The sequence below is a fragment of the Equus caballus genome, chromosome 30, assembly GCF_041296265.1.
Source record: "Equus caballus isolate H_3958 breed thoroughbred chromosome 30, TB-T2T, whole genome shotgun sequence".
Taxonomy (NCBI): domain Eukaryota; kingdom Metazoa; phylum Chordata; class Mammalia; order Perissodactyla; family Equidae; genus Equus; species Equus caballus.
Genome location: NC_091713.1, coordinates 30,664,638 through 30,808,816, shown reverse-complemented (window position 1 = coordinate 30,808,816; position 144,179 = coordinate 30,664,638). Strand labels below are relative to the sequence as shown.

The following is a 144,179-nucleotide window of genomic DNA, read 5'->3' as shown; positions in this document are numbered from 1 at the left end:
CTCGGCTTATATATTGTAAGACCAGGAATAGGAATAGACTCCCCCATAGCGTCATGAGTATTCACTGAAATCATCCAAGTGGAGCTCTTATAGGAGTGGGCCACACAGTAGATGTTTATCAAGTGTTGGTTATTATCTCTCGCATTGATGTTAATAACAATGAGTGTATTTTTTTAACTCTGGAACGAAATATTCAAAATTTTATTAGAGAAATTATGGAAATAAATTCTTTTTATTTTGATTTATTTTCCACATTTTCTAAAATAAGCATATATTATTTTCTTAAGTCTAGTCAAAGAGGTATAAGTGAGAGGTAATACCACATGGTAGAAAATGTTCAGTCTTCAGCTTAAAGACATAGGTTGCACTGCTGGAATCAGTTTAATACGCAGATATAATATCCTGCAAGAAAAATGACAAACAACTTGGAAACACTAAGCATCTGCCAAATGATAGAAAGATCTTATCTCCAATTTAATTCTATGTTTCAGTAGAGTTTATTTCTAAATACCGTGTCCTCAATTCACCTGCCTGGGCTGCCATAACAAAATAACGTAGACTGGGTGACTTAAGCAACCGAAATTTCTTTCTCACAATTCTGGAAGCTAGGAAGTCAAAATCAAGATGCTGACAAAGTAGGTTTCACTCTGAGGCCTTGGCTTGTAGCTGGTCACCATCTTGCTGTGTGCCCCTGACCTCCTCTGTGCACACAAGCAGACAGAGGGAGAAAGAAAGCTCTCTGGTGTGTCTTCTTATAAGGCCACTAATCCCCACTCTCATCTACCCTTAATTACCTCCCAAAGACCCCATCTCTTCATACCATCACTCTGGGGGTTAGGGCTTCAATATATAAATTTGGGAGGGTGGGGAGGGCACAAACATTCGGTCCAAAACGCCTGAGAACTGCAAGAAAGATTTTCTACAAACTGTATTCTAATGCCAAATCATAATTTGATTAGATTGGCAAAACTGTCAATCAGCCATTCTCTTCAACACTGAAAATTAGGCCTTGGTTTCCAAGATCCAGTGTTAGAGCACTTAGGGAGCAGCCACCTGTGATGGGTCTTCTGTTCACACACTATACGTCTGAGACGCCTACCTTACCCTTCCACATGACTCATTGATGGGTTCTCTGCTACACTGTGGCCATATTTGGAATATGGGAATATTTTGCAAAGCTACCTGTGGATAAATCAGCCAGAAACGCCAAACAAGTATTCCTATCCAGAGTGTTCCTGATTCCCTCCAGTACTGCTGAAAATATGATACAGGTTCCCTCTTTTTGGGGGCTTTCGAGACCACAGACCTGTCTCTCTTTTCCCTTCTGAAAAACCGAGGCAAAATCTTTCCCAAGCACTTGTCCAAAGCATGGAGAAGTCTATCCCGTGGATCCATTTTCTTCTATCTCTCAGATTTTTCTAAGACAAGATTTGGAGGTAAAGGCTATATTTCTCTTCCCTATTATGTCACAGATTCTTCCCCGAGGGTATTAGTTCAGGACACACTGCCAACTAAAAGAAGTGGAAGGGAAAATTTAAAACATAGGGAGAAAAACAACTCAATATAAATGAACACCTCAAAATAGAGGAATGAAATGTTTTCTATAGGACTTGGCAGGAAGGAAATCATTGGAAGTTCAGAGAGAGGTGTTTTAGTGAATGATTGTGCTGGAGGGCAGAAGGCAATTGGTAGAGATTTGAGAGAGACAGAAGAAAATGGAAACAGCAAAGAGACTGAAGAAATATGACTATGAAGAGAAAGAGGAGTATAGAGTGCTAAATAGAGGAAAATAAGGGGTTCATGGAAAAAATTTATGTGTAATATGCAACAAAATTATTTACATTCTTTATCAACCTTGGATACAGATAGTATATTTTCTATATGAAAAATCACAACACTTCAAGCAACTTTTACAACTGTTAAAATTGTTGTCCTATTTGCCACAAAAGAAAATAATATTCTAAATCAGCGCTGTCCAGAATAAACATCTTGGACAAACTCACTCTCTAGAGGAACATGACATTGATCTTTTGAGAAAAGAATCAGCTTTTCAAGTAAAAAGTTATGGACAAAAGATAAACCAACTACTTAATTGTCCCATCTAAGAAATTGCTTAACCTATGGAAGAAGTAATGATTGAGTGCTAATTCACAAAGATTTACATGCTAAAATATGCTAAGGGGTACCCTTCTGCCCCTTCCATACCCAACTCAACTTAATCACTTTACAATATATCACAATTACCATCTTCACTCTCTTTAAATTTCTTCCTGTCTTCCAGGACCCCAGATATCCATGGAAAATAGTATTTTGTCTGTGGGACATGTAATGTTTATTTAATGTATTACAAATTAGAGCTAATAGTTATGCCATGAATTTGGCAACTTTGCAATTGTAAGAAATTTTAAGGGGTGGGGTGCATTTCATGACTCATCGTTTTGCTCTTAGGGAACTCACTGATTCTTTTGCGAATGAAGTTTGTCTAATAAATGGAGATGAAAAGGTATAGTATAAAATAGACTTCATTTTAATTTATGCCATAAAACCTACTCCTAAAACGGATAGGTTTTAATAAAAATGTAATACTAAGATTAAAAAGGCTTTATTTGATTTGTTCATAATCAATACGTAGGAGTAATGGTAAAAAACTTCAAGCAAGTAACATTGAATGATATACTAATACAATTGATACAGTACACACAATTGATTTTTTGTGACTAGTTGAAAATACAGTAAACAAGATAAACAGAATATTATCCTTCTGAGTTCTTGTAAGATTTCTAATTTTAGGATAAGACCTAATAGGTTTATTCTGCTAATAAGCAGAATAAAAACAACAAGGTAAATTTATGAATATGTACCTCTATTAGATGACACATGGTGAAGAAACAAAACTCAATGCAAATTTTTTACAATATTGGTTCTAGGTAAAGGGCATATGAAAAGGGGCCCTTCTAAGTAAAAATCACTGTACTGAATTGAGCTGTTCCTTCCAGTCTGTTATAACTGTAAAACTTGAATACCTCCCTCGGTTGAAATATTTTAACATAACACCAACTGGAAAAAGTTTATATGGGGAAAAATAGAATCAGCCGAGAAAAAAAAAACCCCATGATTTAGAATGAAATACAATAAAGAGTAAATGGTAATTGATATAGATACAGATAAAGATATCTGGTAGATATGGAATACAGAGCTAGACATATGCCTAGTCAACAAATACTGACTGAGTTTAAATGAACAATTTCATAATAATTTTTTTTTAAAAAAAGGCAACGGAATCGTGATCAGCAAAGAGTCTGCTCAGTTCACTGGTAACCAGGTCACTTTTTAAATTTTCTTCATTGTTCTCTATCTTTGATTCCTCATGATTAATATCTCCAAAAGACAGACATGTCTAAAATTTAAAGCTGTCCATTTGACTGTTTATTAGCGTTTCTTGTGCTGCGTGAGTAGGAGGAGGAGATGCGTAAATTCATGACGAAGCGGAGTTTCTCCATTATCTCCACTCCGAATCATTATCAGTATTTGCTATGCCTCCCTTTCATTAATATGAAAATGACCAATTATTAGAAGATTCTAGTAAATGTATCTCTATAGTAAATACATAAGTAGCCCTTAACAAATGTGTAGTTCACATTTATTCTTGTTTCTAAGGAAACATCACTATCCCTGATCTCATTTTTCTCTTAAATTTCAGCAATTCCACCCACCTCGAACCATGTTTTAACAGCACATGAACAAACATTCACTGTATAGGTCAGCCAGCCTAATTCATTAGAATTCATTGAAAACAACAGAGTTGCATGACCTAGATAACATTTTGCGCCATCCATTTTGTTTCGTATTCGTGTAACACTGAAAATCCAAGATTAAGCAGCCTGAATGCCTGTCTCAATCCCACATCTCATTCGTTGTTCTCCTCTCGACACTGCCTGTATTTTCCAGATATATTTTTCCAAAGCAAATAACATGAATTAATAAAATGAAAGTTGTCTTAATTCCTAACATATGCTGCAGATCTCACGTCTTCTTGCTTTCTCTGTGACCTTAATCCATTAGAATTCCATCTAGGTCTTGAAGCTGTAATCTTTTTCACATTATGGGCTCTTTCTGGCTTGCCTATAATTGAGTCGTGCCTTCCCTAATTAAAAAACAACCTCCTGAATCCATTATCCTCTTTTCCTTACTTTGGCACAATTTCCTAAAATTGTAGACACTACCTGATATGTATATTTCTTTGTTATCAATGCAGTTCATTTTAATGTTCAACTTCATCTGTAGAATTCATTTTTAATGAATGTTCTGCAATAAAGTAGGACATATTTAACATTTAGCACGTGAGAAATCTGAGCCTTGAGACGGTCATGAACTTTATACAGCCACGTGACAAGGGAGGAGCTCATGACAAAGTCAAGTTAGACTATAGCTCTTGCTTCCGTGTATATTGTTCAATCATTTATTCCAAGTTCTCAGACCAGTGGTTACCCTAAGAAATGTATAATATTTCCTCTGAAACATAAGTCATACAATATTATAAACACAAGAAGTTGAGGAAACAATTTAAAAGCACTTTTTCACTCATTCCTTTCACTGGCAGACTTTTAAATTGGGTAATCCATACCAGCCACCTCCATTTCTCACAGCTCCTGTTTCTTCATGCTCTGTAATTTGATTCTCAATAACCTACTCTAACAGTGGTGGTGAAGGCTCCATTAAGCTCCCACTTTGACACATTTAGCCTTTTTGAAAATTCCTCTTCCTTTGGCTTCCACGAGACTGGACTGCTGCACTATATTAACTTTCCTTCCACATCATCAGTCACCTGCTCTCGTTCTCCATTTGTCCATTATACTCCTTGAATATGAACATGCTTCAAGCTGTCTTCAGCGCTCTGTGTCTTCGTCTATATTTCTTTTTCAGAAATCACAGCAAATTTTACAGCTTCACTTTTATCTCTATTCGTGTGACACATTAATACATAGAAACATATACATATTCAAAGACTTACGTCTACATACACACGCATGAATGCCCATATATGCATGCACAGATATTCTCATGGGTGTATGTGGATATGCCATTTATGTTATTCACGTGTATGTGAGGATATGTGTGAAGACAAAATGATAGAGATAGATGAATACATAGATGTAACTCTGACGTCTCTCCTGAGCCCAATTATCTAACAATCTATTATATATGTTTACCTCGATGCCCTATCACGCCAAATACTATATATTTAAAATAAAATCTGGTATAATTTTCCTCTCATGGAATTGCCTTATTTCTGTCATCTTTTAGTTGTATTTAGCTCATCTTTTTTTCCATAGTGCAACCAATAATTTTATAACATCACTGTCTTTTTTTTTCTTACCACATCCTAATCTAGGCTTTTAAAAACCTATGTTAGCTATATTTATAATTTCTAACAATACTTATTTATATTCTTCTTAGTGGGCATGTTAATTTATCTCCATTTCTAGTAAAATATGATATTTAGGGCACTCTGAAGATAATTTAATTGTAAAAAATAGAACAAATATTAAGTAGGCAAATAGAATTCATACGTGCCATCTTTTTGGGCTAGTCAAACCTCAAACTTCTGTAGAGTCTTCACCTCTTTCATAGGAGCTGAACTAGCAGGACAATTTTTGTTTGTTTATTTTTACCCACAGGGTTCTGTTCTGTAATATTCTCTTACCTTCCCCATTGCATGTAAAATGTGGACCTTCCAAAAGATGTTTTACATTAATTTCTGGCTTATAATTACATTATCTGTGACTAATATATTTACCTTGTTAGTCTGGGAATGGCCTATCTACAAATATATCATAAATTTTTTTTTCTATTTTGATTAATACTCAAAATCATGTGAAAGTGAAAACAAACATATATTGCTCATCTTGGAGATCTAATTTCTTACATTAGACAAGATTAAACTCTTTAGAGAGTTGACTTTACCCATATTCTGTTGACTTTGTAGTACAAAAGAAAAATACTAATAATGATATAGCTAAGGAAATACAGTAAATATGATTAATTACTCCGTCTCACATTTCATTTAGACTGCCACATAATTAAAACAGTTGTAATGATTGATAATGATCACATTGAAAACAGTAGCAAAATGCAGATATCACCTTTAAAGATGGTGTTAAGTCATAACTAGATAGGAAAGGTAAAACCAGAATTGAATGGAAAAAGTCGGTATGAACTGACCTGCTTGAGCAAGTTCTGGGAAGGCAAATCGCTAGTCTCTTTTAGTTTTCCTAACTGTGTTTTCTCCAAATTAAGCTGATTTAAAAAATCAATACAGGTGATACTCAGCTTTCATTATTACAATTATGGGGTGTTCTTCCCCCCTCTAAAGCTCTCATCTTTTCTTTCTTTCTTTCCACATATCAGAGTGCAGAATGTACAATATCTAATAAGAATGTCAATGTTAGAGGCAACATGGGGAAGATTCTGGAAGAAATTTAAATATATTTAATTCCTTCCTTTATATTGGTTAAAAAAGTTGAGCCAAACTTATTTTTCAAGATGAATTGTGTTTTCTTGGGATCATACCCCAACCTCAACTCCACGGAAAAAAATCTAAAACCTATTTTGGCAATATTTGAATGCAATATTAAGAATTATACATCAAGAATTATCTGTATAGTAAGAAAAATTGCTGACTAAATTTGGCAAATGTAAACCTTTATCTAAATCAGCTAGCTGTTCAAGGGCTTTTTATCCCAAGGGATATTAATTTAAATGTTTTAAAGAAGACATGGTTCTTATCAAACTGAAACTTGATTAGCTCAGATGAATGTATAAAGCTTATTTTTTTATGTATAATAAATGTTTCATATCTTCTAGCAGCTCTGTATATGACTTTGTGTGACATCGAGCATTATTACAATATGGGTAAGCAGTAAATGAGAAAAAATAATTATAATTGAATGCCGATTGCAAGAAATGAAGGGAAGAAGGTAGTGCTGTTCAGTATATAAACAGATACTAACAGGAGATGTTTACTTAATTTCATCTAGGCAATATTGCTCGAAATTAAAACTTTAATGAATGTAATTACTAGTGCACAAGCAGAAGAATATTAAATCCAGACATAATTTTTCATTAAAGGCTTTAAATCACTTCCCTTTTTTATTTTGCTGCATAGTCAAGAAAAATATCAACACATACATTGTTATTAAAATAATTATTATCTTTTTATGTAGTTAAGAACTTAATCTATAAGCATAAACTATTACAGCATAATTAAAGGAGTAAGTTATAAATGTTCAAATGTGCTAAATATCAGATATACTGAAGAAATTTAATAACAATTCATTGCGTACTTATTCTATCACAAATGAAAAAAGTTGCTTATAAAACATTAAGATCCCGTTTTCATCAACTACAAAGCCATGAATTTCCATATTTAAAATAAAGTCTATTTATAAAATGGTATGTCAGCAGTTAGCATCAAAAGGAGACGATATTTCAACTTATTTGAAGTTGTCATTCTTGACCCATTTTAGAAATAATAGATAAGGCTTAAAATAAAAAACAGGAATAGACTTCAAACAAAAGAATATAAACGTGACAGGTGAAAAGAGATATTTTCATATGATATATGACAGCAGTTCAACAAAACAGAAATTAAATATTCATTGGTATTCAAAGGCATTTAATCACAGAAAATGTAATTTCTTATAGAATTCGAACAACTTAGAGAATGGAAACTCTTACGCTGGACATTTAAATATGGCTTTACAATTTGTATCTATTACACAGGTCGTTTCCAGTTCTATGTTAATGTCTATAGGAAGCAACGTTATTGCTTCAAGACTGTCTGAAATTCATCTGCAAATTCTTCTCATTCACGTTTATTTAAAAATATATTTTATGTCCTAAACTACTGATATCCAATCTTTAGGAATTTTTAGTAATGTAGATTCCCAGGGCTTATCTGTAAACCCAAAGTACCTGGGAAACAGTGATGTGGCAAAGCTTCCTGGTTCCCTTTCACAGGCACCTGAATGTCCTAGAACTTCTATGTACTATGAAGCAAACTGAAAATCAGGTAAGAATGTAATTAAAAGTTTAGTCAGTTGTTGGGGCCAGTCCAGTGGCATAGTGGTTAAGTTCACGCACTCTGCTCCAGCGGCCCTGGGTTCACAGGTTCAGATCCTGAGTGTGCACCTACACACCACTCATCACGTCATGCTGTGGTGGTGTCCCACGTACAAAAGGGAGGATGATTGGCACAGATGATATCTCAGCAACAATCTTCCGCAAGCAAAAAGAGGAAGATTGGCAACAGATGTTGGCTCAGGGCCAATCTTCCTCACCCAAAAAAAATTCAGTCAGTTGTTTAGGTATATTATCCATATGACCTGCATTGCCTTGCTATAACAAGTAATCAATTAATCACAGATACATTGTTTTGTAATACTGAAAACAATTTTATAAATATCATTTTATTAAAGCAAATACGTTATTAATCATTAGTTAATAGCAATTTTAACTGATAATATTGAGAATAATGTTATTACTAAGTCAGATACATTTGCTTTTCAATTATGTTAAATAACATCTTTTAAGATTATGATGAGATATGAGGCAGTGCTTCACGATATTGTCTTTATCCTTTATTAATGGTAGCAGTAAACATTCACCCAGCACTTATGTATTCAGCATTGTTCTAAAAGCCCTACGATTGTTAAGTCTTTTAACCCCCACAAACTTTATCAGTGTTATTATTTTACAAATAATGAAATAAGCACAGAAAAATAAGGATTTTGCCCAACATTCCATAACCAGTATGTGACAGAGCGAAGATTCAAACTCAAGTAGCCTGACTCCAGAACCCTACTCTTAGGTTATTAAGCTATCATGCTGTATACACGGTATTATTTTCTTTGTGCTTTAGAGTGTTTAACTTTGGAGTGAATGGGTTAGTGTATATAAAAATATCTGCCTCCTGGCAGGCTTTACGTCACTGTTTTTCATTTCTGTCCTGTGGCTTCACATTAACTTTCATGGTAGGATGCAAGTTTCCATTTCCACCCTTAGCACTCTCTTCCATCACGAACCCTGTGTGGTAGCTTTTCCATAGGTGGCTTCGACCCAAGACTTGTCTCTGAGTAAGTATACCCGTAAAGAGCATTCATTTCCTGCTGGTAACTTGGCTCCGAGTCAGTTTCCTTTCACATCAAGAAGAATCACAGGCCGAGTTTTATAACAAACCATCGTCATCTCTAATTAATCAAACCTAGATAGAACTTCTCCCTCTGCTTTATGAATAGCAGATTTAAACTTAAAGGAAAACCAAATCTTCCTTCTATTTTTTAAAAATTAAAAATACTAAGGGCATGCTAGATAAGTAGAAAATTTGATCACAACCCCAGGATTAAAACTGGATGTCTCAATTTAAAAAAAAAAAAGATTTGGTTCTTTATGATATTTTAAAATTTATATGACAGAGATGGAGAAAGAGTGACAAAATACGTGATAAGAGGTGTTGGGGATTATATACCAAGGTGACTTATTCTACATGATCTAGACGTGGACCAAGGATTGGCACTTTGGCAGAACAAAATATGAAATTTCATGGGGCACTTTCTCTGGTACTTGATAAGCAAATCTCCAATAATGCTGACAATTTTCACTTGTTAATAACTACTGATAATTTATTTCCATAAAGGCAAGTGTCCTTGTTGGAGATAGGCTGTGACGATGTACAAAGTGTCTTTCCTAACATTTAAAACATCAGCAATTTACCAACTTACTTATCTTCATTCTCTGCAATAGCCACCAGCTTTTCAGGGGGAATCCATTACCATTTCCATATTTCTTTTCAGTTAACTCTGACCTTCCATGCCTGGAGAGCCTCTCTAACAGCAAACAGTCTTTTTGGATCCTCCAGCAGCTTAGTCCCTGGATAGCCACAACTTTTTATTTTTAAATCTTCCTTTCAGCAATCCCATGGCACTAAAGTTAATGGCTTGCTAAACCCTTGAATACCACTAAAATCAGGAGTCTGCACATTTGTCTTTTAACTTTGTGTCTGTTCTACTTTCCATTCTTCTTTAAACAGTTGTTCTTCAGTGAAGGCTCAGTGGGGAGCTGTTCCCCACAGACTCAATCAAGTGTTCACTTTCTCTGGGCTTTCTAGCAGCAGATTTAATATATTTATTTGGACAAAATTAGGCCCTGGCAACATGCGGTGAGCTCTCATTTTATCTAATGGCAAAACAAAAGGAAAACCAAACAAAAGACAAAATAGACCCTTGTGTTACCAATCTTACAAAGATAACATCTGTCAGATATTTCTTAATAAATTATTCCTAAAGAATCAAAACTTTACAACTTCATAAACAAGAAGAAAACTCCAACATATCTCCTTCATATGAAAAATAAACAAAAGTAAAAATGCCCTCTACAGTTTTCATACCTCTGCCTTTTTTTGAAGCTTAAATTATAAGAAAACAACAAATGTTCTGTATTATAGTATTTAAAATTAATGAGCTTACCTAAATTTCTGATGATACCATGTATCTAAAAGTCATTCAAACTCAAGAAAGAGAGGTATTTCCTACACCAGGTAAATATCAAGCTAATGTAAGTCAAGGCTTTTTTTTTAAATATCAGCACTACTGATAGCCAACCAATAATGGATTTAGTATTTCATGAAATTTTCCAAATTTTCAACTCTTGATATTTGAAGAAGGGTGTATAAACTACACCATGTCCAAACACACACACAAGACAGTATTGGTGTTCCTCTTATTGGAAGAACACACACATACATATTGGAATCAAATATAAGAAATGAATACAGAACCACAGAATCTCAATTTCTATTAAAATTAGCAGACTAGAGAAGGTAGTACACTATAGTTTATGCCGTTATTATAAAGAGGATCTAGTTAATGTCAACAAACCTTATGGTAACGTGGTATTAATAGGCCTTACAACAGCTTTCACTTGGACTCAACATTGAGTTAATGAGTTTTTAAAGCAAATATCATGTTATTTTCCTGGATATCTTATCTCCTCTTGAATGTTGGATGCATAATTAATGAAACCAATTCAAGTACAGGATGTGCAGCACTAAGAATAAATTGGAGGAAACTATTCATCTCATCAGTCTTGATGTAAAATCATCTGACATAGGAAAAGGCCAAATTGAGGCTGTTCTGTTTGCTCTATGAATGATTTAGGCCCTTTAAAAACTGGCAGGAGAGGAGTTGATGTGGATCAAGAGGAAAAGAGAACACACAATAATTCTCAAATGTCATTCATCAAAGGATTTGATTCTAGAGTCATTGCTTTATTGAACTCTGTGTACCTTCTCCATACTTCAAACAGAAAACAAACATGAGCCAATACCTGACCCTGAGATTCCGCCATAACAAACCCAACTGAAAATGAAAGTCATCTTAGAGCTTGGAACTTGATATAATTTTATTTATTACTTACTGATTTGGATTCCTAGCTAAAACTTTATGTTAACAACATGTTGTTTCAGCAATGTTCACCATCTATTAATCAAAATATGATCCGTAATGGTGGTAGATATATTTTTTTAAATCATAAAAAGTAGGAACGAAAATTAAAACTCATTTCCAATGTTTATAAAGAACAGGGTAGGTTTAAGTCAATATCACCATACTATGCATGAGACAGGAATATGTTGATGACATAGTTGTAAGTAATGAGATCTTCAACTGTCAATCATCTCACCAACCAAGGTGCTTCTATTTGTCATAACTAAAAATCTCTGATGGGGAAAATGGAGCTTGAGTCTTTAATGGTATTCAAATTCTCTGTTCATAGCCACCCAAATGCAGATATTTCCAAACAACCAAGCAGCTGGCATTGCATAAAGACGTTAACATACTTCTAAGTGTGTTAAATGCATTTAGCTACTATGCCACACTTTAACTTACACCAAAATGCATGATCTCCAATATATAATCTATGTAAATCAATAAAGGGTAGCAAGTGAAATCAGACATGTCTTTCCAAATGCATATTTAAATGCTGAAATTAGCTGCAGAGAAAGTCTTTGCTTTAAAACAAACCAAAATACATTATTTTCTTGACTACCAGGAGTAATGGATTCATCTTTTAGAGCTCATGAAAGGCTGTTAAAGGAAGCAAGGGGAAGGCTAAGCAAGGATCACTTGGGTTCTCCTTTTATTATAATCAATGGTTTTTTGAATAAGACTTCATTTAGGGGAGAAGAAAGGTTTCCATTGGTTGAACAAAAGTTGGAAATTTTCTTATTATACCACAACTGGTATCATTACCTTTTGCAAAGACTTGAGAGAAGATAAGACAAAGCAAAGACTGGCCAACTAGAACAAGAATTGAACCAAAAGTACTGGGGAGATATAAAAAGTTCAAGAGTACAAAATGACATAGAATTTCTTGAATAAAAGGGAAATTTCAGTCATCATTTCCTGTTGTGTAATCGCACTCTTATTCCTACTATAATTTATTGTGTTTCTTTAGAATATGAGATATAAACATTTAAGACTATGCCTACCTATCAACAGATGGTTCGCTTCTTCTCCTGTCAATGAGAGGGCACTGGTAAATACATCCTTAGCGGTGTCTGTTAAAATTGAATTAAATATAGCCCATTCGTGACATGATCTAAAGTTGGGATCTGTTAATAGTTTCTAGCTATCACTGTGATAAGAGCCTACTTAATTCTCCAACATTAAAATAAGATTTCTTTTTCAATTTGGCAAATCTTTTCTATTCCAAAAGAAAATAATTGCATGTCTGATTTCAGTCATAAGCTGTGTAGGAAGAAAGTGCCAGTGTACTCTATGTTCCACTGAATCACAGTATTTGTACTCTAAGAAGCATCAACATCATGTTAATTATCCCCACTGAAAAGTATTTGAAAGTGTCCCTACTCTTAAGAAATAGTACTGTATATATTCTAAAATATCGCATTAGCTTGTGATAATTTGACTCTTAAATCATAAAGTTATATTTTCAACTGAAGCACTGCTTATGGAACTGAAAAATGATACCGTATGCCTCCATTATTTGTGTTGAATTCCTGTAGCAAATGCTCTGGGGGGATGAAAAATATTTTCACTCTGAATGATTTTGAACTTTCTATTATGACACAGAACTGAATAAGCAAGTTTTAAAGAGGGCAAACTAAACACCTAACTGATTGAGTTTCCTCTAGATCACAGAGACGTCTCAGAGCTGTAGGCATTAGTGCTGCCAGGCTGGAGATATTCCACCTTGGGTGATGGTGTTCAGCCTACCTAAATTTCCCATGTGGTTTCATTTAACTATGGTAGATTTCCTTTGCTGTCCTAAACTATTGTGTTGTGATTTTATACACTATAAACAGCTGCTGAGTCCACTGATGGGAAAAGCAAAAAAGGAGTAAACAATCTATATCAGTGCATCAAATATTATGGAATCATTTCAAAGAAAAGATCAGGCTCTTAGCATAACGTTAATATTTAAAATAATTATAGTTATACCTCAAAGGAAGCTTTAGATATACTTATTTCACATATCAAAAATAATGAAAAGTGTATGGAGCAAAATTTCTTTTATATTTTCATCATTCACATCAGGTCTTCTGTCAAATATTATACAGATTGTCAAGATTAAGGAAAAAAAACACTGAAAAATACAATTAAGAGGTTGTTAAAATAAGCATACTAACAAACCAACTAGACCTAACAGACAAATACAGAACATTCCAGCCAACAACAGCAAAATATACACTCTTCTCAATGCCTCAGGGACATTCTCAAAGTAGATCATATGTTAGGCCACAAAACAAATCTAAATAAAACTTGAAAGATTAAAATCATTCAAATTATCTTTTCCAATTGCAATTGAATAAAACCAGAAATCAATAATAAAAGGGAAACTGGAAAATTCACATAAATGTGGAAATTCAACAACAAACTCTTCAACAACAAATGGGTGAAAGGAAAAAGTCGCAAGAGAAATTAGAAAGCATTCTGAGATAAATGAAAATGAAAACACAACATAACAAACCTTATGGAATGCAGCAAAAGCAGTGTTAAGAGGGGCATTTATGGCTGTAAATATCTACATTAAAAATGAAGAAAGTTCTGGCCTGGCCCAGGGGCGTAGCAGTTAAGTTCACACATCCTGCTTCAGCAGCCCAGTGTTTGCTGGTATGGATCCTGTGTGTGGAAGGTATGCACACTTATCAAGCTATGCTGTGGCAGGTCTCCCACATATAAGGTAGAGGAAGATGGGCATGGATGTTAGCTCAGGGCCAATCTTCCTCAGGAAAAAAAAAGGATTGGCAACAGATGTTAGCTCAGGGCTAATCTTCCTCACAAAATAAAAGAAGAAGAAAGTTCTCAAATCAATAATATAGCCTTCCACCTTAAGAAACTAATAAAAGAAGAGCTAACTAAACCCAAAGCTAGTAGAAGAAAGGATATAATAAAGATTAGTACATGAACAAAATAAAGAACAGAAAAATAATAGAGAGAATCTATAAAACCAAAAGTTGGTTCTTAAGAAAGATAAAAAAAAAAATGGCAAAACTACTTCTGTATTAACTACAAAGAATGAGAGAAAGTGGAAATTACTAAAATGAGAAGTGACAGTGGAGCCATTGCTATTAAACTTATAGAAATAAAAAGGATTATAAGACTATACTATAAACAGTTATATATAAACAAAATAGATAGCCTTTATGAAAAGGACAAATTCCTAGAAAGACACAAACGTCTGAAATTGACTCAAGAATAAATATAAAATCTGAACAGATCTATAACAAGTAAAGAGCTCAAATCATTAATAAAAAATGCTTCCAAAAAAGAAAAGTACAAGGCCAGATGGCTTTGCTGCTGAATCATACCAAACATTAAAAGCAGAATTAGCACTAATCCTTTTCAAACTCTTCCAAAAAATAGAAGAGGAGGGAACACGTCCTAATTTATCTATGAGATCAGCATTATCTTGATACCAAAGCCAGAAAAAGACACTAGAGGAAAAAAAGTCACAGACCAATAAGCCTTGTGAACATAAATGAAAAAAATCTTCAATAAAATACTAGCAAACTGAATCTAACAGCATATAAGGAGGATACACCATGATTAGGTGGGATTTATCTCAGGAATACAAGGGTATTTCAACAAGAAAATCAATGGAGTACACCACATTAAAAGACTTAAGGGGGGAAAGATACATGATTGTCTCAATTGATGGAGAGATAGCATTTGACATATTCCAACAACCTTTCATGATGAAAGTCACTCAGCAAACAAGTCATAGAAGATAATTTCTTCAATATGATACAGCACTTTTATGATAAAATGCCCAGCTAGCATCATACTCAATGGTGAAAGACTGACTGTTTTTACCCTAAGATCAGAAACAAGACATGGATGCCCACATTGGCACTGCTATTCAACATTTTACTGGAAGTTGTAGCCAAAGCAATTAGGCAAGTAGAAATAAAAGTCATCCAATTTGGAAAGGAAGAGGTAAAACCATCTCTATTCATAGGATATTCTATATTCTATATATATATATATATATATCTATCTCCTATATTCTATAGGATAGCATGATCCTATATATAGAAAATTCTAAAGTTCCACAGATACACACACAAAACATAACTACTGGAGCTAATGGACAAATTCAGCATTGTTGCAGAGTACAAAATCAACACACAAAAGTTAGTAATCACTTGTATTTCATTACACTAGCAATGAATAATCTGAAAAGGAAGCTAAGAAAACAATTCAATCTACAATAGCAACAAAAAGAATGAAGTTTTTAGGACTAAGTTTAACCAAAGAGGACCTGTATAAAAAAAAACAAAAACCTCTGCTAAGGGGAATTAAAGAAAACTTAAATAGGCAGAAAGATATCCCAGGTACATAGATTGGGAAATTTACTATTTTTAAGATAGCAATCCTATCCAAAGCAATCTACAGATTCAATGCAATCCTTACTCAGTCTTTCTTGCAAAAGTATAAAAGCTGATCCTAAAATTGATATGGAATTGCAAGGGACCCCAAGTAGCTAAAACAATCTTGTAAAAGAAAAACAAAGTTGTAGGACTCGCACACCTGATTTCAACAAGTCAAAGGGTACTAGAAAGAAAGTGAAAAGACAACCCACATAATGGGGGGAAATATTTGCAAATCATATCTCTGTAAAGAGCCTAATAGAGCAGATAAAGAGCTTTTACACAAGACAACAAACAGTCAAAGGACTTGAACAGACAACTCTCCAAAGAAGATATGAGAATGTCAACAAGTACACTAGGGAAATTCAAATCAAACACACGATGAGATACCACTTCTCACCCACTACCTTGGCTATAACCAAAAAGACAAGAACAAGTGTTGTGTTAGCAAGGGTATGGAGAAATTCGAGCCCATACTGTCCTGCTGGGAATGTAAAATGGTGCAGTCGCTGTGGAAAGTTGTCAGTTCCTCAATACGTAAAGCACAGAATTACCATAAGGTCCAGCCATTCCACTTCTGGCTATATACCTAAAAGAACTGACAAGGGGTCCTCGAACAAATACTATACATGAATGTCCATAGCAGCACTATTCACCATAGTCAAAAGGTAGAAACAAAACAAATATCTGTTAACAGACAAATGAAATAAACATTGTGGTAAATCCATACGATAGAATGTTGTGCTGTCAAAAAAAGGAATAAAGTACATATTACAACTGGATGAACCTTGAAAACATTATACTAAGTGAAAAAAGCCAGACACAAAAGGAAATATACTGTATGATTCCCTTTATATGAAATATCCAGTATAGGCAAATCTATAGAGACAAAAATAAGTTTAGCAGTTGCCAAGGGCTGCAACAGGGAGGAGAGGAGAATGAGGATTGACTGCATAATGAGTGAGAAGTTTCCTGTTGAAATGTTCTGGAACTAAATAATGGAGATTGTGGTACAACATTGTGAATGTATAAGGTGTCACTGAATTGTACATTCTAGAATGACAAATTTTACATTATATACGTTTTACCACAAAAAATAGTGATAAAAAGACTCCATTCACTTTAACAAAAAACATTAAAAAGATGTCAACCATGAATAATTTTTTCAGCTAAAAGGAGAGAAATCAGAAAGTTCAGTCTTAAAAAATGATGAGTTGCAATAGAAATCAGTAATATTTAAAACACTGAAAGGGGTAAAAAAAAGAAATATTGTTGGTAGACTACATACATACATGTGCCCCAAACACACACATATACATATATATATATATATGAAAGTTTTTGAAAACGTGAGGAAATAGGAGAATATTTAATAAAATGAACATCAATAATTTCAATTCACCTCATTGAGATAACACAAAGGATCAGATTGTCACATCAGTCTCATATCTATCACCGATTAAGTGATATCAATCATTACTAAATAATTTTAATAATACCAGTAATCTCAAGGCTCAGGCAGAACAGAGAGTGGGCTGGCACTGCAGAATCAGATCCCTATCTCCTTTGCACTAAATCAATGTTGGAATCTCTAAGTAGTAAACACCGTTAGATCAATACACAAGAGGGAGTCATTTCAGTCTTGAAATATCTCCATTTTAGACTCAGAGAGTTACAAAGCTTACAGGACATTTTCTAGAGAGCAGTGCTCCACAAATTCATAGATTTCTGGTTTCTCGATCATAAGAAATAGTTAATTAAACAGGTACATTTTGCTAAATGCATGTCAAAGAAGAGTATTCTCCCAATAGCAAATACCATTAATGTATCTAACGGGAATTCTGTCCGTGTGTTCACAGGAGTACTTGACCAGGACATCTTCATTCTTTTTTCCTAGGGGCATCCTCATAGAAAAGAGAGAGAATGAAAGGGAGGCCTGCTCTGAACCATTTTCTCCAGGCCTTAAGGTAAATGGCAAAAGAATTCAGCCAAGTAAGAATTAACTCAAATAATTCATTCCAAGAATTCAATGTTCAAATAAAACATAAACATTTTCTCTTTATTTAAGCAATAAAAGAAAATAGAAACTATTGACATAAAATTTACATAGAATTTAAAACTTTGTAGATTATAATTTAAAACAAAAATATTCTAGAAACATTTTCATCAAATGTGATATGGAGTCCGTATACGTTTTATAAAAAGAATTCATGCAAGTTTAAAGAAAAGGGACAGGTTGCAATAATAAACTCAGAAAACATACAAATGGAGAGTGAAAATGAGAAAATTCAAAGTGCGTAAATAATTGGGAAAATGTTCACTCTCAATAATATGAAGAAAAGTGACGATTTATACCTTCTAAGCTAGAAAAAACTTTTTTTAAACAATATTATCAATCTTATGAAGGTTAAAAGAGAAGTTTATTATAGTTTATTTTGTAAATTGTTTCCATTTTTTCAAGAAAATAATATATGCATAATTTTGATATAAAATTATTACATTGCTCAATAATGTTCATAATTCAGTTTCATTAAAGACAGGGCTGCCCACTATTGCTTCTGACACTGAACAATGATCTAGAGTTTCTAACTAATGCAATGAGAGAGGCAATAAAATTAAATTACAAAATCCTGCACAAAAAGAGAGTGCAAATTATCGTTTTTGATAAATGATGACATTATATCATTAGGAACCTAAGAGGCTCTACTAAAAATATCTGCACAATAAGAATACAACTATAAATAATTTTCTTTTTATTACCACTAACCAAAGAGATATGGAAATAGCAAAATTATAAAATATGTCAGAGTAAATAAAAAAGAATGCCAAAAGACCTCATGCAGAATCACTACATAATTATGGTAAATGGCAAAACAGGACCAAAATAAATGAAGAAATGGGTCATCTTCCGTTATGCAACGATATAATATTACTAAAATAATAGTTCTTCCCAAATTAATATACGAATTGAATTGTAATTGCTGCCTCAATATTTTAAGATTTTTTTATATTCCTGGAGGTGGGTGACAGGAATTCAACAAAATGATTTCTCTCATTCTAAGTGTCAATCATGGGACTCTCATTTCTGTGGTTGGTGATTGATTCCATAATAAGCCTATGAACCCAGTCAATTACATAAGAGAAAGTCTGTAGGGTAAGACTTCTGGGAAAGTATCCATTGTTTCTAAGATATGGATAGAGGGAAACAGCTCAGTTCCATCTTCCTAGGAATGCTGCTATAGCCAGATACAAAGCCTGGAATTGGAATTGGTGTTATCATCTTGTAAACCCTCTGAGGATGAAGTCAACAAACAGAGGATGGAAACATGTATAGGACATAAGAACTGTTGCTGATGAGAAAGAATACGTTTCCTCATCATTTAAACCAGGGTGAGTCAAGATTATTTGCTGTGTAAAGCATCCCAAAAGATATAGCTGAATGACTTATTTTAAAAAGCAATACAAGTAAATCTAAACAGTGGACCTGAAATGTGCTCACAGGCTATTGGTCAGGAAGCTCTGTGCCAGATGAGGAAGATGATCAAAAAGTCAGGAAATGTTAAGGTATACCTTTGAAAGTAGCTATGAACAATACAGTCTAATTAGAGTCAATAAATATTCACCCAGCATAAGAAGGATCTTTTTGTGTCAGCGTATAATTTTACTATTTTCTAACATCCCACATTTCTTTTTTTTTTTAGATAAAGCCACTCGTGCAAATTTTTACATCATGACATACCAACAGCCTACAAAAAGGCATGTGCTGGACTGAAACATGGAAAATAAATGCAGAACCTCCAAACTGAGCTTGCTCTTCCCATCTCTGCTGATTAAAACCCCTTAGAATACGTCAATGGAATGTGTGTTTGAGATGAAGAAGGCACTGAACTGGCATGGGATGTACAATGTGAAACGGTGAACGTTAACGTAAGGAAATTATATACACCTTTATGAAAGTTCACACATGGGATCTGGAGTGAGAATTTGCATGGCCTCTCCTCAGCACCTTTATCAGTGCAGCACGTAGAGGTATGTTCTGAAGAAACCATAAGTCAGAGTAGTTTCTGTTTTTACGAAATTAACATAAGAAAATCACCGGGATGCTGTTTTCCTACTGTGGGATGGTAGAAGGATATTCCTGACAGCAGCTACGGAAATCACTTTTGCAGAAGAATTCCATTTCTAGAACAATTAAGGCAGTGTTGCCTTCAGTCATCTGCACTGATGAAGCTTTGTGAATGCATGACTGTTTCAGTGGAAATGCAACCCTAGTAATAAATTCTCTGCCTAAGGGTGATAGATTCTAGAGAATTAATGATCAGTTCATTCTATTTTTAAGCAAAAATTGATCAGACATCCTTGGGAAAAGATACCATACAGTTAGCCCAAATTAGTTGGACTTATAAGAAAAATGCCCCTCCAAGTTTAAACAGCATTATTAATTGGTGTGCATTCAGAAACATTAGAATGAAAGATTCATAAATAGCAAAATAACAGTGATCAAAGAACTGGAAAAGGGCTTCTGTGTCATTATTTTTTCTCTCTGTTTATTTTTAAAATAAATAATAAACACTCACTTAAGTTTTTAATTCTAAAAGAAAAAGCATATCTTGACATGACAGAAGGGCATGTTTTGTATAGGTGTGTTTGCCAAGTTTTATAATGACTTGGAAGTTTTATTGCTTTGTTTATAAAATGATTGGAATAAAATTAAATTTCAGCTGTGAGCTCAATTCCATTGTCTTTAGTCAAATATGGATTCCTATGGCTGAGTTATTAGGTTCAATATGTTAAATGAGTATAAAAGAATAGCTTGAAAACAAACATAAAATGTGGAAATCTTAAGCAGAAGCCAAGGAAATGTGGGGACAGAAAAGCACACATCATAAATGTAGAAAATCCTTTCCTGGCTCTGTTCCAATGAAGCCGAAGATGCCAAAAAAACAGGAATGGAACTATTTAAATATAAAGTTTCATTAATATTCCGAATTGCCATAGTTTTTAATTAAATAATAATTTTATTTTAAGAAAGAATGCTAATAAAAAAGTTGGTAAGACTTTTATAGGTATTCCACCTCGCTGATTCCCACAGAATTAATAACAGTCTATGCTGGAAACGTTTTTAAATTAATGCATGCTTCTTTGTAGTAGAATTTTCATTGTTAGCTAGTCTGGACAGGTTCTCTCTCTTAGCTCATATGACAAATGAAGAGCCTGGCTTTGGTGTCAAATGCCCTGCCCAGTGACAAAAGTCCATGATTCTGAGAGCTTTAACAAATTAAATATTTGACATCTCATACGTGTGTCCATGGACCAATTTTGTAGCACCAGAAAAAATTACTAAAGTTTCTAATAAATGAGAAGAATGTACTAGCCAGAGGAATTAACTACTATTTTGGATCAAAAAATAATCAAATATTGTATTTACCTCAAATTATGAAGAATAAGAAACATCAAATGTTAAATATGATTTTAGAGTAGTTATTATTTGTAATTTTGGGCATCTCACAAAGTCCACCTATAGTATAAACAGCCTTGTCACTTCACTAAGTCGATCTCTCTGACTGTTCCTTTAGTGCTACCTAATAAATACAGTCTTTCACATCACAGCCTTTTACTCCTTTAACTAATGGTGCTCTATCAACGTGGGTTAAATTCAAAAGGTCAAATCAAGACATACGGTCATTTTTACCTTATCTGTGTGAAAGCACCACCTAGAACTAAGTAGGAAAAACAAATGTAGATATATGACAGATTCAATGAATGAAGTGTAATAAAATACATGTGCAACAGGGTATCTTCAGATCATATTAGGGTGCTTTATCTAAGAAGGGGTGCAACTTAACAAGGAAAATCACTATAAATATACTGTTGATCACCCTGTGACTTGACTGAGAGTGTAGGGGCACACCATCACAAATCCAGTCCCTTCGTTAGAAAAGAAAACTCAAAGTCCGAGTGTTAATATGAAGGGCAGTAGCAGCATTCTTGTAATAATAACAATTTTGGCTAAAATTATTATCTGTTAGCCGCCAAGCTAAGCACTCCACATGCATTGCTTCATTTAAGGCTCATGGCAGTTTTCTGAACCTGTTCTCTTACCATTTTCATGGTACATACCAACAAAATGAGATTGAGTGAAATTAAATAATTGCTCAAGGTCATTCAGCTATAAGAATACAGAACAGAAGTGTAAAATTGGAACAGAATGTCATTAAAAAGGAATATGTCAAAAATAGAATGTTATTAAATTTCAATAAAGCATAAAGAGATCGATTGAACCCAATCAAGCCTTGCAACTTTAGATAGTAACCAGGAAACACTGCAAAACTTATCTCAATGGAAAGAAGTGGATTAGGATTCATTTGTTTATAGAGCATTTATTAAGACAATAAAAGAGTCATCGTAAACATCTCTGGCTAGGTAGGGTCATCCTGAAATCAGATGGTCTCCAAATCCTGTGTTCTGATACAAAATCTATGCCTACTACACCATTATATACCAACCCAGATCTTTAACCTCACCTTCCATCCAATTGACAGGATAAAACTAGTCCTGTTGGTTGAGTTAGTAACATTCCAATCTTGGAAAGATAAAGACCTAACTATAAAGATGAAAACGTATACAAGGCGAATATTGCCATGTCAGAGTCAGGATATACGTGTGTGTACTTACGCATACTGTGGCAAAATTAAAATGAATATGGTATATTAGAGCATCTGAGAGATGAGACTTGTGACTCATTTGACATATGGAAATGACTTTATATTTCTTATTCGATGTTGAAAAAGACATACGTATGACAATGGGTCTAATTTTGTAAATAGTATTAGAATATTTAGAATTTAATGTCCTGAATTTAATTTATTCAATTTAAAAGAATTGCCTAAATATTTAGGTAAAGTTTCCTTGTAGGAACCATAAGATAGACCTGTTTGACATTTGAAGTACTTAAACAAAAAATTAAAATCATTAAATTCATGATGCAATTATAAGTGTTATAAGGCAATTTAATTATTCAAAATTATAAATAAGACTACTTGCTAAATCAGCTCAGTTTTAATCAAACATTAATCAAGGATCAAGGAAAAGTGATTGTTTTACTGTTTATATAAAAATTACTAGATTAGTAACAATACAAAAATGATGATAGAGTAACCACTATAAAACCAAACGGAAATGTGAGATAGCTAAAAGCCATAAATAAGTGGAACTCTACAAATATTTAAATAAATCAAAATAAGAAGTGGAAGGAAGAACAGAAAAATGCAACAAAGTTACAAATGGAGAAAAGAGTGGAAATTATACATAACAACCCAGACAGATCGATAATTAAATTATTAATGCTATAAATAATCCAATTGCATGACAAATTGTCAAAATACATAAATGACCCAATTATATACTATTTAAAAGAGAAACACACTAAATATAAAGAAATAGGGTGAAAGTAAATAATGAAGAAAAAATATATAGCATGCAAACAGTAAAGATCAGAAGACTGCACTGTGGATTTCTACTTCTGGCTGAGATGGAGTAACAGACACAGGTTTTACTTTCCTACCTTAAAAAACAATAAAGCCAAACAAAACACTTGAGAAATAGACTTTGGACATTAAACACACAGCACATTACTGTGCGTAATTGCTGAGAGAAGTGAAGTAAAGGAAGTGGCTAGGATTGCCCCAGATAACACCTGAACAAGGTTTTGATGAATAAATGAGAAACAATAGGATATATTGGAGTATGTGAGGAAGCCATTTGGTGTAAAACTAATTCAGCCTGAACTTGTTTTTCCAAAAGAGCCTGATATGGCTGCTGAGCTTGAATTGTACATCTATCTGCTTTACGTATTTACTGTAGCCCAAAGACAAGAACAATGCCCTTAAAGATAAGTGTGTAACTTCCCCCACATTGGCATTTCCTTAAGGATAAGCATCTCTCCCTAAACTAAGGATTGATTGCTGACCTGCTGCATCCACCTTGTGACCATCCACCTTGAGACCACTGACCTGCTGTATTCGCCAAATTGCTGTGCTGGCAAACCAAGCTCATGACTATTGTAAAAGGGACATTCCTGTCATATGTGATACATGCTCTTTGATGGTATATAGCCACTCTGTACACTCCCACTTCTTTGGAGTGATCCATTCCTTTGTGAAAGGACTCTCCCAGGCTATATGGTCCTCAGATCTGGCTCATAGTAAACTCACCTAAATTTTGATTTATAGATTGGTTATGGATTATTTGCATCAACAGTTTCCAGGTGTAGCATAGAAAGAGGAAACTCAGGTGGAGCCCTCTGTTAGAGAAACAGTTACAGCTTTCAGAGCCGAGAGCTGGAGAAAAGAAAGCTGCGCAGAGACAGCTCTGACCATCTGCAGTGGCTGCCCCTCCAGACCTCAGCTGAGTCCTGCTTCACACACGTGTGTGAGAAAACGATCCCAGGCTCAGGAAGGAACCAGAAGAGAAAGCAGAGCAATCCCCAGATCTCACAGAGCACTAGGCATAGTTCTTATTCCTCCCCGACTATGGAGAAGAATCTATGTAATAAACAGGGCAGAGGATAGAGAACTCACGTGGGCACTGCCTCAGGAAGGGGGCAAAATTAGCCTAGACAAAAGGTTGCTCAGATCTGACCTAACAAAGCTTTAAACAAGCCTCAAAAGAATAAAATATTTACAAGTAACTTAACTGCATCCCAGAGCAAAGCTCACAAGAAAAAATATCCTTCTAGCACAGTAACGCCTTATACCTTTCATTGCATAGGTCTTTCACTTCCTTGGTTAAATTTATTCCTAGATATTTTATTCTTTTTGTTGCAATTGTAAACAGGATTGTATTCTTGAATTCTCTTTCTGTTATTTCATTATTAGAGTGTAGAAATGCAATCGATTTTTGTAAGTTGATTTTGTACCCTGCAACTTTGCTGTAGTTCTTGATTATTTCTAATAGTTTTCTGGTGGATTCTTTAGGGTTACCATGAAGGTAAAATTCACATTGTCTGGCATCCAATCAAAAACTAAAAGGAATTCAAAGAAGAAGGAAACTATGAGCTAAAATAGAGAGAAAAAAATAATCAATTAAAACTGACCCCCAAATGATACAGATGATAGGATTGGTAAACACGGATATCAAAACAATGATTACAATGATTCCACACGTTCAATTAGGTAAAAGGAACCATATACATGTAAACAAGAGATACAAATGTAAAAAGCAAAAACGTCCCCAAATCAAAATCCTAAGGATAGAAAAGGACATCTACATAACATTATACCTTATGGTGAAAGATTAAAAGTTTTACCCCTTAACAATATCTAAAATGAAAAATCCATGGGCATTCTATGTTTGTCCCTGGGGATAACTGTGAGTCTGGTACTGGCCCTGGCCAAGGTAAGGATGGGATGGAATATTGGGTCACTTAATGTGCTATTTAAAGTTTGAAACCCCCTGGAGGCATTCAGGGCTGTTTGTCTACACTTTTTTAGGGATGTATGGGTTGATGGCTTATATCTAGAATAACTGATGACACAGTCTGGGCTGACTCTTTGACCACTGGGGTATTAAAGAATGTGCTGGAAACTTTGTTCCAGGCTTCTCTAACATTATATTTTCTCACACATATCTTGATTATTCATAACTCGAAGACAAAGCACATCTTGCACAAGTGAGAATGGACTCTGAGGAGTTCTCTCTGGATGTGCCAAAAACCACATTAAATGTAAAGAGTCTAAACATCCCAATTAAAAGGTGGATGTTGTCAGATGGGGTAAAAACGCAAGACCTATCTATGTGCTGCCTATTCAAAACACGTGTTAAATGTAAGGACATAAATATGTTAAAAGGAAAAGGAGAGAAAAAGATATACCATGCTAACACCAGTAAAATAAAAGCTGTAGTTGCTATATTAATAATAGACATTGTAGATTTCAGAACTGCCAACAAAAAAAAAGAGCTACCGCTAGAGAATAATCATATGCTTCCTAAGAAAAAATCAATACCAAAATATACTAAAATGTTATTTTTAAAATAACAGCACTATTGGAATTATCTATACTAAATTCCCCATAGGAAGTTACTTTGTAGATGGACTCTCTTTTATGTCACCATACACAGATTGGCATGCTTGCGGAGAAAACCAAAATTACTTTATTGTTACACTTTATATATCTTTGTATCTCCCACAACAACTGGGATAGTAATATACTTTATCTAAACACGAAATACATGGAAATCTTTGTGATTTTTTGCTTCACAATATGTAGCCCTCTGTCTTGTAGATTGACATGGTACTGACAATCTCTTCCTTGTAAACGACTACGTGGGAAAATGAAACAACTACTAGCCACAGCTACAACAGTCGCATGAACAAAATGTGTAACTCTGAACGTCCTCATTGCAGTAAACGCCCTCTAAATGCTGAGAGAAATAACTACCGAGTGACTGATCAGGTATGGTGTGAAAAAAATACTCCACCATCTGAACACTAAGATGCAAAGTTTTGAATCTGTTCCTTACTTTCACCAGTGACTCCAATATGTGTTTTCATCTCTAGTAGAAAGGAAGCAATTTTATTTTCTATCTAACCTACAATAACTTGAGCCATTTTGTACAGTATCTTTTCACTGTCATTCAACACACAGAAGCACATGTCCCTTTGCTCCCATTTCCCATCTTCCATTGTCACTGCTGCAAACTTTTCAATGATTCTTCGAATGGGCTCAAGACAATTTCAGTCTACCAACCTTACTTTTGATGGACATTCAGGGACCACAATAAGATGGGGCACGATGTAAGGCGACAGAAAGTAATGCTTTGTATTCTGAGATGTGAAGTCAACAATAAGATGAGACAAGGATAGGTAGAGCTTAGGGAAACATTTACTGTACTGCTTCCAGGAAAAGAAGAACGACGACTGATACATAGGATCCAGGAAAACTTTCTTCTTATAGAATAAAAGCAAGAATTGTGAACAGAACCATGAAAGATTGGGGCCATTTTCCATCCAAATCCATTTCTCTTTTCTCCATAGTCATATGACTTTAACTAAGCGTATAGTTACGTGGCTAAAGACATTATCCAGCCTGTCTTTCAGCTAGTGGTGGTGATGTCATAAACTTCTCAAGGATGACATGTGAGTGGAAATGACGTTTATAACTTCTGAGTTACTAGCTTAAAAGAAAATTGCCTGACCTTCACTTTTTCTCTTTCCTCTTCTCTCAGATGGAAACATGATATGGTGGTGGCCCAGCTTTGACTTGACAGATAAGGAAAAGATTCTTTGAGCTGAAAAGATGGAAGGAACTGGGTTCCTGAATGGTCTTATCAAGCGGAGCCTTCTGTCAGTCTGAATAACTAACCTCTAGACTACAATGTGAGAAGAACTAAATTTCTGTCTTATTTAAGCACCTGAATTTTGGGGTCTCTCTTAGCAGCTTAGTTGAATTCTAACTGAAACAGGGGTTTACATATAAACCTGACATTCAGCTTAAATCTGAAAAAATGTGTTAAAACTCAGATAGACAATGAGGATATATTAAGGGTGACTGAAGAGAAAACAGAAAGGAGAATATGAAAATAATTTTATGCAATCCTATGTATAAAGGAAAATAATTTTTTAAAAACTTTAACATCAAAATCTAAAGAAAAATTCAAATCATCTGCACATGTTATCAGAAAAATATAAAATAAAAAGTTGGACTGCAAGAAACAGAAAAAATATGAAATGGAAAGTAACAGACTCGTATATAAAGTGAGATGAAAAGGAAGCTGACTGAAATAACCTGAGATTGGAAAGAAACTAAAGTTTTAAATTAGATTTCAATCTGCCTATTGGGAGTTTTAAAAATCTAGAATCTCACTACAGAAAATTCTATCGGTTATGCAGAGTAAAATGGACAATGGGATTAAAATGATGGGACAAAATAGGCATTTTATTTTATTTTATTTTATTGAGAAAGATTAGCCCTGAGCTAACTGCTGCCAATCCTCCTCTTTTCATTGAGGAAGACTGGCCCTGAGCTAACATCCGTGCCCATCTTCCTCTACTTTATATGTGGGACGCCTGCCACAGCATGGCGTGCCAAGCGGTGCCATGTCTGCACCCTGGATCTGAACCAGCGAACCCCAGGCCACAGAAGTGGAACATGTGCACTTAACTACTATGCCACCAGGCCAGCCCCTAAAATAGGCATTTTAAAAGAAAGAAGTCAAAAAGTGAACCAAAATCACCATAAATGTATACGAAAAACCCTCATTGAGCTGAAAGAAAAACATTGAAGGTAAATTTTTTTGAGTTACTCATGTTTAAAGAATAAATTTCTGCAACTGTCCTAGGAAAGAAAAAATTGAGCTACTTACAAGGAATAAAACTTAGGTTTTAAGCATTTAATACTGCATCCAAAAAGATAAAAAATAAAATTGAGTGATGCTTAACAGAGAGAGAAGAGTATGGCAAGAAGTATACTAAATGAAGTTCTCGTCTTGCTGTGAAGGTACTGGAATTATATTCGCTGATATGTAAACACTCAGAAAATATCCTATGCATGGACTCCGTGAAAATCACTGAAAGATGCCCTTCTGTCAATCTGGAAATGAATCAATAAAAGACTTAAAAAAGACTAGAGTAATCATTTATACCAGTTAAGTATATTTTAGTTAGGAAAAGGAAGAAAAAAGTAAAAGGAATGAGATGAGGATGTGTACTTTTAGAGCAAAACATTAGTAGTAACTGGAAGACAGGAGGAACCAATGATAACTTGAGAAAATATCTGAACCCCAAAGTTCTAAAAGTGCTCAAACTAATGTAGGAACATCCAAAGACATGCAGCTCTCCACGGCACTTCCTCATAAAGGAAGTCTGTGATAATTGTGCTTGCGTACAGAAGGAACCCTACGTATCTGTACCCTGGAAACGTTTCGTGCGCGTGGATGGGACCCGGGTGCACCATGCTGTGCACAGAGAGCTCCAGACAGCTGAGTGGTTGGGTAGCCCACGTAACTCTGTAGAAATAAGCGATGAATAACAACCTAAAATCTTGGACAACGTATTGTTTTCTACATTTTTTGCAAGAATTACTGGGAGCTGACAACATGTTAAAGAGGATATTCTATTAAAATATGAGATATCTCTAAATAGATATTGTGAATTTTTTTAATGCCAAAGATAGAAAAGGGTTTATAAAAGAGAATGCAATTTTTAAATGTATCCAATAATCTGAGTAACAATAATAGAGTAACAAGTTTTACAAAATGGAAGTTCAGGGATAATTGAGTTTCCGATTTTGCATAACGGACAAAAGTTATTGATTTATTCTTGGGTGTAATATAATTAGTTTAACGTCCACTATTAGGCAAAGAATGTTAGACTGATCTGGAAGTCCTATACCTTCTGTTGTTACATTTAGCATTCTAGACTCCTTCCCATTTTCAAGCACTATTTCCTTTTGGATTCTGTTACACCATGCTTTCTTGGTTTTCCTTTCTCATTCTTCTCGATTAGCTCTACTGCTCCTCTCCCATACTCTTGAGCAAGGCAGGCAAATATCGCCCCTGGGGTAAATCTGGCCTGTTTTTGTAAATAAAGTTTTATTTTCAAAAATGAACAGCCCTGCTTCTGTGTTAACATATTGTCTATGGCGGCTTTCACGCTACAATGGAGAGCCAAGTAGTTACAACATATACCAGACACGCTGAAAAATTTTAAAATATTTGCTGTCTGGCCCTATACTGGTCCTCAAGTTCTGTATGTCTTCAGTTTTGTCCTGAGCCTTCCACTCTTATTCTCCATGCTCTCCCTGATAATTTAATCTACTCTAATAACTTCATTATGTTCACAACTCTCAGATTTATAGCTGCAGACCCGACCTCTCCTCTTACCTTCGTACTCCCAGGACCAACACACTTCTGGGAGTATCCACTTGGATGTTTTACAGATTACTCAGTGCATTCAAAAGTAAGTTCATCAACCTCTTTCCACCAAATCTTCTGTTTTCATTTCTCAGCAAATGTCAAACCACTATCCACCTGTTTTTAAAAAACGTATTTAAAAAATAATAGAAGAACCTTTGCTGGTTCCCCCTTCTGCCCACATCATACATTCACTCACTCCCATATCTGGCCCATATCATCTCAAATCCTTGTAGTTTTCCTCCAATATATCACTCTAACCCAAGATATCCTCATCTCTTCTCTGAATTACTGAAACATCTTTTAATTGTTTGTCTACGTATGGTCTTTCTTCTCTCCAATCCCAACTTCACACTAAACCAACATTGTCCTTTAGACTTAAAGAGCAAATCAATACTTGCATTATGCTATAGTCCCTGATATCTGGTAAGTGATCAGCATTTTTGAGTGAACAAACAAGTGATGATGACAACCACAAGATGTTAAGAAATAGAAGAAACAACAAATAGATCTGAGCGCACATGCTCATTATTGGGGGGAAGGGCAGTATAAATCCAAAACTCGCATTCCAGATCATTAAAAAAATGTTTAGAATAATATAGCAGAGATTTCAACAGATCATCAAACTTGCACATTTTTCTTTCTGGACACACAGTGAAACTGTATTTCCCATTTTTGTTTAGATTTTGATTCGGTAGTTATATTTGGATATATAAGACTGCTAGTCAATAGAATGTAAGAAGTAATCATCGATTCTAGGCTTCACCCCTAAACATCTTCCATTTGTGGTCCTCTGTGCTCTTTCCCCTTCCTATTTGATGCAAGAAAGAATGGTAACTTTAGAATATTCATGTTTGAGATAGCAGAGACAAAAAAAGAAAAGGAAGGAAAAAAACTGAGTTTCTGAATCACCTCTTCAAGGGAAAGCATCTTCTTATCAAGAACACTGTGGTAGACTGAATAATGACCCCCCAAATATACAAGGTATTAATCCCGTGAACCTGTGAATATTACCCTATATGGCACAAGGGACTTGGCAGATGTGGTTAAGGACCTTGAGCTCTGACATTAGCCTGAATTATCTGGGCTGAGCAATCACAATGATCCTCAAAAGAAGGAAGCAAGAGGAAGCAGAGTCAGAGGAGAAGGCCATGTGAGGAGGGCAGAAGGAGGAGGAAAAGGAATGTGATGTGGGACCACGATCCAAGGAAGGAGACAGCCCCTAGAAGACGGAAAAGGCAAGGAACAGATCCTCCTCTAAAGCCTCTAGAAGGAACTAGACTGCTGACACTTTGATTTGACTAAATAAGACTCATTTTGGACTTCTGACCACCAGCACTGCAAGAGAATGAATTTCTGTCATTTCAGCCACTAAGTTTGCAGTAATTTGCTGATTTTGGCAACATGGAGTCCTTGTTGACTCTACCAGTGAAAGATCAGAAAAGGGCTGGAGATGGAGATAGCACGTAAGGGAATTTGGGGAAGCGCAGGTGCAAAAACAAACAAATTTTTGTATGGGAATAGGGCCAGCCCTGGTGGCCTAGTGGTTAAGTTCAGCGCAGTCTGCTTTGGCAGCCTGGGTTCAGTTCCTAGGTGTGGACTTACACCACTCTGTTAGTGGCCATGCTGTGCAGGCAACCCACATACTAAAAAATAGAGGCAGGTTGGCATGGATTTTAGCTCAGGGTGAATATTCCTCAGCAGGAGAAAAAAAAAAAAGTGAGGAATAGATGAAGAAAGGTATATAGTTAAGAAAATTGTTTATTTTATTTATTTATTTATTGGAAGATTGACCCTGAGCTAACATCTTTCCCAATCTTCCTATTTTATTTTTTTCTCCCCAAAGTCCCAATACATAGTTGTGTATCCTAGTCGTAGGTCATTCTAGTTCCTCTATGTGGGATGTTGCCTGAGCATGGCTTGATGAGCGGTGTGTAGATCTGTGCCCAGGATCTGAACCAGCGAACCCCCGGCCACCGAAGCAGAGTGCATGAACTTAACCACTAGGCCATGGGGCCTCCCTTAAGAAAATGAATTTTAAATTGGTGGACACTGGTGCATATATGGACTCTGAAGACAACCATTAATTTGAGAGAGAGAGGGCTGGCCCGGTGGCGCAGCGGTTAAGTTCGCACATTCCACTTCTCAGCAGCCCAGGGTTCACCAGTTCAGATCCCGGGTGTGGACATGGCACCACTTGGCAAAAAGTCATGCTGTGGTAGGCGTCCCAAGTATAAAGTAGAGGAGGATAGGTGTGGATGTTAGCTCAGGACCAGTCTTCCTCAGCAAAAAGAGGAGGATTGGCAGTAGTTAGCTTAGGGCTAATCTTCAAAAAAAAAAAAAATTTGAGAGAGAGAAACAGCTGATGCAGGAAAGAGTGGAGATAATTGCAGGAGAAAAGTCTGGAAAAAGAAAGCGGATTTGGTTAGAATCAAGTGAAGCTACACTGGCCTTTGATAAGAAGAGGGACACTACTCTCCTTTAAGACCCTGGTAGGAGACGGACACTCGAGCTTACATATATGTAGATTTGGTGATGGCAAGGCGAGAGCCTTTACATATGAGAGGTTCTGTTTTCACAGTGAAGCAAAGGGCATCAGCTAAAATCATAGAAAAATATACAGCAAGAAGTTTCATGAGCTATGAAAGAATATTTGATAGGATTTGGTAGGAAAGGGAGTTTATAGAGAAATTTAGTCTTGTTTCACAGTTAATAATTCTCTGTTTAGAATGACATCAACGTGGCTGGGTGTGTTTTTCTGTCTCCAGCGATATTCAGCAACATGAGTGTAAACGTAGAGAAGGTGGAGGTTTGGGTTCATGAAGAGTTTCTAATTGAAGAGGAAAGAGAAAGAGGAAAGACATTTGAGTATATTTGCAAGGGAGTAATACGTAGTAGTTATATAGTTATAACAATAACTATAGTAATAATAAGTATAGGATAATAATAAGTCTTAGTAATAATAATATACAATGTTATTGTAGCAATAATCATTCACAAATGATGGACTGTATAAACTAGAAAAGAAGAGCAGATGGGAGGGAGTGGTGGATAGAGTAAAAATGATGGTTTCAATAAATTCAAGATGTCCACAGAATTGCTCAAACAAACGGTCCCCATTCTCAGCCACCTTCAAAGAGGGCCTAAGCTGGAGCCAAAGACACAGAAAGAAAAAAAAAGCAAAACATGGTAGCTGATAGGATTTGTCCGAAGCTTACATACACCCAGTGGGAACTTCTCAAAAATGTGGGGTGGAGCACTTGGCAAGGGGATCTTGCACTTGCAATCTTAGAACCTATAAAAAGCAAGGAGGGGGAAGACCCACAGAAATACAGCATATTACTATCATTTGACTTCCTTTTAACTTTCACTGAAAATTAAAAATACATGAACCCATATGCCCACAATGGGATGATCACAAATGTAATAAATGGCCATCTAACCTTTCACACTAGCACTTAAGACCTTGGTAAATTGGCCGTGGTCAATGTCAGATCTTAACCTTTTAATATAAGAAATCTTCCTTGTAAACATACCCAGGAAAGATTCATTAGCCAAGCTCACACATGTATATATAAAATCAGAATGAAAATATAAAGTTAAAAGTATTATAAAATTACTAGAATAATAACAATCAAAGATAAAAGCATACCCTCCCTAAAGGAACGCTGACATTGGAGAACAAATGAAAGAAAAGATTTTATAATCATACAATTAGAACAAGTGTAAATAGGTAAAAGAAATATTTAAGAGCACCTTATGGTTTTTTACTTTGAAATGGATGCAATAGATGCTTAGTAGCATTCATTTCATCCATCTGATAATAGGAATATTCTTGCCAAAAGAGTGAAAACATTGAATCATTCACTGACTTCAACTCCCTGATGCTAAGTAACTACCTGATCTTCAGGTAACTGCACAGCTGTCCTCTGTCTCATCACTTTTTGAGTATTCAAAAGAGTATTTAGGGGCTGGCTTGCTGGCACAGTGGTTGAGTTTGCACTCTCCACTTCAGCAAGCCAGGGTTTACTGGTTTGGATGCTGGGCACAGACCTACACACCGCTCATCAAGCCATGCTGTGGTGGCGTCCCATATAAAATGAAGGAAGATGGGGAACAGATGTTAGCTGAGGGATAATCTTCCTCCCCAAAAGAAAACCCAAACAAACCTGTAGTTCTGGGCCATTTAAGAAATAGGGATATGTTAATTTATGATGTTTCCATTACATAAATGGAGTTTTCTTCGTTGCTATTCTCTTCCATTAATTCTAAGCTTTATTTACTTTGTACTTAATTTTATCAGCAGAAATAATCAAATCAAAAGTGGTTTACTTAGTCAAATACCACTTATCTAACACTTGAAAACCTAAAGTAAGAAGAGCAGGGAAGGAAATATGCAAGGAAACACACAAGAAAATGGTTATCAGAAAAGGTGATGGTAAGTCGCCTGAGTGTCTCTTATGTCATGGTGAAGGCCAGGTGAATACAGACAGCTGACACCTTCCAAATATAGTTATATTAGATACTTTCCTCCTTCTCTCCACTTGCATTCAAAAGTTATGTCTATATATTACTTACCAGAGGTTTCCATTTAACTCATAATATTTAGGGGAATATTGAAGTTATTTAAATATGTTCATAAATCTAAAATAAATGGAAGTTGTGTGGCCATGCATCCCTGTGGGGATACACCTGATCAGAGTGACGATCCTGAGTTCTCTGAGATGCACCCCCTGCCATCCTCGCAGGGCTTTATTCGCTCTTTTCTCCTAACTGTGCTTGAGCGGTTGGCTACATAACTCATCCTATGCCTCGCCCTCACCAAGAACCATAAAAGCCCTAGGATATTCATACTACATGACAAAGTCAGTTTCCCAGATTTGCCATCACCCTCGTTGGCCCAATTTTATGTCTGCCTTGGGTAACCCCCTGAATTGTGCTTTAAAATGCCACTTAAATTTAGATAAACATACAGAGCTCTGAAAAATCACATTTAGGTGAAAGACAGATGGTACAGATTACTTAATAGGATTCTTGAAGAATTTTAAAAGTGTGTCAAGACTGACCATTGTTTTTCAATTTTAACCGTATGTACAAAGCAAGGGGGAATGCATCTCAACAAAGAGACATCTTGAAGAATGATGTGTAGATAAATATGCAAACAAAGAAATCACCCTTTAAAAAGAGATTATACAAGAAAATATGCACTATGTAGAAAATTTGGCTCCAGAAAGAAATATAAGAAAAATAAGTCGAATAATGCAGTTGGATCCTAGCTTTATTCGACATTACCCATTAAAGCTCAGAATTAATAAAATAGCACCAATGTGCTCTCTCTTACAGATAGGAGCTCTATACTATCATTTGAAAAAGAACCTAAGGTTACATTGAAAACTGTGATCAAAAACAGAAGTTTTGATAGATCAAAGTAACCATCTTCTATTTCATGTCTATTTCATGTCAATTAAGATTCTGTTATTAACCACCTTCTAGGTTGGGGCTTTTATTTTAAGTGAAACTAAACAGAACAGGACATGCCAGATCATGACATCATATGTAGGAGAGTTTACATGAAGACGACAATTTTTTTTTTTTTTGCCACAGTCTTAGTAAAGGAAGCTTTCAAATGAGCTGATAAATTATGTGCTCAGACAAGGTAATGGAGTCAACCAGAAAATCTCTCAGTAGGTAGGTTATGATAGCTGTGAGGTTATGATAGTCATGAATAAATGGGTGCCAATTAAAATGTCCAAAAAGCTAGAACTAAGAGCCTCTTTTTCACAGCAGTACATTCTATAAGAGTTTTCCCTCTCTTTAATTTTCAGCAAAATTGGAAGAAATTAAGGGTCAAGTATTTAAGCTTTAAAAATTAGGCTCATTCTGTCATAACTGGAAAATTTACTAGTTAGGAGAAGACCATTCCCTAAGATTTTGGAAAGCAAGTTTTTTTTCAGTGACGTCTTTTCTGGAACTTTCTGTAAAAGTTTCTTCTTGCTTTAATCAAAATACTTCTAACTAATAATACCCTATCTGCCTCAGGGGATAGGAGAAAGAGAAACTAATGAGAAAAGAAAGCCATCATTTGCATTTTATCATTAGAGTGTTCAGAGAAACATTTAAATATCCAGAAAAAAAAAAACCTTTAAATAAAACATATAAGTACATTTGGTTAAGTAACCAAAATATTTTTTAATCTTATGTTCTCTTGTCCTCTGCACTTTGAAACTTGGGGCAGCTGTTTGTTAAGTTGCACTCTATTTCATAGACTTACCTTCATGATGGGTCTTCAGGACTCTGAATGTGGAGAGTTCTATATAAAGGCAAAACATCATCAACTTCAAAATTATTTCTTGGAAGAGCTCTACTCCAATTCTAAAGGTAAATGCCTGGAATAAAATGTGAATCCTCAAATCTAGTTTAACTGGTAGATGGCAGTTGAGGAAGAATACAGAACTGTTTCATTTATGCTTGAATTCAATTGAGATTTTTAATGCACAATGTTACACAATGTCTTTGTATACTCCCTCTCTATTCAGAAAACTTAGAATTATAAAATGTAACATCTTGAAGATACTTGGAGAATAGCGAGCCCAATGTCTTTATTACGAAGATGAGTTATAACGTAGTGGAAGAGGAGAGCCTGACCTTGATTCCTACCCCTATAACCAGACAGTGAGCAGCCCTGGAGAACTAGGAAACCCACAAATGCCAAGGTCTTTTCACTGGGCGATTAAGGTCCGTCAGAGAAGAAGCATTTGATCTCCTAGGGAAAGGGGAGAGGATAGTGGCCACCTTCTCTCTGAGAAGCAAAAACAGGAAAGACTGAGGATGCCATAGTCCTGCTTGTAGATTTCCACTTATTTCTCCATCTTCACAGCTGGTTTCACTCCTGCCTCTAATATGTCCAGTGCCCATAAGCTGAGAACATCTCTGCTCCAATTTCTCCAAGGACTAAAGCTTCCCTCACCTCCTGGGGAGGTGGAGGGAGTGGCTGCTTGGCTGCCTGGAGAAAGGAAGGCATGGGGGATCTAAGATTCTGCACTCAGACTTCAGAGCAGTCACCTGTTTTCAATGGTGTTCATCCCTTGTGCCTCCTGCACTATCTGGTACCTGTCAGCACAGTCTTTCAGGAATTCTGCAGCAACATTTTCCCCAAACTGCAGGACCCAAACGTCCCACCCCTGAAGTGGAAGACACATATATTTTTACTTCACTCAAATACCACTCCTCTATCAGTTTGGAAAATATCGTCAAGATTTATATTCCTTTGCTGTCTTTCCTGTTATTTTTATCACTGTTGGTTAATACCATTTTTGTTTCCTTATCATTTTCACTGAACTGACATTTTTATAAGGCACAAAATATACACATATATGATAACTTACCAAATTTAATATTCTTTCTCTTAAATAGATGTGTATTTTTTAAAGCATAGGCATATAATTATATGTGGACTAAGATAAAACCTCCATGAAGATTTTGTCTGTTCTGGCCTCCACTGTTTCTTCCTCATCTAGAACAGGGCTTGATCAATCATTTCTTTTACATGAATGCACACTCACATATTTACAAAATTGGAGTCATAATTTCTCTGTGAAGTATTTTCATACTGAAATTCTATATCATGTTCTTTTTTATTGATATTTCATTGATACTTAACTTTAGGTTGTCATTGAAACATACCTTCATAATATTCCATTGCATGGGATTTCTGTAAATATAGACTCACATTATTGCTAAAAGTAAACACATTCTGTAGAGGGAATTAGAATTAGAAATAACTGAGAACATGTGTGTGTATAAATATAAATACAGATATAGATATAGTCTGTCATTTAAATCAACAACAGCTTCTTCTTATGTTTATCTTTAGCAGTTGAGCTCAAGTATCTCTGAGCCATACATACAATCAGCCCCAGAGATAGGAAACTTGAGAAATACTTTTGGTTGGACATAAAAAGTAAAGCTTCTCTTGAGCTGTACAGTACATCCTCCCTCTGTGGCAGATGACCACCATACGCAATTTAGAAAGGGCCTTCATATGATTTGATCGCATGGATCCCAGTCTATCACATAAAATACCTCCAAGGTAAAGTTAATGAGGACAAATTGGAAAGTACATCTCTTTCCCACCTTTGAGTAAGTCAACACCTTTCATCTTTATTTTAAAGGGTAAAAATCCTTGAAACATTGCATTTATTTTCATTTTTTAATTTACTAGAGATATACATTATAGTCCAAACCAAAGACCAAAGTTCTCCTTTTTATTATTCTCTTCATCTAATTCGTAACTTCCCTTCGCTTTTCTTCTATTCTGCCTTCTTAATTCCTTTCCTCTCGGCTTTTAAAATATTTCTTCCTTTTTCTTTTCCTTCTGTCTTTTTTCTATGTCCTCGCCCATTATTTTTCAGTGACAAAAGTCTTTTTACAAAACAAATTAAATAGGTAAGCTTGAGATTCATCTCCAAAAATGATACCCCTTTTGTCTTTTTTACATAATGTCTAATTGCTGAAGGTTTATTATTTTAACTTAAAAGGGTCCTAAAATGGTACTATTCCAATAAGGTTGGGGTAATCTGAGACTACTAGCATGAGAGAATGGGAGGAAGAGAGAGAAAGAAGGAGAGAAGTATTTAGGAAGGTAGAATTGTGTTGGGCAAGAATTGAGGGAAAACTATGATAGAATACATGAGATTAATTTTAATGCCATTCTTATTGTGCTAGATGGTCATCCCTATGAGGAACAAACAATGAAATGGAAAACTTCATCTAGCTCCCTTTCACTCTCTACACATTATCATACATATACATTCTCTGTTTTTCTTTCTCTGCATGTGTGTGTTTGTAGGTAGCAGTGAAGATCACAGACTATTTAGTTTTAAAGATTTAATCTGAATCTTTATTGATTATATGAATGAACCTTGAGAAAGTTACTAACTACTCTAAGTCTTAGCATTCCTTTACACAATAAGGACACAAATACTTGCTTCTCAGATTGTTGTCACAGTATTTAATTAACATCATGCATCTACTTGTTGATTTGGCACAAAGCCTGGTAAACACCCAGTTGTGGCAAAAACTGCTAGCTATTCACCAAAATCTGTGCTCTCTCTTCCCTCAGATCAGAGCAAGACCACAACTGCTAGCTGCCTTTGAAGATAAAAGAACTGTGTGGTGGAACTAGTGTGAAGAGACTGTGAGCGAGTGTTGTGCACCATTTTGGCCAATAAATATCTTGCATCTGTCATTCTCTCTGATCTTTCCCCTTCAGCTCGTGATGAAGTTTGACCTCAGAAGCTCTGTAAATTCTTCCTCCGCCCCTTTGAAATGTATATAAATCTTCTCCCAGACTCCTTCCAGGTTTGTGATTCATAAACTATCTTTCTAAAGACCGAGAAACCATCTCCTTGAAATATAAAGATGGAAAAGGGTAACATCCCTCTCTCTCAGCCTCTGTGAAGAGGTAGAAGCCTAATTTCATTGGGAGGCCAATTACCAAACATAGATGGCCTAATCTCAGAGAAAATCATTTGCAAACTCAAGACTACCTCAATGTGCTCAGCATATCCCATAGATCAACCTCCACCCTAACATCCTCCAATAATTTTCAATAGCTTACCCCAATTCTTAAAAACTCTCCCACCATTTTTTTCCAGTGGAGTTGAGTTCAGTCTCTCTCCCTTATTGCAATAGTCTTGAATAAAGTCTTCCATACCATCTAACTTTGTCTGGTGCAATTTTTGCTTTGACAGCCCCTATCGACCACTTTTGATTGTTATGTGAGAAATAACACCTATTTTATTTGAGTTATTACAAATATGATTTTTTAGAATTATAAAATTTTTATATAGCTTTATTTTACTATAAAAATGATGGGAGCCTATATGTGGTACAGAAATTGGAAACTTGAATTGGGGTGCTGCAGTAACAAAAGCCTGAAAAAACATAGACACAGCTGTTGAGAGGGTTGGCAGGTAACAGGTCGAGTTTTTAAGAAAAGAGATTCAGCAGGCAGGAAGGTTGGAGACCAGTGATAAGCTATGTCAAAACATTAGGTAAAACTCCAATAACTCTGAATACAGACCAATTGCTTTGAGAGGTAGTTAGAAAGAGCTAGAATGTTCCATGTTTAGTTTACTCCTTGCTCCTTATATTCAGGTATTACAATAAAAAGATGAGCTCAGGAGTTCCTGGTTTAACAGCAGAAATACAAGTGAATAGAGTCCAGAATTTTGGGATCTTTAAACGTTGAAAAATAAATTACTTCTGTAACCCAAGGATAGGAACTAAGGCTGAAAAAGCACTTGGATGAGAAAAATATCTTTGACTTTACAATTTATCAGAGGAATGCACTCCTAAGGCATAGCCTATTATTCAAATGGCCTCAACCATCATTTGGTTGAGAAAAAAACGTGAATGAGAAAAAGAAAGAAAGAAGGGAGGGGCAAAAGATAGGAAGGAAGGGAGAAGGTAGAGAGAAAGGAAGACAGAAAAACTTTCTGTTGTGCCTAAGCCACTGCATATTCTTGGAGCCCAGATATCACAAATTCTGTTCCAACAATGGGAAAATCATACGGGCATGTTGATAAGAGACATCAGGAAAGATTTTCAAGTTCCTGAATCCAGTATGGTACTAGGGAAGGGTCCTGGATTTTTGACCTAAATTCTTGGCCCAGCTCTGCTTTGTATCCTTCGGTAATTCACTTAATTGTCTTTGCCTCAATTTCCACATTTGTAAGGAATGTTGGAATTGATCACTTAAGCTCCTTTTACGTGATGTTTGTACTTCCAAATATAGTCTGATAATGACCACAAAAAACACGACCAAACTCCTAGATAGGAACTCAAATCTCATGCGCAATTATTTTAATCCAATTGAAATTTAAAGGACCTCTCCTCCTTGGCAGGCCACTTCAGCCAACGACAAAGGGTTCCAACTCAAGGGGCATGTTTAGCTCCTGGTGGAATACACAGATATGCAGGCTTCCACCTGGGCACAGTCTATACTATTACAAGCTCTTTAGAGTATTTTTAAAGCAGAATGGTGTAACAAAATATTTTTCCTCTGCAGAAGAAACCAGCAAGAACAAATAATATTTCTTTGTTCATTATAGCCTGATATTTGTGTACAGACCTTTGCAATTGATCAGAGTAGTGCTAAATTTCGAAGAGCAGCAATCTAGTTCTTATAAAGTTGAGTGGCCTAGATATTAATAAGGATATACATGCTAATGATGATGAACCAGCTGCCCATGGAAAGCTGATTTAGAGCGCATTCAGTTTTATCATTCTGACAGCTCGCATGGGGAAACACGCCATATTCATTCCCTTTCTTTGTGTTAGAGTCAAATTAGAATTCATTTAAAGATAAGGAGCCAATATCATAGCATTTTTACATTCTCATCTTTATGACCTACTTATTTTTAATACTTGCTGTTAAGAGATGGGTATTCTTCAATGTCAATTGGGAGTGGTTTTATTTCTCTCTGTATTTTCTGTTTTAGTGATTTTTTTGAAATAAAGATTTCTTCTCTCTATCTCAAACACACTTTCTTTAATGAATCATGATCATCTGGATTCTTTTTTTTTATTTAAGTATTTTTGGGGTGTGGAGACCTTTTTTGGCATTTCTTACCTTTTATTTAGGATGACTTCATTATCTTTAAATCCTCATTTAATAGTGTGGCATTCATTTCTAATTAGTAGTAGATAATTAACTTCTAATTAGAAATAGATAACAGTAATATATGCCTCTGTGTGTAATATTTTTAATGACTATAATAACATTTTGATCAGAAGCACTAATTATTAATCCAACTTTTTGATGCCCTCTTTGACTGACAATTGAACCAAAAGGGATAGAAATGAGCAGACTGCGTCAGAGCACAGAGATCAAAGGAAAAGAGAAATAAATGGAGTTAAGATGTCCTTCATCAGTTTTCCTTTGAAAATGCTGATGTTACTTGTAACAAGGGCTGGATAAAACTGTGACTTTTATGCTGAGTTAATAATTTCTCTTTTCTGAGTCCCTTCCACTGTCTGCTGCTTTTTCCTACAGGGGACAATGCTCTTGAGTTACCCAAGAGCTGTATTCTTTCCTTACTAGGATATCTGCCCACGAACCACCTTTTCTGCAAAGCATCGGTAGAGCCGCACTACTAATGCCATGTGGTACAGATATACGGTTTACTTGGGCAAAACTCACAAGCAGAGAAGGAGTGGAGCATATGCCATTCCCTGAGTTTTCACTGCCAGCCCTGGTGGTGTAGTGGTTAAGATATGGTGCTCTCACCTCCACGGCCTGCATTCATTTCCCAGGGAATCACACCACCTATCTGTTGGTTGTCATCCTGTGGCAGCTGCGTGTTGCTGTGATGCTGAGAACTCTGCTACCAGGATTTCAAATACCAGCAGGGTCACCCCTGGTGGACAGATTTCAGTGGAGCTTCTAGACTAAACAGACTAGGAAGAAGGGCCTGGCCACCCATTTCGGAAAAATCGGCCATGAAAACTCTATAAATAGCAGAAGAGCATTGTCTGACACAGCGCCGGAAGGTGAGAGGATGGCACAAAAAGACCAAGCAAGGTTCCACTCCTCTGTCCACAGGGTCGCTAGGAGTCAGAATCGACTCCTAACAACAACAACAAAGTTTTCGTTCTCTTATAGCTCAGGCTGAGCATGGATGGTCTGAAAGCAGCATGGTCAACAGTCCTGGAGAAAGAGGTCGCAAACCTGTGACGCTTGATATATTTATGGGAACAGATGTGAGGGTGTGGGGCAGGGGAAGACAAGAAGCATTTATACTACAAAGTAACAATAGGAAATGGACTTGTTCAAAAAGGGGAGTCTTGGACCCAATAGCTGAAATTAGCTTGCATTTTTTGTTGAGCTAACTCATCCTGCAGAGCCAGCTCTTGGCTAACGGAGCAAAGTGGGGAGGAAACCAGCCTCCAGGGCTATCCAAATTGGTCACGGCACATCCTCAGGATAATTTTCCTACCTCGCCTCCTATTTCTCAAGCCCTAATGCCTGCTAGAAAAGTCACAAGTCAATGATTGCTGTCGCACTAAAACTTTATGAGGTTGGTACTTTATACAGACAATTTAATAATCATAATCATAATACAGTCAGCACTCCATATTCATGAGTTCCACCTAGGTGGATTCAACCAAACAGATGGAAAGGCTATGACGGTTTGTCTGTACTGACCATGTACAGACTTTTTTTCTTGCCATTATTCTCTAGATAATACAGTATAACAACTATTTACATAGCATTTACATTGCATTAGGCATTATTAAGTGATCTAGAGTGATTTAAAGTATATGAGAGGATGTGCCTAGGTTATATGCAAATACTGTCTAAGGGACTTGAGCATCTGTGGACTTTCGTACCCATGGAGGGTCCTGGAACCAATCCTGTGCAGATACTGAGGGACAACTGTACTCATAACAATAACAGAATAACTGGTGTTTATTGAATGCTCACTACGTATCAAGCAGTATGCAGACCACTTTATAGACATTGTCATTTAATTTCACCATTACAAGAATCCCATGAGATTATTAATATTATCCACAAAATACTTGGATATTAAAAGGGTGTACTAGTAAATTATGCTTTACCAAGAGAATTGAATTTAAGCTGTAGGATTTAAGTACTGTCACATTCTGGATGGGAAAGACATTTGAGTGGGGTATATATCTTTTAGATTTACCCAAATCATAACCAATTCTGATCGTTTTCTACTCCTCTGAAGAGGCACAGGTCAGCTGGCTTTGCAGAAATATCCTAAAATGTCTGGAAATAAAGGTGTGAAGAACAAATTTCTGTGCCCCGGAGATTACACAGAGAGATGGCAGCCCTCATAAATTAACCACAGTCAATTTAAGCAGATACCCACTGTAGGGAAAGCAGAAAACAATATAAAATAAGCATTCTCTCCTTCAATTTCTAGTAGCTCTGTCTTCTGGAAATACATAATTCATGCATCTATCAGGTCACTTTCTTGTCAGCATCACAAAGGGAAATGAGGAGGAAGGACTCTGTTCAGACTAATCAGTGAAAGGATATTTACACTGCAGCCAACTGCCGTTCCTTGAATGTGCACCCTGGCTGCAGAGCCCAAATGTCTTATGAGTTATTAAAGCGTCAAGACTGAATTGGAGCATTAGCATTTTTAAAAGCAGACTATAAAAAATTACCCTTCGATTTCCTTTCCCCTTTTCTCCCTACCATTAGTTCCTGGTTTAACAACCTGAGGTCTCTCTAAGAGACCTTCAATTCCTGCTTTCTTTTGCCACTTTGGCAGTAACCATTAGGAATCTCGAAGCTGGGAGCGGTCACCCTCATTTGCCCTTCTTTATCCAGCAACAAATCGCTACTTAATCCCCATCTATTTTAAAAGGAGTTCACCGAGACGGTTAAGGTGGGAGAAGAGAATACTAAACAGTCGAATCGCCCTAAAATTGCTATTTCCATTGTCAGTTTCACCTTAGAAGCACAGAAAAGACCTCAAAACCTTGGGCTGAGAGGGATACGGCCTTATGAATGGCTGTTCAGCAAATGCTTTGGTTTTCATAGGTACACAAAACAGCAAGGTCGGGCACAGCCAATGACAACATGAGTTAAGAACGGAAACCCTGGTACTTTATTCTCCTAAGCCCTGAATTCAAAGAGACTCATAAAATCAGCAATACAGATCTATTCTGCCTTCTCAGTATCTCTTTTTTTGACACTATGAAGTGTTCCTTTTGTAGCCTAGTTTCATTTATTGTCTGTGCTTAAGGGAGCAGGACTCCTCCCAACAGCTTTGGAAAATGATGCTGTAGTTTAATAGATGTCACTAGTACAGAGGAACTTTCAGGATGTTGTGACTAAATTTTTCTTTTCTTAATTGCATACCATTATTCCTAATTATGTTTACTGGTGTGGGGCTAAGTAATTATGCTCCCTTCTTCCTGTTAACACCCTTCAGATATTAGTAGCAGCTATGTCCCTCATTAATTTTAGCTGAGAAGGCTCTGTATTTTTAATTTGGTATTATTTTCCAGATTGGTGTCAAATTCTCCTCCTCTTCCAAAATGTTTTGCTCCCCCACACACGGAGCGCTTCTGAGTCTTTTAGAGTATGTGGTTTTCACAGCTCCTCATCCCTTTGGCTTCCAATCTTAATGGTGATTGACATCTTTCACTTTATTACCCAATCTCTAGGAAAATCCTATCTTCGTTTTCATGGTCTTTCTGTAATTCATCCTTGCCTCCCCTCGCCTGCAACTGGATTGTCTGAACAACCTGTCTCAGTCTGTTCGGACTGCTATGACAAAATCCCATAGACTGGGGGGCTGATAAATGCCAGAAACATTTCTCACAGTTCTGGAGGCTGGAAGCCCACGATGAAGGTGCCAGGTAGATTGGGTGTCTGGTAAGAGCCCACATGCTGGTTCATTGAGGGCTGTCTTCTCACTGTGTCCTCAACATGGCAGACGAACTAGGAAGCTATCAGAGGTCCCTTGTCAAAGGGCAACTCAAGACCTAATCACCTCCCAATGGCCCCATCGCCTAATACCATCAGATTGGAGATTAGGTTTCAACATATGAATTTGGGGGAGGACGCAAACGTTCAGTCTATAGCATATCCTTTTCAGAAAATGTCCTCCTAAACTCTTTACCTCTCTTCACTTATGTGTATACTGTTATTCTCCAGGTCCTCTCAGCTCTCCTGTCTTCAGTTCCAACCCAAGGCGCAGGTGAAGCCAACTCTTCTGGCATGGCTTCTGATGACCTTCATGCAACACAGTCTAAGAGTGCCTGAACTCAGGCCCAAGCTGCTCACCTCTCACCTCCAGCCCTGAGGCCTCTTTGTTTGTGCCTAAACTCAGAGGCCACAGGATTCCCGGTACTCGAACACAAGTGCAAGCAGAAGGATGTGTGAGTCAGTGCTCCATGGAACAAAATCTGGATCAGCGGGGGCAGGAGCTGGCAAATCAATCCTTCTTCCTTCCTTGCCCCGTACCAGTCCTGCCTCTTGGACTGAAATCCTGTGGTGGAGCCCAGATCAATAACACACCTCCACCTGGCTCCCCTGTCACTCACCCCAGCTTCCCTGATCACACTCTTTAAGAAAGTGTCAGCATGTAAGCCTTTGCCTCAGACTCGGCTATCTGATGAGCCCATGCTAAGACAAATAATTTACCATCCTTTGGGAAAAAAGAATCATTTCACCACCCTCTACTTGTATTTTATATCTTTCTTTAGTCAATTAATTCAAAAATACTGAAAGATATGGAATGTAAAAGAGAGATATTCAGAGAAAAATGGCAAAGAGGACATCATGAAGAGAAAGAAGAAGGGAAGGGAGAGGAAATTCACTGCACAACTTTGTATGAGGTACAGTTCATCTGTCATCTTGTTCAATTTTCACAGCAATTCTACGAAATAGGTAAGGACATTAGCCTTTTAGCCACACACTTAGAAAGTTTAAAAATTGAGTGCGTGGCAGACTCACTCCCTTCTCTTCATGAAAATAGAGTGTTCCTAATACAAAATACTTACAACCTGTATTAGTTATATTTGCTGTGTAACAAATAACCCCAAAACAAAGTGGGTTAAAACATACATTTATTGTCTCGTAGCTTTTATAGTTCAGGGATCTGAGCACAGCTTCCCTGGGTCTTCTGTTGCAGGATCTGTCAATCAAGGTGTCAGCTAGGCTGTAGTCATCTTAAAGCTCAACTAGGGAAAGGTCTGCTCCCAAATTCACATGGTTATTGGCAAGATTCAGTTCCCAATGGGCTGTGGAACTGAGGGCCTCAGTTCCTTGCTGATTGTTTGTCAGAAGCTGAACTCAGGTCCTCGCCAGCTCAGCAGCTCCAAAATGTCAGCTTGCTTTATCAAAGTGTTATTCAAGGGGAGGGGATTACACAAAGCCATGAATACCTAGGAAGGCAGGAACCACTGGGGCCATTTTAGAAGTTTTCTTACCATGCATTTCAATTTAGTAAACAAGACATATAGCAGAAATACAAGAGAAAGAAAGAAAGATATGAGATAGTTCTAAGTGCAAATTATAGATTATAGGTTATGATATCTAACATGACTAATAAGTTATAGTCAGTTTGTCTGAGTCCATAGCTCCTTCTCTTTCTATCAAACCATGACAATTTCTAGAGGCAGAGCCTTCCCATTGTTGAGAGTTGTTAGAGAAGGCTATGTGGGAATGCTGAGTCCTTGCCTCTAGGTTAGAAAGTATGGATTTGGTTCAATTTAGGCATTTGGCAGTCTCTGAATTCTTTACTTTAAAATTGGTATATTCTCAAGAGATCTATAGGGTAGGTGGCTTGTAAAAGATGGCCCCAATTATCCACTCTCTCACCATAACTATACTCTTTGCTATGTGACTTTGCAATGGAGCTTTGAATATGGGCTGGCCTTTTGACTTTTTGTAGATGGTAAAATGCAAAGGAAGTGACTACATATTTGTTCTGAGCTAAACCTTAAGCAGATTTCCACTGTCTCCTTTGACCCCCGACACATCCATGAGAATATACCCAAGTTAGCCTACCGAGGAATGGGAGGCCACGTTGAGCCAAGCCAAGTCATTCTAGTTGCCTAGGTGAGACACCTTCCGTGTCATCAAGCCCAGCAAAGATGCACAGCGCTACTTAGCTGACCCTTAACTGATAAAAGACACACGAGTGAGTCTCTCTCAGACCAGCTCAGGTCAGTAGAAGCACCTGGCCAACTGGTCAACTCATGAGAAGTAGTAAGTGGTGTTATTTTAAGCCACTCGTTTGGGGGGTATTTATTCTGTAGTGATATTTAAATGACAGTCAGCAAGGTGGTTATAAAGAAGATCAATTTAGGAAGGAAAAATTGAAGTCAAGCCATTACTGGAAAACTAATAATGTGAGATAATGAGGCCCTGAGCTACAATGGCAGCAGCTAGAAGGGCATCCAACATTCAAGAGGACAGGTTTTAACAATATTCTCTGAAATTAAGTTCAGATGCCACTGAGTGGATTGGGGCACCAGAGCCTTAAGATCCAACAGAAATTTTCCTGAAGATAACTCAGAGAGATTATCTTACTCCTAGTCTCACTTTATATTTTTTAATGGATCACTATATACTAAAAACAGTTGTTTTTAGAAAAGACAGAGAAGCAATTTTAAAGTAAAACCACAAATTAGACACATTTCTCACACACTCTGTAGGGAGCCTCTATGATGGGTAGGAGGACACCCTCACTAGGGATGTGACTGGTTTTCTGTGTTTTCATACAATAAGACTCACCATTGAAAGGTGACACCATCCAACATGCATTTGAAAACCGCAATAGTCCGGAATCAGTCTCAAATGTGGAGTTGATGTGAGGATCGCTTAATCTAATAGGTTTTTGTTAAATGGATTCCCTGAGTGACATTTCTCCGTGAAAGCAAGAACTTCCACTCGCTAGCTCCTCTGATTTGGGCTCTAAATGTTAGACGCTCCTTATATTTAACCAAAATCCATCTCCTCATAACTTCTGTTCATTGATTATCGCTTTGCCTTCCAGAGTGGCAGCATAATGAACGTGATCCCTCTTCTCTTCGCCAATTCTTCAAACATCTGAAGGCAGCCAGTGCAGGCCTGCAGAGTCCTCTCCTTTTAGAGATCAGTAGCCCACAACCTCACTTCCTGCCCTGTCTCCCATTGGACCAGCTTTAAGTCCCCTCGATATTCGAGTGGATTTCCCATAAATAAATTCCAATTAAAACAGAGCTAAATAATAAATTCAAATTAGAACAAAACTCCCCCACAATTAATGCAGTATGTATAATAATTCAAGGCAATAGTCTAATTCATACCGAACTTTAGTCAACTAAAACTCCATGCTCCATGTCTTTTTATATGCAGCCCCATAGTACCCTCCATTTTCCCATTCTCCAGCCTATGCCTGGGCAACTTGTCCTGGGGAAATAGACACAGAATTTCCATATATATATATATATATATATATATATATATACACACATATATCTAATCTAGTTCCCCAATATAAATGTACTATGTCTGTGCAATTACATATATATGGTTTATATACATTATATATACATATAATTTCCTTCTGTAAAATTAGGCACAAGTGCCAACTGTTTGACCCATATTTCCTTTTTTTCCTTTGGAAGATTAGCCCTGAGCTAACATCTACCACCAATCCTCCTCTTTTTACTGAGGAAGAGTGGCCCTGAGCTAACATTTGTACCCATCTTCCTCTATTTCATATGTGGGAGGCCTTCCACAGCATGGCTTGATAAGCAGTGGGTAGGTCCATGCCTGGGATCTGAACTGGCAAACTCTGGGCCTAGTGAGTGAATCCAACAGCTGCACTATATCTGACTGCCCCAGACCCATATTTTCGATATCTCCTTGCTTCTGGATAACTACTACCTCTCTTTCAGGATGCCCAATTCAATGAATGAACGTTCATAAGTACAAAGACTGTGAAGGAGACTTATACAAAGTCTCCAGAATCCTCTATCCAGGCTGGCACTGATTCATCAGCGAGCATTTTGGGTACAGTTTATCACCTATTATGAAACCACCTAACTGCTGTCGTTCTCCCCATTCATCTCAACGTCATACTCGATGTTATGCTAGATTTGATATAGACCATGTCTACAACACCTCTGTGACTGGCTGTCCTTTGTCCAATATGAAAAAACATTGCAATGACCAGTCTTGGCTTTGTTCTTCATCCATATTATAAAAGCTTAACTCTATTAGCTGTCACAGCAATTGTGCAACTCTGAATGTTATAATCTTTACTCCCTTTAATCATTGATACTTTTAAATGTCTGCTGGATCCTTTTTGCATAGGTATTTTTTCAAGCGGATTTTCATTAAATTATTAATCATATGACTTCACAACTATCTTCTCACCTCTCTTTACCTTGTTACATGATCCAGCTACTCTGAGAAACTTTGCTAATGTTAGTGTTCTAAACTTGCATTCATTGATGTCACTTTCTTCAGAATCGGGCCATCTGTAGATGGGATAGATTCAAGTAGAAAGAGCACTTTGAGAGACCAAATTAATCACTCTTAGTCCTTAAGTAAAATAAAAAAAAAAAGTGCAAAATGATGGGAATGCCTTTGTTCAAGTTTTAATAAGATGGAAATCAACTCAAATCAATAGATATTTACTAAATGCCTACATTTCAATGCTGTGAGCCAGCAACTGTGGAGAATATAAAATATACAAATGCTGTTTTGTGAGGAAACAGAATACATAATCATGTGAAGAGACAAAAAAAAATCAAAATGTTTAAATAACAGTACCAGACAATTATAAAAGAGATGTCACAAGGAAGAAGACGATTCATTGCCGGATGAATTATTCAGACAATAAATTTTACAAGCGTTCAGGAGAGGGATCACTTCCGGCTGGAGTGGTCGGGTCCATAAAGATAGATGTGAACTGGGATGGAAGCTGGATAAATGGATAAACTTCAGATTGGAAAAGGGCATAGGAGAGGGCACTGTGGGAGTTTGGCAAGGCATTAGTGAAAGTCTTTGCTGGAATGAATGAAGTGTTAGTCAAACTTTTTTGGACAGGTTTTTAGAAACTGTCAGAAAGAAAAAGGAAGATCAGTAAGTTCTTGGAGGAGTAGTGACATATTTTTGGAAAGAAGATTGAGAAAGCTCTTTGGAGAGAGGTGATGATTTGTGAAATGGCTTGGAATGGGAGCAGGCAGAAAACACGAGCTCCGGTGAGTCAGCAGTCCTGTCAGCAATATAGTTTGGAGGAACAGAAAATGAGAGAATGGAAAATAAAATAGACACCAAGGATGCCTCTGGACTGGCATTAAAAAATGGCAAACGATTCTTCTATGCTTCATCCTTTGTCTTTTAAAAATAAACACAGAAATAAAGCTTGAATGGGGGGGGTGCCTAATTCCTTACTCATCTGGTTACTTAGATTATAGTTATAGACACAGGAGACTGAAGGGGCCATCACTTGTGTGTCTGGTATTATGGATCCCCTGCCAGTGGAACCAGTTAGTGAAGAATCTGTGAGCCCAGGGCCAGCAAGGTTTCCTCTCACTCAGACCATGCAGGAAGCAGACGTGAGTAAGTCAGAGAAGGATTTAAAATCAATCACCAGTGGTGGCAAAGGCCAAGATGAGAACACCAAATCTAGAGCACAGAGCAAAGCTAAGAAGGACATGAGACCTGGGGAAACCATTTAACCACAAAGCACATAGGTTTGCCAGAGAAAAATCTGGAATAGGTGCTGTGATCCACAGCTGGCTTTCATGTTGCCCCAGTGGTGTACTTAAGGAACCGTGGATGAGAGGAGAGTGTTATGGTTATCTGATTTTCTGACATTCGAATTTAGATGGTACTATACTGGACCACAGCATGTCCACAGCTCGCCTCTACAACATATGTAAAACTCTTGCTCTAGCCACGGAGCTTCACTCATGTTGCCTGAGGTCGTTGGTCCCCGGCATTCCTACCCCACGCTCATTCCAAGACCACTATGTTGCTTCTTTCTTATTTCCCATGTGCTGGGCATCCTTTCAGACCTAATCCAGCCTCCCTTCAAATCGCTTTACCCTACAGTGAACTCTGCTTTCTTAAGGCTTCTTCTTGCACAATTTGTGTTCATACCACAAATTCAACACTTATCCTAAAGTGCCTTACACTGTTATTAACCACTTGGTTATATGTATATTCTGTTATTTAGCTTGTAAACTTCTTATAAGCAGTGTATTTTTTATCTCTTTACATATCTGTATAGCACCTAACAAAATGTCTTTTCTCATATACATATGTATAAATATATAGAAGTCTACTCTGTAATTATGCATTATCTATATACATATATATGTCCATGCACACACACACATACACACACAAATGCATATCATTTTAATGTGTAGTCACAGCAAAAATCTCTGTGAAAATGTCCTGTGTGGCAGAATATGTTTTAAAGCTAATGTGTATATTCAAAATTTTTGCTTCCTTCCACTGCAGCGGTTCAATCATAAACAATTATTTATACGGTGAAGCACGTAGTCCACAGCTAAGGGCTCATGAAATCACTTCCTTTCCCAAGTGTTTTCTAAAATGCCACTCCTGTTAGTCTCTCCCTAAGCTACTCCACAAACACATTTTAGTTACTAGACTCCAGCTAAGAAAATAGGCAGGCTTTCAATCAAGATCCTTAGAAGAATGTCTCCCACTGATGAATAAATTACCGGAGAAGACAATAACAATTAAATTCCCCACAGTGTACAAAAGTTGCTAGTAGAAGAAAGATTTCAAATCACTGGTAAAGGATTTTGTATGAAAAGCGACATAAACCCAAACATAGATGATGTAGATAGTGTATTTCTAATCATGAGGTCTATATCGCACATTTTTCATAATATATGCATGTGCACATTTTCCCAGCATGCTTATTATTCTAAACCAAGAGGAAACAAGCATAATGCAAACAAATGAAAGCCCTCATGTTAAAATCGATATGACTAAAAGAGACACAGGGATGTTCTGATACATAACAGGTTTGGGGTCATCTTTGATGCAGAATAAATGGAATACATTTGACCACAATGCCAGGAAACCTACCAATTCTCTTTTAAATGAATACATTTCTACATCTATAAAACCCTAAAGGAAGGTGCATACTTAAATGGTAGAACTAAAATAATTGTTATGTAAATGCTACATCTAATTATCTAAATTATAACCATCAAGTAAAATTAGAATCAATTTTTTTTTTATATTTGAGGAAAAGTGAAGGAATGTAGTACCTGGAGAAATACTAAATGTGATGACAATAAAAACAAAAGCCTATTACTGAAAAGTTATTTTACAATAAAGTTATTTCACGATAAACATAATGTCATTTTCAAAATATTTAATAGCTGCATTTTCAGGCATAAAAAATAATTTTTAGTCAAAAGATTGGGCTACCTGTCAGCAAATATAGTATAGAAAAAATAAAGTGACTACTGTAATTGCTCAAAAACATAATTATATAGACATAGTAAATCACACGAAGGAATTTAAATTGACAATCATAGATTCTGACAGAAGAATGACTTTCCTGCAGTAGATCTCAATTTTCCTATTTGTAAAATTATGCTAAAATGTTTGCCTTTTCTTCCTGTTGAGATTTTTGTAAGAATCAAATGAAATAATTTAGAAAGAGTGTTTTTATACATGTAACGTATTTATTTTTATCATTGAATAATTTTAATATATTTCAGTCATTTTGTTGTCACAATGATAGAGAAAAGTCTCCCCGTCCACTGTTCCTCTCTCTCTATTTTTCTCTCTTTTCCCTGGAAATAATGTTTTTTTCTTTCAGTGGTCACTATCCTGGGTCCTGGGGATAAGACAGTGAGTAATACATAGACCCTGCTTTAAAGACCTCTCTAACTATTGGGAATGGCAGAGAAAGCAAGCTATTCATGAAACTTTATGCTCTCCTTCCACAGTGGGGCACTGTCACTGGGAGGAAGCTGGCTAGTTGGGAACTACATTTCCCAGTCCCTCTTGCATTCAGATATGGCGCTGTGCAGGGCAAGGACAACGAGGGTGAGGCAAAATTTAAGGATGCACTCATTCTCAAGGTCTTGCTAATGCTGACCTTGCACTTACAGAATCCTGAGAGTGAGTGCAGCCTTAAATTTTGTGCATAGGTGGCTCACTTGCCTCACATGTGATTAGTTTTCACCAATAGAATGTAAACGGAAGTGATATGTTACTTCCTGACTGAGGTATTTAAGAAACAGGTGTGCCTTCTCCACTGTCTATACAGCAAGTGCATGCTTGACTTTTGAGAAATCGCCAAGCTGCTTTCCACAGTGTCTGTATCATTTTACAACCCCACCAGCAGTGTTAGGAAGTTCCAGTTTCTCCACATCTTTATCAACACTTGGTACAATCTTTTTAATTTAGCCATTCTAGTACGTGTGTAGGGGTATCTCATTGTGATTTTAATTTGCATTTCCCTAATGACTAATGATATTGACACTCCTCTTACATGATTTTCAATGTCCCTAATTTGGACCTCAACTTGGCTTTTTGTTGTTATTAGTTTGAAAATTATGCTTGCTGCTTCTAGGAAGCCATTTTTTGTGCTTTAATTCTTAAATTGTTTTTTAATTCTTCATTTTTAAGTTTGAGTCCTGTATCTGTTCCAGGAGGACCACTTTGCTAAGGGCTGTCTCTACCTTGAATATTCTTTTTCCCTCTCTCTAATTACTGGGTTCCTTCAGGAGTTCTGCAATTTTATTTTGTCTGATCATTAGGTTTCAGGTCCAGCTTCTGGAGTAGTCTAAGCAGAAGCAACATGGTTGAGAAGGGGGCGCTGTGGGCCTCATCCTTGGGGTCCGCAGGCCTAGAAGCAGGCAAAATGCCACTCTCCCAGCAAAGCAGCAAAGGGAAACCATTGTCCCAGAACCGTCCTAAACCCCATGGAGGAGAGACTCAGCTCCCTATTCAGTGCCTCCTCGCATTCTTATGCAAGGGGAGCAGACACACCATCCTATTTATGCCATCTGTGATTCCATCTTTCCTTTCATAACTAATACTGTACACTTTTCACCTCTCTCTTTTTCTCTGGGTCACAATTTCAAGGATTTTTGTCAGTTAGAAATTAATCTTTTCTGGGGCTGGCCACGTGGCCTAGTGGTTAAGTTCAGTGCATGCTGCTTCAGCAACCCATGTTCAGTTCCCGGGCATAGACCTATGCCACTCATCAACGGCCATGCTATGGTGGCAACCGACACACGAAATAGAGGAAGACTGGCACAGATGTTAGCTCAGGGCAAATCTTCCTCAGCAAAAGAAAAAAGAATTAATCAGTTCTTTGTTTTATTCAGGTAATTTTTTTCTACACTTTTGTTTCAATTTTCATTTGGCAGGAGTACTTCTTTGAGTATTTTTCACCAAAGGTATACATGGTGAAAATTCTCAACCTGTGCATTTCTAAATTGTCTTACATTCGCTTCTCTTGAGAATTTGAGGAATATCATGTATTCTCCTTGTAATTATGTCATTTGAAAACGATTTTCTGGTTTCCAACATTGCAGAAGAAAAGCCAGCAGCTGAGGTGATTCTATTTTCTATTGTAGTAAGATTCTTTATTCTTATGATGTTCTTGGAAATCAGAAAATTTACAAGAGTCTGTCTGTGTCTGTATCTGCATTAATTGTTTTTATCAACTAATAAGATCATTTGTGGGTTATCTCAGAAACAATTTCTCTTGTAATTCCTTGATTAAGGAACTCTTCCAAATCTTTCATTTCTTGCCTTATTAGTTAGGCAAATTTTTCAGGGTATATCCTCCAGAATCTATCTTTTCAGTTAATAATAAAAGACTATTTTATTATTAAATATTTGCTTGTTTGTTTACTTATTTTTGTTCAAGGGCAAGGAAATGACTCCTGAAGTTGATCTTCTAAATCCCATTTAGTTTGCTGTCATTTTTTAAACCTGATTTACAGGTTCAGTTAATTATTCTCTTTTGTTCATGGCATACTGTCATCACTGACTGTGCTAGATAGCCCCTCTCTCATTGAATTTGTTTCACTTTTGGTCCTAATTCCCCCTATTTATTCCTTTACCCCCTTAGACAACTAGTCTAAATTCTTTTGGGCATACCTTTTTATTATTCTGAACATTGTATTCTCCTTCTAAAACACTGTATTATTTCATGTGTATTGTTTTGTGTATATTTAACTTGCATAAATGGGATTTGTGCCATAGACTTTACTACCTTTCTTTCTTCTTTCGTAAAGCACTATGTTTTTAAGACAGGTCCGTGTTATTTTGTGTATTTCAGTCAATTGCTTCCAAAGTGTGCATCCACAACATTGTATTTATCAACACCACCAGCAATAGACACCATGGTTGCCCACAACTTCCTGCTTCTAAGGCTAATGCTGGGATAACAATCCTCCCGTGAGTTTCCTGTATGCCTCTGTATGGGAATTTCCCTCACCTATATACCCAGGAGCACAATTGCTGGTCATAGAGTGTGCATGCACTTAATTTGACTAACTTCTGGCAGCTAACTCTCTAGAATGACTTTTCTAGTCTACATCCCCAAGAGGATACATGAGGATTCCTACGTTCTAGCATCTTTTCCAACATTTAATATTGTTCTGCTTTATAATGTTTGCTAATCTGATGGCTGTAAAGTAATATGACTTTGTTGTCTTAATTTGCAATTCTCTAAATGAGTATATATTTGAGCACCTCTTCATCATAGTTAGAAATTTGGTTTTCCACTCTAAAAATCGCCTGTTTGTATCGCTTGTTCATTTTTCTATTGTTTTGCCTTTTTCTGGTTGACACATAAAATGGTTGAGAGCAATAAAAGGAAAACACCTAAATGAACTAAAATATACACCCGCATATCTAAACAGAATGTGAAAGATTCAAGAGAACAATTGTACAACACCTCATGGCATCCATCCTTAAGAAAAAGAAGGACTTGATATTTAGGAGGAAAAAGTTTCATTTTAAAAGTGAAATTGCAAGTCAGGAAAAAAATTCCTGTTCTAAGCCCAATATTTAGATATATGAATCTTAGTGCTAGTTTTTGCTATCTGGATGAATGACCTCAGATCATCACAAAATTATTTGCTGGTGGGAAAATAAATCGAATTAAAACAAGTTATAGGCATATGACACCTGAGGTTATAGCATGCAGTATTTTACAGGATATTTGTACCTTTTAGGTTTGGAAATTAATGTTTCCAAAATACTATCATTTTAACATGTAATCAGTATAAAAACTATTACTGGTGTATTTTATATACTTTCTTTTTTCATACAAAGTCTCTAAAATTCAGCATCTACTTTATGCTTACAGCACATCTCAATTTGGACTAGGCCTATTTCAAAACAATATGGCTTGTGGCCACCATATTGGACAGAGCAAGTTTAGACCATGAAGCATTTTTTAGGCAATTTTAAGGACAGTGACCTTTGTCCTGGTAACATTGCCATGACATTGACTATTTCAAACATAGTATGTGTGGGGTGAGGGGATGGTAGTGACATGCTTAGATGTGTATTTTGAACAGATCACTAGCTACCCTGAGAACAGAGAGAACTGAACAGATTTGTGAGATATATAGGTGGTAAACTTGAGCTAAGATGGATTAAACACGGGGTTGTAACACAGATATCCCTCAGTTTCCTGAACAGAAATAAATGGAGAGAGTCAGTCATGGGAAGAGGATGGAAATCACTTCAACTTCGGACATTCCTGGTCTGCATTACTTTTAAAACATTTAAAAGAAGAGATAAAATTAGTGGCTGGCCAAATACGTTTGGGATTTAGAGGAGAACACTGGGCTAGAGAAATAATTTTATAATCAGTTGTCAGTGACGAGTGAAGCCATGGGCGTTCATAAAGTAGCCTAAGGAAAAAAGTATAGAGTAAGAAGTGCAGAAATGAAAGTTGACTTTAAAAAGAGTTTAAGTGTTTTGTATTGCTTTTTTGTCTTCAACTGCTTAATTGGAAGCATTCTCTTGAATTAGCATTCTCATTAAATCTCCTAGGATGGAAGCACATAACGCTGAGATGGAAGAAAGAATGAAGGACTTTGAAATGCCATTCTGTTCCCTTCCTTAATGGGGAAATACTGAATGTTTAGCATATGGCTGCTCTCTCCACTTCTTTCAAGAGTGATTGCTTGTAACTAGTCTCAGAATGTTCTCAAACAAACACAGAATAAATCTCTTAGCTAAGTGCTTTTTGCAGGCCAGGTTAGGAAGAATAAGAAATAAAAAAGGATTGAAAACAATGGAACTAAAAGGAAAACGATAGTTTTTTAATGAAAAGTATGCAAGAAATTAAAACATTATTAATGTTAGAGTGAATGGGGATGTTTATGCTTTTATTTTTTGGCAAACTGAAGTAAGTGAGCGAAACCCAGGCTGCTTAATTTCTGTAAATTTCACCAAATGTCATTCATTGATTCTTTTAAAATTATGAACTTCAATACTCCATAAAATGTGTATAAATCTAGATGAGATGATAGGGGACAGGACTAATGTCCAGATCCCCTAGGTTCCCTTCCTGGAGGTACACCATAAAGGTTGCATCCTGCCATAAGGATGCTTTGGGGAAATACCATCCTTAAGGCCATGTAATCTTTTCAATTTCGGCATCTTCCTAAAACCACCACTGCAGACCCTTTACTCTGTCCATAGTTGTTGTTGCTGTTATCAGTGAGTTTTGCTTGAGATAAAGATTTAAAAATACCTACCCTAAACCAGTTTATCGACAAAGAGAATATATTATTTCACATAACTGAAAATTCTAGCAACAGGACTGGCTTTAAACACAGCTTGATCAGTGGCTCAAAGAAAATGTCACCAGGACGTGATTTTCCTGTTTCTTATCATGGATGCCCCATTTTCAGATTATTCTCTCTACATGGGTGAGAGATTACAGGAGAGACTTCATATCCTCCCAGCTTCATTTCCACAGGAAGGAGTTAAGTCTTTCCCCAGAAATAACCAGAAAAACACGGTAGGATTGCTTGTCAGCGAGTAAGGTCTATCGGCATTTGAAATTTACAGAGGAACTGTTAAGACCTGTTTTATTATTTCTTCAATTTATAAAATCTTATTCTTATGCACTGAAACAATACTATAAGAAGGATATATAAGGGGCATGGCTTTATAACTTGTGCTGTGGACATATGAGCTTCTTATTAGAATACCTTCATTTGTCTCTTTAAGCATTGTATAGGGTAAAGGAAATTAGCAGTTTATTATAAATCTAGCACTGTGATATATGTGAGGTGTGGTCAAAATTTGATAATACTATTGTTCAGATTTGCCGAGAAAACGTAGCATCTGTATTTTTCCATAACTGATCTGATCTTTTGCTCACAACCATTTTTAGAAGAACAGAAACTTAAGTTTGCCAATTAATATTATCTCGGTATCTTCACACTTAAATAGTCTATGCTGTGAGTCAGTCAATTCAAAGTTCAATGCTTTCTCAGTGCTATTTTAGATACTTTCTTTTAAAAAAAAAAAGACTTTTATTTTTGTAACTACTCAGTTTCTCTGACTTGCTTCCCTTCTTCCTAACCTTCTTAGACGTGGCATCTGAATGTATGGGGGGAGGGTCACTTACATAACCCTAAGCAGTGGGAAAGAGTGAATTTTGAATTCTTGAGTACTTTCTGGAATCTCAATTGCTCCTGTTAAAAGGTTGTCTTTGTCTAGTCCCAGAAATAATGACAGTGAAGGCGTTATGGTCCTACTACCTGTCCTTTTAGATGTGAGCTAAGCCCACCCCAGTAGAGTGCATCACACATGGCATTTGCCTCCCATAAAGTCATAAAGTCAAGCAAGCAAGGCAGCCTCTTTGTCCTGACTCCAGCACCTCTGTAGCTGCTTAATGATGCATGGGGAAACTGCATCTCCTGTCCAACATATGCTGGTCACAGGAAAGCAGGAAAACTGTCTCTGTTTCATCTACCTGGACACCACTGCTATATTACCAAACTCAAACTGATAAAGAACACATCTGTGGCCTCCTCCCAGTGTGCCACACAGACAGCATCATAATCCCTTTCTTCCGGATTTCCCCTCAAGTTACTGAAGATCCTCACTTCCCAGCCCCCATTCAAAGAACTTTGGCTTAGACATGTGTCATATGTATTTCTGCCTGCTTCCACTCAGTATTGCTACTTTACCCTTTCCTTGAATCCACCTGGCTAGAAAGCAATGAGCTCTCCACGTATTATTTCTCTCTGGCAAGGATTTCTGTCATATCATATTTTCCTTTTTCTTAGTTCATGTTCAACCTTAAGAATAGTAAGGTCAACATTTCCATACTGAAAGAAACTTAATGATTATTCCATTTGACCCTCTTCATAAAGAATCAAAAGAAGAGGGAATCTCTTCTTTCTTTCACTCAGGCTGAATTTCAAGCCCATTTTCATGAAGATGACTATAACAGATCAACAACCCCTTTGTTCTTCAGGTCAGAGGCTATGTATCTGTATGTATATCTCACACACGCATATACATGTAGCTTCTCATTTAATACTCATAACTTCCTTTGGAAGTTCTAATTTTGCACAAAGGAAGCACAGAAAATTTGAGAATCTTGCTCAAGTTCCCCCATAGCTGACTTAAAACTAGAATTCTGAAACTCAAACCCAAAGTGGTTTCGTTTCCAAGTTGACTCTTTCTGTTCTAAAAGGCAGACTTTTCCAAGGAAAATGCACAGTTTATCCAATGACTTTTCCTCCGGAAATCCTTTGGAAGAATAGTTTGAAGACACCTAGCTAGAAATGAAATTTGACCCAAGGTACAGAGAAGTGGTTATGTGCGAACTGTGCAGACTCTTGTGAGCACTCCAGTGGGTGGATGCCTCTGAAATGGGCCCCATGTCTAACCCAGAGAGGCCCGGGATGCCTGGTAAAGGCCTGGCCTGCAGAACCAGGTGATGGGCTCTTCCAAGTGTGCGTAGAATTCTACTCAGACTACCTCGCAGTTAAACCTTTCTCCCCCTAAAGCCAGTGTTTTTCAAGTTGATATAATTCTCAAACGACCTTCATAATTTTGTCATATCTTGATTCGCTTACATTATTTAATTAATATTTTTATTCAAATAACTTTTACATTTGAACAAATTTATTTAAGACAAATTAAACATTCTATCACAAAGGGAAAGCTGGTAGCACTTACGATAAATAGAACATAACCATAAATATAAATACACAGAGAAGAACTAATGTTATTCCATTTGAAAAGCTTAAATTAAAAATTAAAGTTATAAAGCAAATTCTGAAAAGAAAATAATTGTTTCAATGAGAAGAATGCAGTTGTTTATAATCGGCAGTACATTTATATTTGTTTCATTGAAGATATGGTAGATAGTCCTATATTACTAAAAGTATTTGACTTTAAAATTTTAATCTTAACTAGCAATCTAACCTAGAGGAATTAGTGGATTTGCATCACACATCTGATGTTTCTCTGATCTTTTCCTGCACTCCTATGCCCCCCCGCCGCCCCGCCACCAATTACCAAACCACTGAACTCTTTGCGTGCCTGAGTTCATGGCTAAAGTGAGGATCTTTCTCCTTCAAATGGGCACACCTCTCATTGCCCAGACCACACAAACACACCACAAGACGTCGCCTGAGCACAGCTCCTGTTTGGCTGCCTCACTGTGCTCCATTCCTACACACCGGAGTACATTTAGAGGATAGATTCTCGGTTAGATAAGAAACACAGAACTAATTTGGAATGGAAGACAGTATATATAAGTGAAAGACCCCCCCAGGGCCTTATCTGTGATAATCATTTCGCAAAACATATGTGTATCAAATCATCACATTGTATACTTGAAACTTATACAATGTTGTATGTCAATTATATCTCAATAAAGCTGGAAAAAGAGAAAAAATCTATAACAGGTATATAACTAATAAAATAGAATTAAAATATTGTTCATACCACACAAAATTATTTTGTCTATTAGCAGTGTTGTGCTTATCTCAACTAGAACCTACTGATCAAGATTGTCTGCTTAAGGACAATTAGTGTTTTCTTTTGGAGATGTGTGCATTTGTGTGTAGGGGTGGTGGTGGGGATAGGCAGCTGTGTTTGTGGATCAGTGTGTTTGTGTAACTAAATTGGTTCCACTTGAATCAGGAAGAATGTTTACCCTCTACCTTGCAGTGGTATATCGTAGATGTTGAAGGAAATAAAACTTGGCATAACAAAGCCCACCCTGGAATGTTCTTTCGGTGTGGAGTGCTACACCTCACTGTAGATGGTTCTGCTGCAGCCAGTGTTCCCTCACTCATCCTCCCATGTTCTTCTTCCCTTCTTCCCATTCCCTACCCCATGACTACAGAGTAGGTAAACTGAGCCATCTTGACCTCAGAACACATAACACTGGTGGCTGGGAAGAAGAAATAAAATGGATCCTAGCCCAAGGCCAAAAGCTGAGGATAGGGTTTTTCTCCTGGATCAAGTGAGGGAAAAACTTGAGGAGAAATGAGACTTAATTAGCAGATGCCTATGAGGAGTACAACCTACGAAGGACTTAACACGCCTTTCATTTGAACTACTCTTATATGTAATATACGTGCTTTTATACACGCTTATTAGTTATAACATGCTTTTGCTTGAACTACTCTTATATGTAATATACAGTCTGGACAAATCTTCCACTCCTAGGTTGCAACTTTTAAAAATTATTCACCAAGTTTTCAGTAAAACTGAATACTCCTGAACTATTGTAGAGAATTGAAGTCTATCAAAGCAAATGTGGCCTGGCCCACATTCAATCATCTGCCAATGCCGTCATGGAGAAACCAAGGGAATTACAGTCCAGGAGTCCAACACAAGTCCAGGAGAACTGGGAAGGGTGGAGAATAGCTTGTGACAACAACATGTAGCCGCCTGCTGCTCACGTGGTGCCCATACGTTCCATCCATAAAGGATGAGAGATCCTGGAAGAAGAAGATAGTTGTTGGAATGACAAGAGGTTTCCATGGTGGTCCTTATAACCTACCTTTTAAGTTTAGAGTGTTATATAGCTGCTTTGGCTATTATCTTTTTCTTTTCAGAAACAAATTATAATCTGTGTTCTCTTCCAGGTCAAACGTGTTAACTCACATTTGATTAGTCTTTTTCTCTGTGTCTAAGTTTATATATTCTATTTGATCTTTTCATCTTTGTAAACAAAAAACAGATTTGGATGGAAAGCAGCAAAATATACTTGAAGCTAACTACTGATTTGAGGCTGATCAGAGAGAAATCCCTCAAAGCCATTCAAATTATCAGACATTTTAATAACTGACTGAATTCTAAGAAGTCACAGAGATTCAAGATTGTATATCATGAGGAAAGAGTGGAGGTGAACTGTTGATGAATTTTTTAATAAACTTTGATTCAGTAATTAGATTACATTTATTTTTACCAGACTTCAGTGAGAAATTAACTCTATATATCAATTTAATGAATTTATGACTATAATTATATACATATGCCATTTACTAAGTATAAATTTAATAAATATGATGCAATATAAATGTAATTTGGAGATTCAATTTTCAGTTTAAATTTATTTGGTTAGTGCAATAACAACTAAACTCCTGAGACATCTATAGAACAAAGTGTTCCACTGGGCCTTTTATTTTTCTTAGCTTTCAGATGTTGGAGTTTAAATGAGTAGCAAGTGAACTATGAATATATTTTTTAATAAACTTTTGATTTAGAATTTAAAATACTGAATTTACCAGGGTATAACACAGAGATTTGGCCTTATACAAAGACCTTTATAAATAGTCTCACTCTTTTATTAGCAGTATATAAAAATATCATCAAGGGGCCAGCCCAGTGCCACAGTGATTAAGTTCATGTGTTCTGCTTCAGCAGCCCAGGGTTCACTGGTTCAGCTCCTGGACACGGACCTATGCACCACTTATCAAGCCATGCTGTGGCAGGCATCCCACATATAACATGGAGGAAGATGGGCACAGATGTTATCTCAGGGCCAAACTTCCTCAGCAAAAAGAGGAGGATTGGTTGCGCATGTTAGCTCAGGGCTAATCTTTCTCAAAAAAAGATAATATATATATATATATGCATCAAGATGTCTACACAGACAAAAACAACCTATATTTCCTTTCATGATATACCCCTACCCACCTACAACCACAGGAGTTCTTGAGTAACATAATCTGCTCAGCTCACCTCTCTTCCATCACCACTGAGACTTTTGTGTTGTAAGCCATCAAAAAAATCTACAGTATGAGACCAAGAATGCAAGACCAAAGCAACTTGGAAACCAAATTCCAAAAGACAGCAAGGCCCTCTGAGGAGAGAGAACATATATGAACTGTTTTACCTTTGGGACAGTCAAGGAGGATGAAACAGTCACCACGTAATCAGGGAAGAAGAAAAAGACTAATTGTGGACAAATTTATAAAAGCCAAGTTTAGGCTGGAGGGAGAATTTAGAATTCTCAAGAATCCAAGACATAGGAGGTGTCTGCACTCATTCCCCAGCTCTCTCTAAGGTCTTCACTGATGCTCGCGAGAAAGGCAGGAGACAGGACAGAAGACCTAAGAGTATCTCCTTCCTTCCATGGTACAAAAACACCAAATCCCCAACATTTCATGGTTCCTTCTTGCATACAAAGCAAAAACAATAACCCACTGGGCAACAGACAGGAAAACCCATTTCTGTGGTCGCAGAGAATAACCCACTGCCTCTTATGGAGGGGTAGAATCAAAAGCTTTCTGATGCTGGGGTGGAACCCCCAGGACCACTGCTGCTGGGCAAAGACTGACAACAAAAGTTATCTGCCTCAGACAGGGAGAAAAGATTTGCAAAACACCTACGCCATCCAAAAGATCTTTCCAAGGATATAAAGAACCCTGACAATTCAATTCAATAATAATAAGACCACTAACCCAATTAAAATTATGGCCAAAAATATTTGAACAGCTGTTTCATCAAAGAAGATATATGAGTGGCAAATAAACACATGAAGTGATGCTCCTCATCATTAGTCATTTAAAAAACACAATAAGACAAACTATATGCCCACTAGAATGGATAAATGTCTTTTAAAAAGCTAGCAATATCAATACAAGGATTTGAGCAAGTGGAGATTTCACACATTGCTGGTCAGAATTTAAAATGATACAACCATTTTGAAAAGTTTTGCAATTTCTTATAAAGCTAAACATATTCTTACCATGGAATGCGCAATCCCATTCCTACATACCTATCTAAGAAAATGAAAACTTATATCTACATAGAAAGACTGTATAGCAATGTTTATAGCAAATTTATTTATAATTGACCTAAACTGGAATTAATACATATGTTGACCAGCTGGCCAATGGATAAACACATTGTGGTATATCCATACCATAATACTTATTCAGCAATAAAAAGGAACAAACTATTGATATATTCAAATATGGGGGAGAGAGGAGGGTGAAAGGGTTAAAGGGGCACATGCGTGCAGTGACGATGGCAATTAGACTTTGAGTGGTAAATAGATGAAGTCTACACAGAAATTGATATATGGTGATGTACACCTGAAATTTATATAATGTTATAAATCAATGGGACCTCATTAAAAAATTAATTAAATAAGGAAAAATTTTTAAAAATCAGCATGCTGATGAGTCTCAAAAGCATGATGCTAAGTGAAAAAAGTTTGAAACAAAGCACTACCTACCTTATAATTCCATTCATAAGACATGGTGGAAAATTCAAAACTAGAGGGACACAAGTCAGATCGGTAGTGGATTGGAAAAGGGGAGCATCTTGACTGCAAAGGGGCATAAAAGAACATTCTGCATTGGGCAAGACCATCTGTATCTTGATAGTGTTAGTTTTGTTACTCTACACATTTGTCAGATTTCATTGAACGGTACACTTAAAAAGGTTGAAATTTTTATTTTATGTAAATTATACCTCAATAAACCTGAAATTAAGAAATTCAAAAGAAGTATGTGGGCCCAGAACAGAGAACAGCCTTTCAGGCATTAGGAACAATACATACAAAAGTCCAGAAGTGTGAAAGCAAGACGCATCAAGATGCTTCAGCTAATCCAGTGTGGCTGGAAAATGGAGCATGGGGATGGGAATAGTGAGAGAAACTGAAAATGGAAGCAGAACACAAGCAATGATGGGCCTCATAGGGCACATTAAGAAATCTGGACTTTTGTTCATGACAACAGAGTTAGAGCAAAGAAGAAACATGAAATAATCTAAATTTTAGAATAGTCACTTAGGTCGAAGTATGGGAATAGATTGAGGAAATCAATACTGAGTCACGAGGACCAGTGTAAGAAAGTGTCTGACTCTATTTTTGCTGTTTGATCACTGAAAACTTTCAAGTCCCACCTTTTCCTCTTTCCCTTCTGTCTCAGGAAGCTGATAAAACCCATGGTCATTCTCTTGGTGCCAGAAAGAAAGAGTTCCATCATGCAAGAAATCCTGGCCTCCTGCATGGGAACCCCTGCCCCTGTCCCACCCCCTGAGGACAATGAAACCCAAGGCAGTCTCCTTTCACTGCCCTCTGAAGCCATTTTTGTACCTACTTGGGAACCTGCCCTGCTGTCCTCAGAAAGCCTCAATACGTGAGTTATAACCCTTTTCATACCCTCTTGGCACATATGTGATATCATCAGCATCTACATTCAAACCAAAGTTTGAGTTTGGGAGTTTGATTCTGCCCTCCACAAGGTGACCAAAAAATAGAGACTGTTGCATTCTAAATCACTGTGATGAAAGAGGATGGAGTAAGCAGAGGACAGAGTCCAGAGATTCTAAAGAAGTAGAACAGAGAGAACTCATAGCATAGGATAGAACTTGCAAAAATGCCTTGGGCCGAGACACTCAGGTACATCAGGTATAAAGAACAAAGGAGGAGGAGAATGGCAATATTTAGTTTAGTTTCAGACATTTTGAGCTTAAGGGGCCCATGGGCTATATAAGGGGGAGATGTAGAGAAGATGATTGTGTAGTAAGGTCTGGTATTAATAGGTCTGAACCCTGCAGTAGCTGGCCCCTGCCCACCCCTCAAATCCCATTCTGGCCATTCTGCTCATGTCCTTCCATCACCCTGACTTTGTTTCAGATACTTAAGGCCCCTTCACACATTATGCCTTCTAGAATGCTTGTTCCCATGTTGTGTCTTGTTTCTCATCTTTCCCATCTCAGCTGAAATACAATATCCTAAGGAAATTTTCTCTTAAACCCCTGTTCATCTCTCGTCATCCTTTCCATTTCCTTTAAAATATTTATCATAATTTCGAATTGCTCTTTTTTACTTAGGCATCATAAATTCTAAACATTGTCTAGTTTGTTTACTGTTATATTCTCAGCGTGGACAGAATGCCTACGACTAACTGGTAGGCTTTTAATACATATTTGTTGACTGAATTAATGAATAAGATTTACACAGTGCTTAGTCCATACATGGAATGTAATAAACACTTCTTTAATCTAACTGGATTTTTAAAATCATAGGATAAAATGAGGATTAATTTGCTTCTTTTAGAGTAAAGTCTGTTTTGATATTCAAAAGGGTTTGTATATCACAGTTATATATGGAAATCCAATAATTTGATTATCCCTTAATTAATAGTAATTCCTGGTCCTGTAGATATTGTATGAGTCTCTCAAAGAAATCAGTGTTGAATCTCTTTAAATTTTAAGTCCAAATCCTTTGGCTATAACTCTCAGCCTAGGGCTATATATAAACTTCTTGAAATCAGTTACTTGCAACATTCGGAGACAAAAACTGACTTGGGAAGAATAATTCACATTTCTAACCTAACAACAAGATGAATCTGCTCTCCTAAAAGCAATCAGTTTGGCTATAAAATGGTCATTTTGAGGGTGCCTTTACTTTTTCATGCCAATGGATCATTGTCTAATATTTCAAATATGTTGCTTTTCAAATAGGAAAAGCGCACTCATTATTTTGTGATGCCTTAAAGCATTTTCTGCTGCTTTTTTTCCAGACACAAATCTAATTAGTACATATTCCTGAGAGATCTAAAGTAAGAAACTTTATTAAACACTTTCAAACTTATTCTTGAACTGGTAGAATAGCGAGCCAAGTGAATTTCGGGTGACATTAAAAATAATCACAGCAAAGGCTTGAGAAAAGGAGATGATATAGTCAGCTTCAAATATGCCTACTCTTACCACATGTTAATCATACTTGCAAAAGTTGCAGAATTGCTTATTTGATATCATTGCTTGCTTGAATTACTTACTACACTCTTGAAGGTAATTAGTCCTTACTAAGTACATTTTCAACATATTCTTTTATTTTAAGAAGAACAGGTGGAATATAACTTTATATGTAGCCTTAAAATTTAAGATGTCTAAGAAACAGAGAGGTAGCTTTATTACTGTATTCCACAAAAACGTTCATGTTTTCATCTTTAAATGAGAAACCTAACAAGAAAGAGCATATAACAAGTAATCAGTAAAAAAAAATCATGTTAAACATCAATGGTGCCAAAGAAGGTTAAGAAATTCTAAATAATAACAAGTCTTGTCACCTTTAAGGATTATTGGCTTCTCTGATGCTCACAGCATCCATTTATTCACCTGTCCATCAGTTTGGCTGGTTTCATTAAAGTCTCTATCAAACTAATCAATTTTTGTGATCAAGAGATAGCTATTTAAAGAAATCTCTCTGTTCAACTAGTACTGCTTTTCTCCACTAACATGCTCTTTCCAGTTGTCTTAATTCTGAAATAATTTATCATGTACGATAAATCTTGTTACTCACTGAACATTAATCTTTCAACACATATTCCCTACATTCAAAGAATTATCTCACAGAAGCAACTATAGAACCGCCTAAACATAACAGGAAAGTTAAAAGTTAATGAAATCAGAGAGAATATATTCAAAGGTTAGAAAGGATTCAGGAGTTGCAAAAGAAAAAGCATAGGTGAATAGCAATGAATAATTTAGCTACCATTTTTCTTTGACAAATATAATGGGGTCTCAGCAACCTTGTGGATTTACAATGAATTCATTAAAAGATAGTACAAAAACAGAAGGCAAGGACGTAGATCAGATTCTTTTAGAATGTATCAAGGAGTCAGTCTTTCTTAAGATACCTCAAGGAGTCAAAAGTTCTTAGCTATATTGATTATTATTTCCTTTTTCACCAGATCCTTAAATTTTGAAAGGATATACAAGTATTATAAGGAGTGACAAGCATTGAATAAAATACTTGACTGTTTATTTGGAAAAGTTTCTTCTTATCATTGTCTTATATTTCCCATCTTAATTCTACTTTTTTTTTTTTTAAAGATTTTATTTTTTTCCTTTTTCTCCCCAAAGCCCCCTGGTACATAGTTGTCTATTCTTTGTTGTGGGTCCTTCTAGTTGTGGCATGTGGGACGCCGCCTCAGCGTGGCCCGATGAGCAGTGCCATGTCCACACCCAGGATTCGAACCAACGAAACACTGGGCCGCCTGCAGCGGAGCAAGCGAACCTAACCACTTGGCCACGGGGCCAGCCCCTTAATTCTACTTTTTATATGCTTTTATTACTTCCTCTGAGGGCCAATAAATAAGCTAATGAGATTTTCCCTAAAAAAGAATCCTTTTAATTTGCTTATTTGCCCTTTTCTTTTCTACACTTCTCCTAGTCTTGTTGTATTAAGCAATTTGAATCTAAATATTCTTTGAAATAGGTGTGTCAGGTGGGATGTTCTCATTTACTCCATAGTGAATACACAGACATTCTTCCCTCCTGGACAGCCCTGGGCTGACTTGTGAATTATGTCTCTGTCACTCACAATATTTCTTCTTCATTTTCTCTCTTCCTCAACCCCAAATCCTTCACACTGATTTTTCCAGGAACATTTGTTCCCATCTCAGAAACATGGGCCTCCTGTCTCAATCTCTTAAGCTTCTAACATCCTGGCGAAAGTGAGGATAAAAATGCCTAATAGAGAAAATGTGTTACTTTTTGCCAATGATATCCACTTAGTAAGAAATAACAAAGGTTTTAACCAAAGGAGCTAAATACATATTTAACTATTAATTTTTAGAAATCAGTGGCCCATGTAAGAGATGTGGATGAGTTTTAGGTATATGACAGAATGAGGGGAGAAGAGGTGAACAGGGAAGCCCAGGAATTATGATGATCCTAAAAACATTAATAGTATTCTACCCCTAGTTCATCTACCCAGGAGAGAAACAACCCCTTCAGCTTTATCTTGTTTGCCTGTTTCCATACAACTAATAGAGTAAGCAATGACCCACATTACCATTCCTGTGCCAGAGGACACTGTCTACTATTCATGTCATGAGCCAGTGAACATTATTTTGTTTGTTTTGGTGGTGTTCATCACTAAAGAATCAATCTAATTGAGAGTATGATATTTCACTAAAACAGAGTGATAAAAGATTGCTCTACAATAAAACGGCCAATATAGTTTCAGCAACATCTTTGAAATGCCTCTCCCACTCTAGTTACAGGGGGCTTTAACTTCTGTCATATGGTATAAGCCCTTAATTCACTTCTTTAGAAATGAGGTACAATAGAACATTTCAAAAATTAAAATTTGCAATGGACCATCACCCTTCCTCTTAATGCTCAGAAACAGCCAAATGATGGTGTAATCTAACCAGAATTCACCTGAGTAAACCAATCCTCTTTCCTATATCGCCTGTGTTGCATATGACTGTGTGTAAACATGAAAATTCTTGTGTTAGCCATTAAAAATTTAGACAAGTCTCTGAAAAAGATTAGACTCACATCAACAATAACAAATTCAGGGCCAATGTTTGCAGATTTTTTTCAAAATTGTTTAACATGATGACAATTCAGGATGTCTGACTTTAGGTGTTTTTTAATCAATGGTGTATTTTTCCATATAGTTTCCCAGAAGTAATTACATTTTAAAATATAGTTTATAATCAAGCGAAATATTTCACATTCTTTGGGATGTAATTGATTACTGTCTGGATGGCCTTAGCTCCTTGAACACCCTGGGGCAGCATTTATGAAATTATCATGGCTATGTATCATTTACATCTTAGTGACATGAGAATATTAATGTGTTTCTGAATGCCCCCCACTAACCTGGGAAACTAATTATTCAGAAGCATAATCTAGAAATTTATACATATGACTTCAGCATCACCAAATGTTTTTTTCTGAAAATAATACCACTCAGGTCAAACTTGAAGGTTTAAATGTGAAATTTTGAGAAATAAAGAGTAATCATTGGTAGGCTTTCCAAACATTGCCTGAATTAGTCATAAAAATACCTCTTGACTTTATGAATATACACAAGACCACTAAGTATTACCAAAATCTGACATCTGGCCACATTCTATTTTCTACATTTTTGTTTGTTTACACAGTATACATATAAGTTACAGAAACATTTTTGCAAAATTAGAGCTTAGAATTTGGGAAAAGCATTTGTCAAATTATTATGGAATAGCATAATGCACAGGTACGCACAGAATTCTACTACCATACCTGTATCTTATTATCATGATTTTGTAGCAACGATAAGTGTAAATCTTATTAATGAAGGTTTTATGTCATATCATCATCTCTCTTAAAGACACTGCTTGTGGGAAATGAATTCAGTCCTTTTCTGAGACTTTACAAACAAACAAGATTTAAAAATCATTTTTCTGATGCTTTAAAATAAGATGATCTAAGTGAAAATAATTAGATAATGTATTTTTAATTTTCAAGGAATATACTGAAAACTAAATAGATTTGAGCAATATCTAGTGCTCTTGCAGCTTCCACATATTAGAGATAATGACTTGACACATCTAGTTAATAATTTAGTCAATTTATACAGGTTACCTGTCATTCAAGCTGAAAATACCCAGAGACTCAATATTTCTGACCCTTAAATAAAAGTAGAAACAGGAGGAGATGTCAATTCCATAAGGTTGTCTACATACTTAAGGCCAACTATAGCTTAAATAAGTGCGCAGAGAGTAACCTTTAGACAGAGCATGAATTAAGAATGAGACACCTATGTGGAGGCCTGAATTTTCCTCTGATTAGCTTGGAAGTCAAGGGCAATACCTACTCTTTTTAGGGTTATTATAATTATCACATGAAATAACATGTGAAAGCACCTAAGAAATGTTGAAAATGCAGCACAATATAAGGGATTTCTATTTATACTCTGTGATGAAAATACCTTGAATGAGTATCAACATAACTGTATGCATGTACTTTAGAACTAAAACTTGGTTGATGTCAAATTTATGGAAAACTAAATCACACTCATTCACATACATTTCTATCATCTTCCACATCTTGCAATAAACTAAAATAATTCATAGTTAAGGGTGATCTACAGATGGGCTGTAATCAGATTATTGCATTTTTTCAGATTATGGATTAGTGCTCACATTTGCAAACAACAGAATCCAATGCAGCTAATTAAGCAGAAAAGTGTCTCTGGAAATATATCAAGTAGCTACAGAATGTCCAAGCATGATACAGGACTGTTCTATTAAATACCACTGCAGCATCCCTGTCACTCAGGACATTTGATATCTGGCACTGAGTAATAGAAATTCACAAAAGCTGCCCTGGAAAAATGGGGTATCACAGCCATCATTCTTGCAGAAGATCAGATTCCCCTTGCATAACTCAAGCCCTTTGCTCACTTACCCATCCATGCGTGCTCTGCAAGCCACTTGCAGGATCTGCTATGTTCAATCTACACAGGAGTGCAAATCCATTCTTCCCTTTGGCGTTTATTTACCTCCTACTATGTTCCAGCTAGACTGCTAAGCATTGGTGATAACCTCGGAATAGCACAAGATCCTTACCCTTGATAAGCTCATAGCCTAATCAGGGACAACAAGTGATAACTAAAGGCGAGAGGAAAATTCCACATGTGAGTGAAGCATAAGGGACAGCGAAAATATCAGCAAAACCAAAGGGGTGTGTGTGTGTGTGTGTGTATGTGTGTGTAAACACATCTGCAATACTTAGTATCTTATTTCCTAAAATTATTTTAAAAAACACACAGACAGACATACTTTCAATATTGTTACCTATTTTAATCACAGACATTTTATATTCGTGTATCATACAGTAGGCATGCAAATATAATAGGAAAATCTCAAGAGATTTAATTATAAATTTAACTTAACTAGGTATTCAATATTTCATGCTTTATACGCCATTTAAAAAAAAAGACAGTGATTTTTTTTTAAAGCACAAATCACCAGAATTCTTCTAACACATAAATTTTTTAAAGATGGAAAGTTATGGTACTAAATGGGAAATGTTTAGAGCACGATCACTGGTCAGCAAATAAAAAAGTGAATAAAGAGGAGAAAATAACCTATCAATTATCTATAAACTCAGATCTTACCATGTGATAATATTTTCTACAGAGAGACACAATTTGTGGATCTCATGAAACTCTAATTTTGCGACGATACGAAAGGGTCTTCCTGTAAGGTAGTCAATATGATTTTAACAAGCTGGCAGACCTAGAGTAGTTGCAATGAATGGAATGAACAGATTGAAAGTTAAAAACAATTGCAAGAGAAGAAGGAAGAGAGCAGAAAAAAAGAGCAGCCTTCTGAATGCAAAAATCACGAGAAATGGATTTTTAGTTACCTCCACTTTCCCTTTGGCTTTCCATCCAGATATATTTTAATGGATTCTCCTCTAAATAGAAAAGTCTCCCAGGGCACCAACATATTGTAGGAAGTTGAATAAAACTCTCCCTTTCAATCATTCTTTGCTCCAATACCCAAAGCATTTAGATAAAGTATCTTTTACATCTCCTGGAAAAATCTGATATTCAGTGATTTGTAAAGTGAGAAACTTTATTTAAGTATGTTTTTCCCCCCGACACATAAGTCTGAAGTTTTGCTTTCCCTGATAAAGCCAAAATTATAGGCTCATTTAAAATTTTCTTTAATCATTTTACATTTTTGGCAGAACCACCCCTCCATTTTACTCTGTAGAGCTGACAACAAATGTAGTACTCAACATGTCGATTAAACAAAAAATAATGTTTTCAGAGGCCATGAATGGTCTTTTCTGCTTAAATCCCCAGTGAGTCAAAAAGCATATGAAAACGTACCTATGTGTTTGTGAGAACTCAGGCACGGAAGATTGTAAATTAGTTAGGAAGGCATATCCTTAATCAAAATACATTAACTATGAATTTAGTTCCTATTCAATCATAGTTCTTACATAAATAACATAGTTCTTACATCAATCTTACAGAAGCAGCACAGTAGCATTATTATGGGAAAGCAGGGACTTTGCAGGAAATCTAATATAAACATCCTCATCCAAGATTGTATCTCAAGGAGATATGTTAGAAAATATTCAATCACACCCTAAAGTTATAATCTCCTTGTGAAGTTCTTCTAATTTCTGGTAAGTAGGACAAATAAATTCAATTTTATAAATTTTTTAAAAATCAGGGGGTTGGTCCCGTTGCCTAGTGGTTAAGTTTGACATGCTCTGCTTTGGCGGCCAGGGATCAGTTCCCAGGCATGGAGCTACACCACACATTGGCGGCCATGCTGTGGTGGAGACCCATACACAAAATAGAGGAATATTGGCACTGACATTTTTCAGGGTGAATCTTCCTCAAACAAAAAGAGGGAGATTGGAGGGCTGGCCTGATGGCACAGTGATTAAGATTGCTCTCTCTGCTTCAGCGGCCCAGGGTTTGCAGGTTTGGACCCTGGGCACAGACCTAGCATTGCTTGTCAAGCCGTGCTGTGGGTGCATCCCACATAAAATAGAGGAAGATTGGCACAGATGTTAGCTCAGTGACAATCTTCTTCAAGCAAAAAGAGGGAGATTGGCAATACATCTTAGCTCAGGGCAAATCTTCCTCAGCAGGAGAAAAAAAAAATCAGAATTCAATTTCATTAAGGAATTTTAATATATTAATATTTTGCCTGTTATCCTCATCACTCAGTTTCTTAAATATTCAAAATTGATTGATCATTATATTTTGTTTTCTTTTCTCCCACCACTAATCGTGATATGGTTTTCCTTATAAAAAGGTAAAGAGGTAGAGAGATGACAGAACTACATAGTTTAATATAAACAGCCCTGACCCAAAAGAGCTCTTTTTTATTATCCCAAAAGCACTGACCCAGAAGAGTTTAAACCTCAGGCCCTAGTCCCTCTTTCTCCAGAACTGAATTCTTTTAGTGTAACTGTACTAAATTGCACAAGAAAGTCAATACTAACTTGAGATGAGAAGATCCTCTGAAAGGCCTCTGCAATTCCCTTATGGCCATTGAATTACATTTCAGGTACTATCTGTTGCTAGAAATAAAAAATACAAAAAAGAAATTGTCTCGATCTTAAACTTAGAAGGATGTGTTGAAAGTAACAAAATTTTTACTTTAAAAGACATGAGTGACCTGGTCCTAAGTGAATGAGATTGGGAGTCCAGAGAACTGAGTCACTGGAGTGGGAACAAGTACAGGAATATAGGGGTCACCCTGACAGATCATATCTTGACTCTTGAATCTAATTCCAGCAGATTATCAGAATATACTCATTCCTCCTACTTCCAATTCTGCATTCTAACCATTTTTACGCAGAAAGTTAATTAATACCAAGTATTACCTGACTATAGAAGAACAGGGAAACCAAACTCTAGACAAATCTTAGTTTCTATCTCTGGTTTGAACTTATTAGACAAATGTGATTTGAGACCCTTTTTCTCCCAGACTTCCTCATCTCCAACACACACATAGTATGATTGATGATATATAAACTAGGAATGCTTGAGACTTACTGACGTAAGTCAAGTTTCCAGGAAGTGGACCAATGAATGGCTCTGAAGAGCCCAGAACGAAAGAATTTTTCCAGCAGAGAAAGCTTTTAAACAATAATTCCTTTGTAACCATGGAACATGCATGTATTTACTTGACAATGTTATGCGATAAGCACTAGGAATACAAAGACCAAAGACACAGTCCACGAACTCAAGGAATTCACTGTCTTTTGAAGGAGATAGACAAGCGATCCAGTAGTTATCCTGCAGTAGAGTGAAGTGCTATAAAGGATGTACTCCCAGGGTATTAAAATGGTACAGAAAAGACCTCTTCATTACTATGACTGTCCCTGCTTGCATAACCCTTGCCTTTCACCAACCCAACTGATATTGAATTACCTTAACTGCACTATCACTTTTAAAGGCATCACTGTAATTTTTATAATAAACATCACCTACCAGTCTCTAACTCTCGCCAAGTCCTGCGCTCCTGCTTTGATCTGCATGGATCTGATTGCATAAGATCATGACAGGCTCTGCATGCCTGACAAGTCTTTTCACATTGCCTTGGAATATGGTAGCAGTCAGACCATGAACTTGAAGGGGGCAGGGTGGCTGAGGACAAAAGAAGGTCTATGTGGGACAGTCCAGAATAACTGGCTTTGATCAAGGGACAACACCAAAGGCCCAGACTATAGAAGAAGATGGAGTAGTCTAAAGAAAGTGTTGTGAGGAGCAGTTACCCAAAAGGAGGGGAAAGTTTGTCAATATATAATTTTGTTTGTTTTGAATTTTGCCCCCATAATGTGCTATTATTTATGTTTACTAATATTTTTAAAATGCAAGATTGCTTATACAAAATCCTCATTTACCTCATCTACCTGGTGTGCTTTAAGAGACAAGGAGAAAACCCATAGCCTGAGTTTCCGCTAACTGATTATTGCTAAAACTTCAAAATTACTATTATATTAGAAAGGTTATCTTACATAATAACACATTATCGCATAATTATCTTTATTAGACTAGTCACTAAGTCACATCAAATGATCATAACGGAACGAAGGAAAGAGCCAACACACAGAAATGGTCCTTAACAGAGATTTGAGATGAGACGGGGCACAAAGGATCATGAGAGAGCTGGAGCACAAGTCTTTAAAGTTTAAAGGCTCTGGAAGTGTACAAAAACAATGAGAGGGAGGGTATTTTTTGCCACAAAATAATTTAAGATTCAATTTCTACATACCACAGTGCTATCATTTCATAAAGAAATTTGGGACAAAAGCCAGATCATGAAGTGCTTATTAGCACTAAGATTTTGCATACAGTGAGCACTTTTCTAACCATTCTCACTAATTAACATATAGTCTTTCTCCATTGCTTCTTTCTTCCCTCGCCCCTTCCACTGCTAGAAAGAAATCCCAAGAAAATGACCTTCTGGCTGCTGAAGTAATTTTGCAGATGAAGATCAGAGTCCAAAATTCTTTTCATTTTTATTTAAACTAGTTTTGAGGCCTTAATTATGTTATAAATTATTCTCCCATCGTTCTTCCCAGTAAAGCATAGCTTAGATTTCAAGTTCAGAATACTTGCAAGAGACTTTTAACAGACCAAAAGTACTTGTATAAGAATGATCAATTTGTTTACTGCTACAAATTTAATTTTAGCTTCTATGGTAATGTCGGTGATTACCTACGCAAAGTGCTATTAAGGGCAGCAAGTTTGCTGGAAATATTTCCTAAAGAATAGAAGCAGAAATACTCAAATAAATTCTTCAAGCTAAGAATTACAAGGGGAGGGCCTCTTCTTGCTGATCACCAGCAAGCAGAAGCGTTTCTCCTCCGTTCATCGGAAAAAAAACCCCAAAATGTTCTGTGGTATTGGCTTCAGAATTTTTCTAAATGTTAAAAGAATAAGATTAAGAAAATAAATAATTTAATGCAAATGCAGCCCTAAAATCTCTGTAGGAAGCTGAACTCAAAATCAAGATACAAAATCATTTAGGGGATATTTTTGGCAAGGATAAACCTTCAGGACCAGAATTCTCTGACAGAGAGAAACACCAATTTCAATTTGCAAAAAGCTATTCAGGTGTGAAATGTCTTTCTCCCAGAAGCCTCTATTTCACTGGTGTAGAGTTCAGTCGGTACCATGCGCCCAGCATGATCTCAAGTAAAACAACCAAACGTGTGATGTTCTCTACTTTAAATGTATCCAGCCATGACTACATTAATTGTGAAGCTTCAGTGACTTTATTTTCGCTCTGAATATTTTCTTAAATTATCAACTCAGGTGTTTTTATTTGGCAGCTGCCTATTAGTGATGTACTTAACCATAAATCAATGAGAAATGCTACTTTCAGAGAGAAAATAGCGTGCATCTCTCACATATTTCCTCAGCAGCCAGATGACAGGTCTAGTAATTTCATCAGTATTTACTGTATATTCTTCTGCAAGAGACAAAATAAATTTGTTTTCCTCTATCAGCATAATTTAGTTTTATAAGAATGCAGTCTTATGAAATATCACGAACAGTGTATAGCGAAAAATACACAGGAATGCAAACCTCTCCTCACTCAGGCATCTTAACTCTCACACACGAGATAAAGAACAGATAAGAGCTTATGCTTAAGAAGAGGAGGGAAGAGGGAAATATTCAGATTCACAAATTGTCCCAAAATGCTGGGGGAATAACAGAAAAATGAACTATTATATCTTCCCATTACATGATAAAATACAACGTAACAAAAATAAAGTAGTCTTGCAATTCAGAAGCCCCAGGTTTGGATAACAGTTGCAACACCATCTAGAGTGTCTTGGGAAAGTCATATACCTTCAATGGGATTTGATTTTATCATTTGTAAAATATTAAGGTATCTGTGTTTTAAAGATAGGATAAAGCACAAATGATTATCTAACACCACAGCCTGTCATATAGTAGTCTTTCAACAAAACATGTATATATGAATACTTCACTTCTAACCTTTTCTGATTCTATTTCACTTTTTTCCTTTCTATTTACATAACACACTTCTGTACCAATGCGCTAAAGGTTAATGGCTGTATATAGGAAACAACTACAAATAATGAGACCCCACTTATGTTTTGTGTCACCTCTAATCACCTTTTCCTAAGAGTTCTCAAGTGAATTACAGTCACTCATTTCTGTCAAGTAGCTTAGGTCTTAAAAGTATAGTGGGTACGTTTTTGTAAACCTTGGCAATTGTCTCGACTCACAGAAAGGCATTTGACTTTAGAAAGCATAAATCCTCATTCAAGCAAAAAAATTGAAATTCAATAAGTATTCTAATAGATGCCTCCTATTAATGGACATTAGCCAAGCTACTGATCCACATGACAGAATATTTCCAAGGAAGGAGAGGGGGAGGTCAGGAAAGAAATCAAACATCAAATCAGGAATCATGCACAGGACCATCCTAGGAGATGATTTGCAGGATGAGAACACTTAATTAATAGCCTACAATTAATAGTTACACTTTAATTACTTTAATTATCTTGGTATCCTAGAAGGAGCACTGAATTTAGAGCTGGAAAATTAGCTTGAGTCCAATATCTTCTACTATCAGCATATAAGGTTGGTCATTTCTGTTAATAATTTGCAACCTAATTTTTGTTACATATAAAATTGTATCACCTGTCCTGTCTACCTCATAGAGTTATTATATAATTTAAGATAATGTATGTGAAAAGTTTGCAAACATTATTTATAAATAGTAAGCAGTGTAGAACTCCTATAAGTAATTATGTTATTAGCATCAGTGTTGTTAAGCATCTTCCCCAAGACAGAGAGGTCTCCCATCACTTAGTGAGGGAACTTCCACAATTGGAAGCACCACACCATGGAAGAAGAATGAAGACAGTCTGAAAGACCTTTCCACCACCAAGACTATGTGCAAGTCTCATGATTTCATTTTCTCCTTTGTAAATTAGGGATTATCATCATTATTGAGTAAGGTCATAGGTTGTAATTGAAATACCACACAATAATAGTCTAGCCAGGTATAAACACTCTCATTCAATGCTCCCATTCTACTGTTCATCTCTAAAACCAGTGCTGACCTCAAGCAAAATGACAGAGAGCTCTGTCTTCCGGGACCAAATCTCGGTGCACTCCAGGTGAACCAGCTCTCAAAGCACTCCTGGATCCTGACCCTCTGGTAATTGCTCTGCCTCCCCACATTCAAGAGTCTGTTCGGCCATCACTCAACATTTATGTAACAACCGTTAAGAGCCAAGCACAAAATGACTAAAATGTCCCCTGCCCTTAACGTGCTCTAAAAGCAGAGAGGTACCTAAATGTTCTAGACAGAGGAGAGTCAAGCCAAAACTGGAAGAGTTCTCGGGCACGACCTTAGAGTACGACACTCATACAAAAGCCAAGCCTTTTCTCATCTACTTCCCTAGGATGCCTTTATAAAACACAACTCTCCAGTCTGTATTTCTTTACGCTTTTGATGAATTTTCAGTATGCATTAGGTCAGATTTTAACCACAGGAACATATATTCCTGCTACTGGAACAGTCTATTTGGATACCACTGAGCAAAAGAATAACACAGGCAAAGAGATTTTAAAATCATATTTAAATGATTGATAGTGACAAGTAATGAGAGATCTCTTCTCTGGCATCAGGAAGAAGGAAAAAAGGCTGACAGGGAGAAAAGCACTAACTTGGACAATGTGCTTTAGGAACAGATTTTGGTTATTCAAATCTTACAAGTTGAAATTTTGTAAATGGACTTGCTAAAGTTAGATATGTTGATTTTACTAATTTTCTGTACATAGGACACAGGAAAGAAGAATTTTGGATATAAGTATCTATTTTTTAAGTCATCATCAACATTTCAACAGCTCTGGACTTAATTTAGCTACCTATTTAAGTGGCAAATTTCAGAAAGCTTTTTATATTCAGTGAGAGAAAGAAAGAAAAGAAGACACTTAGGTGTGAATTTCCCAAGATCTTACTATACTGGAAAGGCTGCACATTAATAGACAAATGTGGGAAATGAGGGATGGATCCCAAGTGAAGAATGGTTTAAGAAAATTCTAAGCTGCTTTAAAGCTTCATAAACTGAGTAATAGCAAAATATAGGAGCTGTGAATATTAAGGCAACTAATCTAGGGTCATATGAAGAAAATTTTAGCATAAAAAGACACATAAATAACTAATTTATTACCTTTACTTAAAAAAAGATTACCATAGAATTCAAATTCTCATATAGATTTATTAAAAAATGGTTATGTTAATTTCATTGTATTAGTATACATTAGATTTTGACTTTATTGATAGAAAATTATAAAGCCTCAAGAGAATATTAGTAAAAATTGAGCCAAGCCTATGAAGGCAAAACATAAATGCAACGTATCATAACAGACTTTAAAAAATTAATTGATCTTCATATACATGTATTCATATAGAGAGCCATATATATGAACTTCTGTAGCTTTGCATATGCACATAAATTCAAAAATTAAAATCAGGATTTATTATCAATATATTACTTTCAAAATATTTAGTATAAGTCCAATGGAATTTTGAAATATGAAGAATATTTTCTCAAATCTTTTCACTAGCTCATTCTCTTCCTAATTTTATTACTAGTAGTTTTTGTAAAAAGGAAATATACATTATTCTCTTTTTTCGCTTCCATATTACAAACAAATTAAGGTATAGGATTTGGTTTCGATTAGAGTTTCACATAACTGAAACTATAAACACAGCAAGGAAAGACAGAATACTGCTCTGAATTATGTGTTAAGATGATTAATACAGATGCAGCTAACAAAGTCAGTTTTAGTATCTATAACAATAGGGATTTTTTTTTGCTTGCTTGTTTACTTTGTTTTGCTTTTTTGTTTATCTGTTTGCTTTTTCTTTCTCTCTGCTCCAATTCTTTCTGAGATCAAAATATGGGCAGTAGGTGTGGTTTTCAGTTACAGCTGTCCACAGAATTCAGAAATGATCCTGTCTCCATCTCTCTGTATGGAATTCAGGTCAGTCGTGAAAAATTAAGTGTTTCTTAGTTGTTTGTTTTCTTGATAAAAAGCTCATTTAGGATTATTAAAAAAAAAAAGGCAAATTTCATCATTGCTCAATTCAAGCATTCTCTTCCTTCTCTCAAAGTTGGGAGGTGAGGTTTATCGACCATCACGCACGATGGAGTGGGGGTTACTGTGAGTCTCACACAGTCCACAGTTGTTTCCTGGTATAATCCCCAGCTGATGACACTTGTAGTCCATTCTCTTGGTATCTAGTGCTGGCTCTGGTGGATGACAAGCATTTCAGTAGTCACACCTTTAGACTTCTCACAGACCCCTCAATAAAGCCATCGCTTTGATGTTTTGGCTGTGCTTACACAGATAGCACACATCTGATTTGTCCATCCTCTTGCTTCTGCCATCCTCCTCATGATTTGGGCTCACAGAACGTTCACGTCTAATCCATACCATTCTCATTCCCGAGGGAAACTGCTCAAAAACATTATGATTCCAAACTGCTCTTTCTCCTTGTGTTAGAGTTGCTGGACATATCTGCAAGGCTTCTGTCTTCAAACTCTAGCCAGGAAGCAAAGTCCCAGGATCTTATACTCCCCCAGTCTCCCCAACATAAATGATTTCTATTTCCTCCCTTCTCTTGCCTGCCACCTGCTCCAGGAATTATCTGAGGCAGAGGAAGCAGTTAACCCACTTGCTTCTTCAAAAACTCTGTTCCAAATTCCTTCTCTTCCTCTTCCAACCTGAGACTCAGTTATATCTGACCCTGTCTTGGGGCAGGGGTGCACTTTTCTCCTCTTTTCGTAGAGTCCTCAATCCTTTTTTATCTCATACTCATGGTGATTTGTTTTTCTTATTTTTCCAAATGAACCATCCATAATCTAGCCTCTTTATTTCACTGGTCAACATGAGAGTCATTCTGAGAACAGAATCCATCACTAACTGTCTTTCACAACATTAACTCTCTATGCGTCATCCCACCTAGATTGTGTGAAAACATTTTCAGAAAATCATTAAAGTTCTAAACTTTTCAACTGCTTGGGTCTCACCCTTTGGGCAAGTAATCCTCAACGAAAACATTATCTAAAATAAATTGGATAACTGAATTCATATATTCTCAGTGTAATCATAGCACATCTGTGTGTTCTTTCTCACTTTAATTAAATATGTTTAAGGGAGCAAATCTACTCAATATTTTTATGATCAAAAGATAATTATAGCCAAATGGTCCGACAAGTTTCTTCTGTATAGAATTATTTCACGACCAATTCCACTAAGGTTCAGTATAAGTTCTTCGTGTCTCGGATTGGGATCATTAATTTTTGCTTTAGTCCTCCTGCTGAATCCATTATTATCAAGCTTTCGGAAACTGAATTCTGTTCCCCCAAAATAATGTTACTGATTTTGATTATAAACTATGAGTGTGTTTGATTAAAGAGACCAGTCAAATAGACCATTATTTCTTGTTTCCGCTTTTAGTATCTAAGACTACAGCTATTATCTTAAAAGTTTATTAACAAATTTTTCTTAAACCTATATTACTCAAAAACCTTTGTACAATGGAAAGAAATGTGTGTGAAGTCTAATCAGAATTAGTCAAAGAACAAGGCTAATCTTCAGTAAAATCTTGGGTTTGTCTTCATTTTACTGAAGTTGCTGTTTTCAGGACTGGAAATCAACAGAGCAGGAATGTGGTTAATGACCAGTTACTTCTGGTCACTAAGACCTCTCAAGGAGAAGGAAAAAAGGAGTGAAGTCTCCACACAGAAAAATTGACACTAATTCAGGGGAAAATTTTCTTTAAACTTTGAAATTTGTTTGCCAAATATCCAGTTTTCAAGTCCTTATAGCATGTAATACAATTGTTCTTTCTGTTATTATTTTCCAAAAAAAATCATAATTATGTATTTTCCAAAAAAAATCCTAACTATGTATTTAAACTATTGTTCAATGTTCTTTAATATTTTTATAGCTTGAGATTACACAAATACAATTCAAACTAGTGCTTGGCCTCTAGTCTCTAAATATTTCTATACCATTAGAGTTGAATATTAATTATTGTCAGCATTGGACATGATAGATAGATGGATGCATGGATAGACAGATAGATGGATAGTCATAAAAGACATGACTCAATCTTATTCTTGGTGAACTTTGAAAATAATGATGATAATGATGATAGCTGTCACTTGTTAAGTGCTTACTGTATTCCAAAAATTTTCCGTTTGTCTTAACTCATTTTCACCACAACCTAATGAATTAATCTTATTCCACTTGTCTTATAAACAAGATAGATAAGGCTCAAATAGCTTAGGTGTGTTGCTCAGTTTGTATGTAGCTGAGCTAGAATTGAAACCCAGACCTACCAGAGTCCAGATATTCATAGACCTGTTATTGGTCATGCTACACCTCCTCCTTCAGACTCCTGATTAACTACTTCACTGGTGTTCAGTGGAGAGAAAAAAGTCACAATTCGTTAATATATTCTTAATCTTTTAACTCAAAACACAAAGGACTCTCCAAATTTGTGCTTTTGCTTAGGAGAATATTTTTGGATGGCACAATTTAAGGATCATTCTCTCCAGTTTCCAGTGTTTACTTAAATGAGATCTGTTGAATATTCTTTTCCTGCCTTGCATACCATCTCATATAACCAAATTCAGCCTAGCTGGAACCCTGGTGGACATGTCTTAAAGCACAGCCCACTTCACCTTGGGAGCACACAAGGCACCAGGTCTCATTGACAGAATAACCTTTTTCTCCTGTGAGCAGTGACATGAATGAAACAGACAATACTACTGAGAACACTCAATGAAAGACAGTTGGCGCATTTTATTCTTTGGAACTGAAGGTCTGGAACATGAGGGATTATATAATTGTAAAGGGAACCATAAAATTCCTGGCTCTCTTCTACAGTGAAGAGAAAAATTTATTTTTCAGATAACCTAATAATGGAAACTTTCATACTAGAAAAGATTTCTATTTTCTTTCCTAATACACAAAGCTTTAGTCCTTCCAAATGGCTGCCTGCAAAATGAACTTTTCTTCTATTTCTTAAATACTGCTGAGATCAAAAAAAGGAAAAGTTTTATAACGGAGACTTTGCAAAAAATGATGATTGCCACAAGCCAGTTTCTCTCATAGTGGACAGATGAAAAGGAAAGTCTTTATTCCTCCAGAATTTTCAGGAGCAAAATAATGCATGTTTTGTATATACGCTGTAAGAAAGTGAAGGCCAGAAAGAGAGAGAACAAACTGACCTGATACTATCTTTCATCACACTCAAGAGGGCTGGCTTGACGGAAAAGCACACCTCAGAAGAGAGAAGCTGGAGAAGTCCTACCAGGTGTCCCAAGGCTGAGGGACATATCTTAAGACACCAGAAGAACCAGATCCAAAGTAACTGTCCCAAATGAACTGCAGACATGAGATCTCCAGAAAAGATGTCTTTTTGGAGAGGGAGGAGGGAGAAGAAAAAGAATCAATACTCGCCATAACCAGGAAAAACCAACCAATGGTAGATTGACTCAAGCTGATGGAGACCATTCCTTGCCTCTTGTATCTCTTCCCTTTCCTCGTTCGGAATCCTGGAGGAGTCTCAAGTAGCCTGATGCACTGGGGACAGAGCAGTAGAAATGGCACATGGGAACATGGGAAGGGAGTCTACCATGCTGTGCTTTCCCACTAGCGGATTCCAGCCCGCAAGAGGGGGCAGAGGGAAGATCCTAACTTTAAATGAAGTAAGAAGTCTACTCTTCTACTGAAACTTATATCATAATTACTAAACTGGGAAATTTTTTTTATAGAACTGCAAGTAACCAGAGAATTGTTGATTATCTGTGAGTGAATTACACTCCCCCGCACACATGCTCACACGTGCATGTGTGTGCACACACACACACACAAATGCATTGAGTCTGCCCAACGGAATAAAAATAATTAGTCACAGAATGGATTTAAATGGACCAAAAGAAAATGAATGAAACTATTTTCTATCTATACATGACATATCCTGCTGGTTTATAAATGCAATTGTTGAAATTCCTTTAGGACACTCTTAAAACACTTTATATTCTACTTTTTCATGAATCCTCTGTCATGCACGAGCCATCTTCACTTTTTTTTTTTCTTTTGAGGAAGATTAGCTCTGAGCTAACATCTGCTGCCAATCCTCCTCTTTTTGCTGAGGAAGACTGGCCCTGAGCTGACATCTGTGCCCACCTTCCTCTACTTTATATGTGGGACGCCTACCCCAGCATGGCTGGACAAGCAGTGCAAAGGTCCACACCCGGCTTCCAAACCGGTGAACTCCGGGCAGATGAAGCAGAACGTGCAAACTTAACCGCTGCACCACTAGGCTGGACCTCTAGCCATCTTTACTTTGGGCGGAATTTCTGCCTAGCGTGAGATGCCTATTTTAAACTGGGACTGTGTCTTGTTTGGTGCATATCTTTGCCATTTCCTATTTTATATGTCCCAGGTGCTATGGACGCTGCACAGAAGAGTAGCCAGCAAAATGGGTAACTCAGATCAACCGACTGGGTTACTGATCTTGCTCTTCTAGTGAGCGATCTGTAGAGCTTCCGTGTTACACTGAGTGACCTGCCAGAAAATGAAGGAAATCCTCTGCCCTGCAATCAAAAAAGAGATTAAAAAGAATCTGTGCTTTATGGGTTTCATGTTAGGTTTGTCGTTTCATACGACATTAGCACCCAATCCTTGCCTGTGCACTGTAAAGTTGTATGCTATTTAAGAACACAGGAACCATAATAAGATATGATTTATCATTGAAATTTGTCCATACTGGGAAGAACTGACTTCCTTTAGGTGAACTGATTAAAAGTTTTCTCTTTTTGAGGAAGATTAGCCCTGAACTAATATCTGCTGCCAATCCTCCTCCTTTTGCTGAGGAAGACTGGCCCTGAGCTAACATCCATGCCCATCTTCGTCTACTTTATATGTGGGATGCCTGCCACAGCATGGCTTGATGCTGGTCCACACCCAGCATCCAAACTCCGAGCCGCCAAAGCAGAGCTCATAAACCTAACCACTACACCACCGGGCCAGCCCCAATAGATTGAGGAAAAAATTGTTTATAGGTAAGTTGGGAATATGATCTTGACTAATTTATAGTCAATCAAGAAACTTTTGTGTTTTTCTCCACTCACCTAAAAGATAATCATTAATGCTCAATTAAGGAGATTTAGTCCAAAAGTATTTTCAAGTATTTATTGGGATCAAAGTATAAAAGTGAGAATTTTTTGTCACAAAGTTTTATCAAAATTCACTTACAGTTACAAAACCTTTCTTATGGTTTTAGGATGAAACACAGTTATATCCATTGAGTAGCGTCTTTCTAGAAAGGATGGTGGTAGAGTAAAAAGTTAGAGTGAAACTCAAGGCGCCCTAAGGTTTGCCCTATGTTTGTCACTAATTAATTCTATAACCTTGAAAATCCTGTAATGTTGCTGACTCTTCTTTTATTGAATCTCTTTTTATAACATTACTCATCTCCTCTAAAAACAAAGAAACTAAACAGTTCTTACACTCTCAAATGAGGATAAGTATATTCAGTCTTGTCCACTTCATAAAGCCATTGAGAAGATCAAAAATATTTATGGACAAATTTATGAGTATAAAGTGCAATATAAATGCTAGTAAAAGCTAAATTCTTGATAGCATACTGAATACATTTTGCGAATGTACTTCGCATGAATTATTTTACAAATCCTCACAATAACCCAGGTCAAGTAAGCAGTTCTATAATCCCTCTGTGAAAAAAAATTTCACAGAAGGATACAGAACTATATCCAGGTCACATAAACTGTAAATAGTTGCCAAGTAGTCGATAGCAAAAAGTCCCTTACATAGTCCCACAAAAAATACTTACGGAAACAGCAGTATATTTAAGATTTGAGATTAGAACAATAATTGTGAATTTAAAATACATAAAAATGCATTACTCTTGAAGTTTAGAAGCTTTGTGTCCTTCTTATAATCAGCTACATTTCCTTGGAGGCACCCCTCAAATTAGAGAAATGAAAATAATCGTTTGATTCATTAAGGGGACAAGCCAGTAAATTTACTGTTTCTAAATCTGTAATCTAAAACACAAAATTCCAGTATCTCTGCATAAAGAGAATTAATGTTTAATACATACTGAATTTGGTGTTGAGAAATGTGTGAGAAGGGTATATCCACCACTTTCATGATTTCAAATTTGGTGTGAGTAGAGGTTTTGATCTGCAGGCTGCCGAAAGAAACCACAGGAAACTAGGACCTGAAAATAAATTTGGAAAGACACATTTTGCTCTTCTTGCTGTTCAGGCCATAAGTATTATCTCGGTGTAGTTAGATTTCCCTGGAAATTGGTTTTTGTTTTCCTTTTGTTTTGGTGAGGAAGGTTGTCGCTTAGCTAACATCTGTGCCAATCTTCCTCCATTTTGTATGTGGGATGCCGCCACAACATGGCCCAATGAGGGTGTGTAGGTCAACACCGGGGATCCAAACCAGCAAACCCTGGGCTGCCAAAGCAGAGCACGCTAACTTAACCATTATGCCACCAGGCTGGCCCCTGTTTTTTTTTAAGAGCCAACATCAAGGTGATCTTCCAGAATGGAAACACATACGGGGTGAAAAACCTTCTCTTGTTCCGTGAAAGTTCGTTATAGAATTATGTGATTTACCTAATGGGTTATTGCTATCTTTCCTCAAGCTTAACTTTGGTCATTTTTATAAAATCTTCCAGTGGTCTCCTAAGACCCATCAACTAGCAAAGCAATCCCTCTAATAACTCTTTACATAATATTTTGCAAAGAACACGACTAAATTCCTTTACTTCTCTACCTTACTATTTTCATCCACTACAAGCAAACTCAGCTTCAAAAGATTTTCGCATTTTCAGAGAGAGCAAGAAGATGGGACTTCCCGTCTTGATGAAGAGTTCACAGGCCTGTGAGAACTGAAGCGCTGAGAACAAAAGCCTGCTGTTTGGAAAATTGTGTATGAACCCAAACCAGGAGTGCTATCTGATCTTGTCTGCTGCAGTGAGCGCTCTGCGTAGCTCCGACATCATCCCGGAGTTTGTAACCCTTTCTTTCACGTTGCTCAGCAACACTGAGTTTATTACTACACCTTCCTGTGCAGTCTATCTGGCCATGGTGGGAGGAATTTAGTAAACCCTCACGGAGCTGAACACAGGCTGTCACAACCTTTCAGTAGACATCCAGAGGAGGCTCAGTGAGTACCAATGACACCAACAGTATAGCCAGGCCCATGAGGATAATGGAATTATCTATTTGCAGGTCAATATCTCGGATTTGAATTAGATGAACATAGTGATCCTATTGATCTTGGCTCACTTAGAAGACAAACAAAATGAACAGAGTAGAGAAAAGGGATTGACTTCTTGTAAGTCAACTTAACATTTCCTCCCTAAAATGTCAAATACACTGTCCAAAAATTCTAAGAATCCTGTTATTTTTTTGTGGATTTCATTTCAACAGTACTATTAGTTTCAGGCTTAATACTGGAACTGTGGGAGATGGAACATTATCACCCAACATACATTTCAAAAAACCTCTACGAATGCCATTAATTGCTGGAGGCTCATTACCTGGGTCTTACTGGTTTTATATTACCCTGAAGGGAAATGTAATACATTTTATAAGTACATTAAAATTTCAGTTTCAAAAGAGAGTTTTAAGAATATACAAACCTAAATTAACAGACCTCTTCAAATTAGCATTTAGGCAAGGTTTTTAGCTGTCTGTCCTACTGGCATTGAAAATATGTGTATAGTAAGTGGTAAGGATCTGGAATCCTATAAAAGCCCCAAAATCACTCTGCTATGACTCTAAAGTGCTGAGCCACAGATCACAGTAAATATGAAGAGTAATTATAAGACCTATTTGGGTGGGTAAGTTAAATCATTCTTTCTTTTTTTTTTTTTTTAAAAGATTTTATTTTTTCCTTTTTCTCCCCAAAGCCCCCCGGTACATAGTTGTGTATTCTTCGTTGTGGGTTCTTCTAGTTGTGGCATGTGGGACGCTGCCTCAGCGTGGTCTGATGAGCAGTGCCATGTCCGCGCCCAGGATTCGAACTGACGAAACACTGGCCCGCCTGCAGCGGAGCGCGCGAACTTAACCACTCGGCCACGGGGCCAGCCCCTAAATCATTCTTTCTTTACATTTGTGTGCCCCATGGGAATGGCGATAGTGGGATGAGCATACGTGCACGCAGCCACACACTTTATTCAGAGGATCTGAGCTTCCCCTCCTCTTCCTCGTGTAGCGAGGGGAAGCTGTACATCTGTGAGCTGTTGAGTGAATTATCAGGACATGAATTTACTCAGCTGGCTGAAGGTACCTATTCAGATTCTGGTCCCTTATCCTGATTCTCAGTCCTCTCACATATGGCAACTGTGTGTTGATTAGAATAAAGTCAATATGAAATTCGTGAAAAATATGGAAAAGTACACCACAAAGATTCTTATCCCCTCCTTTGTAATAAAGGTGTGTTCAGTGACAATGTCCCTGAGAGAAGAGAATCAGTGACAGCTTTCCTGGGAGAAATAAAAAGACGCACCAATTGGAGCCACAAGAAATTACTTTCACAAAAGCACTCATGACCAAGTGTGTTGTATTAAGCTTTTGTGTTTTGGGTGGTTTTTAGGCAGGATTATTAAGGAATGGAGATGGGGTGCGAGGGAAATTCAATGGAGATTGGGTATAAAGGAGGCTAAGATGACTCCGGAGTTTGAATAAGCTAAATAGGCCCAACATCTGGAGATCATCCACATTGTTTTCTTTTTTTTTTTTTTTTTGAGGAAGATCAGTCCTGAGCTAACATCTGCCATCAATCCTCTTTTTGCTGAGGAAGACTGGCCCGGAGATAACATTCACCACCAATCCTCCTCTTTTTGCTGAGGAAGATTGGCCCTGAGCTAACATCCATGCCCATCTTCCTCTGTTTATATGTGGAATGCCTGCCACAGCATGGCTTGATAAGAGTTGCCTAGGTCTGAACCTGGGATCCAAACTGGTGAACCCTGGGCCACTCAAGCAGGGTGTGCAAACTTAACCACTGCACCACCAGGCTGGTCCCAGTGGGGTTTTCTTTTTAATCTTTTTATTTTTATTTTTATGAGGAAGATTAGCCCTGAGCTAACTGCTGCCAATCCTCCTCTTTTTGCTGAGGAAGACTGTCCCTGAGCTAACATCTGTGCCCATCTTCCTCTACTTCGTATGTGGGATGCCTGCCACAGCATGGCTTGCCAAGCGGTGCCATGTCCAATCCGAACCGGCGAACCCCGGGCTGCCGAGGAGCGGAACATGCGAACTTACCCGCTGTGCCACCAGGCCGGCCCCAGGTTTTCCTTTTAATCATGGTGTGGTGGAGCAATGAAATTCCTTTCTCCCTCACTTCCTTCCTGCCCTTTATTTTTTTTTACATCATCAGTCTTTGTGAAAAAATAAACACACGCTATTACTTCTGGAAACTGTGCAGCATCATTGATCATTTAAGTAGAATCCATGTATATATGTGATCTGAGTAAATGCCTCTGGCATGTAACAGACACAGAACTAAAACAAGCCCATCTACTGGGCACTTGTCATACCATTGCACTGGGGACATTTCGCATACCTAGAAATACTGAGAAATGTTTTCTTCTAAAGCTTGGAGATGATAGACTTCACATGTGCACTTTCAGATCATATGAAATCATATCACATATCGTATATAAAACATCTTACTTATTCTTCACAATACCTTGTAAAAGTAGCTATTATTTAGTTTTTATTAGTGAAGAAATTGAAACTACAGATTTTGCACTCATTCCGTAAAAACAGTTGATGGTTTGCTACACTGCAATTTTCTCTCAGATCCATACAAGACTTTTCTATTTTTAGATAAACAACATAATCACAGATGTTCACATCCTTTTTCTCTCTCCTACATCTATAGCTATTCAAACTGCCCCTTTTTCATCTTTGACACTCATCTCTTTCCTTGGATAAACAATAGTTAACTCCCATTCATGAGGAATAAGTCCTTCTTTTCAGAACATTCACATTCCCTGTCACATTAGTTTGGTTATGAATGATGTAATTTGGTCATTTTTATTGAAGTTGTTTCATTTGTTTGCAGAGATATTTTCCCACTTCATATATAGAATATTCTCAGTGTACATATATACTACCAAATGAGAACCAATGAGAGGAAACGTTTCGTGTGTGTGTGTGTATGTGTGTGTAAGAATGCATGTGTATCTAAGACACTAAAGATTGACATGTCCCAATTTTTGCACAGCTTAGCAGAAATAGCAATATTTCTCTGCAAGAATCTCTTAACACCACCTCTCAATGACAACGTCAAACTTCTTCTTAAGCATTTTTTTGTTGTTATTGTGCTATTCTTTCTTCACACAAAAAGCAATTATTGTATTAAGACTTATGTCTCCTCTATTAAAGATGATCCTGTACCTATAATTCTATTACAAAAATGCACTGGTGTTTTTATTGCCAGTGGTTTTTAGATAATTATGTTTTTAACACAAGTAAACATATTAGCCTAACAACCCATTCCACAAAATAGAAAAGAGGCAATATTTACATCAATGGTGCTTTGAAATGAACATTTTCTTTCAGAGATACATAGCCATATAGTCTCTAGTCTTTCCTCTTGACAGGTAATAAATATTCTCAGAAGTAACTGTTCTGATGTTGCCTTCCAAACAGGGGGAAAAGAAGTAAAGAATATTGAGGCTACATGCATTTTCACATAAATTTCTCTATCACATTTGACAGTTTAATTATATTGTTGTTATTTGCATGTCTCATGTTACTTGATATTTTAGAGCTCTAGCTAATGGCTTTCCATAATGCGATGCTTCCATTCTTCTTTGCTGAATGAAATTTTATCTTAGTTTCTTGTTGTGCTAGATAAATTCAATCAACAACAACCATATGTTAAGAACTTTGAAGTCTGTTTGTTAGAATCAACAATTTCTGAAAGCCTTTCTTCTTGGCTGTACATAATACATGTTTGCAAATCAAAGAACAGTCCATGACAGAAAGGGAATTTGGAGAAATAACTACAGAAATGTACTGGGGGAAAAAAGAAACGGTGTTCATATTTCAACGCAATTTGGAAATGCTTGCATATATTTCCCCCTCTAGCAACAATTACCTAAGGATTAGAAAAATTTCTGCCATGTTGCTTCCCTTCTCAAACTTTTTCACACTAGAATCCAAAGATAACTTTATAGAAGCATAAATTATTTGAATATTGTTTTGTGCTCTGTAATAAATGTTGAGTGCCATCAGACTCTAATTAATCCAGCAACACATTATTTTTAGTTTTGTTAGAGGATGAGTAGAATCAGCCGTAAGCATCTTGTGGAACAAAATGGAAGAGACTGACCTGAACTGGCAAAATTGTATTATTTAGTTTTCCTCTATGACCAGCCATGCTTACTGTATTTTCACCATACTTTTGCCATTTTTTGTGATGTTGAGAAAAACAGTAGAAGTCTTAGAATAAGGACTTCCAGGTGCTTTATTCTGCCAAGAGGAAATTACTAGGTTCTAAGCTTGAGCACACATTTAGCATCACCTGGAGGGCTTGTGAAAACAGAGATTCCTGGGTCCCATGCCCAGAGTTTCTGAATCAGTAGCTCTGGGTTGAGGGCCCAGAAGTTGTATTTCTAACAAGTTCCCGGGTGACAATGATGATGCTGGTCTGGGGACCACACTTTGAGATGACTGAATGAGAGGAATCCCGCGTAGAGAATTGGACTCTTCCCAAAGTTTAGCTAAACATTCCTCATTCCAAACTACTAAGTAGGTCATTTGGATCAATATCTGTGATCTCCTTTCCCTTAAAGTGACTCCAAAGAAAACTGAAAAATTAAAAATTTGGGCCTATTAATGCAAGAGCTAAGGATGAGTAAAGAGACAATTCTCTTCTCCTGGACAGAGGATCAGAATAATTTGGAAAAGGAAGAAAGGATGGAAGAATGGAAGGATGGAAGGAGGGAGGGAGGGATGGATGGATGGATGGAAGGAGAAATCGGCTAATTACCAGTTAGTCCTGGGAAGTCAGTCTACCCTATCATTACAATAGTTAGGGCCTTTCTTAGCATTTCTCATGAGGCACCTCACTGTAGAAATGGAATATTATTCAAAAGTTGGTATTGTTCAGGTTAGGGAGGGAGGAAAAAAGGAAGGAAGAATGAAATAAAGAAAGAAATTAGTTTCATGGGCTTTAGAGAGAAAGATGTCTCAAATAATAACAGCAAAATAAATACAACTTAGCCTAAAAAGGGAACCTAGCGAGAAGGCCTCAGAATTTGTCAGTTCTAGTGATTTTGCAAATCACATCTATTGTCCTCAGATAAGTTTTCTTTTAATTCTCAGCTGCCACAGATAAGTGGTCAATTAGGATAATTTGTTGATAGGCTCATTAGTAATTTCATTTGGAGGCCTCTGGTTGAGTTCTTTACTCTGATGAAAATAAGAAATTCCTAGAAAGCTTGTTATTTCAAATGAATGCTCCAATCAATGAAAAATTACGAAACTAATCAATTTTAAATAGAATATTTTGTAAGTTTGAAACATTGTACAGGATACTTCCCTAATTAGTAATCTTGTTTTCTTTGTGGCAGAATAATTGAAATAAAGGCACTCTAACTACAGCAAATAATAGTTGCCTGTTGCACAGATTTAGCCATCTCACTCTAAAATAAAATTTTATTTCACACATTATTAAAAATGTGCAGACATTTGACCCATATTCTCACAGAATCCTGATGCTTTCTACTACTGAGCTTACTCTTTTGCAAGCCACGGTCACTTTCCAGACCATACTAATAAAACAGAACACTGTCTTACCCACTTGTTGGTTGTTTATTATGTGCCAAGAATCTCTTAGATTTGGCATAGTGCAAAGAATGTGCAATGAAGTCTGTCACCTAAGAGGCTGACAATCTAAATAGGGAGATGACAAGATGACTACATGAAGTCACGAGGGATACAGGGGTCTATATGCCATAGAAAATAGAAGAGAAAACATATGGAAGAACAAGCCACGCAGACATAGCTGGAGAGAGTGAGTGGTGTCATTGACCCTGTAAGTTCATGACTCAGCTTGTAGGATGGCTCAACTGGGAAGCTAATCTACTTTATCACTACAATAGTGAGGGTCATGCTTTTCCCACCCTGGTACCTCATTGTAGGTAGGGAATATTATTCTAAGTTTGATATTGTTTAGGCTACAAGGTATTAATGGTTAGAGAGAATTATTTAAGCTCCAGATAGAATGAATGCATATCAGAAGCATAGTTAGGTCTTAAAGAAAATTCAGCTATTTCTTTGTGGTTGAAAATAATAACAACAATTATTCAACATTAAAAACGACCACCATCTAGTTCAAATTAAAATATTTGTGTTTCTATCATGTTAAAATTACTCTGCTCTCTCTTTCACAAAAGCCTGCACTTACAGAGTTTGCAAGCCTTTTAATGGGGTATTTGTTATCTTATTGAGTGTGTGGTTGATTTGTCGCTGGTATTTTTGTTTTGGGCAATATAGTATCCATTTACGTTGTAAATGTTAAAAAAGATTTTGTATAAAATATGTAGCTAGCTCAAACTTTATTTCCAGAAATATTTCTTGTGGGTCATCAAAATATAATCACCTTTCTAGATCCACAATCGTGTGTGTACGTGTGTGAAAATATACACTGATGTGGCTCCCTTTTGATGATGTTAAAGAAGCAGCTGTTAGTCAGTCTGGCTGAGTTCCTGGCAGTTTCTCCACAGATGAAGAAGTCTGAATAACCACTGGACAATTTTCATTGAAGCATTCTGCAGATGTTGGCAAAGAGACAGAGTCCCTTGAAAGGGACAAAAGGGCATTTTAAAGTGTATTTAGAAAGATGAAGCCTTAGGCAGACATTGCAATGAAAGAGTCTTTCAAAGGAATAACACTCCATTTGTTCTACTAAATCTAGGGAAAAAGAGAAAAACACCCAATAATTAAAAATTTACCTCCTGACCTGATGGTCTTTCAGCATCTCTTCTATATGATATGAATACTTTGAATGTTTAGAAGAAAATATACAATAACCTAAAAAATACCAATACTTATCTACATATTGATATTTCAAAAGCAGAATCCATGTTTTAAATAAATTAGGCAATCCTTATACCTCCAATCAACTTATCACAAACAAGAGACATTTCAGAAGGTGGAAATCTTTCAAATAAACATATTTCCAGGATATGGGAAGATTTTGCATAGTTTATTCTAATAATTCAGAATCTGAAATTAAGACAAAATATTTATCCTAAATATTGTTGTAAATTTTAGTCATAGAAGTATTTCTAATAATACCATGTCACACCTATTAAATTAGAATTTAGTTAATACAAAATTGTGTGTCATAAAAATAAAAAAAGAAAGTCCCTAAAGTATGAGATAATTTCATTTTAGCTGATTAGATTGGAATAATGGGAAATCATGGGCTTTAAAGATAGGTATCTTGATTAATTTCTATTCTCTTTTCTTTACTTGCTAAGTGGCCATGTGGAAGTCACAACAGTTACCTGTGCTTAAATTTCTTCATGAGTACAGGATAACAGCCCCTGTCAGCCCTGTTCTTTCAAGCGTCATTTGAGATAATAGATACAAAAGTAATTTATAAAGTTTAACACAGTAGTCTATTAAAAAAATATATCGGTGGACTTAAAATTAGAGTGTTAGTTTCAAGCGCCAGCTCTTTTAGCTGTATGAGCTTGGAAGGGTCATCATTTCCCTTCAAGTCTAAGAGCTCCTTTGATCTTCCGTACATGCAGTTCTCAAAGTGTAGTCTCCAACCTGTAACATCAGCATTACCTGGGAACTTGTTAAAAATGCAAATTCTCAGGCTTACCCTGATCTGCTGAAAGGGAAACTCTGCAAGAGGGTCAACAAAACTGTTTTTAAAAGCCCTCCAGGTAATTAATGCATCCTAAAGTTTGAGAACTGTGAGCAAAGGAAGTGATAAAACCCATCGCAAAAGCTGCTGTGAGGACCATCATTAGAGTTACCTGGGATATATATACATATGGATGTACACATATATGTGTGTGTAGACATGCATGTGTGTTTGTATATATGCACATATCTGCCCACATACACATGATCTGCGCACCCAGGCTGATTAATCAGAATCTCAGGGGGGCAAGCCCAAGCACTAAGATTTTTTAAAGTTCACAGTAATGTTAATATGCCTTCAGGGAGTGTTAATTATTCCAGAGATGTTACAGGTGACCAAAACACCTGGGAGTTCCCTTCACTGCCTTTCAACTGGTGATTGCAGTTATACCCACTATCCAAGGTCGCAGGTTCCGCAGAATTGCTCTGACTTCAGTATTCCTCTGCTAAACTGGCCAGAGTAATGTGCAGGGAGTCTGAGGATCCTGGAGCCGAGAGTATTGCAGCCTTGGGTATATTGTAAGGCCTTCTCCCCTTCACCTCATCAAATTAGTCACTGACCCAGAACCACAGAACGAAACTGTGGATTCCTCTCTCCTGTCTGCCTAGCTGCTTCCACCCTTTTCTCTCAGAACTCAGGCTTTGGGGAGTCAAAATCCAAACAAGCAGTGGTTGTCTTCAAGGAGAGTCTACTTTCTGTTATGAGATAAAACTCCTCTCATTCAAAGAAGTACAAAACCTGGGAAGGGCAAACCCTTGTGATCATCACAATAAATGACCTTGCAAAACCAGTATAAAGAACTAGTTAAGGCAAATACCTAGGCAAATTGGTTAGATATTTTGCTTTTTTCTCCATATTAATGTGCAAAATTTGACCCAAAGTATAATGGAACAGACTGAATGCCATATTGGGTTTAAAATCTATTTTTAAATCAAATCAATTGTGTTTGATTCAGTGATTGAGTAGGAAAAACACATGTTAGCTCTATACCCGAAAAGGCTTTGGCTAACTCAGTTAAATCATCCAGTGAATTGTCCATTTAACTCGCCTAACATACTCTAACCCTTCTCAAACCGTGTAACGGGCTTCTATGTGGCAAGGACACGAGAAGTCACCCAACAAACGTGGCACTTAATGCTGGAGCATCAATTCATGCAACGATGTGAGTGGAAACGTATTTACAACAAGGAGATAATAAGGAATATAACGTAAGAGTTAAATGAGTTAGAGAAACCTCATCCATGTGTAGGCCACTGTGAGCGTCACCACCCATCCCCCTTGCATATGCCACCCCCACCTCCGTGTGTTCATATGAAGCTTCTCTTATCAATAGAGGTACAAACGAAAAAATGGGAGCTCTCCACTATAAAAAAAAAAGTAGGGGAGTGATTCAATTATAGAGCTTATCTTGGCTATAAAGAACAACATGTTAGAACTATCAGCATAACTGAGGTCAAAGAATTATAGTAATAGTTGCTTAAAACTTTCATCTCATGTACAAGTAAAACAGTCATCAATTTCACAAATGTCAGCTCCAATCTGTTAGAATAAAAATGTTAAATTAAAATGCTGTCTCATGAAAACAAAGGTGACATTGGTGAACATCTTTTCTACTATTTCAATTAGAAAGCCTAGAATATAATAAGGTAAACAGTGCTCACTGCACACATGTACACGCACACACACACGCTGTGTTCCAGTTGTATTTGCATTCGTGGCAAAGTGAAAAATAATTTGCTTTTCAACAAATACTCAAATACAAATAAACACACAACCCTTGAGAACCAACTTTCCTTCCTGTAAAAATTCAACAAAGTCTTCAAAACTTTGCACCAAATCTCTCAAATATAAATACTGACAATATACTTTAGGCTAATGTTTAATCTTCTTTAAGAAACTGGGGACATTTTAATAGCTGAGGGATAATTAGTTAAACAGTCTGATGATACATAAATATCATTAAACCTTTAGAAAAAAAGTATTTAAAAATTGATGAGGTTTTCGAAAACTATATTTACCTCTAAAATAAACCAACATGGCTCCAAATTCATGTGATGATATTGGGCAGGTGATATGTTTAAGTTTTTAAGCTTTACACACAAAATAGTCAAAATTAAGCATCAAAAGAAGTTATTTTTCTTGGTGGTGATATTCTTGTTTATCTGCATGTGTCTCCAAATTTTAATATTTTTTATTCTGCATTCTAATTAATGAAACACATTTATGCATATAAGATTGGCACATGTCAAAAAATGTGATAGCGTACAGTACAGGCAGAGGTAAGGAGAAACAGGTGTGACTGTCAAATTTGACAACCTCTATATAATGCAATTCAGCAATACCTGTCAAAATTTAAAATACACACACTTTGACATAGCAATTTTGCTACATTATATATATATACTTGCATACATACAACATGAAATATATACAAAGATATTCATTCCAAGCTAGTTACAATAGGAAAGGACTAGGGAAAAAAACTTACTGCCCATCAATGTGGTACTGGTGAATGCACTATTCATTAAAAAGAAATAATATACAGCTATTTAAAAGAATGGCAATAAAGGGCCAGCCCAGTGGCACAGCAGTTATGTTCGCACATTCCACGTTGGAGGCCTGGGGTTCGCTGGTTCTGATCCTGGGTGCAGACCTACACACCACTTGTCAAGCCATGCCATGGCAGGCATCCCACATATAGAGTAGAGGAAGATGGGCACGGATGTTAGCTCAGGGCCAACTTTCCTCAGCAAAATGGGGAGGACTGGTGGCAGATGTTAGCTCAGGGCTAATCTTCCTCAAAAAGAAAGAAAGAAAGAAAGAAAGAATAGCAGTAAATATACTAATATGAAAGGATTTCTGATATATAATATTAAGTGACAATCAAACTTTAGAACAATATGTATTAGATATAACAATTTTGTTGTATGAGCAAGTGTATAAATAAAATACGTCTGCAAATTTATAGCTAAATTTGGAAACATACTTAAGAAATTTTGAAGTTCCTTTGGAGGATATCTAAGTAGCTTGGGAATAAGGAAGAGAGATTTCAATTGTACTCTTTGTCAATTTTAAATTTTATACTATTTACATGGATAACACATTTTAAAAAATTAAATCTGGAGAGGCAAAGACTGCAGTTGATTTTTCTAATTCACAACTCAAAGATGTGGAATACATTTGTGATAAGAACCTGACATTCTTCTTCATACATCTATGAGTGTGTGTATATGTGTGTGTTTCTGTATGTGGAAGATTAGCCCTGAGCTAACATCTGTGCCAATCTTCCTCCACTCTACATGTGGGTCGCTGCCACAGCATGGCTGATGAGCGGTGTGGGTCCGAGCCAGGGATCCAAACCTGCGAATCCTGGGCTGCCAAAGTAGAGCGCCCTGAACTTAACCACTAAGCCACATGGGCCAGCCCCATTTCTGTATGTTTTAACTGAGTTAGATCCAGTCTCCATTTATACAGATGGAGAAACTGAAGTTCAGACGGATTCAGCAATTCTCTCCAAGTCTCATAGCAATTAAACGGCAGCACCTAAAGACATATTTGATTCTATTTAACTCCAAAACCTGTGGTCTTAACCACTGTATTATTCATGCTCTTTAAAGATTAGTTACAACTAGATATCTGCAAATATTAGTTTTGAACTTTTAAATTGATATTCAATGCCAATTTGCCAAATTTAACCTTATCCTCTCCCAACAATGCAGTTTTCAAATAGTTGGTGTCTTTTACAGTAAACACCCCCATTTTAAAAATTCAGCTATTTCTGTAGAAAGTTACAGCCCTTGTCAGACCCATTTAGAAAGCCTTTCCAAAGCACTGACCTTTTTACTTTCTGACTTATGCTACTTTTGCTTTAAAAATCTCAAAAACAACATGCTGATTATTTGGGTTATTAACATACAGAAAGAGGAAATGAGACCTGGTTGATAGTGCTAGAAATTGATAGTTTCAAATTCTGAACTCACTTCATAGCTTCCCAACTGCTTTTGAAGTGTGACTTTTATCAAGCCTCTTAACCCCTGGAAATTCCGTCTCTAGAAGGGTAGCTGTAAAATGCACCATCCTCCATGGGATGCTATGAGCTGTCATTAATTAATGTTTTGTAGAGCACTTTGAGATTTGGTTTGAATGGTGCTACATCAATGCAAAGTATCAGTAAGCCACTTAAAAATCAAATTGTCACCTGCGCCGGGGGCTCAGGCAAAGCCTGGAGTTTGCTGATAATGAAGTTGGCTCTCGTGGATGTATTTTTGAAGCTAGCGAGGGTGGTGTTTATTAGAGCAACATTTTAATAAGGCTCTTTGTGAGCCTAAAGGAATAACGGAGGTGTGTAAATACTGTCAACTCTCAAGTACTTGAGCAGATTAATTGATTTATGAATTAACCATGGTCAAATGGGCAGGGACCCCTTTGCCTTCACCATGCTGCTTAGTGGTCAGCTGGTGGCTGATTGATGAAGCTCCAAGCACCTGGTAGGCAACAGACAAGGGGCGGAGCCGTGTAAGGAGCTCTCTGGTGAGAGCTGGAGGGGCTGGATTACCTAGGTCCCTTTTCTCTATATGGTCCTCTCTCCTGGAGAGGCCAAAGCCAAAGGTTTGGCTTTAATACCTCTCAAGTCTCCAAGAGGAAGGAAAATGAGCAACTACTGGATCTCAGTTTTAGTCAATCACTCCTAAGTCTGAACTTCTCCAAAAAAGATAAACTCCCTTTACTCTGCTGTGCCTTGTCCAAAGTCGACCCACAAATCTGTTCACCCACCCCAAATGCGTCCTCAGAAAATAAAGTGTTGACTTTATTTCAGCCATTCCTCCATGATATATGGTCTTCTTGTGTCCACGCATTAAATAAGACTTCACTGTTATTACTGACTAATATCTAACAAAAGAACATATTCAAGTGTATTTTGCGAAAAAAATTCCAGGCAATTTTTTTCAATAATATTCAAGAGGAAATACCAAATTATGATCTCCAGTCTGCCGTTCTGCCCTGGTATTTTGTTAGTGTCTATGGTACAAATGTTATTCAGTTAATTTCCCTGCTAAATGAGATGACTTTGTGACAGTTCTGTGCTCACAGATTCAGCTTTGCAACCACAATTGTTTACTTTAGCTTACTCACTGCTTATAAATTAAGGAAGATGAGTTTAATTTAAGAAAATTAGGACAAAAAACATTCAAAAATATTTCTGATCATAAAAATAACATGTTGCTCAATATCTTATAAATACCTTAGAAAATAGTTTGCTTAAAATTCCTGGCAAAATTTAAAATGTAGCAGGAAATAAGGGCAAAAATATATTCAACCTCAAAAGTAAGACTTTATTTTAAACTAGTCAAATAAATATTGAAGAGCTATTCCAGGTAAAAATTACTTTAAAGAAATCAAGGAGAAATTACTTTTTAAACAAGGATATTTTATATCATTGAAAACTTTCTTATAGTATGAGAAAATCTGATGTTTAGTCATCAAGTATAACACAATAAAATTAACTTTCAGAAATTTGGAAATTTCTATTGAGGATATTATTATTTCCCATTGAAGAGAGTATTGAGGATAGCATTAAAGTAGTATGAGTCTTTCTGGGAAACAATAAATGCCAGTCAACATCAAACAAAAATTTTTAGTGGTACTATTTCCTAGATAAAAGAGAAATTCTGTAATGCTCCCTGAGCATATGCTTATCTACGTTTTTCTGTACTTTCTGCTAGCAAAGATGTTGGCTGAATCTCAGAACAAAATTGACATTTATCCTGCCATTCTGTCCATTCCAGGACAGATTAGGAGTACTGGTGAATCTCAGCAACAGAGATATAGTGCATCTCATAACATGAGAATAAAATTAATGTTCCCACATTCAAACTAGTTCACGGGAAAAAATAATAAAGAGAGTTTAAAAATATTAATTTTTTTAAATGTAATAAAGAAAAGGTGACTAAGCAAATGTGTTTTCAGATGGTTTGTAAAAGCTAAACCATATGCTATTTAAAGCAGAAGGAAAAGGAAAGATTGAAATTTAAATGATCACAACAAGATCAGGAAAAGATTAACCAAAAATTTTTTTTATAAAGTAGATGTACTTTATTAATATCAGACAAAGCAGTCTTTAAAACAAACAGCCCTCCAAGCTATGGTAGATTGAAAATATCTCCAGGATAGGTGTCACTCCTCCTACCAATAGAAGCTTATTCCCCCACCTCTTGAAACTGGGTTGGATTCGTCTTTCACTTTGACCACTAATCTGTTGGAAGTGATGCTGGATGGGTTGCTAAGGTAGGTTGTTATAGTCTTTGTGGCTTCTGCCCTCCCTTTCTTGGAACTCTGAGACCACAATGGTGTGAAAAATCCTAATCTAGTTTACTGAAGGATGAAGTGCCACCCAGAGAAGATGCACACTGCCCCAGGCAACAGCCAGCTCCCACTGCCAGAAGGTTGTGAGGTCTTCATGGATCCCCCAGGTCCACTCGGGACAACATATGACTGCAGCCTCGTAAGTAGTCTCAAGCTAAAAAGGCAGGAAAACTGAGCACGTTGCCAACCACAAGAATCATAGGAAATAGTAAATCCTTGTTATTTTATTCACTTTGAAGTGGTTTATTATGTAGCAATAGATAACTGAAACAATTGTTTTGGCTGGAGAGAGGACTACACTGGATTGGAAACATGGCTACAAGAGGTGATATCTACATTCCCACCTCTTAAATCCAGACTGGTCTTTTGCCTAACTTTGACCAACAGAACATGTGAGAATTACAGAGCCTAGAATTTAGCAGGCCTTGTACCTTTTGCTCTTAACTTCTTAGAACCCTGAGATTACCTTGCTTTGCAAAAGCTCAGTCTAGCCTACCGGAAGAAGAGAAGCCATGCGGAGGATAACAGATTTGCCCCAGCCAATTGCCAGACAGATTACATGAGGCCATCCTCAACTCTCCAGACCCAACTGAGCAGTCAAAAGACTCCAACCACAGGAGAGTTCCTGAGCTAGGCCAGCAGAAGAATCTCCTAAGGAAAATTTTCTATATGAGCACCAGGAGACAGGCAAGAGAATAGTCATAGCTGTATTGTTCATAAAAGCAAAAGTTAAATAAATATAAAAAGGGAAATGTCTGTCACAGTAGAATAGATGAATAATTGTAGCTATAATCAAATTCTGGCATACTCTATAGCGCTGAAAATGAATGAACTAAGAAAGTTCTACTGGGTGATGTTAGCAAGATGGTGGAATAGGTCATTTAGCCCTCACCCTCCACAAAAAAATAGTTGGACACTATCCATGAACAAAAATAGCTCTGAGAGAACTCTGGAGTCCAGTCAAGGAGCTACAGAAACACAGTGAGGAAAAAAAACAGGAAGAACCACAAAGAAAAGGTAGGAAGAAGAGTTCCATTTCATCTGCATCAGCCTATCCCCCGGGCCTGCATAGCTCAGTGCCAGAGGGATTTCCTAGACCCATGAGGTCTCCTCAAAGGGGAAAAGGAAAACACAGTGAGCATCCAGCTCCCACAGCCTTTCTAGCCGCTGCCTGGAGAACCGGATGCAGTTTCAGCCCATCTATCCAGGTCACTGGGGAGGTCGGCATAGCTGAGGCATGGGGAGACAGCTAGGATCAAAGAGGAGGGCAGGGCTATTAACATTAGCCACATGGTGTGTAATACCACTGGCTCCAGTGGCCTGCTTTGCAGGGGACCACAGCAGCCTTCCCCACTGTGGGCCAGAACAGTCCTCACAGCCACCACAGACCCCCTGCAATGTTCACCACCAAGGACTTCGCAGTGTTCACGGTTGTGGACACCAGCATTCTGCTTGCAGAGGCCCCCAGCAGCTTTATCCACTGAGTAAACCAACAGCCATGGCATCTGCTGCAGATCCCCTGAAGCTTTCACCACCAAGGGTGCCACAGTTTCTGCCTTCACAGATTCCAGCTGCCTGAGCCAGCACAACTCCCTTCCCTGGGCCAGAAAAGCCCCAGCAAGTACGACCATAGGCACCCAGCACTGAGATCCAGCACTGATGCAACTGGCTTGACCACTACCAGTGGTCTGGCTCTCTAAACATACTCTTACCATACACTCCAGCAATCACACTACCTGGCAGTGATCCCAAAGAGCCAAAAAGTTAGGTCCACACAAAAACTCACACACAAACATTTATATTAGCTTTATTCATAACTGCCAAAATTTGGAAGCAACCAAGAGGTCCTTCAGTAGATGAACGGATAAATCAAGTGTGGTGCATCCATACAATGGAATATTGTCAATGCTAAAATGAAATGAGTTGTCAAGCCATGAAAACACATGGAGGAATCTTAAATGCATCTTACTAGTGAAAGAAGCCAATGCAAAAAGGCTACATACTATATGATTCCAATGACATGACATTCTGGAAAAGGGAAAGCTATAGAGACAATAAAAAGATCAGTGGTTGTCAGAGGTTTGGGGTGGAGGTGGAATGAACAGACAGAGTACAGAGGATCTTTAAGGCAGTGAAAAAACACTGTATGATACCATAATGATGGACCCATGGTCATTATACATTTGTGCAAACCCATAGAATGTGTACATTGAGTAGATGAGTGAACCATAATGTTCAGTATGGACTTTGGGTGAACTTCACCAATTGTAATGAATGTACCACTCTGCTCGGGGATGGTGATAATGGAGGGGGCTATGCATGTATGTGGGCAGAGCATCTGTGAGAAACCTCTATTGCTTCCCCTTGATCATGCTGTAAAGCCAAAACTTCTCTTAAAAAATTGCCTTAGTAAAAATAACTGGGAAAAAGACCTAAATAGACACTTTCAAAAGAAGAAATTCAAATGGCTAACAGGTATATATATAAAGGTGCTCAATATCTCTATTCATCAGAGAAATGCAAATCAACATCACAATGAGATGTCACCTCACTCCAAATAAGGACGGCTATCATCAAAAGGACAAAAGACAAGAAATATTGACAAGGATATGGAGAAAAGGGAACCCAGTACACTACTGGTGGGGGTGTAAATTGGTACAGTGCTATAGAAACAGTATGGAGATTCCTCCAAAAATTAAAATTAGAACTACCATATGATCCAGCAACTTCACTTCTGAGTATACATCCAAAATAATTGAAATGAGTATCTTGGAGATATATCTGTACCTTCATGTTCACTGCAGCATTATTCACACTAGCCAAGTTGTGAAAACAACCAATGTGTCCATTGATGGATGAACGGATTAAAAAAATCTGAGATACAGATAGACAGACAGGTAGGTCAGTAGGTAGGTAGACGGATGTATATATATATATATATATATCTCCAACCAATGGAATATTATCCAGTCTTTAAAAAGAAAGAAATCCTGCCATTTGCAACAACATGCATGGAGCTATGGGACATTATGCTAAGGGAAATTAGCAAGACACAAGAAGAGAAATACTGCATGATCTCACTTTTTGAAATCTAAAATAGTCAAACTCATAGAAGCAGAGTAGAATGATGGCCGCCAGAGGCTGAGGGAGGGGGAAATGGGGTGATGTTGGTCAAAGGTTGCAAAGTTTCAGTTATGCAAGCTGAACATGTTATAAAGATGTAATGTACAGCATGGTGAGGATAGATAACAATATGTTATTGTATACTTGAAATTTGCAAATATGATAGATCTTAAGTCTCAACACACAAGCACAAAATGGTAACTATGTAGAGGTGATAGATATGTTAATTAGCTTGATTGTGGTGATCTTTTCACAATGATTACATACATCAAAACATCAAGCTGTACCCCTTAAATATTTACAGTGTTTACATGCCAAAGATATCTCAGTAAAGCTCTTTAAAAACAAAAAAAAAGGTCCTGATAACTAGAAAAAGAGTTTCAGTTGTTAAAAGAAATCCTTAACAACCAAAACACGTAAAAATTACGTGTTAATTAATATCACCTATCTTTCAGGGTACTCACATTTCAAAAGGAGAATGGCAAAATAAATGACATGATAGATCATACATAGAAAAAAATTTTTAATTATATCATCATTTCTTAAAAAAACTTTGATCATTTTTATTAACAATTTCTGTTTCTTAACATATGTTCATTATAAAAATGTTAAAGCTAGAATTAAATAAAAAGAAGAAAATAAAAAATCACCCGTAATCCCCACCCGGAGATAACTCAACATTTGGCATTAAAATGTATTCTAGTAAAAAAAAAAAAAAGAAAAAGAAAAAAGAAATGAATGAACTATGGCTGTATGGATAACTAGATGATTCCCAACAACGTAATTCTTAGCAAACAGGTTATAGAAGAAAAAATATGATTTGACAAATAAAGTTAAAAACTTGCAAATCTAAATAATATATTGTGTTGGATGTAGGTACATATTTTTCACTTACTAATATTTAACCTCAACATATACATTATATATATTCTTATTTACATATTTCACAACAAAAAGCAATCAAACATTTTAAAAGGAAAAGGAAAATAAAGTAAAAACAATCTCCTAAAGCCTTAATATGAATCGATTTACTTTGAATTACCAGTAAATAATGGTCCTGCCTAATATTCTCTACTTGGGAAAATAACAGAGCTAGAGCAATGAGTTAAACTTCCATAAATAATATTAATAATTTTAATGAGTAAGTTTATTATTTCTTATTAATAGAAAATTTCTTAAATTCAAAAATACTTGATAATGAGTCACTTTATATTGTTTTGCCACCCCTTCACCGAAGTTTATTTGTACATCAATGTGTTTAATACTTAGTTTTTGGTAAACACACAGCTTTATCAAATTTGAATCTGCGAGAATGAATGATATCTGGATTGAGATTAATAAACTATTGAATTGGAATTAGAAAAAATTTAGGAGATAAAGATAAGTGACACATTCTTTGTCCTTGGATATTCAGTGAACCAAATCATCTCAGAAGAAAACAGATGTAGTCAAACAAGCAATTTCATTGAAATACACAATCAAAATTAATATGATCTATTCAGTTTCTCCATTTAAATTTTTTCTTAACTCTTTGATTGATCTGTAGGAGTTCATTGTATATTTTGGATAGAATGATTTGTCAGTTACTTTTTAATAGTGGCTTGTGCTAAATGAAAGTTTTAGTTTAATGCAGTCAAACATAGTACTCTTTACGTCTTTCGATCTTTTTTGGTTTGCTTCTTTAAGAATTACTCCACTTCCGTGAAGTCATGATAATATTTTCCCCTATTTCTTCCTAAGAGCATTAAAGGTTTACCTTTATATTTTATTCTTTAATTTGTTTAGGCATACTTTTTATGTGTGGTAGTATTGAGGTAAGGCTGAAATTTTTTTCCATATTGTTACTCAGTTGTGCCAGCACCATTTATTCAGGCATCTGTCCAAAACTCCAATGACCTGTGATTCATCTTTGTCACCTGTGAATCTGTCCATATATTAGTAGATCTGATTGTGAGTTTCGCATTTTGTTCTTGTAGTCTGTGCCGATGTTACACTCTCTTAATTATAACAAATTCATAGTAAGCCTTGACACCTACCAGAGAAAGTCTTCCTATGTTGTTTTTCTTCAACCGTCTTGATGACTATTAACCTTTTCATATACATATGTACATTAGAAAAAGCTTGTCAAGTTACACAGTTCTACTGGGATTGTGAGAGAGGTTGTATTCGCAACAAGAGAATATTGGATCACACATCATTAGCCCAGGACAAGAGTAAAAGTCAAAGCACAGTTTCTTCTGAATGCATATCGCTTTTACACCACCGCAAAGTTGAAAAATCATAAGTTGAAACAGCATGTCAGAGACCATCTATATATCTTTTATGAGAAATATTTCTTTTCTTCCAATCTTTATACTCCTTATTTCTTATTTTTGCTCTACTGAATGGCTAGGACCTTTCATCCATTCATTCAACAAATATTTAATGAACACCTATTCTATGCCAGAAAATGTTCTAGGTACTTGGACTATATCAGAGAAAAGGAAACAGTAAATATTCCTTCCTTCATAGAATTTCAAATGTAGACAACAATAAACATGAAATGTATCACATATTAAACTATGTGCATTAGAAGCGCATTTGAAGATAAAAATGATATGGGGATAAAGAGATACAGGTGAAGAGGAGTGCCTGGGTTTGGAAGAGGGGAGGGGAGAGCGCGCAAGTTGCAGGTAAAATCAAGCTCCCAGAGATGGTGGTGAGCAACCCAGTAAACACTTGAAGGCAGTGAAGCATGAACCATGAAGTTTCCAGAAGTAACATCACTGAAGGCAGAAGGAACAGCCTGTGCAAAAGCCTGGCTGGAGCAGAGTGACCACGAGAAAGAATAGTACCCAGGAAAAGCCCAGAGGGAAATGAGAGGCATGGAGTTCCCATGAGGCTTTGCAGGCCGCTGTAAGTATTGGACTTTAAGGAAATGGAGAGTCATTGGGTGATTTGAGCAGAAAAGTGAGGTAAATTAACATAAATGAGAAAAACTTCTCTAGATCCTAACATTGCGATCAGCTCAGGGGGATAAAGGTAGACATAGGGAGAGAAGTCAGGAGGTGTTGCAATGACACAACAAGAGATGCCAGTGGCCCGGACCAAGATCCTAACAGTGGAAGTGTCAAAAAGTAGTTGGATTTTGCATTAAATATAAAATTAAAGCCAACAAGAACGCATTACAGATTGGATGTGCTGTGTAAACAAAAGAGAGGTGTCATAGAATGCACCAAGTTTATGCCAAGTTTTAGAACAATTAGAAGGATGGAATTACCAATAGTGGGAAAATCTAAGATGGGAAACGCTAAGGAAGCAGCAAATGTAATTTCAGAATATTTAAATTTTTCTACAACATAATTTATCTTTAAAAAATATAACTTTGAAATAATTATTAAATAAAAAAATAAACATAGTTTATAAAGGACAATAGAGAAAATGAAAGAAGGAGCCATGAAATATATCAATTATTGATTGTTATGATAGAATTAATGCCAAAAACATTTTGTTTCTGTTTTTCCAGCTTTATTTTGATCATTTGACATATAAAATTGTATAATTTTAAAGAGTACAACATGATGATTTAATATACATTTATATTGTGAAATGATTACCACAATAAGGTTAGGTAACACGTCTCTTACCTCTGTTAAAAACAAGACAAAAGGCCCAAAATGGAGTCACTTATGCTGAGCCCCACATCGCCAAACCAAGACTTAACTTAATTGCAGCTTCAGCTCTCCCAGAAGTGGAATCTTTTTTTTTTCTTTTTTTTTTTTTTTTGAGGAAGATCAGCTCTGAGCTAACTGCTGCCAATCCTCCTTTTTTTGCTGAGGAAGATTGGCCCTGAGCTAACATCCATGCCCATCTTCCTCTACTTTATACGTGGGACACCTACCGCAGCATGGCTTTTTGGCAAGCAGTGCCATGTCTGTACCTGGGATCCGAACCGGCAAACCCTGGGTCTCCGAGAAGCAGAATGTGCGAACTTAACCACTGCGGGCCAGCACCCAGAAAGGGAATCTTAAACAAGCCAACCAGGAATCATCTGATCAACACTAGTTAGGTAATCTGCCTGATAGACCCCTGTCATCACCTAAAAGAACGTAACTTTGCAATAAATAACAAACTGTTTTGCAGAGTATAACTTCCTTAATCTTGCTCCCTGCTGCCTGGAAAACTCATTTTGTACAGCTTTTAGGAGCTCTTTCTTATCTGCTAGATTGGATGCTGCCTGATTCATGAATCGTTGAATAAAGCCAATAAGATCTCTAAAATTTACTCAGGTGAATTTTGTTTTCTAAAATCTCACATAGATTCATTTTTGGGGCATGTGGTGATAACATTTAAGATTTACTCTCTTAGCAACTTTCAAGCATGCCATACAGTTTTTTGCTTCTTTTTTTTAAGATTGGCCCTGAGCTAACATCTGTTGCCAATCTCCCTCTCTTTCTTTCTCCTGAAAGCCCCCCAGCACGTAGTTGTATACCCTAGCTGTAGGTTCTTCTGGTTCCTCTGTGTGGGACACCACCTCAGCATGGCTTGAGGAGCATTGCTATGTCCTCGCCCAGCATCCGAATCGGTGAACTCCGCTCTGCTGAAGCTGAACACGCAAACTTAATCACTCTGCCATGGGTTTTTTTTTGTTGTTGTTTTTTGGGTCTTTTTTTTCTGCTTTTTCTCCCCAAATCCCTTAAGTAGATAGTTGTATATTTTAGTTGTTAGTCTTTCTAGTTGTGGTATCGCCATGGGTTTTGTTAACTATATTCACTGTGCTTTACATTAGACCCTCATAACTCGTTTACTGTATAACTGGAAGTTTGTCCTCTGTGATCACTTCGCCCCCTGACCCTGGCAACCACCAATCTACTCTCTGTTTCTGTAAGTTTTGTTTTTGTTTTTTTTAAGGTTGTACATATAAATGAGACCATACAGTATTTGTCTTTCTCTGTCTGATTTCTCTGTCTAAGCACATTGCCCTCTAAGTCCATCCATGTTGTCACAAATGGCAGGATTTCCTTATTTCTCATTGCTGAATAATATTCCATGGTGTATATATATACCACATTTTCTTTATACATTCATCAGTCAACCAACACTCAGGTTATTTCCATATTAGTTATTGCAAATAATGCTCCAATGAACATGGGAGTATAGACATTTCTTTGAGCCAGTGATTTCATTTCATTTGGTTATATACCCAGAATATGAAGATTGCTAGATCATATGATATTTCTATTTTTAATTTTTTCAGAAAACTCCCTACTGTTTTCCACAGTGGATGTACCAATTTACATTTCCACCAGCAGTATGCAAGAGTTCTCTTTTCTCCACATCCTCATTAACACTTGTTATCTCTTGTTTTTTTGATGATAGCCATTCTAATAGGTGTGAAGTGATCTCTCATTGTGGTCTTGATTTGCATTTCCCTGATGACTAGTGATGTTGAGCACCTCTTCATGTGCCTCTTTGCCATTTGAATATCATCTTTGGAAAAATCTCTATTCTGGTGTTGTATCCATTTTTTAATAAAATTATTGGGATTTTTTGCTATTGAGCTGTGTATGTTCCTTGTATATTTCAGATATTAAACTATTATAAGTGTATGATTTGAAAATATTTTCTCTCATTCTGTGGGTTGCCTTTTCATCTCATTGATTGTTCCCTTTGCTGTGCAGAAGCTTTTCATTCAACATAGTCCCACTTGTGCATTTTTGCTTTTGTTACCTTTGCTTTTAGTGTCATATCCAAGAAATTATTTCCAAGACCAATGTAAATCTGCTTTTTTCCTATGTTTTCTTCTATTAGTTTTATGGTTTCAGATCTTACATTTAAGTCCTTAAACATTTTGAGTTAATTTTTGAGTGGTGTAAGATCGGGGTCCAAATGTGCTTACGTATGTCAATATCTAGTTATCCCAACACCATACATTGAGGAGACTATCCTTCCTCCATTGAATATTTTTGGCTCGCTTGTCAAAAATGTGTGAGTTTATTTCTGGGTTCTTGATTCCATTTCATTGCTCAGTGTCTGTTTTTATGCCAGCACCATGCTGTTTTGATTATTATAACTCTGTAGTACAGTTTGAAATCAAAATGTGTTGCCTCCAGCTTTGTTCTTCCTTTTGAAGATTGCCTCGGCTTTTCAGGGTCTTTTGTGGTTCCATGTGAATTTTTGGATTTTTTTTTCTATTTCTGTAAAAATTCTCTTGAAATTTTGATAGAGACTGCACTAAATCTATAGATTGCTTTGGGTAGTATGGACATTTTGACAATATTAACTCTTTCTATCCATGAATGAAGAATATCTCTCCATTTATTTATATCTTCTTCAATTTCTATCATTAAAGTCTCATTGTTTTCAACGTACAGATCTTTCACCTTCTTGGTTAAATTTATATTCCTAAGTATTTTATTGGACTTTTCTGGTTGTTGTGTTGGTTTTTGCTTTTTTGCTGAGGAAGATTCGCCCTGAGCTAACATCTGTGCCAATCTTCCTCTATTTCATATGTGGGTCACCACCACAGCATGGCTGCCAATGAGTGGTGTAGGTCCATGCCTGAGAACCAAATCCAGGCTGCTGAAGTGTAGCACACTGAATTTAATCACTAAGCCATGGGCCAGCCCCAGTATTTTACTGTTTTTAATGCTATTGTAAATAGGATTGATTTCTTTATTTCTCTTTCAGATAGTTCATTGTTACTGTACAGAAATACGACTGATTTTTTTTTTGATGAAGATTAGCCCTGAGCTAACATCTGCTGCCAATCTTCCTCTTTTTGCTGCTGAGAAAGACTGGCCCTGAGCTAACATTCAGGCCCATCTTCCTCTACTTTATATGTGGGATGCCTGCCACAGCATGGCTTGATAAGTGGTGTGTAGGTCCACACCTGGGATCTGAAACAGTGAACCCCAGGCTGCCGAAGCAGAACATGCAAACTTAACTGCTGTGCCACTGGGCCGACCCTACAACTTTTGTATGTTGATTTTGTATCCTGCCAAATGGGGCTATAGCCTAGTCCACAGGGATTTGAAGCCAGTTCCATGTAGCCAGGACCATGTTCAGTGTGTCAGCCACCTTGGTGCAGGCCTGCCTTCTCAAAAGGACTCTCCTCAGTCTTGGACAGCCCTGGGGTTTCACAATCCCCTACCTGGATCCCAAAGCCCCCACAAAGGCACTTTGGTCCATGGATGGTTGCCAAATTATTTTTGTTGAGGAGGGATATGAGTGGGGACATCTTATTTTGTCATCTTGCTGACATCACTCTCCATTTCTTTAAATAAATATAAATTGCTCTAATTCCCTTTCTAAAAGACCAAGCTTCCCCAATAAGCTTAAAAATATATGCTATTTACAAGAAAAACCAATGATAAAAATTTACAGAAGATCAAAAATGTGTAAAGTATGCCCAAAACATATAAATACAAAGAAAGCAGAATGTGAATACAATATTAGCTAAAGTGGGATTCAAGATAAAAACCATTACATTTTTAAAATATTAAATTTAAAGGAGTCATTTGCTGTTGATACAAGTTTCCATCTCTAGTGATTATATAAAATTAGTGAACATGTAGGTATGTAGTGAACATGGAATGAAAATGTATAAAAATATGTAAAAACTGTCTTTGCTTCTCAGATGTTGAAGTTCAATAAAACCCATACTTATTTTCACACACTGACATCCTAAGTCTCTTTCTTATTTTCATCTTTCATACAGCAGCTCTCTAACGATAATTCAAGCTATCCCAAACTGGCATTGCCTGCCAGCCAATGCTGTAGGGACTCCACTCCTGGCCAAGACAGCATGAGTGTTGACAGGTGAGCACTTTTAATGGCACCAGCTGTTGGCAGAGATGAGAAGCCCCCTTACCACCCACAGAACTTTCTGTTACACAATCAGTATGCCTCGTGAACTATAAGGAGGCCACAAGAATGAAGGGCAGCAGCACAAAAATTATGTATGAACAAGACTACATTTTAGTCCATGGATTGTTGCAACGCTGGTTTTTCTTTTTAACTTAGTAACGCAAAATTTTGCTAAATGCTGAGTAAGTTTGGGACTCGGGGAAAACAGCCGTAGCTGCTTATGCATACTTGAAAAATAGATATTTACAGAAGTCGGCATTTGAAATGTAAGTGACTAGTCTGCATCCTAAGCAGCCAAATGGGTTGAACAAATTACACTTTATTGGTTCTCCTGCCTGCAGGAGGCTTAAACTTTCTGTGCTGCATATCTCAGACATGGCTGTTAAGTTGTTGTGGTCACAGAAAGGGAGGCAGAAAGGAAAGGACTGTGTGTCACTTCCTAGGAGATGTTTTAATAGCCAGCACATGCTTTGACAATTTCTTTTCTCCCTCAGCTATACTTACCACCAATATTCGCACAGCACCTGATACGTTATTCTGGATCCCAGCGTGAGGGCTATGATGAAATTGAGCAGAACCCCAGGCCAGCTCATACATGCATATGGCATGGGCGAGAAACAAATTTTTGTTGCTGTTTTAAATTTGTCAAGACAACGTAGCTTCTGTTTTGAATAATAAACCAAACTTGGAAAATCCCCCCCCACCCTGTTCAGACTATTGCAGACTACTGACTGTTTCACGCATTTCACATTGTTCAGAGTAACTGAACAAAAGCCTAAATGCACTTCGACGTGTGGACGGTTTTAATTGACACGGCATTGAGGAGAGTGGTTTCGACCTTAGCGACAGCCCTAGAAAGCACTCATGGGGCACCGGGGTAAATACACACATTCACATCGTATGCTTCACTTGTCTGTGGTTTAAAACAATTACCATTTGCTGTGCTCAGAATGTAAATTCTCTTTAAATGGGAACACGCACCATCAAGCCTTCCTTAGACTTTTATCTTCAGAAAAGAACCTCTCGTTTTTAAAATTTCACTTTTATTCTGAACTACTTATTTGACCTGCCACAACTAAAATTTAATATAATCTGGAAAGACAATGGTCTCATGTTTTTCTGTCTACCTTGGGTGTTAAAACCCATTCGATCTGGAAGCTATCCAGAAAAAAAAAAAAAAAAAAAAAGGATGTTTATCTAAATGTTCAGAGTCCAAATGGTAAAATAATCAGGTGCACCTATATTATAGGATCAAAACAGTGACTATGCTAATGAGCTCAGCAAATTCTGTCAATTAGGGATGAAGGAAGAGCTACATTATTTGTCAGCTTGACAGAGGCCACAGACCTCTGATTTCCTGCGTGACTTCATTTGTCTTTATATCACTCTGCAACATTTTCAAAGAATACTCCTCTCATTCTATTCTGAAAGCAAAATTCTAAAATGGTTATTTGGTTTACTATTACTGCATTTTTGCCGTTAAAGAACAAAGTGACACAGAAAGATCAGATTGCTCGGCCAAGAACACAGAGCTATATATTGGGGCATAAAGATAACACCACAGATCTCTAGTCTAGTTCTTGTATCTCACAACTTCCTTATAGTTACGCCTCTTCCTATTTGATTAGCCAATTTCTTAACTTGGTTGTGAAAATTGTCAAACTGGAGAACAGCCAGACTTGCACTTCATTTCTGTATATGCCCTAACTAAGCATCTGAGACAGGCTTTCTTGAATAGTAATAAAAAAGGGATATTTTTAAGAATGTGTAGGAAATACTTGGGGGCTCCAAGCATCATTTGAAGTCTTAGTCACAGAATCCTCCTTCTTTTTGGAAGCACAATTCTTTCAAGCATTTAACAGGCTTCATTTCTACCTAATGCCAATCTTCTCCCCGCGCCTATAACCAAACTCAGAATTCTGGTTCTTGGACATAGATCCCCAAACTGCTCTATTTCTTTGCTCTCTTGCCTTCATGCCCTCTCAAATGAGTGGTCATGCACGTTGATCTTTTTGGTTTCAGTAGACGAACCACACCCTTGAGCGTTTGCCCTTAATTCGTTTTACGTCATTAAGAACTTTTGTTTGGGCCCGTTGTCTTAAGTTGAACTTTGCCTTGAGGCTCAATAATCTATTGAGGATAATTAACAACAGGTGTGGAAACCATACTCTCAATTTGGTCTTTGGCAAAAGGCTGAGCTTTAACAACTGAAGGTCGCTCAGAGTTTTCTCAAGTGTTTCTCATAGTCTCCTGCCATTTGAGTTTAAGAAGAACTTGCCTTTTCGAGCCCCATTTCTGAATGTTCTATATTTCTTTTAGTTCTTGTTTGCAAATTAGCGAATTCTTTCTACATTTATCTCTTTCTTATGATACTATGTTAAACACGGCCAACAGCACACAAGATGAACAAATAATATTCTGTTCTTTAACCTCTCCCCCAAAGCCAGAAATTCATTTTGTCCATGACTTGCCTCCCATATCACCAGAGGTAACTATTTTACTGTATGATTTGCCACTGAATGACACGAGTCAACACCACTCAAGCCTCTGATACATGTATTGCTTCAGGTAAGCCAATGATCCATACTTTCATTATTTCTGTTATAACAACCTCCAAATCCTGACACTAATTTTTTTTCCTGAGGAAGATTCCCCCTGACCTAACATCTGTTGCCAATCTTCCTCTTTTTACTTCAGCAAGATTAGCCCTGAGCTAACACCTGTGCCAGTCTTCCTCCATTTTGTATGTGGGTCACTGCCACAGCATGGCTGACAAGCAGTGTAGGTCCACACTGGGGATGGGGATCTGAACCCACAAACTCGGGCCACAGAAGTGGAGCACACGAATTTAACCATTAGGCCATGGGGCCAGCCCTCTGATAAAGTAATTTTTATCCCAGTCTATAGGAGTGTTTTTTTCATAATGAATTATAATAATTCTTAATAATTTTGGAATATGAACCTATTATATGACTTCTCCTTTTTACTTTTTTTTGTGTGTGTGTGAGGAAGATTGGCCCTGAGCTAACATCTGTGGCCAATCTTCCTATTTTTGCTTGAGGGAGATGGTCCCTGAGATAACGTTCATGCCCATCTTCCTCCACTTTGTATATGAGATGCCTCCACAGCATGGCTTGATGAGCAGTGCATAGGTCCACACCCAGGATCTGAATCTGTGAGCCCCAGGCCGCCAAAGTGGAGTGTGTGAATTTGACCACTATGCCTCCAGGCCAGCCTCTCCTTTTTACTTTCTAATGGTGTCTTTGGATGAAGTGAAACTTTCAATATCAGTGTATACCAGTGATGCTCAATGTACTTTTAATTTATTTAGGCCAATATACCACTATAAATTACATGAATCTAGAAATCTAAGGGTAGAGCTAGTAATTGCTTAATAGAAATTGGCTAATGAATGTATTCAGACATCAAGACAACTATGCTTATAAGGCTTATGTCTGTTCACTCAACATTGATTCTTTTTTTTTTTTTTGGAGGAAGATTAGCCGTGAGTTAACATGTGCTGCCAATCCTCCTCTTTTTGCTGAGGAAGACTGTCCCTGAGCTAACATCCATGCCCATCTTCCTCTACTTTATATGTGGGACGCCTACCACAGCATGGCTTCCAAGTGGTGCCATGTCTGCACCCAGGATCTGAACCGGGGAACCCCGGGTGGCCAAAGCAGAACAAGTGAACTTAACTGCTGCGTCACGAGGTCAGCCCATCATCACTGATTCTTAAAAAAAAAATCTTTTTGGGGGGGGGCTTAAAAAACAGAAATTTATTCTCTCAGAGGCTTCAGGCCAGAAGTTCAACATCAGGTTCACTGGGTCAAAATCAAGAGCCACTCTCCTCTGGAGTGTTGGCAAGGCCACATGTCTTCAGGAAGCTATAGGGAAGAATCCATTCCTTGCCTCTTCCAGCTTCTACTTGCTGCCAAAATTCTTGATCTGTGGCCAGCACTCCAATCTCTGCCTCCATCTTCACGTTGCCTTCCCTTCCATGTGTGTCATCTCCCTCCTCAGTCATTTCTGACCTCCTCTACACCTCTTGTCCCCTCTTGCGGGGGAATTCTTAAGATTGCATGCCACCTCTCAGCTCTGCAAAGCCAGACCAAACATTGAGAGCCACCCATTTGATTTCCCTAGGGTAGTTCCCTAAAATACTCAAGTTTGTGTGTTTTCTCCCAACCCTGCAGATTCAGGCAGGCTTTCTGCACAAGCTCGCAAGCCATCTGCAAAGTCTTGCTCTCCCCATCTACAGAGATGTGTGTGGAGCCAGCCACGAGGCAGGAGGGGGTGAAGCACATAAGGCATTGGGGTTGCCCATGGGCCAGTTGGACACAGGAGAAGTGTCCCAAATGGCTCATGGGCAGGCTTCTTGATGATGGCCGTGATGCTTCTACAGCCCCCTGATGAGTTCCAAGCCCTGTTTGCTAGGCTCCCAGCCTCACTTCACCTCTCAAGCATGCCAATTACCTCAGGATTCTGAGTGGGATGAGAAAAGTAGGCTTCTTGGGCAGTGTTCTGCACAGCTGGAAGGCACTCACTCACTATGCTCTCACTTTCTCCCATTGTAGGTATCGTGGGTCAAGGAGGGTCTCTTGGCACTGAGCTTTGCTGCCTTGGAAGACGGTTGATGCAGGTAAAGTGAAACTGTTCTTCTTGCCCTATTCCATGTGTCTATTCTTGGGTATTTGCTCCAACAATGTGCTATCATTTCTCCACTGGACTCCCACAAAGGTATCCTCACCCATGAGTGGTTGATAAAATCAATGTTGTATGGGTAGATAATGGCGGAAAACTATTCTGCCATCTTGCTGACATCCCTCAAAAAAAAATCTATTATAAAAAATGTAGAATGCTCAAAGCACATATGATATGAGTATAATAGCAATGGCTTTACAATTCAACACCATTCATAATATGACTATAATTTTCTTAAGCTCTCATTCTTTAATATTACACATAAATATGCTGAATTATGTTTAAAAAATTAAATGCACTCACTTCATCTGGCAGTTTCTAACTCCTCATTTCTTTAAACTAAATTAAATAGAAGTTCTTCAAAAGCTGTGACAGACATCACAATCAATATTTAGACATTATCTGGTTCCTATCAGGCACTGTTGTCACATTAACAGGCAACTTCATTAGAGGCTTTGGAAATCAAATATCTGGGTTCAAACTTGCTAAGGAACCTGCTCTAAGACTCAGAGATAGTAATCAGAGCAGAGGTATCATACAAATAAATGGTTGTTGGATAACAAGAGCACAACGGCATTTATCTGTATAAAATCTGACATCAAGTTGAATAAGAAGGCAGAATTAAATAAATGAGTTCATAACAAATAATTGAAATTCATGCGATCTTTCAAAAAAAAATCTTAGTTTCCCTGCCATAATATTCACCTTCTCCAGCCTTGAAGTTTTCTCTTCCAAACTTCCCATTAAATCCTCACTGAGTATTTGAGACCATCTTTAAACCCATATTGATTTAATTCTAACAGAAATCACTCTAACTTTTCAACCCTTTAGTGGAATAATCTTCCATCCAAACAATATAAAAATTCCTGTGAAAACCTCGTACAATACAGAAATACAATTCTTTTCAAGAACACTTCTGGATAGTTATAAAATAGTCAGTGAGTCCGTAGTACATTAAATTTGAATCTCAGAGAACCATCAGAAAGCAAAATATTTAGCACCAAAATAAGCATTTAATAGGAAAGTATGCTGGAAGAATATGAAACAGTCATGTATTCTATTTCTATTTGAAGTTTTGTTAAGTTGTTTGCCTAAAATCAGGGAAAAAACAGCGCTTTAGTAAAAAAAAGTCATTCTTATTTCCATATTTTCAAATGACCAGTTTGGACGGATGACCTGCTTCCATTCTGTTTTAGTTATAGGTGGAGAGCCTCATATTTTCCTATGGCTACACGACTAGCTTTTATTTTAAACTTTATAGGTTCAAAAATACTTGAAGCTGTCAAGTAAATTCAAAAGGCATGTTGGCATAACGTTGAATGTTTAAAATACTTTTAAATAGCGGTCTTTATAGAAAAAAATCAAAGCAATGTAAATTAATCCATTAAGGCAGGAGAAAATTAGGAAGAGGGGGAGAAGGGAAGAGAGAGTAGGAGGAGAGACAGAAAGGCCAGAAGGGAGCAGAAGAAGGAGGGGTGGGAAAAAGGAGAGGACAGGAGAGGGAGTAAGAGGGATGGAAGGCAGAGTGGACAGAAAGAGAGAAAAGGTAGGTAGCTTGCCATCCACTAAGGAGACAATTATACTTGAAAAATATGTCACTGAATCAGATGCATATCAAATAAAAATGTTAATCTTCTTAGCATGAACTTAAAAGTCTTGTATTATCTGAATCCTGCCCTAGTCTCAACTCTTAGCACTTTCCAATATAAACTCTCAACTCTAATCATACCACATTAGCTACAATTGATGACTATACCAACCTCTCTCAGACCACCGGGCACTTTGGTCGTCCCTTTTTCTCCCTCTCTTGCTTCCCTTTCCATACTCTCGTCTCTAACCTTCTAGGCCTACAATTATTCTTGAATATCAGCTCCAATCTTGACTCTCTGTTAAATGTTCCCTGAGCTGCCTGGCTCTTCAGAAAAATGTGTGTCCCCTCCTCCATTCTCCTTTAGCAACTTGTGGAAGCCTCTGTTCCAGAACCTAACATTTGCATGGTGCTGTCAACAAATATGAGCTTCATAGGTATTGGAACCACATCTTAACCATTGCCATACCCTCAGCAAAGGATACACTCCTCAACTCCTAGGAAGTAATAAATGTTTGCTATTATGAACATTAGTCGATGTTAATTATTATGAGATTGAGTGAATGAGCAAATCTAATTATGAATTAAATTCCCTTTAAACAAAGTCATATAAATTAATTATGCAATTCATTTATATTGGTCAAATTTGCTTGATAATTTCCAACACTTTCTTATAGTTTGTTGATTATGGACCTAGACTCACATTTAATTATTGCAAAAGGAACTTTTCACGATGTAGCCAGAATGCTGTGAATATGAAGTCTACAGAGAGTTCACAAAGTGCAAAAACATGCCAATTCTGTACAAAATAAGGTCTGTGGAGCTCAGGGTGCTGTTGCTGCTGAGTTTGCAGGAGCATTTGGTAATTAATCCAAGCTTTGGGGAATCCCAAATGTTGGCAAACATGGTTTAAATTTTAAATCTGTTGTTGAAGGGGCTTTCCGGAGTAGAGATCATGCTATAAGGAAAAAATATATTTGAGCTGAACTTGCATTTCTCATTTGGTCAAATGAGTACCACACATATTTATGGAAATACAGTTTGATTTCATCAAAGCTTGCTTGAGAATTCCAGTGAATATAACATAAAACATTTCTGTATAATGATTTGATTATGCATGAGTTAGCTAGTGGCTATAAATTAATTTTTAAATTTCTTATATTGGATACTACTTGGTTTTATAATATTAACTTGGGATTTGTTGTAAGTAAAGGATTTGTTTGGCACCCTCTGTCTCAGAAATGTGAGTCTACTTGTGGATATTGACTGGGCAACTACATAATGTTTTCTGCAGCACAGGACCGAATATAACCACATCAAACAAGTCCAGGGCAGAAGGGAATATGCAAAATACCTGGTATGTGTAAATGAGCTGAAATACATTCAGCTGGGCACCTCAAAACCAGGAAGTTGGAAAGACATGGAGGAATTTCAGAGACACAGCAAAATGACTTTGGGAAGGATGAGTGATTCATAAATCAGATTAAATCCTTCGATATGACGGATAAAAGACGTCTAAAATTGTAATAACCTATCACAAACATTTGAGAAGCACAAATATCAACAAGAAAGGGAAAAATCATCATGGTCATAAACCAAAATGTAAACCATTTAAAGATAGAACAACTGAACTATATTCAAAGCTGGGAAAAGTTGGCCCAAAGAATGATCCTTCACTATAACTTACGAAAATCTCTAGAGGGTAGGGTAATGTGAATCAAATACTAGAAAGAGTAACAGATAATTCTGGTATAATATAGAGTCAAAAAATTATAGTTGCTTATTTTTGGAAGGGACCGCAAAGGTTATCTTTTCTACAGCATATCCAACGCTTAATACATTTGCAAACATAGTTTGTAGACTTCCAAAGATAAAAAGACAATCTACGAATTGTATTCCTATTTGGGGGAGTGGGGAATCTCTAATCACTATTATCACTAATCTACTGCTAGCAACAGCATGTTGAAATAGACATAAAAATAAACGGTTACAATGCAATGAGAAAACATCCACTTCCAGATGCAAGACTTCTTCCCTGGCACCACAGCACTAGATCGCTCTGTAACTGTCAAAACACATGGAGAAAAAGCTAAGTGCCCCTTATCTCTTTACAAATAGCCCTGTGCTATTCTAGCACGTTCCATACTATTTTTCAATTTTTGATTGCCTTGTTAGCGTGCCCTTCTGAACTTAAGCTGTCTGAAGACTGTGTTTTCATCTTTTTATTGGTAGTACTTGACACAATGCCTAGAAAACCATTAGTTACTCAATAAATGTTTTTGGACTATAAACATGGGAGTTCGGGAAGCTCAGCTCATTGGAAATTATGATAGTCAAGAAAAGTATTAAGGACTATTTTGGCTTGCATAGATTCATAGGCAACAGTTAGACTTTGGATAGTTCAAGGTGAATGAGGAGGGCATTCCACATGATGAAATCTTAAAAAATGGTCAGATGTCTCTGGATTTTTTATGGCATTTTTTATCTTTTGCTACCACCAGCATGGATAACTATCTAACCTTTAGATATTTCATTTATCTTTAGATGACTATATAAGCATAAAGAAAACTTTTCTGAGGATTTAGAGGGATTCGCTTTCCTTAACTATTTACAATGTAGTAAATACAGTTATAAATGGAAGTTCGGCAGGATATTTTCCATGTCCCTCCCTCCCTTCATCCCCATTAAAAATATGGATAAGAAAGATTAACATAGCAGCTAACAATTTACGCTAATACTATTTATTTAGTGAATAATTTATTATTTAAGTATTGTATGTAGCAGACCATCCCCCTTACACAGACACACACACAAGGAAGAAGAAAAGAAAAATCATAAGACTAATCTGAAAGGAAGCCCACTCTAAGGATCTGAGCTAGGAACCTCTCAGGGGTCCAGGGTATCAGATTTGCTGGATCCTGAGTTTCTAAGAAATCTTCCTATGGTGGCCCTCACAATAATCTACCTGTACACTGATTCCTCATGTATATTTGTTGAATTCAATGCATTCTTCACAATTCCCCACTGAGAATAAAGAAGTACTGTGATAGTAAAATGCACATTGAAGCATATAAGTATCTTAAGAAGGAAAATATATAAATCGGGTCAGACAGGGAAGAGGGTAAGGAAATTGGGAGAATCATTTTATCAATTATTGGCAATCATCATGATGTATGTTTGGAATCGGTATAAGAAAGAAATTTCTAATAATTAGAGCTATTCAAGATGAAATCGTTTCAGAGAGTAATGAACTCTAATGATGGGAAGTGCTCAAGCAGAAGCTAAAGGACCATCTGTCAGGGATGCTGTAGAAAGCAGCCTTTCATTGAGTAGGAGGTTATGTAAATTATCTCTAAGGCTATTTCCAACTCTGGAGATTCTGTAATTCACTGAAGTAGAGCTTGAAGAAAACCCCAAAGAACTATTAAATAACTCTGTATCACCAATAGATATCCCAGCAGTTAATTTCAAACCAACCATTAACTTCATCTAAGCATTTAATTTGTCTCAGAAATTTGAAGAAAATGGCCATAAAAAAGGAAACAGAAAAATCCCTTACCTGCATGGATGATCTACTTAAATGGTTTTCAGCTTGCGCTCTTCAGATCGCCCGGGGAGAGAGGGAAATCTTGGACCTACTTCAGAGGCAGCCTTGAGGCAGGAAGAATTGGAGGGCAGAAAAGGGAACCTAAACACGTGAGGATTCAGATCCCCGGGACCCACTATAAGCAGGGCAGCTCACCTTTATTTCTTTAAATATTAAACTTCTAGTAACAAATATTATTTGAAGAAGAGAATTCGTGGCTTAGGAATTTTGATCAGCACTGACATTGTTCATTTAAGAATAACACAATTTCTGGTTAAATGAGCATTTTAAAAAAACATCACAGCAAGTAACAGAATATTGCAGATCCATTGTGAAAGTTATAGAAAGAAAATAGTTTTGCCCCAGGGCCAAACAATTTAAACATGCTATTTGAGTGGCTATTTCAATACTCAACATTTTGGTCCACTAGAATGTATGGATCATAGGTATTTGAGGGGATCAATAACTACAAATTTTGTTCATTGATATATTCCATGAATCTAGAAAAATGCTTGGTATGGTTAGTGATCATTGAAGTTTCTTGAACTAATTAACAGAAATGTCAGTGTTTTCCCAATTTAGGCTAATTTTTTAAATATTACATTGAATGTTCTGTTTTTAGCTAGGATGTAGGAGTTCATAAAAGAGCATCACTTCAGCCTTCACTCTGAGAAAACAGTGGGTAAAATAAAATATTATATATTTCTTCAACTCCACTGAAGAACTGTGGGTATAAAGAAAACCAGAAAGGGATGAGCTCTCTCTTAAAAGTAGCCACTTTTAAGCATGGAATATTAGCTAATTCCGAGGCACACTGAGAAAGAGTTAGCCTTCTTTCAGCAAAAAAGTTTTGCTGGTAAAAGGAAGAACTAGCAAAATTTTCATAGCCATGCATTTGCTGGTATGATGGATACAAATCTGAAGGAGTCCCAAATACAGAGCTTGTCCTCTTGTCCACTAATTTTACCCCAGAGAAAATTTGTAGAATAAGTGACATTGCTGGAACCTAATAGAAAGGCTGGGCAGAGGAAGAGCTTACCATCTAACGGTGCAAATGGAAGCAGCCTGCTCCCACCCCAAAGACATCTGAGACCAGAGCTGAACTGATAGTCATTAATCCAGCCCAGATGCAATTCAACTCCTCATTAGATCAAAAAGACCAAACCCTCACCCTAGCTAGCTGGCAAGGAAAGTACAAGATCTTTCTGAAAGGCAATGTTATCTGCTTCAGTCTCCATTGTTCTTTTTTATACACTCAATAGCATACAATAAAAATTTATGAGACCTATGAAGGCATAGACAAATCTGACCCATAATCAAAAGAAAAAACTGCTAACAGAAGTGGATCCAAGAATGACCCAGATTCAGACCCAGATGTTGGATTTAGCAGACAATTATGTGTGTGTGTTTGTGTAACTTTGAGTAAATATTTTTCAAAGCGTATTAAAAGGTAAGAATTCCACAAATTCTAAAACTATAAAACCTAAAAAATACCCGAAAAGGAATTCTAGAGCTAAGAAAAACTGCATATTTGAAATAAGGAAATCATCGCATGGGTTTACAACAGACTAGCTACAATGAAGAAAGGAGTAGTGAACGCAAAGAGGGCCTGATAGAAATTATTCAAATAGAAGCACAGGAAAAAAACAGAACCAGGGCCTCGGAGATCCATGGAATGAGAAATATTTATATTATCTCCAACAGACGTTTATATTGGAGCCCCAGACTGAGAGGATAGACAGAGCCTGAGAAAGAGTCCAGCCATGATATTTCCAATTTTCTAAAATTAAAGAAATTCATGAACCCATATGTTCAAGAAACTCGGTGAACCCTTTGTAGGACAAAGCAAACAACAACAACAAACCCATGGGCATATCATAGTTTTAAAACCAAAAATAATGGAACTTAAGAGCAGCTGGTGGGTCACATTATGTTCAGGGTGAAAGAATACAGCTAAAAGATCAAAGATTTACAACTTTAAAATGCTGAAAGAAAAAAGAAATGTTCATCTTGCATTCTGTGCCCAATGAAAATATCTTTCAAATATGAGAGCAATTAAAGAAACTTTCAGACAAATAAAAGCTGGTATAATTTGCCTCGAGAAAACTCCACTGTTAGAAACCCTAAAGAATGTTCTTCTGTCAAAAGGAAATGATCCAAGATAAGAGCCCAGATGGCAAAATGGAATAAAGAGAACCAGAAAGGGATAGTAAGTGAGAAAACATAAAATATTATTTTAAAAGTTTATTTAGAAGAATATTGACTGTGTGAAACAAGTGCGATAATATATCGTGGTACATACAGCACGTGTAGGAGTAACAATATGCCAACAATAGCTCAAAGAATAGGAATGGGAGTGCTGCATGGTTTTTATGGTGATTGTAAAGTAGAATAATAATTCAAAGTGGATTGAGATAAGTATTTAATCTCCTGCGTAACCACTAAGAATATAATACAAAAATGAATAGCAAAAGAGCCAATGGAGGGATAACGTGAAATAGGAGCATATCCAATTAATCCCAAGGGAGGGAGAAAAGGAGGCAGGAAGAAACAGAGAATAAACGACACAAGCAGAGAACAAACAGGAAGAGTGTGGACTTAAATCCAAATCTATTTATCATATTAAATGTAAATAGATTAAACATTCCAATTAAAGTATGGAGATTATTAGATTGCTGTTTACAATTATCTGCTATTTACGAGACATACTTAAATATAAGGACATGATGAAAAGGATGGAAAAGATAAACCATGCAGGCGCTAATCTTAAGAAATAAAGTATAGCTATATTCATAGCACACAAAGCAAACTTCAACACCGGAAGTATGGTGCAGGTGAAGCAGGGTGTGTCATAATAGTCATGAGTCGCTTAACGACAGGGACACATTCTGAGAAGTGTGTCGTCAGGCAATTTCATCGTTGTGCGAACATCACGGAGCATACTTACATACACCTAGATGGTACAACCTACTACGTGCCTGGGCTATATGGTGCTAATCTTATGGGACCACTGTTGTATATGCGGTCCATGGTTCACCAAAAGGTTGTCGCCAGGCATGTGACTGCAATACAATACACAAGTAATAAGGAGGGGTTTTCTTCTTTTTCCTCTCAACGCCCTGAATTTTCCAACATCACCTCTTTATCCTAAAAACAATAGTGTGTGAGCTTCAGGATTGCTTCAACCTTCAAACAAATCTGCTACTAAACATCCAGGACCACAGCCAAAACTTTGAGACATTCTTACCTCTTTCTGGGGGACCGGCCTGGTGGCGCAGTGGTTAAGTTCGCAGGTTCCACTTCTGGCCTGAGGTTTGCCAGTTGGAATCCTGGGTGCACACCTATGCACCCCTTGTCAAGCCATGCTGTGGCAGTCGTCCCACATATGAAGTAGAGGAAGATGGGCACAGATGTTAGCTCAGGGCTAATCTTCCTCAAAAAAAAAAAAAAAAGTAACTGAGTTATTTCTCATTTTTGTTACTTAGAAAACTACTCTCATCTGGTGCTTATACTTTTTCCCAAATTAAAGCTTTACCGAATTTTAATTCTCAGGATAATATTTTTAAATAAAGCCGGTTTAAGTATTAGGAAATAAGTCATAAGATGTACCAGTTTACTGACCAAGCGCTAGGGAGGTCGAAGAAAAATAACTCCTGTCACTGAGCACCCACAGTTTAGTTACAGAGACAAATAAGCAAGTAATTGCGATGCTTTGTGAAGGGTGTGCAAGGACCACTCCGAAGCAGCTATGGGAGGGCAAGCAAAGCATCTCATTCATTTTAGATTCTGAGAGGGAGGGTGGTCAGGGAACGCACAATGCTGTGAAAGGAGCACCCTGTGCAACACATTGTAAGTCGGAAGAGACCATCAAGAACAGGCAGCCTTCTCTGTGTTATCTTGGAAGGACCTGACGAGTCTTTTTAATTACGTGAGGGACAAATTTGAAAATCTGGTCCGAATCCAATATGCAACAATAATATCATGCAGACAGATTCTGATGGATAGAAAACACAGCCCACTGAAATTCTATTGAGCTGGCTGAATGTACTCGGAATATAGACTTTATCATCCTCTGCCTGACAATGCGTCTTCATACCTACAAATTACTATGAAAACCAAATTGTACAAATCATATTAATCTTGAACTAGTTAGAGGAGCTATATTTATAAGTTTTTCTTTGTAACTGAATCAATAGTCCCAAGAATATTTCAAAAGTGATAATGAGTACAAAATTTTTAGTAGTGTTCCAACTTTCACACATAACAAAAAAACCAAATAGCATGGAGAGCGTAGATAAATGTGTAATTCAAATACTCAGCTTTGGTCAGTAAAGTCAATATCTTATGCAATTAAGCATATAATGGCTATACAAGTTTTATCACTTCCCTTTGTGCTTCCCACCGTTTTTGAGAGTACAGAAATAAGAGCAAAGTGGCCAAAAACACACAAAAAAATAATAGATGAGAAAATTTCTTGGCATATACACAACTTATGTGTTGATAAATGTACTGATAAATGATATTTTAAACCCAGTATATTTATGTGTGTGTGTGTGTGTGTGAGGAGGAGGATTGGCCCTGAGCTAACACCTGTTGCCAATCTTCCTCTTTTTGCTTGAGGAAGATTATCACTGAGCTAACATCTGTGCCAGTCTTCCTCTATTTTATGTGGGATGCTGCCACAGCATGGCTTGACCAGCAGTGCTAGGTCTGCGCCCAGCATCTGAACATGTGAACCCCAGGCCCCAGAAGTGGAGCACGCGAATTAACCACTACGCCACCGGGCTGGCCTCCCAATAAAATTTTATCCTTCATATTGAATCAGTTGAAGACATTGCTACCTCAATTACAAGTCTCTTTCCAAGTAATGGTGCTCTCAGATGTTATATCAAATTGTATTGTAGTCCTTATGAAAGTTCTCTGAAAGCAAGTCTTGAGTGTCTTCGTACCTATTACAAAACTTATCACACTGCCTTGTATATTCTAAGTTGGCAGCAGTTTTTTGTACTACATACCATGCTGCAGACGTAATTAAACTTTCTTATTCTCTCTTCCACTTATCTTAACATTTCTTTAATATTTTCATTCCATGATTTCTCTGTGCTGAATCATAGAATCATTCTTTAAATCTTTCTTTCAGTTCACCAGTTCTCTCATAAGCTACTCTTAACCTAACTCACTGAGTTTTGGGGTTTTTTCCCCCAAGGACTGGCACCTGAGCTAACATCTGTTGCCAATCTTCTTTTTTTTCTTCTTCTTCTTCTCCCCAAAGCACCCCCATACATAGTTGTGTATTCTAGTTGTGAGTGCCTCTGGTTGTGCTATGTGGGATGCCTACCACAGCATGGCCTGATGAGTGGTGCCATGTCCACGCCCAGGATCCAAACTGGTGAAGCCCCAGGCCACTGAAGCGGAGTGCGTTAACTTAGCCACTTGGCCACGGGGCTGGCCCCCTCACTGAGTTTTCATTTCAATTACATCGTTTCAATATACTTCTCTATACTGACAATTTGGGTTTTTTCCTTCAAATCTGTCTACTAATTTTATATCATCTTGTTCATCCTCAGAATTCCACATCTTCTCCTACGTCTTCTAATATTTTAACCCACTTATTTTGTATTCTATATCTTATAACTCCTATAATGCAGTACTTTCTGGGTCTAATTCTTTCTCCAGCTCTCTCTGCTCACTCCTACGCATGGTCATCTGGTTTTTTGTGTGTTTATTTTGTGATATTTGATAGTGAGCTCCTAGTTCTTAGAACTTTATGCTTGAGGTTCTGAGACTTAGTTAAAGGTGGCTTTTCCCTCAGAGGATATGCATTCACTTCTGCCACACAATGGCACATCCAATTAAAATTAACTTGTTGGTTTCAAGGCTTTAGTGCCAGCTCCCCAGGTAGCACGAATTCATTATTGAGGGTCGGGGAGCCGGCTACCAAATAAATGAGGAGATGATTATTCTCATTCATTGATTGCCAACATTAAGTGAGCTGGCATAATTCTAGTTCATTTTTAACTTGAAGAAATGCTTGATATTGAAGCCCTAATTGGGGTTGGGGTCAAGGAGGGTATATTAGTTTCCTATGGCAGTTGTAACTAATTACTGTTAATGGAGTGGCCTAAAACAACACAAATTTATTATCTTACAGTTCTAGAGCTGTGAATTCTGAAATGGATCTCACCCAGTTAGAATCACCACATCACCAATGCCAAGTTCCTTTCTGGAGCCTCTATGGGGAAATTCATTTCTCTGTCCTCTCCAGCTGCCCACAGTCTTCAGCTCCTGGTCCTCTCCCCCCATCTGGAAGCCAGCAATGGCTGGTCAAGTCTTTCTCACATTGCATTACTCTGACCATGACGCTTCTGCCTCCCTCTACCACTTTTAAGGACGTTTTGACTACACTGGGCCCTCCTGAATGATCCAGGATAATTTTAATTTATAATTATTTCAAGGTCAGCTAATTAACAACGTTAATCTCACTTTACCATATATCATAACATCGCCAGAGATTCCAGGAATAAGGACGTGGATATCTTTGAGTGGGGTCATTATTCTGTCTCTCACAGAGGGTCTCTTGTTAGAGTTTTGTCCTTGAGTGGGCACTTGCCTTTCTCTCTTGTCTTGCTACCCCTGAGAATCAGGAAGAGTGAATTTCAATTTCACCAGATTTGTTAAATACCTTCGAGGCTAAAACTGGCTTCTATGCTCTGCCTACCACTCTAGGTTCCCTAATTGACTTAATATTTTCCTGGGTTCTGTATATTTCTTACATTCTTGGCAGCCCATTGATGCATTTAACAATGTATTTTTTATAGTTTTTCTATAACTTTAGGTGTTTTGGAGGAAAAGTTGGTCAGGATAACTTGTCCACTATACTACCATAAATGGACAACACAGTAGTATGTTTTCCTAAAAGCTCTCAGCTGTTAATTTCAGATAAAAATGAAATTTGAAGAGTCAACCCCATGGCCTAGTGTTTACCTTTGGCACACTCCACTTTGGTGGTCCGGTTTTGGTTCCTGAGTGCAGACCTACACCACTTATTGGCAGCCATGTTGTGGTAGCGACCCACATATAAAATAGAGGAAGATTGGCACAGATTTTAGCTCAGGGTGAATCTACCTAAAGCGAAAAGAGGAAGATTGGCAACAGATGTTAGCTCAGGGTGAATCTTCCTCAGCAAACAAAGAAGAGAGATAAAAAGAAATAATAACCAAGTCAATCTTTCCTAGAGTGATTTTATATACATATATGTATATAATATATCTATGTATCATCATAGTAATATTTTTATCCTGTTGTATCTAAAAATAGTTTTCGCCTTTGCTTTTTCATGAGCATAGGTTAATCAAAGGATAAGATGTCTTCCAGCTATTTCCTGGTTGCCAAGGATTTGCTAAGGTGTCATTTCACCACTGTTTCCTAACACATTCCTTGACATGTAGAAGGGGCTCTGGTTTCTTCTTTGATTTAATTCCACCCCACAAACTTTTAATGAGTACCTCTCGATGCAATTAATTTACTAGAACTAAAAGAAAGCCAAATTAAATAGAACATCACCCACTCCCCCACCCCCCCGCCAACGAACTCTGAACCTAATAGCAAATACAGCGTGTAAACACAATTAGGCTATGGTGTCATACACGCAATAATAAAAATACTGTTACTGGGTAAAAGAGTCACATAAAAACAGAGTTATCAACTGCACTTGGGTGTAATAGGGAAGAAATCACAGACATAAAAAAGCTCATGCTGAGACTTTAAAAATGAGTCAAAGTTTGCCAAATGAGAGAAGAGGAAAATGAGTTTCCAGAAGAAGTTAGAGGATGAAAAAAGGGATGAATTTTCAGTAGCTCAACATAACTTGAAGGCAGATACATTTTATGGAGCAGTGAACAATGGCGTGAGGAAGGATAGCCAGGTAGGCAAGGATCATATCTTAAAAGGTATTAACCATACAAAATATTTTAGAGAGGAGTTTTTCCAATAGTGGTTTCCAAACTGACTGCTCATCAACAGTTCCTGTGAAAATTACTACATATACAGATGGCTGAGCCTCATCTCCAAACTTACTGAAACAGAATCACCCCGGGGTAAACAATTTTAACAAGCTTCCAGGTAACTCTGATATAAATTTTATCAGTTAGGATGCTTGGGGCTGCAGGCAAGAGAAAACTTAACAAGAAGAAGCTTAAAAAGATGCATTCTCTTATATATTAAGTAGTCTCAAGGTAGAATAGCTCTGTTGCTGAATAATTTAATTGTTCAATGATGTCAACAAGGATTCAGATTATTTCTGTTTTTCTGCTTTGTATGTTACTGTCTGTCAGCTACTCCACCTCTGTGTTCTGAGATGGGTTCATATCTTTATACAACAACATCCAATAAAAGAAATCCTTTTTCTTCTCTGTATCTCTCTTCTGTTGGGCAAGAAAAATTATCACAGAGGTGCCCCTCCTCATGTTTCATTATCCAAAACTTCATTACATACTTTTAATACAGTCACTGTCAAGGGCAATGAATTTGTCATGACTGCTAACCAATATTCATCCCTTCTTTCTGAGGAGGACATGGGCTTCTATGAAATAAATACATAAGTACTCAATATCTGGATAAAATAAATGAATAAAATCAGGGTTCTGATATAATAAAAATGTAAGATATTGCTGCTAGACAATCCATAGTGTCTACCTCAAAGAAGGTCATTGGACCAATATTTGGGAACCACCACATAAGCAATATTAGTGGCTTAAATTAGAAATAAACATGATTAGGTTGGCATTTTCAAAAGATCAGTGTGCATTTAGAGGATGATACAACTAGAGGTCAGATCCTTTTCATTTTTCAAGTAGAAGACTAGTTGCTAGAATAATTTGGTAAGCAAATAAAAAGGATGGCAGTATTTTTACCTAAGAAAGTAATATTGGTGATGAACAGGAGACATACGTGAAAGGCTTTTTATCAGGGTACAGCCAGCAACACCTAGGATCTCACTGAATTTTGGTGGTAATGAAGAGAAAAGAATTGAGTATTTTTACCAGGTTCCTCACTGGCTGGATGGTTGAGCATTAACTAAAGGATCACGAATGGCTTGTAAAATAAAATCCATCTTGGTAGGAAGAGCTTGACCCTAAGGCCAGATGCCATGAAGAGGTCAAGTAAGACAAGGACCAAGAAGTGGCTATGAGCAAGTCACTATTGACACTGCAAGAGCAATTTTAATGCAGTAATAAAAGGAGACACCAAATTACAGTTATTGAAATGGACACTGAAAATTGCAGAGGATGACACAAACTCTCTTTTCAAGTATTGATTGGAAGGGAAGGAGGGCAATGGGTTGATGACTAGAGTTGGGCAGCTGTGAGGAGCTCTGTATTTGGCTGGTAGCTACTCCAGGCACTCGGAAAGAAAACCCAACAGGTAAAGACAGTTTGAAAATGTATGAAAGACTAGATAATTTGTGGAACAAAAATCTTCAAGGATATAGATGGGCATATGAACAAGAATGTAAGTGAAGAGATTTTTCTTAGGCAGTAGGAGAAGGACGCTTTTCCAAAAAAACTGAATAGAGGAGGTAAAGATGGGAGCAAATATAGATAGATTTGGAGGTTGAAGTGAAATAAATCAAGGTGATTGAAGAAGTTCTTTATGAAGTTCAAGAACATGCAGTGATGGAAGAGTTGGGATAGGGACAACGAGAAAAGTGATTAAAGTTGGAATGGTCTCCATAGACAACAGCAGAGCCAGCTGACCACAAAATTATGGGGATTGCTGAGTGGGCCCAAGAGTCCCAATGAGATTGGAAACCACAAATTATATATATATAGCCACGCATTTGGGGGAATTGTCTCAAAAAGTTTAGAGGAATCCAAATGAAGTAGTAGAAGGCAGATGTTTGATTGAAAATGTGCAATTTGGATAAAATGGAAGGACCACAGAGTGCAGGAGTTGAGGGTATTTTTGAGTGTTTTTGGGGAGAGTCCCAGCAGAATAAGAAAGAAAATGGTGGCTAGAAGAATTTGGAGGCCTAGTTTTATTTTTTTATTTATTTTTATTGCTTTTTTCCCCCAAATCCCCCTAGTACCCAATTGTATATTTTAGTTGTGGGTCCTTCTAGTTGTAGCATGTGGGACGCTGCCTCAACCTGGCCTGATGAGCGGTGCCATGTCTGTGCCCAGGATGCAAACCTGCCAAACCCAGGGCCACTGAAGCTGGAGCGTGTGAACTTAACCACTCGGCCACGGGGCTGGCCCATGGAAGCCTAGTTCTAAAAGAGGGTGAATGTGTGAAGAAACTGGAAAATTAGAAGTGGTTGAAAAATAAGTTTAGATGAGTAGGAAAGTGAAAGACCTGGAGTGATAGGAAACTGTGGTTATAAACCGGTGCCTTTCCCATTAAAATGTTCCACTCCTCATTTCATCGGCCCAAGGCCGTGCTAGTCATAGCAGCCAATCTGACAAACTTCATATGAAGAGGTAATGGCTTAGAGTCGCTTTAAATGTCACCCCTCTGAGTGTAATGTCCTTTGCAGCTGAACACGGTCTTTCAAAGCTTTAATTCCAAGGAGTAACCAACGTGGAGGTTTTAAGCTCAGTGTAGCAGAGACATTCTGAGCAGGGGACCATGGAACTAACCCTCACTGAGAACCACTGGTGGTTAACATCTGTTAAGGTGCAACTTTCTTCTGTATCTCCCACTTCCATGTTGTAGGAAGGAGAGGGGTGGACACTGTGGTCAACAAGTCACTTTACTGAAGGGACTCCTGCTACCTGAGAGGAAAACCAAGATCAAGGTTGGCTTTTGACACAACTCAGGAAATTTTCTTAAATAACCAAAAAGTACATGTAGTACGTATGGCAGAAAATCTCACCCATAGGTTTGGGAAAGTCATAACCAAGTTCAATATTTTCACTGGCATCAGAGTTATTCCATTCCCATCCTGGGTCCAGATGCCATGCATGTGCATCTTATTAGCATATAATGGAACTCTCTGATGGACTTTACTTCCTTTAAAGATCGTAAGTCTCAGGGAAGTCACCTGCTTAGCCGTTGTTTGGCTTAGAGCTTATTCTTGTACATCCTGATGGCGTTTGTTCACATTTGCCCAAGTACAGCACATATTTCTTTGCATTCAACCTGTTTTCATATTCATCATGTTCTGGGACCTGAAGAAAGATTAATATACTTACAAATGTTCTAAGTGGGCTCTAAACATGCTGAACTATAAGACAGAAAAATCAAATGATGACAACAACAGCAAACTCCTGCTAATCTCTGCTTTAAACTAATGAAACTGGGCCACAGAGCAATGATGGGGGAATAAAAAGGATTAGCGCCCTTCCTAGCAGGTCTACACGGGGAAAAGCATCAACCACCTTTAAAAAAAATCCCCGGGCTGGCCTGGTGGCATAGTGGTTAAGTTCGTGTGCTCTGCTTCGGCGGCCCAGGGTTCACAGGTTTGGATCCCTGGTGCAGACCTACATACCAGTCCTCAAGCTGTGCTGCAGCAGGAGTCCCACATATAAAATAGAGGAAGATGGGCACAGATGTTAGCTCTGGGCCAGTATTCCTCAGCAAAAAGAGATTGGCAGCAAATGTTAGCTCAGGGCTAATCTTCCTCACCAAAAAAAAAAAAAAAAAAAATACCTAAATGGGGGCCAGCCCAGCGGTGTAGTGGTTAAGTTCATGCACTCTGCTTCAGCAGCCTGGGGTTCACAGGTTCAGATCCTGGGCACAGATCTAGCATGGCTCATCAAGCCACACTGTGGCAGCATCCCACATGAAATACAGGAAGATTGGCACTGATGTTAGCTCATTGACAATCTTCCTCACCAAAAAAAAAAAAAAAAAAGTAGGCATTTGATGATCAAAATTTGGTTGCCAGAGTATTAGGATATAATTTTTAAATATCTTCTTTTCTTACTTTCATGCAGGTATTTGCCCTTGCTTCACGGATCATATAAATTGTCCACTTACTAGAGTAGACACGTATCAAAAGGCACATACCAAATCAGAATATCTTCTGTGATGAGAGGTCAAAACAAAAGTTGTCAAATTGTGACATTACAAATCTCACAAATCTGAATCAGAAACCCAAAAGTAAACGTGAACACTCTGAGCGTTACTTTGATTTACAAAATCTCCAGGGAGATTTGTGTCCATAAATCAGAAGAGATTACTTTGGAATATTTTCAACTGTGACAAATGTAACTTTGTTCCATTCCTTTGAACCTGATTTAAAATTCAAAGGCACTCATTTTGTTACACTCAGCAGTCTTAAAGGTCAAAAGATTTTTTAAATTTCTCATTAGGAACATACTGTAAAATTAATGTAAAAAATAATGTAAAATATCAAATATGTTTGTAACAATTCATTACAGATTTATTCAGGATACACTTAGAGTGAAAACATCTTTACGTATTTCAGAGGAAGGCACGTACAACTCATACACAAATACTTAGAATAAGGTGTTAATAATTGCAGGAGAAAAATCTTTTGATGTACATAGGACAAATATGATTTTGGCATATTATCATATTTGAAAACGTTTTCAGATTATTTAATGCTGATCAAATTTGAGACATTCTCTTAAACTAAAGCTCTTCTTGTAAGACTGGGTCCCTTTAACTGGATTTGATTAATCAATCTAAAGAAAATCAAGTTTTCTCACAACCAGACTTGTTTACTATTTATTTTTTCTATTTAATCAACAAGGTCAGTTAAAATAATCCAAGCAGTACACCTGAAATTTACACAATGTTGTAAACCAATGTGAACTCAATAAAATAATTTAAAAGAATAAAATGAAAGTCATTTGGTCAAGTAAACCTAGCTAGTGACTTTCAGTTCAATTTCTCTGACTGTAAAACAAGAAACTAACGATTGATTGCTACTTAAGTTGAGTAAAGCTTTTATAAGTGCTTGATATTAAAAAAAACTCCAAAGTGTATCCTAATCTTAAGTGAGAAAAATAATAAGTAAAAGTGCATTTATTTTGAAGTAACAATTACCTTGATTCGAATTCTCCCCCTGATATTTATAGATGTGTGATCTTAGGCAAGGTACTGAAGTTATGAGCCTCAGTTCCCCACCCCCCTTTTAAAATGGGAGCAACAATAGCGCCCGTGCAGGAGAATAGGCATCATGTACATAAACTCATCACACTGCATCTCACGTTTAATAAGCAAATGAAGGTGATTATTTGAGTATAACAAGGTAATCATGGATGAGACTGAAAATCCCACACTTACCAAGTTTTGTACCCAGATGTACCACAGTTAACGATTTAGCCATTGGGTTAAATGATGATGATGTTTGCCGTTGAAGGGAAATTGATGTCTCTACGGTCAGTCACCCTGACCCATGATGAATCTTGATATTACAAGGAAAGGCAGAGGACTGAGAGGAGGAAGGGATCCATGGTGTCAAGGTCCAGGAAGAACCCAGATTATGGGAAGGATTACAATGTTTCTGGTGGGGACAGGGAGGGGTCCATGGACTAGCCTAGTGGAGACAGGTGGGAACAAGTCATAAGAGACAGAACAGGTGTGGACTTCTGCAATCATTGGAAGAGGCAGTGCCTATGCCTGCTTGGAGCCAAGATTAGCATCCCAACAAGATTGGTGTGGACAAAGGGGGAGTCCAGGCAGGACAAGGACAACAACTAAACATAAGCCCTCAGGTGGCACTGAGATGACCAGTTTCTTATCTTGTCATAAACAGGGTCATGGACTCCTTGATCTTCAAAGAAATATCAGAATTCTGTTTCCTCTAGTGAATGGCAAGAGAAAAGGATAAGACTACACTATTGAGATGATTCACATTTGTAACAGGAGAAGGGCTGGACATTTAACTAAACAAGGATCCAAATTTTTAAATATTTCCAAAAGTTTAGGAAACTTAGAGACACATGGCTAGTAAGAGGTGAAGCTTCAATTTAATTCCAATTCATCTCTAAACGCTTTACTCTTAGTCATTATACAATCCTGCAAGGCAAAATGAAATCACGTTTCCTTCAATACCCAATCACAATGACCAAATAAGGAGAGTGTTGAGAACTTTTGGGGGAATTCTTTACAAGAATAATCCATGAAAAATCCCCCTCTTAGGGAGCCTGCTGACTCTGCCAGAATTTCTCAAGCTCATATGTAGACCTTTTAACAATCTGTCTCCATCCATGCCCAAATAACTGTGCTGGTTACTACGTTACTTTGAGCGTCACTGTTTTACTTCTGGTATCACAGCAGTGGTCATTCACCACCAATCCAGACCACTGGTCATAATAAACGGAGAGGGGTTAAAACTGAGCAGTGCACCTGATGAGCCTGATGCCTGGCTTGCTCCACCCCATCCCTGGAGGACGGCCTCTGATGCCCCATCCAGGCCCTTCCCTCAGCACCACCTTAGTCAACACGCCCACTGAGAGACTGCTGGGACCCACGTGCTACAGCTGTTGGTCTTACCACCCTTTCAGCTCACATTTGCATGATATTTTCTCCAAGAAGCCTAGAGTATCAGAGACCCTAGATCGGGAACCACTTGCTGTATGACCCTAATTAGAAAATATGATAGGATAACCTATGTCGCTGAGTTGAATCCCGGGGACCAGGTCAAACTCCATTTTTTTATATACTAAGTTCTAGGATGCCATTTGGAAAACTGTGGTTAAATATAAAATATATTTGGCTGTGTAGAATTAGAGATCCTACCTGTATTACTTGAGGCTAACCAATTATCCCAGTCCCATTTATTGAATAATTTCTCCTTTCCTCGTTGATCTAAAATGGTATGTTCATCATATAGTAAATTCCTTCATATTACTTTATTCATTAAATCTGTTTATGTATATGAAGGTAAATGTCATAGGCTCCATTTAGATTAAATGCCACAGTTTAGATGTTTATAAACGATATCAGAAAAATATTAATTCCAGGTGGGATCTCCCCAGGCCAGCTGGCATGTTGCAAGGTTACAGACTCCATTCCTTGGTAAGTGATCTAGAAATATCCAATGTTAAATCATAAGGAGGAAAGTAATCAGAACACAGGGTTTAAAATGCGCTGCTTAAATTTTTTATTTTAATGTCATTAATTTCTTATACGAAAACCTTGTATAAAAATCGAATGTGTATTTCTGCCTTCACCACTCCTAACGAAAACTCCACACTACAGATTGAGTTTGAGGTTTGATTGGACGCAATTGAGTTTCTCTGCCTTGCATAATCATCCCAGGAGAGGGCACTGACAGTTTTATCGCTCTCAATTCTCTTCTAAATTATGCAGATGCTATTGGTTCTTTTAAATAGTCTTCTGCATCATCCCTTATAAATTGCTTAGAAACCCAAGACTGATTAACCATCGGAATGAGTGAATATGCCGGGAATGGCGTTAGTTAACCATTATGCTCAGCTGCTACTCAATTAGCCTAAGATAGACTCCGGCCCACTCAGCTGTGCAGTCTTGGATACGTTCCTTAATTGCTCTACGCTTCATTTTCCTCATCTGTAATATGGGAATGATAATAATAGTATCTACCTCATATGATTGTTATGAGCAGTGAATATGTTAATATTTGTAGAATATTTAGTAAAAAGCCTTGCACACATTGAATACTATATTGCTCTTTATCTGGTTGAATTTATTATTCTGTATTTTCTATTTTCTGCACCCACGTTATTCCCCACCCCGTTCCCATCTCCTCAGTATCCTCAAAAGTCACATTCTTTTTTTTTTTCTGAGGAAGATTAGCCCTAAGCTAACACCTGCCACCAATCCTCTTCTTTTTGCTGAGGAAGACTGGACCTAAGCTAATATCTGTGCCCATCGTTCTCTACTTTATATGTGGGGTGCCCACCACATCATGGCTTGACAAGCAGTGCTTAGGTCTGCACCCGGAATCCGAACCAGCAAACCCCGGGCCATGAAAGCAAATCATGAAAACTTAACTGCTGCGCCACTAGGCCAGCCTCAAAAAGTCACATTCTATCTCAAAAAGAAAGATTTAAAGATGTCGTTAAAGTGCAAATATCCAATAAGTCTACACATATTGGTTCTTGCGTGGTAAATTTGGGTTTAAGACAGGAATAAAGAAATTAGTCTCTGATGTATAATTAAATGTTTAGAGGGAGTTAGGTAGCAAAAAAGCGAGGTTCACAGAAGGAGCTTTCTTGCATTTCTGAAACCATATCATGAAGCAGCCGCCAATTACAGGATCCCTAAAATTAAAGATACAAAGGTCAGAGGCAGGGCGGTCAATTTCTACCACTCTCGTAATTAGATAGTATTTATACTAGGATCAAAATATACAGAAAAACTTGCCAAGAAGCAACTCTGCTGTTTCCAACACACACTGAAAATCCAAGGACGCAACTGAAGTACGCATAACCTCAATCACAGCTTCTCTTGGGACCAGTGCCCTAACAGATAAGCCGGGATGACGCTGCCCAGAAAGATAAACCTGTATGACAAAAGACGATGGCTATGGCCAACAGACACTGAGAAAGTGGACAGGCCAACCATCCTATGGCCCACTTGCTCACCTGAGCTGGACTTCCTCAAAAACTCACTCCCATCAGAGAGCAGCTGATCTATAAGAGAGCAAAGTCTTCCCTTTTTTGCCCAAACCCTAACTCTTCCATGCATTCTCTCAAGGACCAGGGGACTGTGAAGATGAATTCTTGAGGAACCCCCATGTTGTTCTTGATCACCTCTGCTGTTATCTAACTCCTTCCATCTTCTTCTGTACATTTTCTCATCTGGCTCAAACTCTCATTTCTTCCTCCTTTCCCAAACTTTTCCTTAGTGACCTGTGAATCCTTCAATTCATGGCAACCAGTCCTCACCTCCCCACCTCCTCACCTCTCTCTCTTCAGGGCCTTAGTGAAAGCTGGCATTCCCTTTCAGCCTTCCCCAGCGGAAACTGCTCATCCTTCTAAACCTTATGCATTTAAGGTACTGCTTCCAAATCATTTTATCTCTACTCTTAGTTACCATCCCTGTGACTGAGGCTCATGCCATCTTGTCAGAATGTCTTGTCAAGGTCATCTCTTGCCTCCTCTCCGTCAGCCATTTTTCTTTCATCGAGTCCTAGATTCCTTCATTTTCTCCACATCTGTTAGCTTCCGTCCATCTCCATTTTCGTCCCTGTTCTGCCCACACTTACAATCAGTCATATGGGTCCTATCCAGGCCAAGATCTTCAATTCCCATCTTCCTTCTGCCACACAAACTCCTCACAAAACCCCAACCAGGGCCCAGCACTAAATCTAAACTGCTGTTGGAGAAAATGACAAAAGTAGACAGGTCTACATTTCCTTCAAATACTTGTCCTCTCTCCCTTTGGCCACCATGGCTAAACTTCTTCAAACAATTACTTCCCTCATGGTTTCTACTTTTTTAAACCTAACTTATTGAACTGTGGTTTCTTCCCCACCACTGCACTGACACTGCACTCCCAGAGAGCCTAGGCTTGTGGCTAACTGCAGGAATCTATTCCAGGCCTTATCTCATTGCCCTCTGCAGTATTGCATATGGTCAGCCATTCATTTGCTTTCTGAAAATCCTTCCCTTTGTTAGTTTCTGTAAGTTCAGAATCTCTTCTTTTTTCTCTTATTCTCTAGCTTTTCCTAAGCTTCCTTTATGGATTTCTCTTCCTCAAACCATTCCTTAAATGTCGATGTTTCTCAGGGTACTTTCCCACATCCTCTTTTTTTTTCTCACTTTACACTCTCCAGGATAATTCACTCCTTCCCATGGCTTTCATTGCCCTCTGTATGTGTATGAGTTCCATATACCAATCTTCAATCCAGCTCTGTCTCCTGAGTTACTTGGGTTCAGATTCCTGCTCCCCACTTACTGTCCATATGAACTTAAGAAAATTACTCAATCCTTTTATACCTGAGTCTCATCTATAAAGTGAAAATAATGGTAACGTTTAAGGAATACACCAAAGGGTTACAGAGATAATTAAATGAAGTATATGCAATTCTGTACTTAATATCTCCACTTGGACATCTCATTGTAACTTTGAATTCAACAGGTCCCTAACTTGACTCATCTTCTTTCCGTGTACCAGCAGGATACTCCATCCCCTACTGAGAGCTTAAGACTGGTGCAATTATTTAGGACAAGGTGTTAGATAGTTAATACATTCATTGTAAAGGGCAAAGGGGCTAAAAGGTGTTGAGTCCTCAGGAGGATTTCTTCCTCTTTGGCTTTAGCTCTCTTGATGTTCATTTGTCCTTTGGGTTCAAATTCTCTTGGAATTTGTTTTCTTGTCTATTCATTTGTCCTTTGGGTTCAAATTCTCTTGGAATTTGTTTTCTTGTCTATTTCTCTTTAAGGGATTTGATTCCCAGTACTTTAGTCCTAGCCTTCCACCCACTTGGAAAATTTGCTAGACCTTAGGAAGAAATGATCTCTTTCTTCTTGAAAAGATTTTCTTTGAGTTCATCTTTTCTAGATTCCTCCTGACATCAGGGGTTAACATACAAAGAAGGTGGTTAGTAACAGGCCTAAGAGAAAGAGATCATAGAGATTACTCAACTTGCATATTTGTAGAGGCACAAAGAAACTTTTAGTTGCCCACATTTGGGCCAGCATAGCTCACCACAAGACTATGTTGGAGTTTGGCATCAAATGTCAGTTCCCCATAGCCTGTCTTGTCCTCTCACATAAAGCCACGTCAAAGGTCTTATAGGAGCAGCTACAGCCAGAATAAGCAGTTATTTGAAGATTCCAAACTTGAAGTCTTGCTAAGAATATTTCCATCTCCTTGGGATGTTCAGCACACACAGTCTTCATGATTTTACTTTTATTCCTTGAAAACATCCTCTCTTACCGCTAATTCTTTTCTACTTTATTCAGAAGCCATGATGAACCATGTATTATAGCACAAAGACTTCACTCTGATAGTAATTTTGCCTGCAAGTCCCTTACCAATAATCAATCTAACTTCTGTGTACCCTTTACCATTCTCCTCAAGACTCTCCTACAGGAGGATGTGGAGGAAAGGGAACCCTCATCCACTGCTGGTAGGAAAGCAAATTAGTGCAGCCACTATGGAAAACAGTATGGAGATTGCTCAAAAAATTAAAAATAAAAATACCATATGATCCAGCTATTCCACTGCTGGGTATTTTTCCAGAGAACATGAAATCAATAGTTCAAAAAGATTTATGCACTCCTATGTTCATTGCAGCATTATTCACAATGGCCAAGACTTGGAAGCAATCTAAGTGCCCATCAATGGATAAATATATAAAGAAGATGTGCCATATATATAAAATAGAATACAACTTAGCCATAAAAAAAACCAAACTTGTGCTGTTTGCGACAGCATGGGTGGATCTGGAGGGTATTATGCTAAGTGAAATAAGTCAGACAGAGAAAAACAAATGCTGTATTACTTCACTCATATATGAAAGATAAACACACAGATAAGGAGAACAGATTAGCGGTTACCAGAGGGGCAGTGTGTCAGGGAAGGGTAAAGGGATAAAGGGGCACACATGTGTGGTGACGGATGGAGACTACACTTTGTGGTGAACATGATACAGTCTATACAGAAGCTGAAATATAATGATGTACACTTGAAATTTACACAACGTTATAAACCAAGGTGACCTCAATAAAATAAAATTTTAAAAGACAGTGAAAAAAAAAAAAGAATCTCCTACAGGAAGACTTCCACAACCCCTCCTCACTCCATTCCACATTAGGTGGTCTTGCTGTGCATTGCACCACTACCCCACCTTGAACTTTCATCTCCCTCCTTACTTTATTACACGTGGTGCATGGGGACATGCTTTACAACTGGATCTCCTGGGGAAAAAAAGCCATAATGTGCATCATTTTCTAATTCCCATGGAGTACGCGCACCCACCGTGGCCTATTTCAAGCTAACTATGTGATTTCACTGTGGATTTAGGAGCTGACGAGTACAATCTGCTCTGGAAAGTTGGTGCAAGCTGGCTCCAGCACACCACGGAACAGTCTGTTTACTTCCTTCTTCGATTTATTCAACAAGTATCTATCTATTGATCACTTAGTATGTGAAACAAACTGTTTGAGATGCTAGGAATGGAGCAATAATCCACTCAAAGTTTCTGCTATAAAAAGTAAGTAGGGATTTGGCGATAAACGACAAATATATAATATAAAGTTAGGAGGAATAAAGTCAGGTGATAGGATAAAGAAAGATGGGGGAGAAAATGTGATCTTGGCGAAAATGACCAGGAAGGCTTCACTAAGGAGGTGACTGATGAGTCTCAACCTGAATGTGGTGGGCGAGGGGGCCACGCAGCTACTGCAGTAAACAATGGTTTCTGACAGGCAAAGGGAAAACTGGTCAGTGAAAAAACTTTGAGACAGAAGAGTGTTTGACATACTTAAGGGACAACATGGAAGCCACTATGGCTAGAGCTGAGCAAGGAGAGGATGAAGTAGTATGAAATGAGGCCAAATCATGAAGTTGCTGGTAGTCCAATGTTAAGCACTTTGAATTTTATTCTGGCAAAAATGGAAAACCCTGCAGAGTCTGAGTGTATTGCATATACTTTTTATTTTCTGTGTACTATGATGTTTTGACATCTTAGTTAAACCTTTATAGTAAGGAGAGACTGCCCTTCTCAGGGCTAGCCAATTCTTAGACATAGAAAAGGGTCCAGCTGGGAGCATGCCTTTGAGGTGCAAACTAACCAACCAGAGCCAGGCCTCCTCTATATCTGGCCAGCAGACCCTTGGAGGCAATGTTCCTCTGCCTTAGTCATCCCAGGGTCAGGTAGCAGACAACTAGGGA

General features: G+C 37.2%; 1 long non-coding RNA gene across 1 annotated transcript; it reads right to left on the bottom strand.

Moving 5' to 3' along the window:
* Positions 1-60,480: 60,480 nt before the first annotated feature.
* Positions 60,481-126,809, bottom strand: LOC138921541 (uncharacterized). The gene is made up of 2 exons (XR_011434180.1): positions 126,628-126,809; positions 60,481-62,365 (listed from the first exon to the last, which is right to left on the bottom strand). It is a non-coding gene; the product is annotated as an uncharacterized lncRNA (long non-coding RNA).
* Between the last annotated feature and the right edge of the window lie 17,370 nt (positions 126,810-144,179).